General features: G+C 42.7%; 5 protein-coding genes across 10 annotated transcripts; 2 read left to right on the top strand and 3 right to left on the bottom strand.

Moving 5' to 3' along the window:
* Positions 1-3,830: 3,830 nt before the first annotated feature.
* GPR146 (G protein-coupled receptor 146) lies at positions 3,831-50,021 on the bottom strand. Of its 3 annotated transcripts, XM_030957973.1 has the most exons (3): positions 49,443-50,021; positions 27,878-27,919; positions 3,831-5,778 (listed from the first exon to the last, which is right to left on the bottom strand). In XM_030957973.1, the coding sequence occupies exon 3, from the start codon at positions 5,732-5,734 to the stop codon at positions 4,730-4,732; it is 1,005 nt and encodes a 334-aa protein (XP_030813833.1). In that variant the 5' UTR covers positions 5,735-5,778; positions 27,878-27,919; positions 49,443-50,021; the 3' UTR covers positions 3,831-4,729. The 3 variants fall into 3 exon arrangements, with proteins under 3 accessions (XP_030813833.1, XP_030813834.1, XP_030813835.1); XM_030957974.1 differs by lacking the exons at positions 27,878-27,919; positions 49,443-50,021 and adding an exon at positions 8,416-8,552; XM_030957975.1 differs by lacking the exons at positions 27,878-27,919; positions 49,443-50,021 and adding an exon at positions 8,042-8,313.
* Positions 50,022-56,029: 6,008 nt separating this feature from the next.
* Positions 56,030-81,177, top strand: C14H7orf50 (chromosome 14 C7orf50 homolog). Its single transcript, XM_030958450.1, has 4 exons — positions 56,030-56,035; positions 56,174-56,373; positions 75,837-75,918; positions 80,271-81,177. Exons 1-4 carry the CDS (start codon positions 56,030-56,032, stop codon positions 80,451-80,453), a joined length of 471 nt encoding a protein of 156 aa, XP_030814310.1. The 3' UTR covers positions 80,454-81,177.
* A 20,253-nt stretch (positions 81,178-101,430) lies between these two features.
* Positions 101,431-111,066, bottom strand: LOC115909089 (cytochrome P450 2W1). 4 transcript variants are annotated; one of them, XM_030958163.1, is made up of 9 exons: positions 111,041-111,066; positions 108,649-108,716; positions 106,576-106,725; positions 106,336-106,493; positions 105,744-105,917; positions 104,612-104,753; positions 104,037-104,221; positions 103,413-103,554; positions 101,431-102,807 (listed from the first exon to the last, which is right to left on the bottom strand). In XM_030958163.1, the coding sequence occupies exons 3-9, from the start codon at positions 106,664-106,666 to the stop codon at positions 102,617-102,619; spliced, it is 1,083 nt and encodes a 360-aa protein (XP_030814023.1). In that variant the 5' UTR covers positions 106,667-106,725; positions 108,649-108,716; positions 111,041-111,066; the 3' UTR covers positions 101,431-102,616. The 4 variants fall into 4 exon arrangements, with proteins under 4 accessions (XP_030814023.1, XP_030814021.1, XP_030814024.1 ...); XM_030958161.1 differs by having other exon boundaries at positions 108,554-108,716; positions 110,704-111,065; XM_030958162.1 differs by having other exon boundaries at positions 102,674-102,807; positions 103,413-103,523; positions 108,554-108,716; positions 110,704-111,065.
* A 3,866-nt stretch (positions 111,067-114,932) lies between these two features.
* LOC115909090 (cytochrome P450 2K4-like) lies at positions 114,933-121,477 on the bottom strand. Its single transcript, XM_030958165.1, has 9 exons — positions 121,280-121,477; positions 118,927-119,089; positions 118,613-118,762; positions 118,168-118,328; positions 117,534-117,707; positions 116,864-117,005; positions 116,126-116,313; positions 115,496-115,637; positions 114,933-115,120 (listed from the first exon to the last, which is right to left on the bottom strand). The coding sequence occupies exons 1-9, from the start codon at positions 121,475-121,477 to the stop codon at positions 114,933-114,935; spliced, it is 1,506 nt and encodes a 501-aa protein (XP_030814025.1).
* A 7,216-nt stretch (positions 121,478-128,693) lies between these two features.
* On the top strand, positions 128,694-132,280 carry LOC115909125 (cytochrome c oxidase assembly protein COX19). The gene is made up of 3 exons (XM_030958219.1): positions 128,694-128,885; positions 129,176-129,287; positions 130,918-132,280. Exons 1-3 carry the CDS (start codon positions 128,804-128,806, stop codon positions 131,003-131,005), a joined length of 282 nt encoding a protein of 93 aa, XP_030814079.1. The 5' UTR covers positions 128,694-128,803; the 3' UTR covers positions 131,006-132,280.
* The last annotated feature ends 10,110 nt before the right edge of the window (positions 132,281-142,390 follow it).

The raw sequence follows: 142,390 nt of genomic DNA on the forward strand, positions 1-142,390 counted from the left end.
GACTTTCTTGTACCCGATCAGCCCTTTTTATTTGCATTTATGTAGTTTTTCACTCTTCAAAAACCTGCGAGCTTGTGAACTTGCTGCTTATTAACTAACTCTGTTCTCACTGAAGATCCTTCAGTCTGTGTTGTATGTGAGGGGTTTTACCAATCCAGCTGAGAAACACCTTTTTGTTGGTTGTGTCCAAAAGCTCTGTGGAATGAAGGGTCAGAAATCACTGCCCTGTACTTGTTTAGAGATGCTGGCTCTCCTCTTAAAGAAAACACCCTTGAAAGCACTGTGTGGAAGTAAGGGCATCCTGTCAGACACTAGTCTTTGATTAAATGGTGGAATATTGCAACTTCCACTCTGACAGTTGCCATTTTCATTTATTTCTGACTGAGAAATAAAACTGCTTAAAACTCAGCAGTGCCCTGGACTGAGGGTTTTTTAAAAGAGTTTACCATTTTTATCATTTTAAATAGAATTTGATTTTACTACTGTCTTCCTACACTTCACAGAACACTGAAATGGAATAAATGAATAATTTTGAAAGCACAGCCAAGAAAATATTTTCATATATGTAGGGCAAACGAACTGATCCATGGGGAGTAATCTTTTGGCTACATGCAGTGGTTACTGCAATGAATGTGTTACAAGGTATCTTAGATTCTTAAAAGTTGTGTTTTCTTTGGGATGCCAGAGGTGTGGGTTATTTTATTATGTTGTTCTGAGAACCAAGAGAATTTCTGCAGGAAGCTGATTGTGGCAGCACAAAGGAAAGGAAGTTGTCAGGATGTGGCCAATGTTTGCATTGATCTCCAGGTGCACTGTTACTCTGCCTCATTAATTGCAGGATTCTTTATTCTGAAAAAAGGCAGGGTATGTGCCTTTTAGCTTTCATTCCCAGCCAACTTCATGCTGATGAAAAATGAGATTTTAATAATGTCAAATTAAGGCCTGGAAATTTGACATCCAAGTTGTGCAATTTGTTATGTTTTGATTCAGTGAAGCCACATAGGTTTAGCTTTGTCTACAACAGGTTTTTATCAAGAGAGCAAATAAAAAATCACACATTTTATTGACCATGTACACTTGAACACTTTTTATTGAGAATGTATTATAAGTCAATACTTCCTCTATGAAGCTTTCCATAAAGTCCATTTCTGTAGTATTTTGACATGATATTGGAGTCCACATCTCTTCATTGTAATAGAACCAGAATAAGATTTCTAGTGGCTGATCACCTTCTTTCATTGACTGAAATTAAATCTTCAGAGACCAACAAAATTTGATTCTGAAATGTAAACTTTTGAAACTAAGACCTTTAATAAGTTGGTCAACAAGGGCCTGTCTTGAGCTAGCTGTGTTAATAACTCAGAAGCAGAACATGACATTTTTGTTAGTTGATTGATTTGACTTAATTAGCAGTTCCGCAAGAGGACTGTAAGCCATAAATCAATTCAAATATTAAGTTTAATTTTGTGAGAAAATAACACTGTTAATAATGGCATTTAACTAGTGCTTACTTTCTAGTACACATTATATACATACAGAAGAATACAGTACACCTTCCTGTTCAGAGGTTTACATTTAAATGATACACTTTTAGAAATAATTTAATAAACTCTTTGCAGATTCTTTTTACATCAGTAGGACGATTTTTATCTTGCATATATACAGTATTTTTATTCATATCTATTTAAATGTGTAATAGATAAGCCCCTATTTACAGTCACCAGCAACCTTCAGGTATTTGAAATGGAAAGGCCCCATTCTCAAGAACTTTGTGTATTAAATGTTTGTCCATAAAAGTTCTTCCTAATTTATGATACCTTGTATTTCCTTAAGTATTTCACTGCACTTGCTCCTCTACTGTTCTTTATATAAATACTGCAAAGCTCTCTCTTTTTGGGATGCTGCTCTTTGAGAGATACCAGGTGAGGGTGCTGCAATTAAGTTCAGATTCCCTCAGCAGAACAGCAGCAAGGCAGATCCAAAGCACGGTTTCTTTGAGGCAACTAATAAATCAAATTAACTTTTCTAAGAGGTTGAGTGGATAACAGTCTTGTTCATTAAATTACCCAAGTTTTCTATCTATGATTGCCATCACATTTAGTGTTTTCAAGGATACAGACAAACATCCGTAGCTCAGTTGCAGTAAAAAAGATTAGGAAAAAATCAGATTGGATGCCCCATGGGTAAGCTCCATAAAAATCTGTCTTTCTACATCTCTTTAATAGCAGCTTGCATTTTACTACATAAATATGTAATGTTGAATCACTGAGTAAGATTTGGATTATCGTAAAGGAGTCAGTGTGATGAAGTAAACACGAGCATTGAATGGCACCAGGTGTGCAAGACAAGCAGGGATGGGAGAGAAATGGAAGTTAAATAAATTGTGCAGAGAAGTGAAAAATGATAAAGAGAAATGACACAAGATCCATGATCTGAAACTGAGTATTTAACACTGAGAGAAAGGAACAGAAATGAAGGCAACAGTTCTTTTAGAGACAGCAAAGAAGATGTCTTAAGAGAAGGAGGAAATGGAAGTATGGAAGCAACATGGAAGTTGAAATTGCACTTAAAGTTGCCTGCTCAGCTGCACTGTTCTGGCAGTGTCCCAGTTCTGAAAGCCTCTATTCACACCAGATAAGCCAGTTCCTCCCTGCTGGAACTCCTCCTGCATAATGGCACAAAATTTCTTTAACAGATTTTACGTGAGAGATTTCATGTGGCGCATTAAGAAACCTAATTTTCCTCAAATGGGAAGAAGGAGTCTGTTTGCTTGACAGCTGTAAGGAAGGATTTTTTTCTTAAGCACTTCTGTGTGGAAGTGAGCTTGAGTGCTCAAGATGTGCAGAAATTCATAGAAAATCTCTCAAGGTAGGCAAAACCAAGAAAGCAGCCAGTATCATGTGTGTCAGCAGAGAGGCACTAAATGAGTGAGCTGGACACAGCAATAAGGAACAGCTTAAGTTCTTAGCATGGTTTTCATCAACAGGCTAAAACTGAAAACACTACAGAAATAGATTATTTACTCTGTAGGCTTTAAGGGTTAAAAATATTCAGTAAAATATGAAAAGCTCTTAAAAAAAGTAAAGGTTAATGGAAAGTCTTCCACCAGGATGTTGATAACTTAGAGATGGTTGTATATAAAGAAGATAAGCAAAGATGACTAAGGGAAGAAATTGCTTGATGGGAAAAGATCTGAAAGGTCTGTTCCTCAGAAAGTTCTTTTCACATAGAACTTCAGTATGTGTCTCTGCTGACAGACTAGGGCCAGTTATCAGACAAGATCATGCTCTAAGCAATGGGAAGGGTTCAGTTCTGGTCTTGCTTCATGTTTTTTTCTATACCAGAAGCTTGAAAAGTCACATTTTTTTAAATGATGTCATGTGGAATCTGAGTTGTGCTGTGACAGATTAAGCAATAAAATGACGCTGTAGCATGAATCAAATGACAAAAATGTCTTGGGGCCCCACATCAGTGGGAGAACATCAGCTCCACTTGCACCCTCCCTCCTATCCCCCCCCGTCATTAATGCAACAGCAGCACAAGAACAGGTAGTTTTTGGGTCAGTGCTTTGTAGCTTGTTGTTGTAACTCTTTATGTGCTTCCTGCAGCGTGTCTGTGTTTCTCACGTATTTCGGATAATCAGTAAAATTCTTTACTGTGCATCCAAGAATCCCAATGGAAGGCTTTTTTGAGAGGTCAGCAAAGAGCTGATGCTGACTGGGATTCCTATATTGAGGAATTTTATATGGTTTCCAAATCTCCAGTGACGTCCTAGATTAAAGAGAGTTTAATTTATTTGTTGCAAACATATTCCTTGAAAATACAAAATGTTAATCATAAACATATTTATTTTTAAAGATAATTACTCTTGTTACATGAACATATGTGGACCATAACACTTAGCCAGACAATCTTTGCTAGTTAAATTCTGATTTAACTTTGTAAACCACTGTGTCCTTCATTTTAGTATGTGGAACAAACATCTCTGAGTTCCATCAGAATTACTTAATAAATATTTCTGAATTCCTGAAATGTTTTAGGATACAATCAAAGCACTGGAAAATTAAAACACATTTTTGTTATTTGTTGTAGCTAAAAGAAAAATCACTTTACCATAAATGTTAAAACAGGTTAGTTTGTGTGAGAAAATAATTTCTGAAAAAAGTAAATTAGGCTTCTTTTAAAGGGGGAATCAGTGATGGAGAAAGAAATTAAATAATTTAATTTATAATTAGCATTTACTATTTGGACATGTATAATTGGGTCATATGATCTTCAGTAAAGATCAACTATATAATCTTCATTGAAAAATGCTATATACTTCATCAAGGATAGCACTATCACTTCTTTGTACAGAAAACAAGGTAATACCTTTTTCTATACAAGATACAAGGTGCTGTGTCTTCAGTCAAGACTTCAATAAACTGCTTATTGATTTCTTCAGAGAGGAAGATCAGAGCCATGAAAACTGAGTTTATCCTCTGTCAGCAGTTCAGTGCACTGAAGGTATCTGATGTCACAGGTAATGCAGCACACAGGCCAGAGCCTCACACCACCTCAGCAAACAACTACTGGAAAATTAAGACTCTTGCATTCAACTGCAATGGAAGCTCCTTCCAGCCTCTTGGTTGGGACTCTCACGTGTCTCTGAGTGCCAACACAGCAGCATCACAGTCCCAGCACTGAGCAGCCAGTGCTGCAGTCACAGAGCACCAGGGGTTTGTCACACCTATGTCATAACCTGCTGTACCACTGTGCGCTCGTGAGAACACCCCTGGTTCCCACAGTGTATCTTTTTAAGCAAACGTCGTAATTTGTTGGGAAAGTTTTTGTTGATGTATCTGTAGAGCAGAGGCATGACAAAGCTGCTGGAGAAAGCCAGGAATTTTGACAGAATCGTGGCAAAGTGTAATATCTGAATGGAGTTTACATCTGGAATTCTTCCTCGTAGGTTAGTAAACGTGCTTACCAAGAGAATAACGTAATAGGGTGTCCAGAGGGTGAACTGTGTGCAGACTGTGGCAATCAGCAGCCTGTGCACAGAGGGATCCAAGCGCCCTGTGTCCTGATCCAGTGGCGTGGCCTCCTTGCGGATCCGCAGGATCAGCGTCAGCGCGTAGAGAACGGCGATGGCGGGAACAACGTACCCGATGAACACCATGATGGCATCCGCTGCCTCCTGGTTCTGCATCTTGGAACACTCGATTATCTTGGTGGACACGTGGTTGCAGACGTAGAACAGGAGAGATGAAAAGCTTGTGAGCATGGCCCCGCCCCAGATGAACCCGCAGACGTGTTTGGTGTTGTACACACTGGACATGTAAGTCCTGGGCAGGGCACGTTCGATGTAGTAGTCCAGACTGAGCAGTGTGGTAGAGTACATGGTAACCAACGATGAGACGTTGAATAAAATAAGGAAGGTAATATAAACTTCATTGCTGGAATTCCAGATGGCCCATTTTCTATTGGCAAGACCCAGCAGGTACATTGGTGCCAGAGTGTTGATGATGAGGCCGGCAATGGCAATGTTGACAAAGTAAACATCTGGCATAGTCATAGTAGCTTTGTTGTAGAGGTTAACTAGGACCAGCAGGCCATTGTAACAAAGGCCAATTGGGAAACATATAATGAGGTAGAGAAGGGAAAAGATGGAAAGCACAAGGTCGAAGTCATGGCAGAGATGCTGGTCCTCACTGTTCTCAGTACTGTTGATTAAGGCTTCACAGCTCCACATAGTGATTTTAGCTTTTGTGTCTTCTTTGCTGGTTACCAGCTTTTCTGTAGAGAGAGAAAGAGTGAAAGTGTTGTTAAAATATTACATTGGAAATGAAATGCAAAGTACTGCGAAGAAAACATTTTGAACTTCAAGATTATACACATCACATAACTGATGTTGTTACTCTAGAAGAAAGTAAACTGTTATTCAAAATTTCATTAGACTAATACATGTTCTCCAGTTTTGATTTAAATGAAACTACTGGCAAATTAGTTGATGCAGGACACTCAACAGAAGTAAATTGTAAACTATCTTTAAGTATTGATGTATATATGAATATTAATGCAATTTTTTGAAAACTGTCAAACAGTACCTTGTATATATGTAAAAGTACCTAAGGGTAACTACTGAAGAGTGGAAGGATATATAAACTGAAGCACAAATCTTCATGGTATGATGGAAAATAGAGATCTCCTAACATCTTAAATAAGCTTTACCTTAAAAAAAGTTTCTTAGGAGGCACATCCAAGGCAGTATGGTGGATGTGTATTGTATCACTGATAAAATTGACAAAGACTAGAGGATACTGGGAAATGAGGTGTAAGGGGGGGTTGGTTTTGTTGTGGGTTTTTTTAAAAATAGGTCAGTTTCTATTCAGACTTCCAACCTTATAACCATTTCATTTCAAAAAAAACAATGGACCTCTGTAGTCCAGGGAACCTAATATCAGGGCAGCCTGACTTTCCAAAAGGCAAGAATCAGCTATCATTTCCTCTCAAAATAGCTCGAATTCTTTAAAAAGTATGCTACTATCAGCAGTTGTGGCCCAGCCATCTTTGCTTTATCATCAGTAGAGATAGCATTTTAACTGAAACTGAGTGAGCTTCAAAGCAGCCATGTAAAGTTGCTTTCCAAAATGCAGGAATGAGAAATAATCTCTGAAGTACGACTCAAAACAGGCACAGCCTTAAAATCATGGTTGTTATCGATGGCATTTCAGGGGCAGGGTAGAGCTGGTGCAGCAGGTGATTCCCCACATCACGCACTCTGCCTGTCACACACTCCTGTGGTTTTGTGTGCTCCTCTGTCAGCACCTATAGCAAAGTGTAAGTACACGTACCTGGATTCTTTCCAGAGGGAGAGCAAGATTTAATCAATCCACAATAAACATTGTGCAATGAAAATGAATGCTACTAGACAACATGCTGTACTCCATGAACCAGATGGCTAAATTATACTGTGTGGGGTCTGTGAGCATACAGTACGTGACTGCATCTCCCTGGTGCTAATCCTCTGACTCTTCAGCCATAGTATAAAACTTGTCCCAAAATTGTGTCAACTTCCATGTGTTATTTCCCACTGCAGTTGTTTTGTGTGCATTTTTCTTCTAAATAATACAAGCTGAGCCAAAAGTCAGGCTAAAAATACAGTAATTTTAGCTGGGCAAGCAAATATTTATTCCACTGTCCCATGTTGGATTTCCTCACAGAAGTGGCTTCTGTGGCAGCACCAGAAGTTCTATTGTTTTCAAAGGTTGTTTTCACCTTTGTGGGAAAACCTGACTTTTTTTGGTTCATTTTCTCACATCAGTTCTTCAGCTAAACTGTTGTGTTGAGTGGACCATATCACATCTTTATGTTGTCTATCTGTCCTCATTCTATTTTTGAGCACTGATAACAACCCTGTTTGTTTTCAAGAAGCATCTGCTGGTTTAAGATTTTAAGAAAGAAAAAGAAAAGCTGGTTTTTTCGCAGTGGAAGGGAACCAAAACTACATCTCATTGAACTGTTATGACTCGATTCAAGCCAAGCAGCAGACTGGAACTAGATATTGCAAATATATGCATTCTCGTGAGTGCAAAGGTGACTAAGCACAGGCATGGGTACAATCATGTAATTCCATTATGTAGGTTTATCCTTAAGCATGTAGCTTTGATTACTCCAGACTGAATTACATCAGCCACTGAATAACTTGCCTGTATATTGTCTCAGAAGATCAACAGTCTTTGCTACCAGGCTTTGTATTTTACAGAGCAGGGGGATGTCTGGTTTCACAAATGGTTTTAGTCATTACCCTTATTCTTTCTTTACGTCCTCCAAGTGTGGTTAAACACGACAATTCTGTTTTAATGATAGAAATGGCAGGCCATTCATTCTGTTAAACAGTAATCTTAGGAAAGTGACAATATTTACCTCTGAAATAAGCAAAAAATAAACCCCAAAACTAAAATTCTTTCTCGGAAAACCTTCTTGATGACTTTCAAGTTCCCAGGTGAGGTATTTCTGCGGCTGAATCCCAAATCCCCGGTGTTGAATGCTGACTTACCAGCGAAGGCACTGACCCTGTTGGCTGTGCAGCGCAGGCCCCGCTCACATTCCGTCCCCGGCCGTGCCTTTTGTCATTGTCCGGGCGGCTCTGCCGTGCCGGGCTCGCTCCCCGCAGTGACCGGGCCGGAGCGCGGGGAGGCTGCGGAGCGCGGCTCGCCCGCTCCGCGCTCACCGGCAGCCCTGCAGCCCCAGGTCCCTTCTGTTGCATAAGTGCAGGCTGCTGCAGCCTCTTGTTTACAGTGCCCCGGCTCCGGCGGCCCCAGCGGTGCCCGGATCCTCCGTTCTCACCCCGGGATCGCGCTGGATCCCCGCCTGCCCGCCCGCCGGGGCAGCGGCACCGCGCGTCCCGCCCGCAGCCCCGCAGCCTCTCACCTTTAATTCCCGTGTGCCGCTGCCCCCAGCCGCCCTCCCGAGGCACCGAGCCGGCCGCCAGGCCCCGGCGTGGCTCTCCCGGGGATCATGGTGCTGGCCCGGCACCGCGCTGGGAGCCGCTGCCTGCGCTGCACTTGTTTTGCCTCTCTAAGTTACTCACAAGTTTCTGCTTGGCTTGGCAGGCGCCTGGCCCCTCCCTTCCCCTGTTTACAGCCAGTTTCAAGAAGTGAGAGGTTGTGCTCGGAGCTGTTGGATCCAGCTCGCTTTGTAGTCCCTGGGTTTCGGATTTGCTTTAAAATCCATGGGCCTGCAGGTTTGTTATGGTTTTGTCATCGGTGCTGGGGTTCTGCAGGGCTGCTGCAGAGCCCGTGCCATTCCCTGCAAGTGCAGTCAACAGCCTTCACTCAAGAGCGTGGGGTTTATTTTTAACTCAGGATGAGAATATGTAGCTTTGAGGTTTCATTTTCATAGGCCATATATCCTGAACAATCAGTATTTAAAAATTCCTGTACTACAAAGTGCACAGGTGCTTGTGGTGCTGGCAAACATAAGCCAGTTTTCAAAACAAGGTAGGAGGAAAAGTTTCTGAGCATTTACTTTGAATTTGGAGATTGTTTTGGTGTTGTGAAAAGGTGTTATAACATAACTCTCATTTTGTGATGGTGTTATGAGTTCCATTCTGCTTCCTTTTTAAAAAAGTTGATTAATCCCAAGGATATTTGCATGTCACTTGCAGTTAATGGATGTGAATGCTTATATTTAACACAACTTTAAAATGGATCACTTCTTGAAAGAGCTTTTGAACTGCAGATTGATAATTTATCCCATAATGAATTTTTTCCTGTGGTTGTTCTGTTTTTTATATGGAAACTCCTCAGACTAATGAAAAGGGACTACCTTTGAAGTATGCTTCCAACTGATATCACCAACCAAAACAGAGAGCTGCCTTTTTCTAAATAATTTGTCTTATATTTAGAAATTCTGAAGCTTTATTCCATAGCAAATAAACACCAATGTAGTATCCCTTACTGGAAAAATAAGCAGCTGTATATGAAATAAATACTGGAAAAACACTAAACCTGAGATTAGGTCAGTTGTTTAGAGCATGATGCTAACACCAACGTTGTGGGTTTGATCTCCACATGGGCCATTTATCTGGACTAGATCTTTGTGGGTCCCTTCCAGCTCTGAGTGTTCTGTGAAGTCTAAAAACGGTCATCCTGCTTGTCTTGAGTTACTCTATCTGACCACAGTTTGTATTTTAATGTTCAGTACAAATATTGTAAAACCACTGCAGCTCCCAAAAGCAGAAAATTCTCCTGTTCCTGTTTGATAGATAGTCCACAGACAGAATTTTGTGTGTGCTGTGGATAACTTCATCTTACAAACTGTGGCATCACATTTTTGGTGCTTCAGAACTTTAGAAGGACTTTAATCATCCTAAGTCCACCAGGGAAACAGCAAAGTAGGAAAGGTATTCATGTAGAAGCACTTTTAGAGTGCTCATACTTGGCCAAAAGCCAATTTCCTTACACTCCATTAAAGCTGAAGGTGGTTTTATTTCGATAACAATGTCCATGAAGTACTTAAGAAAAAACTTCTTGCAACACAGCACAAGAAGTTGACAGCACTTGGTGGCAAAGATTATTTTAGAAAAGAGCCATAAAATGGACTTTAAATAATGAGAAAAAAATGAAGTTCTGCTCAGTTGTCTTACAGGGTCCATAGCTGCAGTCAGGCTTTTTCAGACATTTCCATTCATAATGCAGCGCTAAGTTGCAGAGCAGGTTGGGTAAGAGTTTGAAGCGTGACCATTCTACGCTCGGATTGTTTTATTTGACTTAAAAAACCAACCCTTCATCCAGCTGCAGAACTGTCTCCTTTCTCTGCAGATTTTTCTGTTTATACAACACATGGTTTGTCTGCTTGCTCTATTATCATCTACATGTGACGTAGCTCTTACCTGGCTTTTCTGACCTCTCAGTGTGTTTTTTTTTTCACAAGCTGTGGTGTCATTATAAACTAATAGCTAGTAAAGTACATAGCTAATAAAGCTGTTGCCAGCAAGGTAAGTCTCTGAACATGCCAAACACTTGTACCTTTGTCACGTCCTCTTGAGTTCCCTCAGTTCCTACAGACTGAAACCCTGTGCTGCCTAGGGGAGGGCTGGGCCCTACACAGAGCTTTGCTGGGCAGCACAGATTTGCTTCAGATCTAGGCTGAGCAAACTAAAAATCATGGCCAGAAGTGCTGTATGTATATATAAACCATGACTTAGTAGATTGTCCGCTCCTCATCAGGGTTTGAAAGGTGCTTTTTGAAAAGGACATGCTGAATATTACTTATGGATTAATTCTTAAAACTTTAAATAATGGATGATCAATTTTTTTTTTGAAAATTAGAAACCTACAATGAGTTGTACATCAAGGAGAGCATACTGAATTCTCAAGTGCTGGAGAGTGAAGTGTCACATTGCTGTTCCCTCTCAGTCTGGGTAACATGACATTTCTTTAGGCTTACTAGCTTATATACATACCATAGGGATTAGCAAATTACTTCTAGGCTGGATATACAGAAAAGTAAAACTAAATAACTCAGGTTAGATGTGAGGGGGGAAATGCAGCAGTGCAAGCAAGTAGGAATATACTTTTCTCATGCAGTTGCTGAGTTGCTGCTGTTTATAATGTAATGATACAGCTCAGATAAAATGCTTTTAACATGAGTGGAGAAGAAAATCCTGCTTGATACTGGGGGCTGGGCTGCAAAACAGGCCCCTTCTAACCCTGTCATTTATTAAATGTCTTTGTGGTGCAAGCATTGACCAGTTTGGCAGGGGAAGTTCATAATTGATACTGGTTCCATTTATAATGTGGTTAATTCAGTGCAGTGTAAGGTGAAAGAAGGCATGATCAAACAACAGGGATAATTGATACAAAGTAGCATTGAATATAATTAGCCTATGTTGGATATTTTAAAAAGTACAAATCAAAAAGCAAGAGCAGGTCAGTTGAAAGAGAGGGAGCAAGGAGTTTGCCACTCATGGCAAGTCAGCTCATGGAAGAGTAGCCACCCAACATTCTGGTCCTGCTGATTTCACCCTTCATTAGGCTCAGGTTTTGGTTTTCTAAACTCTTTCCCTTTAGTAGCAGCATAACAATAATTAATAATTAAAATAAACCCAGGATTTTTCATTTACATAACCCAACTCTTGCCTCCTCCTTCTTGATTCTGCACAATTTGAGTGCTGTGAACTCATTTCCAGCTCTACAGGTAATTGCCTTGCCTTGGACCACTGTTTTTCCTTCTGCCTATGCATAAATTCTTATGTACATTTCCTGATTTCTTAAAATACCCCTTGAGTTTCCTATCTGCCTGGCCAATGTTTTCCTCTTTATCTCTCCCTGATGACTCCCTTACAATTAACACTGCACCTCCCATCAGTATTTGCTCATATGACACACACACAGTATCCCATCCAAATGATGACAGGGCTTCCAAGCACGACACACTTTCACTTCTGCTTTGTGACTTTTCTGTGGGATATGTCAGGCTGTTCTTTGGTATTTTGGATCAGGAATAAAGATTACATTCTCAAGAACTGTAAGGGTGCATTTCTGTTGCACGTGGCACAAGTACAGAGATACCCATGTTCCTGAAATTGATCTTTGCATTTTGCATTGGTCCCTCTTTGATGTTGCTCACTCTGCTTTTCCAGAAATTCGGAATATATACTGTCTTCAGAGCTCCTTCTTGTGGGTGGGTGACCTTTGTTACCTTTGTTATTGTTCCACAGATGTTGGCAGCCCCTGCCTCATTTGTTTATCCTCTCATTCTGTAAGCACCATCTTTGTGGTAAATCATTTGCATAGCAGCTACCTGGTAATTCAGATCCCACTTGTGCCATGATAATCTGCTTACTGCCCTGGCCTCCTGGCAACCTGCCAAATAGATGTTTTTTCCCTCCTGTTTTGACCTTTTGTTGTTGTTATTTATAATTGTTATTATTAAATATATAAATAATATGTAAAACTATTAATGTAATATAATAATTAGCAATGCCATTTGCACATTGGGTTTCTGTTTAGATTGTTCAGCTCTTTGGGAATCTGAGTTCATACAAGGCCATGTCAAAAGTAACTCTGCAAATTGCTGCCATGGGTCACTAAGCATGAAGAAATGAGTTCAGATGGGCTTTCTGTTTGGAAGAAGGAAGAAAACTGGATTTGAGGGTATGGCAACTTTTTTTTAGGATGTGCATATTCTCTAATAGGTTAGAACTGCTGAACTTCTGTTTTTAGAGTTCATAGAAGGTTGCTCAGAATAACGTGTGTATCCATCAGAAAGGAATAATTGTATTTGCTTTAGTTTCTCTTTCTCCCTCTCAATTTCTAAGCAGCTTAAAGTTTATGAGAACAGATAATTTACTCCAATAAAGGAAGATTAAAAAGATCAGCTACTCTGGAAACCATAACCAAAACTGCTAAATGGTGTGTTTAAGAGCCCTTTAGATCTGTTGGAGAGTGGCAGTGTCATGGTGCTCTGGAAGGTTGTAAAAGCCACCTACCATGGGGTAGCAGTTCTGTGGAGAGGAGATAGCCCAGCACTGCAGCCCCTAAAGATTTATGAGGAAGGAGTCCCTTGTTCAGACACAGATGCTATCTGCCAGGCACATCTGCCACTCCAGATAAATCCTGCCTTTTTGTGCTGTTCATTTCTTTGCAGTGCAGCCTCTGTGGGAGCTGGGTTGCAGTGACTGTGCCCTCCTGGCAGCTGTACTGGAGGCTCTGCAAGGGTTAACTCCATAAACTCAGCCTTGTTTTGTTAAGTTCTCCCTGTCCCAGCATGGATGAGTGGCACTGATGGTGCTGCTCTACCCCTTCCTGACTTAGCTTTATCACTGAATTCTATATGGAAAACATGACATATTGTTTCTTTTTTAATGGTTCTGTGCAGTGAGAAAGAATGCACTACAGAGTGAACAGTGCAGCTTTTAATACTTAAAGATTTCATCACTGCAAAAAGTAAAATACCTTACTTGTTTTCAGTTCTACAGGTGAGGATTCCATCAGACAGAATGAATTTACACAGTGATTACCTGTATTCATCTATCTACAGGCCTCAGCTGCCAGGGATCCTGACATGAGATACAATTTGGAGATGCTCTAATACCCACTAGATAATGCTTTTTAAAAAGATTAAGCTATATGCAAAACAAAACCTGAGTAATTTTCCTAGTACTCCTATTCACATCCAGGAACTTATGGCGCATTAAATAACAGGAATAATTAGAATGAATGCAGTATTAGGAAATCAGCTTACGTAAGGTGCTTCCAGTTCTGGACTTTATAAAGTTGACCAGTTGGAATACAAGAAGTGACAGCTTTTAAGCATCAGCAGAGTAGATGGCGCCATTCAGAGTGCTGAACAGCCAGTTAGCACTGCTGCAGTTCTGCTCCATGTTTTCAGAGCACTTGGAAGCTGATTTTGATTGAGCTATCCCACTTTAAAACTACATAGCAGCAACCTTAAATAGCATTCAGTGTCAAGATGACTGAAAGTTGTTAGGTATATGTATTAATTCTTTTAACTGCTTCTCTGAAAACAAACTTCTAAAAAAATTTAACCTTTGTGAGAATTTTCAGGCAGCTAGTAACTGGTGAGCCACAGAAACCAAAAGAATTAATTAAAAAATACAGAAAATTTTCGTTTCTGGGAGAGCACACAAGCAAATAATTTCCTTCAGTTTAAAACTGAATCTAAGTTGCAGATTCTTTTCCTATGAAGTACTACAACTCAGTGGGTTTAACAAGGGTTACAGACAGCTTCAGAAGGCATCTTTACTGTTGTGATGTTGATGTTCAAAGCAGGTGGGACTTAGCAGACACTTTATCCCACAGTTGTTAATAAAATTATTTCATTCATTTATTCTGACTTCAAGAACTTAATAGACTCAGTGGGTGATTTTGTTAATAAATTTTTCATCACTTGCAATCACTGATGTTTAAATATAAGGAGTTTTGCCCCCAGTACCTACAGCCACTTAAACTGTAGAGCAACAGGTCAGTTAAGACTGGTTTGGGGGAAAAAATTCATGAAACTTACTTGTTCCTGTTTTTTATGTAAAGATCATATCGTAGAAACTTCTGCTGAGTCCTTTTTAATATTTGAGATAATATAAAAGACAGTTTTATGGTAAAATTCTTTGTTTAGGTCATGTCTTTAATAGTGCAAACAGGTCATTTGCACATTACAAGAGAGCAGGTGCCTGGATCTCTGCATTTCCAGCATTTTGGAATTGCCCAGGTTCCAGGTAAGGAATGTTTGTACTTCTGGTTCATGTAAATCAGCATCATTCCAGTAAAGGAGGCAGATTCTCGCCAATCAAAATTAATGCAAATTATGGTAATTCTGGGCTTTGCTGACTGAATTTATTCCAGGAAGCGAGTGTCAAAGGTGCACGGACTGTGCTGGAATTACTGTGTAAATGAGTTGGCCCGGTGAGCTGGCAGGGTGGAAACTGCAGCTCTTATCTTCCCCCGCTGTTTGTCAGCTTCACCCGTGCTCAGGGCTTGTGGCAGGGAACTCTGCTGAAATTTGGCAGTACAGAAACATTCCCCAGAGAACTTTTGGTGCCAGTTGCAGAGGCTGGCAGGAGGCACAGATGGTACTTTTCCTGGAAACTATAACATAATGCTGTTTCCTATTAGACACACTGGTGAAAGCTGACTCGGTGACTTAATCAACCAGAGCATCACGTTGGCTGGGGAGGAAACTCTTGTGGAACAGACCCTGACCGCAGGGACCAGGTTTCCAGTAAAAGCAGAAATAGTGACATAGTTCCGTATCAGACAGCATATAGAGGAATTATGAAACTAGTTTGAGTTTGAAGGGAAAATCAGCCCTCAGAGTTGTACTGAGGCTGAAATGACTTCAAAATTTGTCACGTCCGCTGGAGATAAACATATCTTTCTGTTAATTGCTGGCAAGTCTGAGACATCTTGTTCCTGACACTCCTGTGGCTTTTAATTTTCACTGCTTGGTGAAGGAAATAGCATTTTCTAGCTGCCTTCTGGATGAACTTGCATAATTACTGATTACATCTTATTCCATTTATAATGTGTGAATAAAATACTATAAATTTACATTCCAGGGGGTCTGGTACAATATTAATGCTGATCTAAGGTTGGTTATTATTAGATGGCAAGATTTAGAATAAGAACTTTCATTTACCAGGGGCTTGAGGCATCTTTCTGACATGAATGAGTTCTGATTTGTCCATCTATTGCTTGCCATGTGCTACTCCTCACTCCACTTCATCAGTGACAGGGAGCTTTTATCCCTTAGTCGTCAAAATGTTCTACCAATAAACTCAATTTCTTCTAAGACTCCCCACTGCAGCTGTATGTATATATCAAACTTCAAAATAACCCTTAAGCACGTTCTGTTCTGAGATGCTAACAAAGAGTTTGACAGGATTAAGTAGTTGATGATTTCATTTGAGTCCTTGGCCATCCTTCCACAGACCTGTGGATGGGGATGCTTCCTTAGGTACTCTTAATGGGTATTGTTTTTCCAGGGCAACATGAGGCTGGACAAATATTTCCAAGGGAAAAAAAAAAAAAAAAAAAAACCAAAGTAATTTTGTGGGAAGAAATGTGTAAAGGAGTCTGAGACCTCTGTAAACCTGGACTCTTTAAACCTAAAGCCTCTCATTACAAAACCATCTGTGAAGTCACACCTGGAGTCTACTACCAGTAGCCACCTGCTGCCCACACTGCATCCATTCCATGATATTCTGGAAAGCCATGGTTAGAACTTGTACAAATTCCTGGAATTACAGCCACGTTAATGACATAGAAATAAGTACTAGTGCTTACTAACTGCAGTGTATCCATTCACATGCCATACAGCAATTAACTCTCTAAAAATTTGGACAGACTTTTAGTAGAGATTTCTTAGTGTCCTCTATAGGTAACATGCTGTTTTTAGTAAGTCTTGCCTGCTTCAGGGAGCAAAAATAACTTCTCTAGCACCTTTGTTACTGCAGGAGCCCTGATATTTGGTTTGCATGGCAAGCTTTTGGGAAGGTGTTCAGTTTTATTTCTCATTACCCTGTTCTACTTTGATGGTTAATGAATTAATTTTTTTGTAAGTTGAGTCTGTTTTGTTCAGGATGGGTGAGTGATCTCTCCCTCTCCTCTCAACCCATGAGCCTTGAGTTCTGTTTTCTCTCCCTGTCCAGCCATGGAGGGGAGTGAGAGCATGGCTCTGCTGGGTACCTGGTGCCCAGCTGAGGTCAGCCCACAATAGAAATAAATGTATAATCTGCTTCCTCCTGTGCTAATGGGTGGAAGCCTGAGGAGTAATTAGTTTGTCAGAGAGCCAGTTTCTTACTAATGATTGATAAATGGTTGTTTTGACAGAGCCCACACAGGCACTGGGTGCTGAGAACAGTAAAGCACGGTTTGTAGGGAGGCCACTGGAGCCTGCTGGTCTGTCTTCACCTAAATGAGCTCTACTTGTTGTGGCTGTTGTGGAAAATATGCAGAATAATCTGATAACCTCTTATCTGATGTTCAGATCCTGCATGCAGGAGTTGAGACTAATCAGTCTGATGTGCTAATCACAAACATTGATGTTTACATGAATCACTTTGACCAGACATTTGATTAACTTTTTTGCATCACTTCAGAATCAGTCTGACTTGTGTAGAAATCCATGGAATTTTGCTCAGACTTAAATGATGGAGCCAATCAAACCCCTGCCAGATGTGATGCTGGCATGACAAATAGGGTGCTGCCTTTTATGCTGCTTTAGCATTTCTATCAGAACAAAGTTCAGCTGACAGAGCCCTAAGGGAAAGTAGGTGTTCTGCTACATACAGTAGAAAACAGATTTGCAAAAATCACAGTGATTAGTGTAGTTAAAAATGCTTATGGAGGCTAAAAGAACAGCAGTCATTCTGCTTATTCAAAGCGTCTGCTGAAAGCAGTCAGGAAATTTTTGGTGCTTTGAAGTTTGCCTTTGGCTTACCTCCTTTTATAATATAAATGGAAATGCAACTTAATTGTGATTAATTAGTTAATTAGTTACCACTGTGTCTATCTGCTTTGCAGTAATATTTCACTGTATGGTTTGCTGCATGTTCATTACTATCCTATGAATAAAAGATTCATAAGGATCTCACTTTCACTGAGAACTTTTTTTCTCTCTTAAAGACTAATTGGATTAACTTTTGATCAATTCCTCTGCTATACTTCTCTTCTGTAATACTTCTAGATTTAATATACAGAAACATAAAGATCTTGTATATTCAGAGCAATAAATAAAAAAAATTAAAGCACATAGTTATTGCCTAAAGAAACAGTGAGAAATCTAGCCTAATGTGCATGAAAATTGATATGCACAAGAAAAGCAACTATAACTTTGTTTTGGCCAACCAGATAAAAGTGGGAGTGTGGCAAATTCAAACAGTGATGTTTTCCCTAAAGAACTGTTATCTAAAACTCAAACATTGTCTTCTAATGACAGCACTATTCATTTCTACTGATGCAAGGCTTAGATGCATTTATGTAAATTCTTTCTAGGCTCTTAAAAGCCGAAAGCAATCTAAAAGGAGAACTGCTTAAAATCTCACCTGGGAGGCACTGCCTTGCTGTCGCAGAAACATTTTGCCCATCAAGCCAGCCCCTTCTGTGAGTGAGCTCAGCAGAGAGTGCAGTGCCTCGTTTCTGGGGCAGAGTAAAACCCTGGGAGCCGCTGTGGCCGCGGTGCCCTCGGCGTGGCACTGGACACTGTGGGCACATGTGACTGCCCTGCACATACGTGCTCATAATCCCCTAAGCTGCAGCCACACGCTCTCATTGGAGCTCTGGCAAAACCTGCCCTAGGCACGGTGCTCTGTACCCTGCCCCTGGTTGTGAAAGGGTTTGGAGAGGGTTTTTTTTTTGGAAAGGACAGAGGGAAAGGACACGCTGCGGTTCGGGGAACAGTTCAGCCTTTGGTGTTGTTACGTAACGGGAGACAAACAGCGGCTGCATCAAACCCAGAGAGCTTTGGTACAGGAAAAGAATTTGATCATCAGAGCAGCTACTCTGTGCACATTAACAGAGTCAGGGCCAGAATGAGCCAAGCTGACAAAAATATTATGTTAGTGAGATGTGATTTTCTTCAGAGCTGCTCATCACAACTGTGTGTGCCAGGAGTGTCATCCCCCCACCTCGGAAACACAATGCTGTTTACCAAAACCCTCCTACATCCACTTGGCCTCTGGAGATTTAGACAGTAACCAACATTAGACTTGAAAAAGAGCCAATGTGAGCTTTAAAAAATACTGTAAACCTCAGAATTCTTTTATGCATTCACAAGAAACATTTTAATTGGGGGGAAAAAGAATCATGTAAGGAAAATGGTGCTGCTCTATCATCTGACTTTAATGAGGTGGTAGGTAAATTCTTTGCATTTGAATAAAAAGCCTGTAACATCATGATTCCATCTATTTAGCTTGAATACAAACAGTCCTTAAATAATTTGCCTTTTTAAACTGTGATGAAGAAATAATTTATGTGTTTTCCTTCCTCCCCAAAGCAGTAAGGTTGAATACATGATTTTACTTACTAACCATAAAGGAGTTGACCCATAAAATGAATGAAGAACTTGTCTTTCATGTTAGCATGTGAATCTTCTTTAGTCTATGTAATATAAATGTGTTTTGTTATTCTATACCATTAGTTGCTTATTTTTAATTTTGCAGTTTCTTAGAAGCTAAAACTTCACAACAGGACTCCAAGACAGGCTCTAAGGTTAACACCTGAGAACGTTCTAAGTGTTGGTATTTATGATCTAAGTATTTGCTTAGTTCATTTATTTTTTGTTCCCTTTGGCTGATCTTCTATTGTTTATATTAAAGTTAAACCCCCCCAAGTCTCTATTTACAATGTCTATCACACAGCAGCTCTGCTAGTACGTCCCCTATAAGTATTTTCCATTAGATTTTCCATTGTTGGAGATTGGTCAAACTGTTAAATAAACAAGCACTTCTTTAATCTCTGAAGTAATATTTCTTTGAGGAGACAGTGTGGGGCAGCCCAAGATTATGACTTTTCCTTTTTTTTATGCTTGTATTATTTCATACTTATCACTCATTTGGTTAAGCCATTATGTATGGTTTGTATTTTGAAACACAGAGAAGAAAACCCAAGCTGTGTTGTTGATTTATATTTGATAATACCAGTGACAGTTGGGCTTGAATTGAAGGGGAAGTGTGCTTTCCTTTTGAAATTCTACCTCATAAACTTTAGCATATCAGCTTTTTGCAGGACAAAAATGCAGAGATTGGGAGATGGAATAGCACTCCTTTGGTCTCCAGGGAGAGCAGGGGGTAATAATGTGGCTCCTTTGAGTCTGCTGCTCTCCTGGTTTATAGAGGCAACTGCTTGCTCTCATAGGCCCTGCCAGTCCATCAGTTCTTTCAGGCTGCAGTGCTCATAACCTAACACTGTTTCCATTTTCCTGGTTGGGTTTGTCCAGCAGACTTTCTGCAAGGTTTGCTGGAGTGTAGAGATACAGAATCCCTGACACAATGATGCTGTGTAACTACAGCTTGTAGTAACAAGTGTTAATGGAACACCTGGAGTTACTTGGGGAACTTGTGGGGAAGAGGAGATTGTTGTGCTTCGACCATAAAGCACATTTCAACAATATCCATGCTTATAGAACTTTTCTAGGTATTTCTTGTGTTTTCTGGCCTCCCCAAAGCAGTGAAGTTTAAGATATGCTTCTACTTATCAGCCATAAAGGAGATTAACCCTAAAATGAATGAAGAATCCTTGGGCAGATCTATGGATGGGGTTTTGTGCTGAGACTTGGTCCTGGCCACACAGCTGCAAGGGGACTGAGGGAAATGTTGAGGTTTATTTTAGTGACTTATTTTTTAACTGTGCCTCATTGCAAAGTCAGCAAGCACAAACCTCAGTGAAGGTGGAGCCTCTTCTGTGACCTGCCAGGTAAATTAGCCCAGACCTAAAACACCTTTAAGCACAAGCCAGATATTTTTGCTGTGCACATGGTAGAGGTTCAGCTGGACAGATGTCTGGTGTGAGTATGAAACACACAGAACATAATGCAGTTTTTTTTTGTCACCACTAAGCAGCAGGGATCACAGAAGCCTTGGAGGCCTCCTCACAAGATTCATTTTCAGATGCATTGTACTGTTCAATGCTTTTGGCTTGATTCATACACTGAATTAAATATGGCAGTTCCCTGTCCACCTTACCCCAGTTATCTCTCTCGTGGCTGATGGTTCTGTAAAGTGAATGCACAGCCCTGAAGTTCATAACTACAGGTAACTTTGGTAATATGAAAATGGGATACAAACAGTGCAGGTTTTTGTTTACAGAATAATCTGTAGTGATTCAGATGTTTAAGCCATTATGTGTTTAAGGTGCTAATGTCCCTAACATGCTGTTACATCTAACTGATAGACAATTTTAGTAGTAGTTTTTACTTACAGAAGCTAAATAAGACCAAAACAAAGTTCTGTTCAATTTTGTTTGACATTATAATGACTTTTGGAAGTTCACCTTCCACGACTGCTCTGTGCAGTAACTTAGGCAGAGTCAGTGATTCAGGTGGATTAAACAAATCACAAGGTTAAAGTGAAAGTAGTTATTCAGGACTGTGGTTGCCAGAGCATTATTTTTATGAGCTGAAGTGGTTTCATTGAAGCATCACTATAATATTAGTGAATTAGTATATGTGTTTCAGCCCTTCATACCCATGTGCAGAGTGTCTATAAAGAGTGGTTATTCATCTAAAGGATTATCACAAATATTCCTCAGTATACTTTTATCTTAAGCTGGTACCTTCAAAGGAATGCAAGCAGTTGGTGGTTCATGATAGAGAGACTCTGAGCAAAGATCTCCTGGTTCATTGCACAGACTGAAGCCAATCCCCACTGACATTCCTTCATTTTCAGTATTACTGTTTCAAGTGTAAAGCAAGGTGTAGTATTAATGGGATTCATTCAAGACTGTTTATTTCTGTTTCATCTTAGTGTGAATATTCAGCAAGTTCATATTTGGTCATAACAAGTCTGAAAATGCTTTGGTAATTGCATTAAAAAATGAAAGTGAATGTGCAAATCAGCTGAGGTAAGGAAGACTTATTTGCACATTTTAGATTAGTTGCTTTAGCACTGCCTTTTATATGGGCACAGCTTTGAGTCCCTTTCATTTTTCATCTGCTACAGTATTTCAGGTTGCAAGAACTTTGATGGAAAACTTAAAAAAGGCAACCACAACTGTACCAGTGCAGCAACCCCATTAATCATACATTCATTCCTCAGAACCAGCGTCTCTGGTTTGAGGAATTCACCCAGTTCTCCCTGAGGGCCGTTCCAGATGAGCTCTGGTGAAACTGGCTGTGGAAGCTGGATGTTTCATGGATGTTTCACAGCTAGGCACAGATTCTTTTCTGCTGAGGGCCACCAGAAAGAGAGTGGCACCTTTTGGTGTCCAATGGGACAAGAAAAGAGTTCATTCTGAGGGGCACTGCAGTGCTCTGAGCAGCTGAGGCAGCTCAGGGTTACCTTCCTTGTGCCAGCTCCATCATTACAGGAGTGGGAACCTCCTCCTTCACAGCTCCTTCCTCTGCTGACATGACCCTGGATCCTCATGTGATTTTTAGTCAAAATCCCTCAGACTGCTAATTCACAGAAGCTCTCCCAAAGTATTCTAAGCTTGTGGTTCATGTCAGTAGCATGCCTTTTACTTTATTTAGAAAAGACCACGATTCTGTTTCAAAAACATGGTTCTGTGCCAAAAACTGGACAGTTGCATATCAGTAGGAGTGGTAATAATGGGCAAGGCAGGAGTATCTGTCTTTTCTAGTCAGCAGGTTTTTTAACTTGAGTTCCTTTATATCTGATCCTGATTGGTGTGGCCAAACTGCTGAAATTCCATTAGTTCATTGCTTGTGTGGATGTATTAGAGATGTTCTTTGGTGTGTCTGTGTGCATCTTTTGTCTCTGCATACTTTGGCTAATTTTATTAGCTACTGTTTGAAAATGTCATTAGACATCAGATCAGTTTATTTAGCTATTGTGGGCTAATCCAAACATACAGGATATAATACACAGCTTTCCTGGTAACCTTTTCCTGTTACCAGGCTTGCAGCAGCTCAGGCCTCTGCAGACCTCAGGTGGTGGGGAGGGAGGAAGGGCTTTAACCCTCTGGGTGTGTTTTGTGAAGCTTACAGGACAGGCTGAAGGCACTACAGACAGGCTGGAGGCACTACAGCTCACTTTGCAGCACAGGAGAATCAGGAGAAAGCACAAGCAAAGGAAAAAGTCCAGGGTATTACTGTCCTCCTTAATAAATTCTTGGCTGCAGTCTCCCCACCCTTCAACCCCTTAAAAAAGTTGTAAAGCACCAAGTTTGCAGGCTCCAGACTGTGGTAGTGAGTAGGATTTCACAGTCAGCTGACCATGAAGTGCTACCAGCTTCTAAAATCTGCTTGACTGCACATTACTTCTTGAAGCCTTCCAGATTTTGGAGAAATTGGTTGCACAAAAATCTTTGAAGATGAGGTTGAAGATTGAGGAGTTAAAACATAATTTCCTCTAGCTGTTCATTTTACTGTTGCCACTTTTGATCTATGCTCATGTGAAAAAACAATTTATGAATAAATCTCTACCCAAAGAGATATTTTAATGGCATAAATCTATTGTATTTATTGTTCATAGCAAATTTTAAACGGGAAGAAAAAAACAGAGGAAGAATACAATGAAAACGTTGACCTTAATGAATGAAAATTGGACTGTTTGTACTATGAGAAAATGAGATAATTATGGCTATAAAATCCCATACTCAAAGAATGAAAATAAACAACACACACAGTGTGTGGAAATGGGAGTGAGCCATTATGGTAAGATGGATTCACTGAGATCTTTTCTGCACAGTAATTCTTCATAATGTGGGATTTTTTTTTTTTAATTTAAGGACTAAAACCATCTTGGAGAATGTTCCTGGAGTTTGGCACCGGTGAAAGAGATTGGTCTACAAACATTTCACACCAGGAAAATATTTGGAAACCAATAATGTGGTGTTTGGTCTCTACAATTATAAGCAGCAATAGATGCAATTTTTGTTGCATTAGAGCCATTTGGCAGGTTAGTGGTTCATTTATCTGTTACCAAAGATTTCCTAGCCAGGAAATCTACTCTGCATAAATTCCATATTTTATGCTGAGTCTTCTTTTGATGGGAAAAAAGTGATTAAAAACAGCATGTCAAAACAAAGGGTTAAATCATCAGTTAAAGACAGCACTGTAACACTGCAAAGTTTGACTCTGTTTCTGGATTTTAGAATGAATTTTCCTTTAAGCAGTAGCTAAATGATTTCCTTAGATTGTTCGTGTGTTGCACGAACCAGATCAGATCAGTCTTAAAGTTCACAATTTTCCCCAGAGTGTCTGAAATCCTACTACAAAGAGTCCTTTCGTCTTAAGAGTCTGACACCAAGTAGAAACAAAAGGCTGAAATAGTAACACCACTAACTTGGTTTAATTAATTGTGTGTTTCTGTACTTAAGCTTGAAGGGTGGAAAGTATTTCTTTAAAGGCTACCTACAAAACTGGTGAATGAGCAGCCACTCAGGGTGCCACTTCAAAGAGAAACACCAAAAGAGCAACAGAAGGGAAGCTGCTTTTGAAGTCTCTGAGTTCCTCCTGGCAGCCCAGGGCTTGCAAAGGGAAACAACCCAGAAATGGTTATTTTCTTTTGTGTTAGTTGCATAACCAGCTCCCAGCAAATAAAGCTGGAGGTGGAGCAGCCATACAAAGCCCCACTTTGTAACCTGTGCCTGCCATAGCTGCACAAAAGAATCTCACCTGAATTTAGGTATTTTTCCTTCCTGGCTAAGGGAGATTCCTTACACTGTCTGCAGCCAGCTTGATAGAATTCAGGAGCCGTGTGTAACTATTGGTTGCACTGGTGGATATTTTATAATTTGAGCCTTCATGGTTACTCCAGATTTGTACCTTATTGCTGAAGCAGTCAAATCTTGGTTTCTACCATCTTCTATTTTTTAGATTTCTTTATATGCCATATTGTAATAAAGTAAAGAAGTAGGGGAAGGAACTGCAAAAGGGAAAGCTGGTTTATACAAGAGTGCCCAGTCTTCCCTTTAGGATCAGTTGAAACTCCAAAAATTGTGCTTTCATGTTAACCATCCTGTGCCACTTTAAACTTTGCCTTTGCAGCCGTGCTGTGGCTGCCCTAAAGCAGCATTTGGGATTTAGGCTGGTATTTCACTGCTGCAGATGACAGCCTGGGCTGGTCAGCAGCCTTTGTTCTGCTCTTTGTGCCCTGCTTGTCCTGCATCCCCCTGACTGCAGCTGGTGGATCCTGGCTCTGCCTCTCCCACAGCTCTGTAATGGCCTGCTCCTGGTTTGGGACTTCAGCTTGTGATTTACTAGTTATAAAATCCCAGGATTACAGGTGTGCTCCTTTACTGTCCTCAGGTGTCAGCTCTAACACTGCTGCCAAGATGTCCTGGTGCCCTCATTTTTAAAGGGTGATAAGGAGACAATTCTGAGAATAGCTATAACTGATGAAAGGATCCAGAGAATTTATACATTTGGCAGTTCTAACCATTTTTTACACTTACTTTATAGACCTGGAAAGGAGGGACTTGCAATAAATACGAAATTCTAAAATGTCAACTATGCCCAACTTCTACAAATTTTATTTTCATTACCTCTGTAAGAATTAAAAGTCAGTTCATGTACTCCAGAGCAGCAAATATTGTCAGACAATGTGTAATGGAAATTTCTGAGAGCCAATATTTAACATCTTGAAATGAGAAGCATCCAGGATAACTTTTGAAATCGCTTAAATTCACTATATATTACAACAAAATATGAAGGTAAATATTAAGGTATTTTCATCAGATGGCTTTAAATTAATCTTTGGATTTTATTTTTAAAAAAGAAATGAAGAATCGTTGAGTAATGGTGAAACAGGGTACCACTCATATTGCTCTCACTGTGAAGTATGACAAAGAGAAAAATTCCTTGGAAGTAGTTCCATTTCCATGTTTGAACTCTTGTTATTTGAGTCCAGAATGCTCTTAAATTATCTGGTTTAGGCCTTGATACTGCAAATTAACTCTGGGTAGTTAGATGCATAAACAGAGGCACAGCAAAACCCCACTGAGATGAACACATCTTGTGTGGCCCGGGGCTCTGTCTCATGGGGCTGTTTGCTGGGGGTTTGTTTATTTTTCAAGTGTTCTCAAATGTTTCCCAAGTAAGTATGTGACGTTCCATAAATGACAGATCAGTAGCAGCAAACTTCAAACCTTCTTACAAAGTAGCTTTTCTTGGCTTTGTTTAGGAAAGTCTCTTTGATTCTCCTTGTATTTAATGTGCTGCTGGGTAACTTTGGAACATACATCTTCTTAAACCAAATTCAGAGAGTACCATGAACTGACACCTGCTTAAGTCTTTAATTAAAAGTGGTTTAATCTCTAACCATCTCTATGTACATAAGCAGAAAGTATCTGTGTTTCATGTGTACTTTGAACTGCCATTCGTTTAGAAATCAAAGATTTGTAAATGAAACACAGTATGCCAGACATGATGATGTTGGACTGGAATCTCTTCTTGTTGGCATAGCCTGGATTTCCTGGTGCTGTCAGCCCCCAGGAATACATTCTTATTAAAAATTACAGAGAGAGGGAAAAATATAGGAGGAAGGCTGTCTTAAAAAAGTGTATGTATCAACTATATTAAAAATGTATTTAAATCAGGCAAACAAACAGCTACAGTGGGATCTGTAGTGGAGAACTGCCTGTGGGATCAGACTTTTGTAGCTGAGTATCTCACAGGTGAGTATGTTAGAGGAGCCTCTTCTACACCAATTCTAGGTTTTAGGGTAACATTTTCTTTTTTTTAAACAATAGCCTCTAAAGTAGTAGTTGCCCATGGAGCTGCATGCATGTAATGGGTTTATGACTGGCCTTCAGTGAAGAATTTCATCTTAAAAGCTTGTCTTGCTGTAGCTGATATCTTATTCATTATATCCTTTCTGTTTTTATACACAGTCTCTAAGATTAGTGTGGTTGAGTATATTGAAAGTAATAAAAAACAGACACAGAAAAATTGTTGCATGTTTAAAGAAAAAAATCATAAAATGAAAGAGGAAGTGCATCATTTATTATAACACCATGTAGACTAATGAAAAACATACTGCAGGCTGGAAATTTGTTAAGAGCTGAACTCAAAAAGTTTCCACTCCCAAAAAATGCCTTGGGGCCTCCAGCTGTAAGCCTGTGGGTAAAGAGGCCCTATGGTAAACTGACATAAAAAATAAGTATTCTATAAACAGTCAGCTCCTGTTTCACAATAGCTGGAAAGATATTTTTAAGAAGTATTACTATTGATGCTGACTGTACTTTATCAAAGTAAAGAGAGGCAGTGCATTTAACTAGAATGTTAAACTGGGAGTGGGACACTGGGCAGCAAAATGTTTATTGTACATAGGAGAATATGAAAAAGATCAGGTGACCTGCTGAGAGTAACAGAACAGCAGCTGGTACTTGCAGAGCTGGAATTAACATCAAATAATTCCTGGCTTCTCATCCTTTGCTTGTTAGACCGGGCTGTACAAGTCCCCTGTTCCTCTCTATGCTGAACAGGTGCCACCCTTTTTACCCAAGAATGGCCTTTTGTTGTCTGCAAATAACCCCCAGAGTATTGGTGGTGTTTGCACCATAAGTGCTCACATGAATGGAATTAATTGGCCTCTTGAAGAAGACAAGATGAAATTTTCTGTCTGTCCTTTAAATCTAAACAGATTAAGTTTACATAGAAGTCTTTCCTAAAGGTGCATCTTCCCTGCTGAGCCAACAAGGGCTTGGCTTTGGCTTTGCCTTTCCCCTTCTCCCTGCTCAGCCCTTGTTAATGACACTCATTGCCAGGGGCTGTGGGCTTCCAAGGCAAGCTGAACTGTCAGGATGCTCTCCCAAGAAGGCACTGCATCCTCCATTCCTGCTTCACATGCCTTGGGAAGCAGTTTGCAGAAGTAATGCCAATTAAACCCTCTGATATGTCTCCAGGCTGTTTCTCCAGAGGTTTCCCCGCCTGGCAAAGAGCCCTGGAGTGCATCAAGGATGATGGGACCCTTCCACAGAGTGCAGATTTCACAAACTTACCAAGATGTAGTAAATTGAATGTAACTTTATGAGACTGTTTAGATGGCAGCTTTGTGATCTTTGAGAATGACAATCTCAGAGTTAATACCATTTGTCTTAGCTATGTCTTCAGTCTTGGTAATCCAGTACCTTTTTACAGAAGTATCAGGTCTAGAAGTCCCAGTTTTGGTAAATATTTTCACAGTTTTACATTGATGAAATAAGCATGCACAGTAATAATCACACTGTATTGCTACAGCTCTACTTACATGAGGTGCAGCCCAGGAGAATGTCAGTCTGAGATGGAGCCACTGGGAGGAGAAAAGGAAAAAAAAAAAAAAAAGGTGAAACAGTTACTTCTAGGTGATTGAAAGAAATTAAAACAAAATTTAATCAAATCTGGTAAATACAGACCACTTTCATTTTTTTTGTCTTGCATCTCCCTATACCATCTTTGTGTAGCATTTACAATACCCAGTGTTTTCATCCAGTGATTAGAAAATCTGTAACATAATTGTTCATGGTGTTTGATGCTGTAATGCCTCACAGTGGGGCTGATGGTTTTATTTACACTTGTGAGGTGAATTGAAGATCCTAAATAAAAGCTGTAGATTGATCCAAAGATATACCCATAACTTCCTTCTCCTCATTAAAAATGTCATGCTTGGTGGGTTAAAACTGACATGTAACAGTCCCAATATGAAATATTTGTTCTGTAATGTGAAACCACGATAAATGTCACTTTGGTTTGTTACTGCTAAAAGTGGTGGGTTTGGCACACAGTGTCACATTAATTCACTTTCCTGAGTATGTGTTTACTCCTTTGCATGCCAAGGGGAAAAAATATAGAGAATTATATTTTATTACATTATAAGGAGTGTAATATATCTGTCCACTCAAAATTTATAACCACTATTTCCGTGTATCTTTAGATCAGATCCAACTTATTTAAAGGAGAAGAAAAAATAAGTAAAGCACTGATTTCCATATGTATTGCAGTAGGGAAAAAATAAACAGGCATATATAAGGAATTAAAGAGGTTTGAGCTGAGATTAATGATTGAACAGTAATATTTGTAGAGAAAGACAAACTTTAATAAGAGTAGATTAATTCACCCCTAAAAAGAGAGATTAACTTGTTCAAGGGTACTTAATTATGACTGAATTTTGAGGTAAGTAGAATACTTAATCTGGGAAAAATGTTTTAAGATAGTTGTCTGTGCCACCTCATTCTTTTTTTGTATTAAAGTTTTATTGAGAGATGCAGAGCTGGTCTGTAAAAGATTTGATCTCATTCTGATCAAATGATTTTTTGTCTACTATCAGCACCAGTTATGGTTGTTACTATCACATTTTCCAATCAGGGCTCCCCAGCTCCCCTGCTCTCCTTGGCCTCTCTCTGCCCTCCATTTGACATCTTGTGGTTGGCATTTAAGGGCCCAAGAAAAACAAACAGTGCAACCAGTATTTTGCTTGCAATTTTAGTTTCATAGTTTGATAGAGAATAGTAAATAGAAAGACAAACTGTTACTATTTTTATGTGGTCTTGGTCCTATGAGAAAGGCATTTCCATGGCTAACGTGACTTTGTGATGTGCCACACAGGTGGAAATGCCCAACACCACCTCTGGTGGCTGTAAAGCCCTGCAGTAGTGGCTGGCTCATCACAGTCTCTGGCTGGCCTCACTTCTCAAGAACAAAAATAAATCTGCCATAAATCCGTGCAAAGAAGGAGCAGCTGTTCTGTTCATACTTCCATGCAAATTTAAGTCACGTTCAGGGAAGTAGTGGGACAGCTGCCCCATGCTTCAGAGCAGAAACTGATTGTGGAGAGCTTCTCCTGGTGCCTGTCACTGCTGAAGTCCCACCTGGACACAGCTGGGACACATCTGGAGCTCTGGGAGCTCCAGCTGTGTAAGGACAGGCTGCAGGAGACGGCTCTCCCTGCGTAATGCAGTCCTCCAGAGCTTTAATTCTGTCCTGTGGCCTCATCTCCACGTGGGCATGAGAATCACTAGAACTAGACATGGGAGTTGTTGAGTTCGGCTGGCACAGTTGCACAAGTTTCTTTATGTGCACAGCAATGTGCAGTGCTGGGATCTGCTTTCCAAGGACCACTGCTGTGTGCCCATGGAGCTCTCAGGGCTGGGCTGGAGAAAGGTTCTGTGGTCACCCAGCAGCCTCCAAAGAGCAGCTTTGCTGCTGCTGACCTGCTGCAGCTTCCCAAGGTAGCGTGTGACTGACTCACTGCTTTCCTCCTCCCTTACTCAGTAGCCCTCCTGCATTGATTCTTTTGCTTTCTGATCCTTGCTGTTGGAGTACAATTTCTTTTATGTAGTAAATAATGTTTCAGGATTGATTAAATCACAACATGAATCATAATGGGAATGCTGAGCTGTACACAGGGCTCTTCACATCTGTAAGTCTGTGGAGATGAATAACAAGTTCTATAGGGACAGCCTTAAAGTGGGTTTGCAGTTTTGCTGGGAGCTGAACTCAACTGGTTTTTGTTTTAATGTAGGCAACTTGAGTGGAATAAAATGCTGGTTAATCAGTTTGAAATTAAATTGTTGCATGGCCAGAACAAGCATAGTTATTTCTAGATAGCTTAAAGAATGGAGTATGATTTCAAAGGTCATGTGTAATTATACTTTTATTCATGAGGCCTGTGTTTTATATTCTAAGAAATATAATTCATGTATTATATTAATCATGCAGAATTCTAAATCAGAACATAAAATTTTGCAGTGCTATAATTAAGAGAAATGAAAGTGATAAGGAGTAACAGCTATGTAGCTAATGAGGGAGTTAATTTCAACGTGTGTTTTAGGCCATTAAGTACTACAAAGCAAGAAGTGCTGCTTTGCCAGCACAAAGCAAAGGAAGGCAGTTAAGTACCACTCCCTTCCCCAGCCAGCATCTCTGGGAATTCTGGAGAGCTCCAGCTGTAGTTCCAGCATGAGCTTACACAAGAAATGTGCAAGGAGATACAAATCACTGGTGCAGATTGTCCTTTAGCAAGGAAAAGATTTCATATTCTGCATGCGGACATGAATTTTTCTCTATGCAAATGTTTTTATCCTTTCAGGTTGGACAAAGTTTGACAAAGTTATAAAGAGCTCAGGTGTTTTCTTCTGTGTCAGGATCTGCAGGCCATCAGGACATCCTTGTTCATGCTGTGCTTTGCTTTTTTTTTTTTTTTAAGAAGTCTGAAGCATTTTCCTTGTGTGGTTTCGCAACCCCATTTTTTTCCCAAACAGCAGGAGTACTATCACTAGATCAAATTTAGAATTCACTGCTACCAACAATTGTCTAATGGATCCACATGTTTACACAGCATGACACTGGCATCCAGATAGTGTCATGAAAGTCTCAATCAGTACTACTGTTTCATGCTTCCTCCCTGCTTAAAAAAAAGAAAGGGAAAAAAAAGGGGAAAGCTACAGGCACTTTTTTTCCTGGTGCTCAGGGGAGCAGTGAATGTTTCAGCCACCAGTACTTGCTCACAAAATTTTGGAAAAGTCTTTCCATCTGCTCTAATTGAAAATGCCAACTCTCAGATATTTTATCAGTACTTACTGTATCAATAAATAGATCTTAAAATCACAGACTCCCAGAGCTGCCTGGGTTTTAAGAAACCTTAAAGATCATTCACTTCAGCCCCACTGCTGTGGACGCACCAGACCAGGTTGCTCAGAGCTCCATCACACCTGGCCTTACTTCCAGAGATGAGTGCTGCAAAACGGGAGACTGGAAAATAACATTTCCAGACCCAATCCTTTCTTCCTTCCGGAGCCTCTCTGCTGAAGGAAAACTTGATTATCTGTGTAGTGCTGTGCCCCTAACTTGCAGCACCCACACCACTGCCTCAAGGAAGCTCCAGCTGCTTCTCCCTGCCACTGACGTGTCCCTGTGGCCATCTGTGTGTTCTTATGGTCAATCAAATCACCCAAAGGATCTTTCTGAAATCCAGAGTACCCAGGAGCAGCCTCAAGCACTTGGCATTTGTGTAGCATGGGAGGACCATTTCTAATTTACTTGCTGGTGTATTTTGCCAAGTGTCCGATTCCTGTTCCCCGTTATTGGATGTAAGTAAATCAGTAGCAATTACTTGGCAACAAGCTTCCATGGTCATTTGTTCTGAAGAAACTTAGTCCCTGGTAGCATTAAGTTAAGGAAGGGGGGTTTGGCTGGGACACCAGAACCTTTCTTTTTTTTAATGCTCCCATGGGATCTTTCACTTCCACACAAGCAACTGCCTGAACTGGCCAAGTGGTCTTGATTTAATGTTGCTTTATGAACACGACTTGTCGCAGCTGCAGGATGTCATAACCTCTATTTCCTTAGCTTAGATTTGAAATCTGGAGCCATATGATTCAGATGAACCACAACTGCCCCTGCTTAATTTAACTTGATGTATTTGTTTTGAAAATACTCGTTGTTCACTCCAAGTTTTAGCTGCTAAATGAATTAAGCTGATCTGCACTGTTAAATGGGGAATACTGACCAGCTTGATTAAAAGCTGCAAAGAAAGCTCCAGTAATCTTTAACTTATCAGTGCCAATGAAAATATTTCATTAGTATAAATTTTAAATTTTAAAAAATCAGAACTTGTTTTAAATACAATAATTAGAGATGAGTGTAGCTCTGATGCAAAAAAACAAACCCCAAATTCTTACAAAAATAATTGTATGTTGTACAGTATTTCAGGGAAGTACAGTGAGCTCACCAAAAACTGTTGCTGTAGACAGGATTCAGAGTACAAGATGATGAGCAGTACTGGGATGGCTTTGCATCCAAAATTTAATTTTACAGGGCTCCTGTTCTTGTGCAGCTTAGAAACTTTTGCATTTGAAGTAAAGCCAACTGGATTTGTAAAGATACTTATCTTATTCTCTGGCCCCATTCAAATCACCAGAAAATATTAAGGCTGACAAGCCTAACTTATATGCTTCTCAATTAATATTTTTATGTTATAGTACACACAGATTTGCACAATTGCCAGGTTTGAAGTCACTCGGCTGGTTTCCAAGTGGCAGATGCTGCCTTCGCTAATATATGTCTGTTCTCCACAACAGTAAATATTAATATCAGAGTTTAGTGTTCTTCTTTGTAACTTGTTGCATTAGAGAAATCTTAATTTAGTCCATTTTAATACAAGACAAAACTTTTAAGTTCTAGGTTCACATGTGCAGTGTGTGTTAGCTCCCTGTAATTCCTTGGATTTTTTGGCACTTTGTCTTCTGTTGAAATTTATGTCCTTGCTGTTTTGTAAATTATTTTTTAAGAGTAACTTGTCTAGAGTAAGCAGGCAGAATAAAAGCTGTGTCATGTCCTTTCTAAAGATACTTGATCTTTAAAGTTACCTTTAGATGTGTAAAATTAAAAAAAAAAAAAAGATAAGCAGTCTTTGCCATGGCTGTAGTCCATTAAATACAAAAAACCCCAAACATTCCCCAGCATTTGCAAACCCACCCTTTTATTGAAGATATTGAGACACAGCAGAAGTGAAAAATCACCCAAGAGGGTTTGCTTATGCACCCAGTCATTGAAGGTCAGTCTCAACTGCTTACACGTCCTATGAGATTTTTCTTACTGCTTGTTACATAAATGAAGATTCATTTACAGGCTCTAATTTTTAGAAATTTTTTTTATGATTAAGTTTATAAATATCATAATCTAATTACATTCTTAAATTCCACTTTCTACAGCTGCTTGTTTGTAGTGATATTTTATAAATTTCCTTATTTAATTATTCTTAGATTCTCAGAGAGACTAAACAAAGTTTGAGAGCTGGGATGCTTTCCCAAATGTAGTTTAGAGCTGTTGGCCAGTCAGTGAACTGCTTGTGCAGTCTGAAATAGAAGTGGCCCCAGCAGCACCTGCTGGAACAGCATCTGCAGGATGCTAAGTTTGGCAAATCAACACCTGTGTGTTGGTAACGTGCAGGTGGATCAGTGTGAGGGCACCCGCAGAGCTGCTTCTAATTGTCAGGTGTGTCTTGTGGAGCGGAAAAGTGCAGAGGAAATTGTATTCAAATACTGAAAATTACGTTACAATTAACATGCAATTTTACTTGATGGATTTTGGGCAATTCTACTTCCTGCCAACCTGTATGGACTGAGTGAGGTTTCTTTTCCTCCTCCTATTTCCACTCCCTACCAGGGTATTGCAACAAACTGGTTCTGACTTTGGTGTAAGGCAGTGGAGTCATTCTGGATTTAAAAGCTGGTGGTGGTGTCTGGAGGCAGTGCTGTGGCCTGGGGACTTGGCTGAATTCCTTAGCAGTGGTTCCATGACCAGCTGGAGCAGTTTCTTGCACTTCACCATCCCTTCTTTTTTTTGACATGGTCATTGAAAATTATTTGTGCACCCTAAAATTTAACCCATCCCATATCAGACTGTGCAATGTCTCAGCCTTGTAGGCTGACCTGACTTTATTTATATTCACACACGGCGCTGACATTTCACACATCTCTCTGTCAGAGCTGCAGAGCTGATGGCTGAAGAGCACTTTCTGTGACCTGCTGACAGCTCGATGGCACCATGTGTCCAGCCAGGTCCCAGGGGGGGATGTGTTTGCCCCTGGCTCTCCTGGTGAGTTGAACACATGGGCACTTTCCTGCCAGCAGCCGTGTGAATGTGACCACCTCCAGTCACTGGGATGCCTGCACTGCCTCTAGTTCTGGTACCTGCCTGATGGCACGGGGTTATCTCTCAGCTAACCTGGTGCTGGGACACAGAGCTGCCTTCCAGCCTGTCCTCAGTAGCAGAGGTTACTGACTGGAAGGCGTGCACCCTCCCCCAGAGGGGAAGGATTGCGGAAGGGAGTTCGAGCAGAGGATGGTGAGTGGTGTAGTGCTCGAGCACGGAGAAGCTGGAGGTGGGCTGAACGTGTTGTTGACAAAGAATAGAAGAATGGGATTTTGCAACAAGGAGGAAGTGGTGTGGTTGATTTGCCACATCACAGTTCTCAGTGGCCCACCCATTTGTTTTGACATAAATACCTACTCTGGAGCTATGTTGAGGCACGAAGAGGACGCGTACCCTTACACTTGTGATCCTCAGGGTTTGTTGCTGCTCTTTTGAAGAGTGAGCTTCATGTTTTAATGTTTTGTTTGGAGACTCAAGCATTTAGATTTGTAATTCTGCCCTTCTAGCCATTTCCCTGATTTACCTTGCAGAGTAAACATTGTTTTGTTCCGTTTCCCAGACTTCCTTTTCCTTGTCTTTGCTGTTGGCTTAATTTTGAGATATGATACTCAAGTCAGAGGTGTCTCCCTGGGAGCAAAAAAAAAACCCCAACAGCTAAGGGTTTGAGTGAGCTAACTATTTTCTCTGTTTAGACGCAGCAGCTTACTTTCCAGTATTCTGGAAATCCTCAAACACAGATCCTGCCAAAGACACCGACTTAAATGGCAGCAGTGCTTAGGAGAACATGCTCAGGTTTTCTGGCAGCTCTTACAAGCCACTCAATAAACAGGCACATTGCTTGCAGCGAGTGCCCTGTAGTTTGGAAAGCACCGCTGAAGGCAAATTTGTGGAGAATTTATTCTTGTGGTTATAGTTCTCCATTTTCATATCTTCTACAGTAGGTCCAGTTTCCTCAGGGTTTGATATCTAGGATCTTAATATCAAATCTGGAATTAATACAGCTGCATTTAAAGACTAAGACATTTGCAGGGTTCATAGCCATAATTCACTGTGTGGCACAGTGGGGAACTCAGTGTGTTTTAAACATTCTCCCTCTGTGCTTGTACAGATTTTTATAGTTGAATTAAGAATTTATAACATGCTGGGTCTCATATTCCAGGTCTGTTTGTTTCTAAATCTATACACAGAACATGGACTAGGTCATAAATTTTTGCAGATGAAATGAAGGCTGATTAGAATTTTAATATTAAGGAAGGAAATGGCCTTGGGTAGAGCACTACAGAGCAGAACAGGCCTTCTGTTAATACACAAGAGTATTGCTGTTTTCTTGAACTTTGCCTTCCAATCCAATTACGACTTGTGCCTAGAAATCATAACTCTGGTGCCTTCCAGTTGATAATGTTGAATGTTATCCTTGTCCAAGCTTATATAATTTCCAGTAGTAAAAACAATCTTGATTATAAAACTGCTAGATAATATACTCTTAAAACTGAGTTATGGGCAATAGTACATGGTTTTTGTTGATAAACAAAGCAGTCATGATGGTATATCAAATTGACCCAGTTCTGTCTCATTTTAAATTAAATTAAATCAAGAGTTTTTTCTTGGGACATGCAATTCCTGTGATGACATATTGTGTAACTCACACTTCGTGGTAAGAATGAAGACAAGCTTTCAGTGTAAATGATTTTTTTTTTCTGAGTCAAGCAAAATAACGGGAATCTCTGTGTTGGCTTTCATTTTAAGCACTTCTGTGATAGCATCACGCTCACAGTATGAAATGAGCTCATCCAAGGAGTACTTCCAGCCAGTTCCCTTATCAGCGTAAGCCATTGTAGCTCAGAACGTGTCCTCCCGTGTCCTCCTCCCCTGCCCTCACTCATAACTGGCTTGGACCAGATGCTGCATAATTCCCTGGATCTCTATTTACCATCCCTTGGCTGCACACACCTTTGTTGCACATTTACAGCAGAAAATATTATTACTGAAGTGTGGAATCACATTCTGGTATTACTTCATGAAAATCGATTCTCATTCCTCGCTACTGCAGAGCATGTTATTAGCATAGTACAACTCATCATTTTCTTACAAAGGGAATGACAATTGTATCCTTGTTTAGATGCTGCCTGTGGATTTAAAGGATATAAATATATGTAGCCAAATGTGGTGGCTAAACTTGGCTGCTTCTCCTGCTGGTTTCTGTGGTTTTGCTTCATTGTCCAGAAAAAGTGACAACATTTTCAACTCTTGCATCCATCACCAGGTTTGGTGAGATGTCCACTCTTGGCAGAAAAAGATCAATGCAGATTTGTTTATGTGGGCCTTTGAATTGTATAGCAGACTTCTATCATTTATTGTCTATCTCTAAGAAGTTTTGTTTATCATTCTCACACCATTAAAACGTCACATTAGTGGCACAGTCTGAAACATATTTATCCCACTCTAAAATCTCAAGGGGTTGTGCACAGGCTGTTATGCAAGTAGGTTTATTTTAGATTTCTTCCCTTTTTTCTTTAATCACTTGTGTAATGTGTTTCAAATGTATGTCTGATGTTGATTCCTTTTTGTGTTCCAGCAGGGGCATTTGATTTTGCAGCTAAAAGGATTGAATACTAAATGTTCTTTTTGCATGGGTACATAAGAGGGTATTTTCTTCTTTCAGGCAGAGAAAGGCATTCCTAGGATTTAAGGCCTGATAAAGTAACAAAAAACACAGCAAATCCAAAACAGCTAAAATATTAATGTATTTTTATAATTTGGGATTTTTTATATGGGGGTGAATCAGAGCAGAAAGAACAAACTGTATGAGAGATACCATTCCAGATGAAGAAATTAAAATTATTACATTGTGTCATCCACATTGTAAGAACAGTATGGATGAAGTCTGACTTCTTTAGTGATTTTCTCCCCCTATATTAGCCCACAAGTCCTTCAGTAACCAGAAATATACAGGTTTGTGATGACTTGGTATAATGAATCTGATGCTGAGAAAGAGAGTTGTGTTCAAAGATTTTTGTTTCCCCCTTGCTTCTTAAAGTAGAAAAATGCTAATGTTTCCTTTCTTTTCTGAATTTCCAGACTGGAACCGAATTTGATAATACTGTTCCCAGGGTAAAGTACCCTTCACAGATCTTCTTTGTAGAGCTTATGAACTCTTTTGTTTGATTTCTTGCAGTTTTTGGGCACAGCACAGTAAGTTTAGTGTTGGTATCTGCATTAGATTTGGCATTTCAGAAACGTTCCAGTTTAAAGGTTCTGTTGTGACTCAGTGCTGAAGGTGCAGTGAGTCGGCAGCTCTGGAGAGACTCATTTGTTGCTGGTGCCATATGTTATCTTTGATCAGGAAACCATTTGAACCGAGATGCCTTCGGAAAATAACATGAGAAAATATGGAAGTCCAGACCTTACCAGACAGTTTTGCTGCAAGGGAGGATCCAGTTGTGGTTTTGCCTACAAACACTTTTTATTTATTGAGTTACAGTTCTTAATTACTCACAATTGGGAGGGATTTCATGTCAGCCATGTAAGCTCGATGAGCATTCAAAACTGAATTAGCATTATGAGCTTTCCATGTATATTTAGTTCTTCCCCCTCCTCAATTCACCTCACTCAAAGGCTGAGGAGAAGGGAATGTGACTGAAGGTCACTTTCTTCAGTAGACCAAAATGCAAAGCCTAAGCCAGTGATCCAGCTGGCATCTTAACACTAGAAGCTCCTTAAATGATCCAGGCATCAGAGAAAATTCTGGCATCAAACCAGGCAGGTGGGACACCCAGTGCTCCAAAACTAACGAGTACTGCTTGTAGTGACAGACACGGGCAAGCAAAGTGCTCCATCATGTGCCAGGAGCAGTGTTCCTGTCTCTAACCCTGGAGATCTTCCCACCCAAAGTGGTACCTGCCCTGCTCAGTGGCCCTTAAATAACCAACCAACTGCAGAAGCCAGTGGACACACGTGTGTGTAACCCAGAGTGTCCCCATGAGCACTGCAAGAATTTTACAGCTTTGTCAGACACCTCTCCACCTAAGAGTTTCCAGAAGAACTGGTGGGAGTGCAGCTAACACCTTCACCCATCATTCTTCCTGAAGGATGATGCTATATCCAATGCTTGTTCAGGCAAAGACTCCCTAATCTTATTGTAATAGGTTCTAATTATTCACTTCTGCAAGATCCCTGCTTGGGAGTCACCACAAGCCAGATACACTCTGTGAGTGATTATCCTAAGAAGTTCTTAATTACTGTGGAGTTTCTCCAGCTCTTTAAAATGTATTGCCTGTACTGATACCATAAATCCATTTTCCTCTCCACTTGCTGTGGAGCCCTTTGTACCCTGGGTTCTGTGTTAATGAAGGCCCAGAAGTGCTGCTGTGGCCCATCCCTCATGCTGCTGGTTGTCATCTACAGCTGAGCCATGGGGACACGGCTACAAAAGTCACTGACCCAGCAGGTCAGGTATTATATGGCCTAGTTTTTAAAATTCTGACTATCATTGTGGAGAAAGAGCCACAAAAATGCTATGGAATTGTCTGTCTTTGTAGTGGATTCTGTGGCTTCCTATTTGCAACATTTGTTGCGAATAAATTTTTGCACTTTGGCCAAAACAAGACTGTTTTTATGACTTTACTTCAAAATGTGTTGAAAGCTTATGTTGCTGTGTTATTTATTGTACAGCACTTAAATAACTTTATATACTGAACATATGCTAAAGCAGAATTCACAAATGGCATCCCCTCAGTGTAACTTCAGAATTTCAGAGAACCTGCAGTTGGTGTCCTACTGCAACCACATAACTTTGCAAGGAAGACAAAAATTCTAAATTTTACAAGTTTTGGGACAGAATTAGAAAAATTATAAATATTTGAAATTGTGACAGTACCAGGAACATTAAGCCTAATTTGACTGAAATCCAAATTTTAGTCTAAGAAACTAAATGGAAAGTAATGGAAGATACAAGGCTTTTACTAGGGATGAAGGATTTCAGAAGCCTTTAGAGGTCTGTATGCTCTGTTATATGGGTTATGTTTCTGACACCTCCCAGTGTGGATCTAAGTAGTTTTTTATTTAAAAAGGAAAGATATTCAGGCAGTTTGGCAGTAGATCTACTTTCTGAATAGATAAAAATGCCTAAAAAACTCTTGACAGTTGCTTGTAAGAGGAGCTGTATTAGATATTTTTCTCCTTTTATTTCTGGTAAATTTATTGGCTGAACAGCTTAGGAGGTGTTTCAGGCTAATTATCCATTTTCAAGCAATAACTGTCTCTCAAGTCTTTTGATCATGTGCCAGTTTTAAACTGAAAACAAACCTTGATATGACTGCACTTTTCACTTCTTTAGACTTTGTCTTTTGTAGTTAGTCAGAATTTTTGTATAGATTTTCATATGTGTGCTCCTATTGTCAAATGTGTGTTCCTTTTACCTCAATGACACAGACATCCTAAACCAGCTCTGCTTACTTAAGTGGTAAAGGAAGAGTGTTCTGCCATATCAGTTCTTACAGCATGTATGTCTTTTCCTGTTAAAGCACTCCTACTCCTAAAACATTTCCCATTATCACTGGTGTCCTGACAGCAGTAATCTCTGAGGAGGTCTAATCTGAGATCAGATTAAAAAAAAAAACCCTAAAAATTCCTAAAATCCTGTGAGCTCAATCTAACTTTTGTTCTATGGTGACCAAAGGGTAAAAGAAACCCTTTAAAATAAATTTGTTCTCTTTCTAAATAGATAACTAGCCAAATGCATTTCAAGTATTTGTTCAACTGATCAAATATTGCTTTAGGTTTAGAAAACAAATTAACCAAATGTTTGAAGAATTAGACATTTTGTACCTGAACAATTCTCTGTGTCATTACTTCTGCACTGATGACCCTAAGTACTGTGGTCAAAATGAAAGACCCTTTCCATGAAAATAACGTTTAATTTTATTTTTTTCAGTTTTTCATGAAACAACTAAACTGTGAAAATTCACACTCTTTATTTTATCCTTAAGAGAGTCACACCAGTGTGTCAAATTTAAGTCCTTACTTCTTGTGTAGATACACTGATGGGCTGAAGTACATATATATATGTATATACATATATTTGGCAGAAACATAACTTGATAGTTGAACATTAGTTTGAATTTGGAATAAACATTAGTTTGAATTGGAGATAAACACGTTTCTATGTGTGTGGGTTCAGAAAGCAGAACAGTCTGCCCTGACACTAAATAAACACAGTTCCCAGGTGGAAATTCTCAATTAAGATGTCGATTAACTTCTAACTCAATGGCTGTGCTTTAAGATCCTGGCAGTGTTTGAATCACTGGTATTAGATACCATTCTTCTTTCTGCTCTGGAAGTAGAAGCTGTGAATTCCTTTTTCACACTGTTAGGGTAAGATTTTCTACTAATTAGCTAATAACAGGAGTGGGCTCAGAGACACATAGGCACGTCAAAGACATTTTTGCATGCTACCTATGATAAAGAGTTTTAAATAGACCAAATTAAAGTTTTGGCAGTAAGACATCAAAATCTCAGTTGATTCTTACAACTCCTCTGTTCTGTTGGTAGTGTCTCCTATCAGTGTCTGCCCATTGTGAGCTTACAGACTTGGATGATTATTGGATGTTCTGTTTACAGAATTGTGAGGCTTTTCTAAAGGTTCCTAGAGCTTAATTCCTAACAGGCCACTTAGTTTTGAGTCATTGCTGAACTGAATGTTGTGATGCAAGTCCAAAAGGAAAAGCAAAGGGAAGGACAGGGGATGGTAACACTTGCTGTTCTTGAGCTGCCTTGACCACATCTTGTAATATGTTTTTATTTGTACAGTATATGAAGATAACCTGTTTTCTTTATTATATTAGGTATTTTAATGAAGTTATGGGTATGAGTTATTTTTAGATGGCAGCATTTATTTGTTTAATTAGCTAAATGATACAAGTGAAATTTCATTTTGAACTCAGTCATCATCTGTTAAACTTCTGGAACAGTTCAATGACTGACTGCTACCATTACCCACTCCAGAATGAGCAAGGAAACCCATGAATTTTTGCCACAGAAGACTTGTTTCTGATGGGTAGGCAGTGAGTGAAGGGGATTTTCCTGCTCATTTGACACTGCAGGAAGCAAACCAGCATCTTCTCACTGGAGTTGTACCTTGAAATGGCTGCAAAACCTTGACAGCTCCAGTGGAATCTGGCTGTGCCTCAGAGTTTCTGATGGGCAGGTAACCAGAGTCTGTGCTGGACAGGGAAACACTGCAGGTCAGGAGTCACAGCTCCAGCAGCCAGAAACATCAGCCAGAGGAGAAACTCACTGAACCAGCAGCCCAACTGAGAGGATGGAGAACTGAGGGGAACTTCCCTCTCATACAAATGCTCTCAGCATTGTGGAAATGTGAGTCCTGTACACTGTAAGACATTTATTAATTGCTATTTTGGTTGTCTGTTGTAATTTTTTTAATTTCCTTGCTTGCATCTGCAATAAATCAAAATTATATTTTTTAATAATATGAAACACCTGAGTTCAGGCCCTTGGAAGCAAAAATTATGCTTTCTGCCTTTACTAGACCTCTACCATAATTCTGAAATTAGAGGGAAATAATTGAAAGCCCATGCATGATGATACTAAAGAGCAACAAATACCAAATGATCTGAGGTAATTTGAGAGTTGACAAGCTGCAGTTCATCACCCCAGTATGTAAAAGGCAGGATACACATAGCAACATTACGTATTTTACACTTTCACATTTATTTTAAGGAATGGTGTCTTCAGCCAGAGGGTGCAAAAAAATGGGATCCCACAAGCTGCACCTCCACTTGCTTCCACCTTTGTGTCACCTCCTCCTTTTGCTGGCAGAAATGTTCACAGTGAATCAAATTAACAAACTGATTTGGTAATAAAGTAACCTCTGCGAGGGGACAGAGAGGTAATTTTCACCCAAATGGGTTTACAAAACTCTGCAAACACTTGTGCCAAGGAAGAGGTGGGAGATGGGGAGTATGTCTTTTGGCAGCAGTACTGACTTACGCAGGTTTAAATTGTTCCTAAAACTATTACCTGAGATTTATATTCATAAGTGTAAAGCTTTCTTTAGAGCCTAAACAGCAGCACTTGGTTGTGTAATCTTTCACTGTGAGCAGAATATGCTCCATCTAATTTATAAGCACATTGTTTGTTCCACTGCAGTCACTATGTGGCTCTATCTCTTCCATTAAGTCAATAATCTCTATTCCATATAATGTGGGTATTCTAGTGTAAGGCAGGCAAGGAAGAAATCAGATCTCTGTGTAATGACATTAAGCTTTTAGGTTACAGACGGAGTAAGGGACTCACAGCTGCTTAACATATGCCCTCTGCCTGAACTCGCTTTATCACTTGGTATCTGACTGCTCTCAACATATAAAAAGTTGCTGTGATTGATAGTTGGTTATACAGTATTTGTCAGGGTGAACTGAATCATTATGTGTACAGATTCAGGAATACAGAAAAATAAAGCTGAAAGAAGAACAACAAAAACTCTTGACATCTTTCCCGTTCATTAAGCTTTCCTAAGGCAACTGTTTTTGTTTGCAGGAGTTAGTGGTTGCTGGTTTTTCTAACTAGCAATTGCTGAGTGATTTAGAGTACATCTCTGCTCTTTTGTTTGGATTTCATTTGCAAAACCATTTAGAGTTATAAAACTGTCAGCTTAAGAACATTCTATATATTTTGCCAGTGAGGGCCTCCTGTATGCAGAGTTTATGCATTTCTCTCCATTTTGGGTGCTGTTTGAATTCTCAGTATATATCACTGTTGTTCTTTTTCTGGTTGTTCAAATAATCCCCACTGCCTTCTTTAGAGCAGCAGGAATCCTTGAAGTAATTATGAAATTGCACCTCAGATCAGATATTTCTAACCACAACATCTCACCCTTGGCCAAACCTAGCCCAGCAGTGCAGTAATAAAATATTCTGCTGATGCTTAAAAACACTTGAAATTTAGAAACCCTGACTGCAACTAGAATTGAATCATGTACCTAAACATTAGAAAGCATAGACCAGAACTGTTAATTATGTTAATTACAGTAGTTAAACCACGGTGTGGTACCTTTCTAAACTCTCAGATGCCCTAAAATAACTACAAGCCAGTTGAAAAATGTTATGCACACTTTTATTACCTACTTCTTGGAGCTTTGCACTCTGTTTCTCTCTTGCAGAATTCCTTTGGTGGCTAAGCTCAGCTTTCCATTGTGTGGAAGCGGTAAGGCCCAGGTCTATCATCATTCTGTACAACCTCAATCTCTCCTGGCCTTGCTGCTGCCCCTGTTTCATGCATTTTGTGTATTTATTTCAGATTTGCTATTCCTATAGTTCGTAAGGCATGGCAGACTTAAGTCATCAAGTACTTAAATTATATAAATGGGGCTGTGACAACTTTCTGTAACTTGGAAGTTGGAATCTGTCATGAATTTTCACCACTTACTGTTCCTGGATGCTTCGTTGGTCACGAACAGTGGGAGATAAGCCAGCGCTTCAAAACCGCTTTGGAATTTTTGGAGTCAAAAGTTTTTAAGGTTCAATGACAGATTTTATGAAAGCCTTAAATAACTGAAGAGTTCACTCAGTGAATCTGGAAGAATCTGTGCAGGAAGTACAATGTTTTGTCTTTGCTATCTTAATAGAAAAACAGGTTCTGATTTTCCTGGCTTCCCTAACTTTTCCAGAGATCCCTGCTGTCCTTGACTTCACATTTCAGTAACCATGCTTCCTGCATCCCTGGCAGGAGATCTTATCTCCATTTTCCACCTTATGACCTTCCAGTACAATTTTAGCTCCCAGTATTGCAAGGGAAAGTATTATTTTTTAAAGAAAGTTTAAAAAAATAAAAGATAAGGAAATTTCTTTGTGAAACTTGATTTTTTTTTCTTCTTTGGAGACTGCAATTTTACTTAACATGTTTTAGGAAACATATTGACTTTTACTTCAGTCTTCAAAAGAGAAGTATCATATCTGCTTGCTTATTTCACATTCACAATAATGGAATGTTTCTCATTAAGGCAGAATATTTTCATTTTAATTTCAGTTTAATTTTTCTGTTTCAAAGTATATTTTATTGTTTGCAATTACAAAAAGAAATACAAAGCTTTTCTGTTGCCATTCAACAATTAATGATGACATCTTGGCTTTTTTCCAGACTACTTAATTTTTTTAAATTTTGTTTTGAAGATCAGGATTTCCCTTGAGATGGACCTTCCATTTGCTGTTACTCTCTCTCTCTCTTCCTTTGCTCTCCTTTTTAAAAGGAGATAAACTACTTCATAAACTACTTCACTTCCAAAGCTCTGCAGTCTAATCCCACTGTAGCCATTATCCCTATGCACTATGGAAATGTTGACTCTTGGTTCAGTAACAACTCAAACATTTACCTTTGACCATCTGCGTTCTCTAATGGCCATCTCCAGTGCTGTACTGCCCTGTGTGCCATGAAGAAGTTCCTTGTTGTTCCTATCTTAAAACTTTCTTTTGATCCCTGGAAAATTACATGATAACAGAACAGGTATGTGATAAACTTAATCCTCCCATTGCTGAGTCCAGGCTTTCTTGTATTTCACATCTTAGTCCATCTGTAATTTTCCACTCTGTTTCGTACTTAACTTTAAAATTACATGGGCAGCTGTTGCTTCCTGTTGTATTTATGCTTGGTTTATCAAAGATGTAAAATATAAGTTCAGCAGGTAAAGCCTGGCTTTAAAACTATCATGAATTGTAAATTCTGTCCATGTAAATTCTAGTACTTATTTTATTAGTATGCTTAAGTTACTTCTTATTGAAATGCAAATTAATACAATTTGATTTTAGGATAATTTTCTAGATGCCTTCATTCCAAAATAAGCAAACACTACCAACACCTTGTTTTGTGCTGCTTTTACAATGATGCTTTTCAGTGGGGTCTGCTGGAATACAAACAGGTTTTATGGAGCATTTTTACTAAACAGTCAACAGGTTTTAATTTAGCTTCTTAAATCATAATTGTTTTTCAATTTTCTGCTCTGCCTCACAAACGCATAATGAAGGCACACCTGATGCTATAAAAACCAGATGTCATTTCAGTATTTTCAGCTGTGTGATAAATTTGGGGAGCTTAAAAGTTGTTATCACAGATGTATAGTTAGCAGAGAGCTCACAAGAACAGAAAGCATGTAGAGCGTTGCTAAATAAATAGGATTTTGGAATGGGTTGCACTTCATTTTCAAAGACTTTCAAAATTATGGATGGAATTTTCTTAAGGAACTTTCAGGAGACCATTTTAGACTTACAAACAAATTCAAATTCTTTCTCCCTACCAGTCATGTGAAGTACCATTTGCACTTGCTCATGGGGATATGAAGAGCAGCACGCAGACCTGAAGGAAAGTTCGGTTGTGTAATTCATGCCAGCTCCTAAAAACATTCCTCCTTTACCATTCTCCTTGAGAAAGAGCTTCTTAAAATAGGACGTTCAGTGGCAACTGAACTGTGCTTGAAACACAGTTTTATAGTACTTGTTGCTTTAAACATTTTCAAATTCTGCATGCAAGTGTTCAAAGGTCTCTTAGTGGAAATTATATATATTTAGAAAAAGGATCATTTCACACAAATTAATTGTCACAATCTCAGTCATCCGTCTCTGGTTATCACTAGGCAGGAAGTCAAATGCAAAAATCAGTAATGCCCATCGCATTTCCTTATTTTGTTTAAGGTGTCTCTCTTTTCTCAACCAAACTGAGGGTCCAGATCTCTGTCTCCCAAACCATTTAGCTGATTTTAAAGTAAACCAAGAGGAAAGACCTGTGCTGAGGTTGTTAATCCCTTATGCTCGGGATGAAGGTGCAGGAAAGTTGAGAGGCTGCTCATGTTCCAAGTGCTGCTGTGGGTGTCTATTTTAGGGTGACTGAATCATGAAATGATCACATTCTGCTAAAGAAATGAATCCTGCCCACTCCATTTTCCTGAGTGTCTTCTCCTGGGTCTTGTTCATCACAAATTGAAAGTTGCATGTTCCTGCCTACGTGTGCATGTGCAGCTGAGTGTCTATAAACGCAGGTATGGATGAAACACATTCTGGAATATTTTGCTTGGTTTTGAAGAAGATCTTGGTATAACTGACTAAAACTGGTGCTGGTTTTTATTAAGAAATTAAGGAAAAAAAGTTCCATAGGTCTGTGAGAATATGGAGAATATGGAGGGTTTGAGAGTAGTGTGTATGTCCCAGGACATTCATTCCCTGTATCTATACATCCTGTTAACTCTGCAGCTGAAGACAGTGGCAACTTGTTGAGGTATGAAGTTTTTTATGGGTTTTGTTGACCTTTTTTTTAACAAAAAATGTCTTCCTAAGTCAAATACAAGGATTCCTGCTTGAATTGTAGGGCAAACCACCTTTCCTATGGATCAATAACCATTTATTTTCTATTTAATATTTAATATTTAATATTTAATCTTCAGCTTCGCTAGTCTTTCCCATAAATGGCAAAAATGTACCTTCTCCAGCTGTATGTTAATTATGTGCCATTTTTAAGTCAGAATGGGTACATTACAGAGAAGCTGTCAATTTGAGACTGAGCAAACTAAATATACTCAGCTGAGTGAATCCAGCACTGTGAACATGAACCACTGGTATAAATAGGAAAGGAGACACCTTGAAGCTTTACCATAATCAAGAAGTGTCAGATCATGTTCATTTGAAAGGGATGTCAACACTTTTTTTCCCCCCAGAGCAGGCATGAATATTGTTTCACTGAACACAGGCTGTCCAGGTGTTCAACAGACTCTCGTGTTTGCACCTTTAATGCTGAATTTCAGCGTTTTTTGAATGGCCATTCAGCTTGTTTTTTATAATCCCAGATCTTTTCCTTCGTAAAGACTTAAATGGGAGATATTAAAACAAAGTGTTTGTCCTTACACCTTTAAAATACTTCCATCTACTTTTCTGACTGTTTCAAAACCTTACAAACTGTTTTCAAACAGCTCTTTTACCAACAAGCATTGCTGTAAGGACAATTGCCATGAGCTATTAGGAACTCTTGATTATGATGAAGATGTGTTTCATTGTTGAGGATAAAGTACTCCCGTGTATGTGGGACCTCCAAGACTGGTAGAAACATGAGTAATTGGTTCCCAATAGTTCTTTTCTTTTGTGCAAAGCGACATGGGATTCTTCCAGAGGTAGAGTCTGAAGGATAGGTCACTGTGCACAAAATCAGCTTTAATAACATTGACAGGCCTGAAAAACCCTGATATGACTGCTAGAATATCTGTATTTGATCATAACTTCTGATAGAGAAAATACATTTCTTTCTATGTTGTGTGTTTGAAAATAAGATATTCCATTAACAGTGGTCACTCATGCCACTTGGCTTCTGAAAAATGCATCACTATGAACAAAAATATCCCACACTTTAAAGGTAATATTTCTATTTTTGCTGAGGGAGTAATGGGGAGGAATATCACTTGAGCTTGAGAATGTCAGTACAAGCGGTACGTGTTGTGTAAGTCCCACCTAAGCTTTCCTTGTCTGAAATGTTAAATAAAGACTTTAATGAGTTCCTCTGCATAAGGATAAATTTAGCTCCAAGAGCAGCGCAAAGCAGACTTGTTGATTGGTGTGGGAATGATTGCTGTGATTCCTGAGCTATGAAGGTGCTGTCATTTCGGCAAAGGATCTGTGCAGGGGAGGCAAAACAGAATTGACTCTGCAAAATGAATTGTGGGTCTGTGGGTATGCCCAGAACTTCATGTAGGATCCTATTCTATTAAGAATCATAACTTTGCTTTTTTGTTGTAAATGATTGTTCTTTAATTACACCTTCAGCTATAATTTTGCGATCCTTTTCTGTGAAAAGTTGAAAACTGGATTAATAAATTAGTCTAGAAACTTCTTACTATTTAAATACTGCCTCAGCTATTTTTGTAGCTTTATTAGAACAGCTCATGCTTCAACTTATGGCATTTACTTTTGGTCATGGGGGTGTTCTCCGGGTCATTCTTTAAGTGGGTGAGTCATCTATTTCTGTGAGATGTGCAAATAACAAAATGACCCTTTAGAAGTGTGTGTTTTCCAAGGAAAGAGCAACACGGCACCTGCAGATGCACATCTGCACTTGCTGTACTAAATTCCTTCATTCTGTCTGCTGGTACTGAGCTGGAGTCTTTTCTCTCTACCTTCAGACTTTGTGCCCTACAGGCTGTGGATAAAAAGGTTCTGAAACATTAAAGTGGAAGTGGAGGCATCCAGTCCCTCTCCAGCAGTGAGCATGTGTGTTGCTGTCAACATCTCATGATGACCAGCGTGAGAGGGACAAGCACTGTTGCTCTTGCTCCACAGGCACCTATTTATTATCTGTCCCAGTGAATTCCTGCCTCTGCTGGAGAAGAGATGGAGCTGTCATTATTTTTGCTTGCCTTGTGGAAGGCAGGCTTTGATTTCACTCTCTGTGTCTCACTGAGGTCTACGTAAATCATCTGAAGTTGGCCAAAAAGTTGAGAAGAATGTTGTAATCTACAGCTGTTATCTGTGCCTTCCCCATTTTTATTTGGGATAAAGCCTGTTTGCATTAGGGTAACGGCAAATACACACGTGCTGCATAAACCTGTGTTGGTCGTTCCTAAACAACGTGCCAGAAATCCCCCTTGGCTGTGTTAACAACTAATTGCCAAGTTCTTTTTGACAAAACAATCAGCCTAGCCCCCCGTGCATGCACGCTGCTGCGAGTCGCGGTGCAGAGCAGCACATGGAACTCGGTGCAAGTATGTTCTGTATGTGGCTGCTATGGTGATTAAAATACATAAATAAAATAGATAAATATGGACCATATTAGAAATCCATTAGTGGCGCTCTCTCAGATCACAGGCAGCTCCAGCGTGCGGGGTCAGCCGTGTTCCCCTGCTCCGAGCGAGCCCGCGTGGAGCGGCAGCTCCTGGGGGAGCTGCACTTACGCAATGGCCCTGTCCTACCTTGTCAGCTCGCAAATTCAACACAAAACGGGTAAACAAAGGGCTTTTGTGCACGGTTTATAGTTCAGTGAGGATTAGTGGCCTGACACGGTTCTCAGACGGGACAAGCTTAGCGTTAAGTCGCCCGAGGTTAACGAGGGCGGACGTGGGGCAGACTGTGCAGGCTGGAGCACAAGGGTCTCTGGGCTTTCGGACGCGGGACGGGGGATTGTCAAAAGCAGGTTCTGCTTACCTGGGTTGGTGTGTCTGTCACGTGTTCCCAGCGTTCCAGGTGCCTCAGGATGTGGATGATCTCAGGCACTTGCTCTCAGTCCGTCCCGCAGCTCCAGAGGTCCCCTCCGCCGGCTTGGACATCCTACCCTGTTCGTGGGCTCCGGCTGGATCAGATTCCTGCTTTGCTTTCCCCTCTCACCTTTTAGCATTCTCTGACCGTAAAATCCATCCCTTTCCTGAAATGCAGAACGATGCACTTGTCCAATGAAGTTTTTCCAGGCGGGATTCAAATTCCGAACAAGCCTTTCATTTCCTCCGCGCTGGGGGGAGAGCGAAGGCAGGGAGGCGAAGGAAAGCGCTCGCTTCCTTTAAATCCCCACCAGCGTCTTCCCAGCGCTGGAAGCGAAGTAGCTTGTCATGGTGATCTTCGGAGTTTAACTTTAGAGGGGGAGGGAGAAAGTGGAAAGCAAACTGAATGCTGTAGTGGAGATTTCTCTCTTCCCCCACTGGGCCCCTTGCCGACTGTTTTTATTGATTTCAATCACTGGAGGCTCGCTGGCTCTCAGAAGAAACACTGTGTAATGTGTTCTTTCCTGGCTTTCATTAAAGAAACTCAATGCAGTGCGGTCACGCTGCCGAGCTCGCCTGGCAACCTGCCTACACCCTGTGGTACCTCTTTCATTGGAGGAGATCGAGCTCGTGGTTTGGGGTTGGTTTATTTATTTTTTTTCTAATTCTCCAGCAAGGATTTCAAAACAGCCTCTGCTCTGCTTCTACCTCCTCTCACAGCCCAAAGCCTTTTTAAGCCTCAGAAGAAATTGTCAGCACCACTAAAGGGGGCGACTTTGGTGGCAATGAAAGCGCCGAGTGCTGCGACAGTCTCGTGCTCCTTCTATTAAAATTCCTCTGCGTTTCTGGGGAGGGGTTAAAAGGGCTGTGTGTAAGCCACAGGAATGTGGATACAAATGATTTCCGAGGAGGTTCTTTTTTTTTTTTTTTTTTTTCAGTTCCATGTTCTCCTGATTGCTTAACACGGTTTAATTAAGAGTAGGGGAGTAAGCAAAATCCTTCAGCAAATATGTGAAAATTCCTGGCCACACTGTAGCTGCAAATGAAGCAAAACTGCATTCCCCGAGTCTGCAGTTGTGGTGATGTCTGAAGTATTTCTGTTGTACTCGGGGCTGTGATACTGGTGGAGAAAAATGAGAAATACAATACGGTCCTAATTTATGCCTCAGAACTTAATCTGCCAGAGCGCAGGAGTATGTACTTTATAGGAGTAACAGTCTATAAAGTGGAATTCAACAAGCTGCATTCTTTAAGTTGTGTATTCTGTGTGCCTGTAAATGCTTTCATGTAATTTAGTAAATTGTTCAATTTCTTCTTATTCAGCAGTTGCTAATGATAACACTTTATGTGCTCTTCACAATTGGCTGTAAATCTGAGACATGCAAAGATCACACAGTTGTAAATTAAACCAGGTTTCAAGCTCATCAAGGTGCATCTATTCTAAATTACAGCTGCAAGTTTAGGGTGCTACCTGATCACTTGTGTTCCTGAGATACTGTAGCTGTATACACAAGGAGGCTTTTTTAAAAAAAAACAAAATCCCAACATTTACATGACCACAAAAAGAATCCTTTCCTGGAACAGAAAGATAAAAAGGCTGTTCTTACTTCAATCTGGTTTCCTGCAGAACTTGTTTGAGGCTTCTCTGCCTGGGTTGAATCTACAGAAAGCTTTCCTAACCAACTTAATATAAATTACTGCCAGTGTTTTTGTTGTGATGAGTTGAGAGTCTACAAACACCTTGCTTTTACCAAAAATGTTAAAATTTTCTTTGAGCAGTATATAATTTGTAAAAGGTCTTCCTCTGTAAGTGCTACAGACATTGTATAAAGAGTACTTCTACATGTTGCTTTTCATTTAAAATTTGCTTTCTGCATGATAATGAAATTTCAAATGCCCTCTCTGATCATACTTCTTTTCTTGGAATGCTAAATAGTAGAAAATAATTATTTAAATTGAGTATGGCCTTGAACTGTTTTATGCTAATTCTCTAGTTGTAGTTGTAGCACAACTCTTTGGGCAGCCTTGGATAGTAAATAATTTGTCAATCTTTCTTTTATGAACCTTTTGTCTAAGGGTCTGCCAGCCTTCTCTGTGGGTTTTGATCTGTGTTTATAGATTCCACTTTTTGTTTTTAGGCTGGCAGATGGCCAGTTATTTATCTGGGTTCGTGTGCATTGTGTGAGGCAGAAACAGCACGTTTTGCATGCTGATGTCGTCCACGGGGCATTTGGGGGGCAAAAGGCTGCTCCTAAGCAGAAGCCATTACATGATGTGTCAGTAGCTCTTGGGCAGTGAACAAAGCCCCTTTTGACATTTCTCTATGTTAAAAGTTATGAAATAACATGAGCTTCATGAACAAACAAGGTGATACAATGCTCCTACTATGAAATAAGCCATAGAATCCATTTCCCCTCCATTTTGAACTCTATGGAGTTCAAAAATTTGATGCCCTTTTTATATGTTTGTCACTGTTATTTAATTCTTTGAATTTCTGCTGTTGCTTGCTTTGCTGTTGTACAGACTTCTTGTGCTGCGCTGGGAGAAAAGGATAAAAGGATATTGGTTTTGGAGGAGCTGGATTCACTGGTTCTAATAAATAGTGAATTTGGTGTTGTGGCTTGGTTTGTGGTTCCTTCTATAGGTTTGGCAGCAAAGCCAAAACCCTGATCAGGCAGGAAGTTCAGACCTACAGAGACGAATCCCAAAGGCAGAACGTCATAGATGAGTATTCTGTTCACTCTGGCAACTCCTCAGAGTTTCTGACTCTGCCAACATTATGCTGTGCTGGCTATGGACAACCAGGGGTGCAAATGTGGGAATTTTGAAGGAGTGAGGAGGAGGAACAGAAGTCTTTAGGAGATATCTTCAGTTCTGCTCAAGTGTGAGGCCATCAAGGACTGGAAGCAAATATAAAAATGCACTTAGTGCTCTGTGGAAGCACAACACAATTAGTTTGCTGTTATTAGTGCTGTTATTCCCTTCTTGGTGCTGCTTGCTCAGCTATTGCAGTTCATAGTCCCCTGGGAGTAGAAGCTTTTATGCAGATACAAAAACTGCCCTCGGAAACAACAACCTGTTTGGTTCTGCCACTCTCATTGCAGGAAAAAAAAAAAGGTCAGGTGTCTTCAAGAGAACCTGTACATCTTTTTGCTAGTTTCTCTTACAGTTCTAGTTATATTTCTCTGCTCTGTATTGCTTAGCAGGGCTGCTTTATGGTATTAAACACTTCCTGTCTGTGTGAGCTGGCTCCCCTTTTATGACTGTAAGCTCCCTTCTAAGGATCATTTATAAAATGTTTCAAATTTGTGCAATATTTCCAGATTACAAAGAATGATGGAAAACTTCAACTGGTATCTAAAAGTGCTACAGCTGAAGCCTGCAGCTATTTTGAGTCAGATGTCTTGGGCTATTTAGAGCATATTGCTATATTTACACACAGTTCAGAAAGTTGGAGACTGGCATTGATGAAAGGCAGTGTATTGGCACCCACAGCACTTTGCCAGCAGATGGACGTGGTATGATACAAACTTTGGGAATTTGCTTGCTCATATCTCTGTGCCTGTGCAAAGCTGACATGGGCTTTTATGAGCTTAAGTGTGAAAGATTTGGGGGTCTGCCTTTCACTCAAAAAATGGCATGCAGTGGCAATATCCCTTTTAGCACCTTTTCAGACCTTCTGGAAAGTTTACAAGTGGAAGACTCCCACCTCCTTAATCACAAGAAAACACTGGCTCTCCTCTGAATGTCATTCATTCAAGTGTGCTGACCTGGCCTGACCTTGTTTAGGTTGAGATCTAATGAGCCCACAACCCAAGGTGGTGTGGTAGCTCTCAGCAGGCTTTGCAAATAAGCAAGTGCTGTTTTTCTGTGTGCATGTGGTTTAAATTTATCATGTCAATAAACAAGTGTCTCACATGCTCAAATAGGGACTTTACAATGTTGTAGTTAAGGCTAAATTGTAGCGCTACAAATTGTGATGTCACTTTATAAATATAGAAGGAGACAACCTGGAATATTTATGACCTCAGAACAATGAAGTCCTGTTGGTTGGGTTTTTTTGGTTTAAATAATGACATAACACTAAAACTCTTAATCCAAATGGGTCACAAACATCTTCCAGATGAACAGTCACACTAATGGTTTGGGGAAAACAAAATCTCAGGCTGTTCATTTAAAGGAAAGGAGAGGTGCATCAATAGATTAATAAATAATAAATACAGCTAGGATTTAAATTCCAGTGGAAGGTTTGGTTTTGTTTTCTTTCAAGTCCCCAGATTTGGGGGAAGGTTTTTTTAAATATAAATTGCTATTAAATTACCCTCACTGACAAAATCACCCTCAGCTTCAGTAGGGACTACACCACCAAACGTAGGTATTTTCTGAAGCACATAAAACCTGAGGTTTTCAAATTAAAAACCAGTCTAGGGCAGACTGTGGCACATCCTATTAAATTAACCAAGTTGACATGGATGGATAAAAGTATATTTGGAACTGGACAAGTTGTTTGAGCTGTTGTGAGGACTCTGTCAGTCCCTGTGCTGGGAGTCCCAGGCAGAGACTGATTGATCCACTTTCCCTGGATGATGCTGTGGGGCAGCAGAAGGTGCCTCCAGCTGTAAATCCCGACCCTTTCCTGCCAGGACAGCCCTGCAGGAGAACAATGCTCTTGTGTCAGACAGCCCACAGCCCCATCCATGCTGGAAACAAACGTTGTTAGGGCTTGGTATTTACATTGGGACCTACAGAGAGGGAGCAACTTGTTTTGTTTTTAATGGAGCAGTCAGGGAGAAGGATAAAAAGCTTTTTGATAATGCAAGGAATGTGGGGGGGGGGGGAAGGGAAGTTACCAAGATATGCATTTACTGTAAGTATGAAGAAGCAGAGGCTTCTTTATCAGACTGCCTCTAATGATGTGCCACAGTCACTTTATTTGAAAGCTTCATGGCTCACAGAAAAGTAAACAAATTCATTACATTATTTTTAAAAGAAGATTAACTGTAGTGTGTCGTCTGTTGGACAGCTGCTGTAGTAATCTTTTACAAACACTTTATAAATGACCACCCTCAGTGTTTTCTAGGGCTTTGTGTGGCTGGATTGTTATTTTAGTAAGTACCAGGGTGGCTTTTCAAATGAAAACGTTGTTTCCTGTGTAACAATTCAATTCTACCTTCGCCCTAAATATTATTTTGTTCTCAGCATGAACTATAAAATGTCTTCTATACTAATGCAACATATGTTGCTTTTTTGCATGTGTTTGCAATGAATGCTGGCCTTTCAAGAAAAGTACTTTAAAAGTATTTTAAACAAGAAAAAGCAACTCCACTTTAGTGTCCTACTTCCATTAGTTCAGATTTCTGCTTTCTTAACCTTTCTTCAGCCTGTGAAAACACCAAGTTGAAAAGATGAGTCAGAGTCAGCTTAGATGATAGGTGAATTGACACTGAACAAATGTTTAAACCCCAACAGGTGTCTTTGGCAAATAAGATTGTGTTCAGGTATTGCCTTGTTTAACATTCTTTAGTTGAATGTCAGCAAGAATAACATTATTTAGCTCTGTGTCTGGATTTGTGTTTCAAAGCCCTTGACTGACACAAATTAATTTAACACCAAGGATTTGTGAACTTATAAAGTGGTTTTAACCAGTCTTGCCATAAAGCAGTTGATCTTCTCGTGCATTCAAGTTCCAGTTACAGATTCCTTCACCAGGTGAGGGGGCAGCAGGGATAATAGGAAGAGCATTTCTTTGTCACCCAGTTGGCCTCCATGGGTGTCCCAGGCTCTAGCAGAGGACCATACCTGGCAAGTACCTCCCTCAGACATCTGGGAATGCCTGGAATATCTTGCTTTGGAACAGCATTTTATTTCTACACAACATAATCTCACACTGGATTTTCCAGGATAAACACACTGTTTATAGTCAGATAAACTATTTATAGCTGTTCATCTGTATGTAAAATATTTATTTTCATTTGGGATATACTGATGCATATATTTATGGTAATATGGTTTTAGATGTGAATAATTAACTGTTCTGTCTGCAAACCTAAAGAATTGTCAACCTTTGTGAGATATGTATCTATGTATGTTTATTGAAGATTGTGCATATGTTTCCTTAAGATTGCTAAAGGATCTCCAAGAGGTCTTGGATGAAGGAGAAAGTTGTCACATCTTTGCCCTTGGCAAAATGGAGATGAAGCCTTTGCATGGCAGACAGAGGTTTTCTCAGTCCAGGGAAGTGTGTGGTTACACAGCAAACACAAACTGAGGATCCTCAGGAAACCTTACTGCTCCCACCGAAATGTGTGTGTGCTGAAAAAAGCATCCAAACCCTCCATCCACTGTGAAACAGCCTCTGCCCTCCTCAGGACTGAGTGTGGGAGAACAAAGAGCACAAGAAATGTTAGAAATGGTGTTGTATTAGGTGGAAGGTTCCTGTGGTTTTCAAAGCAGTATCAACATCTATAGAGGGCAGTTTGACAGATCTCCCTGAGTGCAGTATTTGCAGTTCTGGGAGCTGGGCACAGCAGAGACGTGATGGAAGTACAGTGAACAGTAAAAATATGAAACCTGAATCCTCTGGTTTTAAATATTACCTGTACCCTTTAATTACATTTATGCATGTTTTGTTCACTTTCCTATAGAAAGTTAAACACGTCATTTAAATGTTAATTATTTCAGGCTACAAAAGAAGAGGAAGAGCTTATTGCAGAGGAAGAGGAAGAACTTACTCCAGAGGAAAAGAGGAAACTGGAAAGAAAATTAAAAAAAGAGCGCAAGAAGAAGGAGAAACAGCTGATGAGGGAAGCTGGAATCCCCATAAAAAAGGTGGAGCCCAAAAAGCCGTCGGGATGTGAGCGGGCTCTGGCCTATTTAACCAGGTAAGAACAGTAAAACCTCTGCAGGTGCTGCCTACAGAAGTAAGCTGTAAACCAGTAACCCAGAGCAAGCTGTACCGAGCAATAACACATTAAAGGAAATTGCTGCAGTTAAGTACTAAGTTAATGTTTCATCTCAGTTGACACCCTGGAGGACAGCTGATCACCCCATTGTGTTTCTATTACAGCAACAGCAGAGAGAAGTTAAGTATGGTGCAAACATTTTATAGAAAGGCAGCTCCTGTCCTGAAGATCTTATGGTTGTTATATAAATATCATGGGCTTAGCTGCACTTACAGAGATGAAAGGCACATTCCAAAAAAGATTGGATTGAGAAAATGAGTTTTGTTTCTTGAGTGTGCTGTTCTAGGCAAAAGACTTCCAGTTGCTCTCTTTATATAAGCAAATTCCATGGAGTGGTTAAGCATTACAGAGTCTGAATTCACCCACCTGCAGAATGTTTGGATATTTGTAGATCAAGATGGGATTTTGCCACTATTTTAAAGTTAATAGTGTACAATGACTGATTTTTGCATACCAAAGTGAACAGCAAGTATAGTGGCTTATTTCAGATTGTTAGCAATCCCTTCATCCAGTTAGCACACTTATTGGAAGACTTAAAATTCCAGCATAAAGCAAAGTCTGTGCTTAAACTAAAAAACTGCAGCAAAGCACTCAGGGTACCCCACAGACAGTAAAGAGGTCATGTACAAACAGGAAGATAATGTTTATTTTTTTCCAAACTGCAAAGTATACCCTGGCTGTAAGACCTCCAGAAGACTGGCATGTTACAAATAGTGGGTTACCACGTGGAATTAATCCAGGGTTGCATCCCTGCCTGTGCTCAAAACTGAAGCATCCAGACTGTCTGAATTGTTACTTACCACTCACAGTGGGGAGGGAGGAAATTAATTGCATTCCAGGCAGAGGGACATGTGCATTTTTGTTACATAACCCTCAGCATGCAGAGATAGCAAAATGACAATAATATTTTTGATCTGGAAAACAGCTGGAGCAGTTCACCACTGTTTTGAAACTGCAAATGGATTGACAGATAGCTTTGAACCATCCGCTCAGCCTTCTCTCTGCTATGTGTGCTCTGGTAAATGGTGGATCTCCAGATAATGCATTTCAGGTTTAGAAAGTAAAGGAACAAGCTGTAGGGTTTTGCTTGTTATTCCACTGTTATCTGTATGGATTTTTACCTTGTTACATGGGAGAATATGAAATTATATTTGAACTAATATTTGAACAAAATTGATTCTAGAGTTTCACTTAACTTGTACCAAATTACTCTGAAACAGAAAACCAGCTCTGTCATTTGGTCTTGTCATACAGAGTCCATGCGCTGTATGTGCAGCAATAGGTTGTGAGGGATTATTTCAGCAACAGACAATTTGAATTTTGTAGACTTAACAGGAATAGTCATAAGATGTTGAACTGCCAGGCAAACATAGCCATAGTCACCATTCTAGCCCCAAATGTGCCTGGACCATCTTGAACCATTATTAATTATAGAAAAACAGCTTACAGTTATAGTAGAAGAGTCCTCTTACACCTCAGACCTTTTTTTCAACCCAATAAGACTGCAAAAGAAGTAACTGGATTTAAATGAATCCAAGAAGTAATAGACTAGCTGGAGAAGGGAGACAAAAATCCAGGTTCTGGAAACTAATTTCAAGCTCTCCAGCATATTGAGTGGGTGAAGGATTTCAGTCTACATGCTTTTGCAGGGCTACAGGCATGAATAATCTGTGGGAGGATAAGTAAATCTTATAGATGCAAGAAATTAATAAAACTGGAAGTAAACAAAAGAGTGCTGTGGATTTGTGTTTTGCCCCACCCACAATAAAAGCCTTCCATGACAGAAGTGTGGGTAGGTGAGGTGGCATCTGAACTGCCTGATGGCATGTGCACCTCCTGTAGCACAGGTGGAACTCAGTGTACCATATGATAACTGGAGCTGTCATTTTTATTTATTGAGGGACTGTTTGCAGTAGGAGAGCCCAGCTGTACGAAGCTGTGCCTCGTGCTGTCAGTCCAGGGGAGTTAATGAAGAGAGCATTGATGGCAGCAATCAGGCACACAGTGTGCAGGGCAGGGCTGCTCACTGCATCCTGCTCTTCCTGCTGCTTGCAGAGCAGCCCTGCAGCCCTGCAGCAGTGCAGCAGGATTCCAAGGGCTGCACCAAGGCCCTGGCTCCCCTTGGCAGCACTGCCAACCTGTGCCCCTTCTGCTGGGGTCCCCACTGCTGGCACAGTGTGCCACAAGCTGAGCAGGTCTTCCCATTCTCCAGCTTTGTTATTTGATTCTAAAAACAAATGGTCCTTGATGCTGTCCAGTCTCCAGAGGGATCAAATTATCATTTTGTTGGAAGGCCATCCTAGCTGGGAGAGGCTTTTCTCACCATGCAGATGGCCTGGCCACATGCAGCAGCAGCTGATGCCAGCTCAAACTGCAGCCCCCAGCTACTGCACCTGAGGAGCTGAAGGGTCTCCCCTGTGAGCTGGGTGACTCTGATAGCCCAGATCAGCTCCTTGCTCATTTGAGTAAAACCAGGCTGAGCATGACCAGATTTACACTCCTGATGAAGGAAGAGCAGCCAAATTACTCCTGTTCTGCCCCCCCCCTGCCTTCTCTTGGCCTGTGTGAGAAGGAAAGAGGGAGAGAAAAAAAGACTTTGCTTTACCAATTTTTATCTCATCTTTTCCTTGGTGAGATGAGTTCAGGTGGTTCCCAGAACAGTTCTCTTCCAAGGCAGCAGCTGGCAGAGAAAAGTTACTGCTGTCAGATCCTCAGCTTGCCCAGGGAGCGCGCAGGAAGATCTGAAGATAGAGGATTAAAAATGGGGAGCTGAAGCAGAAAGGTTATAAAACTCTGAAGAAGAAAAAAAAAGTGAAATAATGTACCACCCAGAGTGGTACTGAACAGAAGGAAAAAAACCCAATTGCTTCAGAGGAATAGGGAATTGCTTCAGAGGAATAGGGAAAAGCCAGAGTGATGAAGTATTAGTGGCTAAATAAAGTACTCAAATCTCTTCCTTTTAATGATGATGTGCCTTGTTCCTTTATGACGGTAAGTGATGATTCAGATTTAAAGGGAATGCTCCATTGTCTGCTTAATGTGATTCTTGGAAAATCTAGAATAAAAATTCATCCTTTTCTGAGCATCCAGACAGCTTCAAGTGAAAAGATGTTGCAATTCTAGAGAATGGTAATTAGGTTTAATTATAACCTAACTGACCTTCTGTGGTGTTAAAATGTTGGCAGAACTTGTTTGTCTTGGCAAGCCACCCTCTCCTAGAAGCTGCTGTTCTTGTGTTTGGCTTGGCAAGTTCATTGCCGTATGGATCTGCACATATGGATTTCTCCATCACCCATCAAAGGAATAGAGGGAGATCTGAAAAGACGTCACTAAAGGAATGTGAAAGTACAAGATTCATATCATCTGAAGTAGAAATAATAGATAATATTATCTGCATGTGTGCTGTGAATTAACTAAGCCTTGCAGTACTATTTATCATGTACTAAAATTTGAAAAATAAGGTGCTGAAGTAGAATTATTTTTGAAATTATTTACGCCATACTGTTAGTATTTGTCACTTTTCTTTATATAGATCTTATTTTTCTCATTGCCTAATTTAAATTCAGGCAAGATTCAGAGAATGTCTTTAAAGTAAAAAGATGCTTCTAGAATAATACAAACCAAGGGCATGTTACAGAATAAGAAAAGTGAGAGACAGGCAGAATTTCCCATGGCGTGAGGAAATCATCTGACTCTGCAGATCCCAGGGTGGTTTTTGCTGAGTGTGGTGGCAGCCCTGCTGACAGCCTTGGACAACCCAGGGCAGTTGTTTATCTGCTGGGTTTGCACAATGGAAACAGATCCCGGTCCTCAGTCAAACTTTATTACAAGCAGTGCCAAGCCTGGGAGATTTTAAAGCTGAAATGTTGTTGTTCTTCCTTTCAGAGAATACAGAAATTCGAGGGCTGTTGCTGGAAGCATTTTTTTTTTTATATAGTTTGCTATTTTTTTAATGTATGTCATATATTATATAGATGTAGAAATAGAAATAACATGTAGAAAGCATATCAAGTTTTTACTCCTTCTGGAGTAGAGGCTGTCTGGAGAAGGGAATCAAGAAGTGGATTAGTGTTCACTGAAGTTTCTGATTTTTAAGGAACCAGGAGAGGCTGGTGCCAGGCTATAAAGTGGGCAGCAACACCTGAGATTTGTGGCCAAACAGCTCAGATGATGGTGGCCCTTCAGGAAATCTCAGACCCATTCATCCAACCCCTCCCGGGGCAGGTGACTCCATTGGAGGAGCTTCTGCACAAACATAACCATGCCATTAATGTTGAAAACAATTTCTAGTTTTAAAGCACCTCGAGTGGGCTTGTGTCACATTTAGTTTCCTTTGTTGATTCATAATGTTTTGAATTTGTTTTACTTCTCACAGATTACTTTTTTAGCCAGGGTCAGTGATGGCTTTTGATACTTGATTCTGAATTTAAATAATTTTCATTTCTGCTGGTCTATATCAATATTAATTTCAAACTTGGCACTGATATTGATGTTTCACCATCAACAGCTTAAGCTTTTAGATATGAAGAGTAACTGATAAACTAAAAATCTAAACATACACAGGTCTTTTTTTTTTCCTTCCAGAGACTGACTCCTTGGCTTGGATAGCAACTAACTTTAGCATTTAATGGCATTTCTCCTTCCCCTGCTCTCCAAAACTGAGATAGAGTTTCCTTCCTGATTGCAAGGTGCAGCAAATATCTAAGCTCATCAGTTATCTTGAATTTCATAAAACATTAGAGAACTGCTCAAGTAATGCATCTCAATTAGCTAGTAACAAAAATAGTGTGTGAACTTAAGAGCAAGTGTTGTAATTAGACACAGCAGTGTTCCTGAATTCCCTTCAACAATTGGGGCTTTAAGGTGTCTTGAAAGAGCAGCAATTCTCAAAGATTAGGGGCATAGTAAAGGGGAATAGTTTTGCTTTAATAATCTCAGGGTTATTTTTTAAAGGTTCTGGGGCAAGCGTTAACTATGGATGTAATTAATCTATTCCTACATGCCTTTAGTCATTTTGTCATATTCATTAGTTCTGCAAGAAGCCTCATGAATCCAGAGTCAGATACAGGATAAATTTGTATTTGGGGTTGTTCTGTTTTCTATGAACTTGGGCAGGCACTTGCTGCTATCTGATTTCAAAGACTTGAACTTTTCCTAATACTCTAGAGATCAGTGAATTTGTTTTAGCACTTCTCCAAGTTTCTGTATTACTTGACTTCTAATTTTTACCAGGGCCTGACCTGCCTCTAAGTGGGATTCCTCTCCTCGACCTAAAGCAGCACGTCTGTAAATCTGCAAGTTTTCCATTTGATGTTAAGAAAATGAGATCTTCCTCATTTTAAAGGCAGCCACTGTCTCTGTTGGTGGCAAAGGAGTCTCAGCTTGCTGAGAGTTACCTTGCCATTATCCTACACTCCCTTGTGTAACTTCATCTGATGAAGCCACCTCAGTTTGTTTGCAGTTCCCTAGCAGCCCTGACATTACTCACAAGCTCTACAAAGCTCTCTGTTGCAATGCCCACACCTTTCCTATTTTTAGGGTGTGGGTATGCCAGCAGTTATTCTGGGGGGGGGTAGGTGGAGGGGGTGTATTCACTCCACAGATTTTGTGCTGCTTAGAGCTATCCTGTTAGCATGCTCAGGCACATTATGTTCTGCAGAAGACAAAGCTTGCTGGTGGGGTATATGAGGCAGAAAAATTGTTCTGCTGTGTTGGACCTGTTATTAAGCAAGGTTTTTTAAACCATAGTGTTGCCCCACAGTTCATAAATAATTTCTCCCATCCTGGTGTTTACACCCTGCTGGTGGCTGAGTGGGTTTCTCAGTCTCACTGCCCCTCCAGTGGAGCAGCACATCCATGATCCTTCCTCTCCTACTGCTCCTTCCAGTCCCTGATGTGCTCTTCTTTGAACTCCCGAGCCTGTGATCCTTCTGGAATGTGACACCTGGAAACAAATGTGGTTTTACTGGAGCTGCCTTCCAGCAGAAGGGACTGGGGGTCTGTGATTCCTCCCTGCTCACTCTCTGGCTTTGCTTTATGGGTAACAGCATTGGATTCATCTTTGAGCCATAGAATGTTGAGATTTCACATTGAATTTTCTGAACAAGAAAAGATTTTTTTTCTCCCCTCCAACTATTACTGAGTTTTTTGTAAATGACAGTGTTGGCATTTAGAATATAGTAGCATTTAGAATATACCACTATAGCTGTAACACATTTTTCAGGGTTTCTCATCCTTCTTCAGCCTTGCTGCAGCAAGTCAGATGTGCTCCTGTTTCAGAGTTGGCTTTATGATACCCATTTCCAGGTATCAGTGTTCTCATTATCCTCTGATTATTCAAACTGTGCATTTAGGATTCTGTGACTGTCACATTACACTCTCAGTAACAGCACTATTCAGCTTCTGCCTGTTTAATCAAGATGTCTGGTGGCAGCCTGAGTCGATGATTTTCATTCCCTGTGATAGAGTCATTGACTTCTGGATTCACTTTTCTGTGTCTTGATGGCAAGTGATATGTAGATATGTGTTGGAGACATGCCAGTGTTTTTCTAACCCCCACATGACATCCACAGGATGTCAGATTGTGCAGAAATTGCTTTTAAACTGTTATTAACTTCTTGCTGGGTTAGCTGCTTTTTATGGTTCTAATACAACAATTTCACTGCTTTTAAAGAAGCACATGAATATTTTACTCTTAATTTAGTGAGATCATGCAGATTTACTGTTCCTTATCTATATCTCTGGTCTTTTTCCACTTATAAATAATACAGCTCTCCAGAATGAGTGAGCCAGACTCTGTGTGAAGAGTGCTCACCGAAAGAAAGGTCTTCCATTCAAATTCAATTTTGCAATGCAGATGGTGAAGAGATGCCTGCACTGGCACTGAACAGAAGATAGTGCTTGTGCAGGAATAGTTGGCTCTGGAAACTGAATAACCAGGTTAACACTCAGATGAGCCTGAATTAAGAAGCTGTGGCTCTCTGCAGATGACAGGCACTGCATGTTGCTGATTTACAAGTGACAACACTTCTGAGCCAGAGTGGGCACTGAGGCTTCTTGAGCTGCTGCTGAAGATAAACTTGTCAGTTCAAGGTAATGCTGACAAATAATAGCATTTACTAAACAGTCTAAAAACAGCAACCAAAAGAAAGAACAACAACAACAAACCCCTTTTAAGTGGCTCAGAGCCAATCTTAGCTATTTTTATCAAGAACTTCTGGGAAGAAAACAAACCTTAGCAATATATTCTGGGTATCTGTAATACTATCCTGGAAATGCTCCAGATGGAAAGAATTCCTGTGTAAAATAATTTCATTCTAATAATCTCTAGCAAGTCCTCTCCACAGTCATGGATTGAATTATGAAGATCCTAGGTAGTTACAAATATTTTTGGATGTATTTTGCCATATCCAGCTTGTTGGATAAGCAGCTCTGGCTTCTAGAGACAAAATAGGTCTTTGGGAGGTTCTGACAGGTCAGGTTCTGAGATTTTTATGCTTAGTTATACCTGGAAGTTCTGAGATGTTGCAAGTATTTCTGTGGTATTTTCAACTCATTCAGAAGTAAGTTTTAGAAACATCAATGATTGCATGATTTTCCAGCCAAATGAGTAAATGCTTATGATGCAACTCATTCAGCTGAGCTTTGGAAGAGCAGCTGGACTAATACAACCTTCCCTGAACCAAACTTTTTATGGCTTAGCTATTAATATTATCCTGGATAAAGTTCTTCCTATAGGGAATGTGTTTGGAGTAGCTTTCTTACCCCTTTGATAAGCACTAATGTATGGCTTGAGTGGAGAAGGAAAGGGAAGCTCAGGCCCATGGTAAATTTTCCTCAAGTGGAGTCAGTGGCTCTTCCATCTTTCAGAATCTGCTCATTGTCCTGTTTAGTTTATGCAGAGGAAAGAGATTTCTTTACTAATTTCCATAACCATAAATGGTCACTAAATTTAACAAAAGAAGAAAAATGGAATAGGGAACTCTAATCCTGCTTTATGGCTCTAAATCAAATTATTTGTATTTCTAAATCTTTGAATTAATTTTATGGAAGGTCACAAGTACACCTCACAAAGCGTATTTCAGTAAAAACTGCAGAGTGATTTACTTTGGAACCTTCTGTCTCTTCGCACTTCTACCATTTTTTCAGTGTGAAACAAAACTGTCAAAATATTTACTTGGGCATTTTGTTCAAACATTCTCATATGGAAATAGTGTATTTAATAACATCATTAACATGAATTCACAAATCCTTTCATCTGACATCTATCATTTACTGCATCAACTGAAAAATACCTGACTGCTCAGCCCCGTCTTTAAAGAGATTTTTATATGGTTTTTTTAAACATACTGTCTCAATCTTCTCCCCACCATACTAATGATAACTTGCTTTTCCATCATACCTTTCCTGATAGCATATCACAACTGTGTTTCGATAAATAAATGAGAATATTTTGACACTGATTTATTTACTCTCATTATGACAGCTTTTGAGAAAGTGTTATGTTACCCCATTTTTCAGGTGATAAATTAAACAGTGATGAAGTTCGTGACTCACCAAAGTCCCTGCACTGTCCAAAGGTCTCCTTCCAGAGAAGTGTGATGAGGGAAAGTAGACTTAACTTTCTTCTCATCTGAGCACAGGCTCTGTTTTCTTTGGCCCTGTACCAATGTCTGCTCCCAACAGACCTGCAGGGTTTTTCTCAATTCCTTCTTTTGAAAGTGAAGTTGGCATGGATTTTGTTCTGTAGCAGCATCTCATCTTTGCTTTTATTTACTGATAATTTTATCAATAGGATGGTTAAAACTTCTGCAATTTTTCACATGTATGTTGTCACAATTATAAGTTGTATTAGCAGTACATAACTGCTGGACTGTAAAGTGCTTCCTTAGATGGGGAAAATTAGAGTACATGTATTAAATCCATGAATACTCGGATAAAAATAGTTAAGGTTTCTTTGTCTGATGCTCTTTCCTGTAAAATAGCATCTTGATTTCCAAACCTGGTTAAGAAAAATTTATGTCTCCTTTTTTAATAACTCATTTCCAGTAAAATAAAATTTAGTATAAATGAATTTTCTTAACAGTTTATTAAATGTAGCCATTAGATATTTATCGCTGACATGCAGCTTTCATCTTTCCATAGTATTGTACAAAAGAGATTGCATCTAATTGAATAATTAAGCAGCTTTAATATATTGTTTCATCTGGTATTACTTTCAGAAACCTTGTGAGATATATAAGGGAGATTCAGAAGTTTTTAATAACAGACCAGTCTGCTTCAGGACTGTATCCTGACTGTAAGGAGACATCATCACTCCTCACTAAAGTGCTCAAAACCTCACACAAGCACTTTGATCTTTTCCATTTGTCTTTGGAGAGAATTTGGCAGTGTTCAGGTCAAATAAAACCAGAATAATTAAAATAATCCATTTCACATACAAGTATTACAACAAACTACCTCTTGAAATTTTTTAACTAAAAGCAGATGGCAGGGGTTATTTACTTTATTTTGGGAATATTTCATTTGCAGGGAGGTTGCATTGGAGGAGTGTGAGGCACAGCTTTTTCTCCCAGCTTCTGAAGTCTGCTCTCCCCTGGCTCTCCAAACTCCCTGCCTCACTCCTGGCTCCAAGCCCAGGCATCCCATCCTTAACCCTCCTTCTGGCTTTGAGAAAATGCATTTTGTGCTCACCCATCTTCCTCCATTCAGAGTAGGTTCTTGACATGGCAGAAGCACAGAAGGGAGTTTTTATATTTTCTCTGTGTCATAAAATTCAGATCTGGGAGAATTAACACTGCTACTCACTTCCTCAAACACATTCAAACTATTCATCCAGTGCCCAAATACTCACAGTAGTGGTGAGGAGTTTCGTAGCTCTAGGGAATCATTTAGACTAGTCAGCCAAAGCCAGAATTAAAATTTAAAATGCAGTTGGCAATGATTGTTAATCAATTAGCTCCAGGGAGCTGTCAAGGCTTCCTAACCAGAGTTAGAATAACAAGAAGTATTTTTGAAATAATAAAACTAGTTCCTTAATAAAACTTGTCTCCTCCTTCACACATTTATTAATAAGATGATGCCTAAAAAGGTATCAGTAATTACTTTTATATGAATGAAATTGAATTGGAATGAGAGCCATCTGCAGGAAGCAGTAATTGGCAGATCAATTTCTTTAAGAATACATGACTTGAAATCTTAGTAGTGCAGCACATGTCACAGGGTATTGGAAGGGGGGAATCTTACACTGCCCTGAACACCTTGGTGTGACAGCAGATTTTAATATGCAGTGAGAGATAGCTGAATATCTCAGCTAAATAAAAAAAATGTCAGTGGGCTGTGAAGTGCTGAACACTTCTGGGTTGATCTTGATATTGATATTGTCCCTTTGTAGAGCTCTTTGCAAAAAGAAGAGTAAATCATTCTGTAAGGTTCCAACCTGGGAGATTCAGGTGCCATGGGGTCTGCAGCGCTCCATCCACCTCTGCCATACTTCTGATGAATGCAGCTGTGGGATGTCCAGGCTGGGATGTAAAAAATGACAAGGATGGCTGACATGTCTTTTTGGTTTGGTTTTTTCTATATATATTCTTGTTGGTCCAGAATAACTCCAAATGTGGTACTTCTCAGATGCACTGTAAGAGCCACTTGTGGGATGGGTTATTTGAAGAGGGCTACATTTTCCTGTAGCAAAAATGAACTTTGTCTAACTAGCCAGCAATAAAAATACTTGGATTTCATTTAGAACAAAAAAAACCAAAAAAAAAACCAACCCTGCAAATATAATTTCTGCAACAGTGCATCAAGGGCTGGTATCCAAATTAATAAATAGCAGTTCTTCAATACTGTCCTGAGAGAACTCGCTTCAGCAAAGGGGCTCAGTAGGAATTTGACAATCCAGTGTTTGACAGTTTGACAGTTCTATACCTACAGGACATTGTCATCAGAACAAACCAGCTCTGTAGAAGAGTTACAGGGCCAGTCCTGCAGCACAGGCTCAAAGTTCAGCTTCCATTTGAGGGGGGAATTTCCCCTTTCCTGGAGGGTGCATGAGGGAGTCCCTGGGTACCACAAGGGATGGGATTGATTTGAGGCCAGTTCTTTGTCAGGGTTGTCAGGCAAGGAGAGGACACTGGTGGTGTCTGTTCACAGATGCTGCTGGCACCCATCCTGCCTGGCCATCCTCCAGACTGCTGGGTTGGGTTTCACCCCTCAGAGGTGGCCATGGTCCACCCTCTAAGCAGCTCCTGTTCCTCAAAAACCTGGGGAAACCCCACTGGGAAAGGTGCAGGAAGAGGATTTGAACCTTGTGGAGAGGAGAGGCCAGCTGGAACTAGATCTGCTGGATGCTGGGGCAGCAAGGAAAGATGTGTCTGGTTCTGGGATGTGGTGCAGGTCAGCATTTGGCATCTCTTTAGAACCAGAGCATTGCTTTTCCTTGTTACAGTGAAAAGCTGCTCTTAACTTTGGAACAGCAGAAATCCCTTGGCTGTGGAAATCCCTTAGGCTTTTGCAAAGAGAAAAACCACACAGAAACACCCAACCTGACAAATTGAAGACATCTGGGTACAGAAGGGCAGCCCATTTTCAGCAGTGCTGCTGCTCAGTGGCCCAGCTGGATTAGGCATCTTCCCAGGGTGCCAGCATCACTTTGCAGCCTCAGGGCTTCCTGAAACAGCCTGTGCAGAACACAGGAACACAAACCTTCAGCTCAGTGTAACAGCACTAAATTGGTTCTTGGGTGTCCTGGCTGGTTCAGAGCAAAACCAATCAGCCAACTTCAGTATCCAAATCCTCTTCCAAGTGGCCATTTCTTCATCCTTCCTTAAGAACTTGCACAGATGAAGTTTCACATCAAGGTTTTTCTCTTCCAGCATTATTTTTAGCATTGCTATATGGAAAACCATGCACTTTCATACATTTCTTGTGTTTTATTAATAAAGCACAAAAGTTTGGGTGGGTTTTTTGCGGGTTTTGTTGTTGTGGTTTTTGGGGAGGTGGGATTTGTGATGGCGGACTTTTTTGTTTTGTTTTGTTGGTTGTTTGGACATTTAAAGTTTTAGAAGCTGATTTAAACTTAAAAAGCAATGAAAATGAGCTCCTCATCTTGAATCTGTGCCTTTGCAGGAGTGCTCTGTACCACAGTTGGACATTTTGTGGTGTAACAGTAAGGGAGAAGAGAATGGACCATATTTGTTTTTTCTGGGTCTGGTAGCATATCGCTCATCTGATCTTCAGAAAGCATTTCTATAAATGGACTTGTGCCAACTTTTGGAAAGGATTTTGCGTGCAGCTGGCTCCTTACATGATTTTCATGCAGAGTGTGGGGCCCTCTTTATCTCCTCGTACCCCCCAGGATGTTCTTCATGGGAGGGAGCCATAACAGTTGTTTTCATTTTCCCTTTCCCTTATTTCTGGTGCAGGAATCAGTGTGACCAGAATTAAGTGCAAGAAAAGATAGACATCTGGAGAGGAGATGGGACTTTGGGATAGCACTTGGTTGTATATTCCTTGCAGGAGCAGAACAGATTGGCTGTGAAGGGCACAAATTCTATTTTTTGTTTTATTCTGTGATAATTCAACTCCTGCTTTGTGTTCTTTTTATGAATGTATGTAAAATGAAAAGCACATTTAGCTTAGAAATACAGTAATAGTAGCTGTGGGCGTTCAAGCCTGACCTTTTTGTTATTACTGAAAACAACAGCAAGTTCTCAGCACGTTATTACTGCTATATATATTTTTTTCAAATCAAAATGCAGTTTTGCTGCAGGTGGGCTAATGTGGATACCAGCAACTAAATAACTATATCAGGAACATAATTTTTAAAGAAATGGTGAAGGTTGAATGCTGTTGGCATTTGCAGGTGGGTTGGTGCCTGTGAGAAGCTGAATCACAGGGAGGCTCCCCACGAGTATTGTACCAGATGTAAGAGACAGGAGCTCTCCTCACGACCTGCTGCATGGTTTGGAGGCATTGTTACAATTTTCTGGGTCAACTTTTCTTCCCACCAATCATCTGTCTCATCTGTTTATACTTGAAGCTCTTCAAGGGAACGTCTCATGTTGCGTTTGAACAGAGCCTGTGGTGGGGGAGGAAGAGGATTTCGAGCTTGGCTGAAGCTGCAGGATGCAAACATAATATAAAACCTTACAAATAATGGCAAGTGATAAAAGTACATGCAATAAAAGATAAGCTCTGATAAATATTTTATGTAGATCTAATCAAACTTGGCTTTATGGCACAAAGGCCCCTTCCTTTCACTTTATAAATACTTTCTAAGAAAATCCTGTGACCTGTTTGCTGCATAGATATAATCAGATGCAAGCTGTCCTAATACTGGACATCAGGATGAAAATGGGACACTTGAAAGCACATTTATTTTTTCCTGCATGTGTGATTCCTAAATATAAAAAAAGCTTCCTCTCCTTGCCTTTTCACAAGTCTATAGTCATTATACTGTGTCTAAACCAGATGGAAGAATATATTAAAAAATGTTTTTAAACCACAGATTGAAAAATGGTGCCAGGATTTTCAACCAAAAATGTGGCACTGATTCTAAAATCTGTTGACAATTTTAGAAAGTTTTCTTTTGGCAAACGAGCTCCATTAGTGTCTTTTCTTTCTTCCAGGAAAATGAGAAAAATCTTTATCTGAGTCATAATTTAGTTAGATTCCAAACTGGATTTGAGAATATCAGCATAAATATATTAACTTTCTCTAGGGGTTGGAGTTGGGACATAAATAGATTCATCCATAACATGAGAAAAACACAGTTAAAGGCTATAGTTGTCTCTTATGCCTAATATTGGGTCTCACCACAGGTCTGTGCTTCCAGATTTTATCTGCAGCCATTCCAGTCCAGTCTCAGAAAATATATCTAGAATTTAAATTTTGGCTGTTCTTTCCAAATGAGGACAATCAGCATTACACACACTTGAACAGAGATTTCTTCTTACATTGGATTGAGCAATGAAGTTCACCATGAGGCAGCTTTCTGGGCATGCAGTTTTGTGTGGAACACCAGACATTCAAAAAACATCTTTGCAAAAGTAAATCCATTTTAAATACCCCTGAGGGAAATAGAAGAAACTCTGAATACCCCCAATAAAAATAAACCCTTTTACATTTCCCTTTAAATAATTGTACGTGTTGTAACTGGAGAAAAAATTATTATTCCTACTTCACTATATGCTCTATAAGGGCATATGTTAAACTTCCATCCACATCCATATATTTTTTATATATCCATATAAAACCTCCATCCATAAAATGGCTCTTCTCCCACAAAACTGAGCTAATGCCAAATTTTTGCTCCCTCTGTGCTGCTTCCAGGGGTTCCAGGGAGCCTCTTTGAGGTGCAGCATTCCCTGCTCACCTGTTGGCCATATGTGCATTGGGCTCACCTCTGGACTGCCCTGATAACAGCATTCAGAGTTTCCAAATTCAGGCCTTATAAGGGCAGTGGGTTGTCTTAAACCCCAGTGCATGGGGTTTTAAAGAGGCTGCAATTGTGTGCATTGCACTGTGAAATATTCCAGCACATCCCTTGAGTGCCAAGGGTTTCAGCAAGGCTTTAAATATCTTTAAGGGAATTTTTTGGAGTATGGTTGTTCTTTATTGAGGAAACACCTGTTATCCACATTTTATGGGTAGGGTGGTGAGCTCTCAGGAATGATGCTGTTTGCAGAGAGTTTGGGGAATAAAGGGTCTAACTTGATTCCTGCAAGCCTTAATTGTGGGCCATAACTCCTGTTCAGCCTCCCTTGGGGTGGAAGGACACAGGTGATCCTTAAGGACAGGTTGCAGAGTGGTGAATAACTGTGTATCAAAACAGAAAAGTACCCAGAGGAAGAATGTGACCATTCCTGTGTAGTGTTGTAGATGCTTTTAATGTTTTCCATAGATCTTTCCAGTGGAGCCCTGCCTTTGCTGCAATGGGCCAGACCTGTGGTTCTGTCCCTCCTTTGAGGGAAGCTTGGGAGTGTCAGACATGGGATAAATCACAGGAGAGCTGCAGGAGGCTGTCCTCTGAGTGCTCCTCAGGGCTGGAGAAAACTTGCAAGTTAATTCCCTGATGCTAATCCTGGGCTGTATGCTGGAGAAATCCAAATTCCGTGGCAATCTGCTTTTCCTTGGGTAGATGCTGAGGCTGAAAGGTATATCCAGGGTGGGCTGCACTGCCAGGGGCACTCATCTGGAGCAGTGGATGTAGGTGAGGTGTCCTTGCATCTGGCGCACAGCACTGCTCTTGTGTGCTCTGGGAGGTGTCAGCAGTCACATCCCTGTCTGTCTTTCTGGTTTCTTGAGACTTGTCTCCCACTCAATAAGTTTTTCAAGTGGAATCAGTAAAATGGTTGATTCTCAGCCCTGAGCTTTTCTGCACTCAGTGATTATTTGCTGGTTGTGACAGCTCTGTAGAGTTTTGTCCTGGCCAGTAGTCTCAGCAGATGCATTGTGTTGACTTCCTGAATCCAATTTGTAACAATGATGTTTTTTTCATACTGTGTTTCTGGAACCAATTTGCCTGCTTTCCCTTCCCCATCTCCTCCTCCCGGGACACCCCAGCAAGAGCTCTGCCCTGCACACTGCAGTCGCCTTCTGTTTGCCTCCTTCCACTGCCTGAATTCCCATGTTTTGGGAGTAGATTTATGGGAGACGACTGTAGGCACACTAAAAGTCATTTATGAGATAGACCAGTGAGAATCTTGGGCAGCTTTTCTACATGAGACTCTCTTGCTAGAAAACAAAAGCCCGAATCTAAAATTTCCTAAGCTGCTTGATTTATTTGATTCATTTCCTCTGTCTATTCAATTTCAAAGCCATTTTTTCAATGAGCTGGAGCTCATGAGAAAGATTCAAACATCAGCTGTGTAAAGAAGGCAATTAGTGTTTGTACAATATATTGAAAATTAGCCCGAGGTACACTGGAAAAATACATGTTTTACACATGTATATTTTTCAACCAATTCCATAGTTTGTACTAAATCCTGACACAGATAATTCCAGAAGCTACCAAATGAATTCAAACTGTGAGAGAGGTTGCAACTGTCTATAACTGTAATGTAGATGGTTTTGCTCTGTATATTTGATCACTTGAAGGAAAAGCCTTTTTTCCTGCTGTAGTAATTCAAGGAAGCTTATCTGCATGTAAATAGCAAAATGAAATCTCTCTTGTGTTGTAAGGGTTGAAGTTTTCTAGTTTAGAAGTTGAGCATTTCTAAAAATGTACTAATGATGTCATCCTGATAACAGGAGGTACTGCTCTCACCTCGTCATGGGGTGATTCTTTTCCATAGATTTTAAAGGTGTCACAGTAGTAGGAAAAAGCTGCTATAATCATAGCAATCAGTGGAGAAGTTTTATTTTAATAACTGTTGGGGGAGCAGCTGTCATGTTATCTGCATTAAAGATTGTGCACCCATTATCAGGAGTGTTTTGCCCACAGGTTGATAGGAATTTGGGTCAAGAGAAGGACCACTTCCCTGAAAAGGAAGAAACAAGCATTGTTGATTCGACTATGGAGGGAGTACCAGTTAAAAACTTCGGAGTATTTTCTGAAAATAGGGGTACACCTATAACTATTAAGGAAAATACTATTTTTTCTTGCTTTAATAATGTAGTGTTTAATTCTAATAGGACAGATCACAAAGCAAAAGAAATTGCTTGTGAGGCTCTGGTGCTATAATGGACACAAATGTACTTTCTGCAGTTGATAAAGTATTTGTTGTTTATATGAATTATTGTGGTGTATATAGAGCAGAAACTTTCAGGAAGACAAGCTAAAACTTTTGTTTGTTTCTGCAAGAGAATTCACAGGAGTTAAAGTCCATATGGAGTCTTGGATGCAGGAGTACAACAACTCTCCTTAACTAGTAGAAGAGAGCATATGGTTTTGGTAATAGGTTAATAAGAGCAATTAACCTTATAGTGCACTCATTTGTTGGTCTCAGTTGTTTATAAACTAGGTAATAAAGATATTTTAACATCCTATAGTTTTATAGGAGATTAAGTGAAATCAGGCTGTATTTTTTAAGTTTCAGTGCCAACAGTACTCAGGTGATACTGTGATAGAAACATAAAATTAGCAGAGTAGAAGATTCAGAATACTCTGTGGCATGTCCAACCAATGGGTATCATCACAAATGTTGAAATACATAGAACAGTTTAGAGAAACACAAACACATGTTAAAGGTTTTCATTAGCAGAGGAACGGTTTTCCTGGGATGCAGTCACAGATCTGTCACTCAGCTTGTTCTTGTCACCTTGCAAAGACTGTAATGTGAACTGTTTCCAGGCTTTATTTACGTAGAAAAGAATTCTAAACTTACCTTCTTCTTCTTGATGATGAGCCTCATAAAAGAACAGGCAAAAAAAGCACTGGCATTGCTTTATTTTGTTTGTTTTGAAGGACTTCCTGCAGAAGTCCCAGTTTCTCTGTCAGGAGCTGCTGTGTTTGCCTGGCAAACAGAATCAGTGGTACAGATGATTGGGTACAGTTGTACAGTGGTACAGTTGCTGTTGGCCCCACAAACTGCCCCCACAAGAAAAGCCATTTTTACTTCATTCTCTGTTGGCTCCTCACCACCACTTCAGGTGGTGTCATTTGTTGTCCAGCTGGGCACCTTGCTGCAAAGACACCAAGGGTTGTGTGATTTTGATTTACAAGGACTTTGGGTTCTAGGCTGGAGGTAACGGGAGAAGGGATGACTTCACCATAATAATAGTTTTTTATTTAATTCCATAACTTGTATCAGTCAGCTTTTTGGCCTTCTGCTTTTGTGCAATATCTGTTTTGCAAACTTCTGCCTACTTATTTGGCTACTATATTATTATTCCAAAAGAAGCCTCTAAATCAGCTCATCAGTAGACTTTAGCTCAAGCACATAAAGGATGATATATTGTGGTTATTGCTTTTGTCTGTCCTTCTTGATTTACTGTCAACTGTCTGATTTTTACCTTATATTTTGGTTATAACCTATTTTGATATATTTAGCTGGTGATAACCCTAATGAGCTGTGATTCTTTCTTTATTCTGAATTTGAACATCAAGACAATAATTTCTTTCTTTAGGTTTTCTTCAGAGGCTGCCGTGGAACCTTTCTATACAAATTTGTGGTCTCATTTTCTTTTCTCTTTCATTGAATTGACTGAACAATGTATTTGCTGGTGCAGCATTCACCAAAGATGAGGACTCTTTTGCTTTATTAGACTTGACAGTGTTTAAACAATACTAATTCTCATACCCAGCTGGCTTTTCAACTGATTTCTGTGCTCTCTATTGCTGTGTAAAACAAGCTGGCACATTAATGGCATTTTGCATGCTACCCTCTGGAGACCTACTTTTCTTTTGAGAAAAATCAAATAAATGTGAAAGTTTCTGGGTTTTATCCTTATTTTTTTTTCTTTCTTTTCAAATGATACTTTAGTGTACTGTCAGATTTTGTACATGTTACAATACTAATTTTCAAGCACGTTATTTTAAAAAGTAGTCTTCATTTTATAGATAGATTTACTGGTTTGCTCATTTTTTAATACAAATAAATGACTTTATCTAAACCAAAATATACCAGCTTTAAAAACATGTTCAAGATGCACATGAATGTGCTATTTTAACCCAGCTAAAATTTTGTATATTGAAAATGTGTTTGCCAAACAGCCAACAAACATTTGCAGATGTTAATCATTTGTTCAGCCTCTCATTTTTAACAGTATTGAGTATTCTTCATGAGAGAGACATAAAAACCCCATTTTTCTAGCCTGTAAATATAAATATTTAAGTCATGCATTTAGACAAGTCCAAGCCTTAAAACGTTTGCTGCTGAAGGATGAATTTTGTCTGTTTAGAGCAGCCATCTGTGATGGGCTGCAGCCATTGCTGAGGTGACCATTGTAGCACAAGTCCCTCCTGCCAGTCCTTCAGAGGCTGCTTAATTTCATATAAATTTCAGTTAATTGTGAAACAGCAACTTTCTGAAACCCAAGCTTGATTCTTGTCCCCTGCACCTCCCCAGATTCTCAGTTTGCCCTGCAGCAGGAGTAAGGATTTGGGGTGCTCCATTTTCCTGGTCGAATGAGGGCAGTGGCCTATCATAAAGGACTGGCCAAAGCTGGGGGTGGAATTTGATATTTAACTTCAAGGAATCAATGCTTTCTGAAAAAAACTTCTGACCTTCTTGGCTATAATATCTCCTATAATTTTTTGCAGAGAGGCCAGGTGGCCCTGTACAAAATGTGTGCCACTATCTGTGTCCCACAGTGCCATGACACTGTGTGTCATGCATACAAAGTCACTTGGAAGCCTTGTAGGGAATATTTTCTAAATAAAGAATGTTTTGATATCACAGTATTCCATTTAAGTAACTTTTCCCCCTAATTTTCTACAGCTGGTCTAAAAACCCAGAAGAATGGAAGTTTCAGAAGACAAGACAGACATGGCTTCTCCTGCACATGTATGATAAAGAGAAGGTTTGTATTGATTCTGCTTTTTCTCAGAACAAATATGATACAGTCTTATACATTAGTTATAGCTGTTCTTTATTAACCAAAACTTCCTAGTACTAGACATGCACTTGTCTCATAATTTTTTAGCAACTTACAAATTACTTTGTTTTTAACCAAGATGCTGAAGCATTTTAATTGCTTGTCACTGATCTTTTTATTTTGTTGGTGATCATTGTCCTGTGCATGCTAGATTTTTATACTTGATATATAGCAAGCATCAAAAGAGCAGATTCATCATTTATTTAAATCTGGAGTTTGCTGAGAATTTGAGTCATATCCTTAGTTTGAATTTCCTAATGTGGAACCCAATACTGCAAACCACAGCTCTCATATAGTTTCAGATATCTCTGGGCTCCGTGGAACATGTACAACCATATTGCCAAGATGTTAAAATAGCTCTCTCATTTAAATATAAGTGAAACCTGATGTTGATTGTGAAAAGCATAAAGTATAACCAGAAGCCAGGCTTGAATCCATACTGAAATCCATTCATTTCATGGATGGAACTTAAAAAACAACATAAATTGAATTTTTAATAAGTATCTGACCATTGTGGTATCAAATGAGGGTGTCAGGTGATTCATTTTGTTGTGCAATAGAACAAACCTCTGCCCATTTGCACAGTGCCTCACTTATTGGTTCATTTTGTTGACATTCAGTTAAGTTTTGCTGATTTTTTTGTGTGCACTTGAACATTTACTCATACCAATAGTCCTGACCCAAATTAGTCAGCAGCTCTAAAGCCAATCACCTGACATTGGGTGTTACCTTTTTAGACCGCCAGATAATTAACAACAGAGTTTCATGAAGGCAAAAATGTTCACATGCTGTAAATACTTTACAAAGATGGGTTGCAGAATACAAATTTGATTTTGGGTTCTGGGTTGTTTGCTCTATCTTCTGGTTTTTAAGTTTCTCTCTTTGAAGTCTTTATCAACTTTTCAAAATCAGTGTATGCTCTTCAAAGCTACCTAGAAATTGTTTGGCAAGCAGAAGGATGTTTTTACTTTTTTTACCTGTTTACTTTGGTTTTGTGTTGAAATATGCTGGGACACAATGAACTGTAAGTAGCATTTGTTTGATGTATCAAAACACAGTTTAACTCCTTATTTCTCAACACTGAAATGAAACTTCCTTTTTCTTAGAATTCTGATGGAAGTGCTCCGATTTATTTAAATTCACATATTTTGTAGTTTAATAAATCAGAGGAGCATTGAATATGAGCTTCAGAGAATGATTAACATCTGCATCCAGATTCAGTGAAGTTAGTAGAACTGCTCAAGTGCTTATAATTAAGCATATGATGAAGTCTCTTTCTTCATCAGGACCATAGGGAGGGCACACCCAGCTTCTTTTGAGTATTTTTTTATACCCAAATTCAACTTCCTGTCCATTACAGAATGAAATCTGTTGGTAATCCCAGCATGACTAAAGTACAAAAGGAGACAGAAGTTTCTTTCCTTCCTAAGCCACATCTTTGATCTCATGGTGTCACTTGGATGCCTACTGAAGAGCCATGCAAAGGCCTGAATGGAGTTTCCTGTACTGATAGGCCTCTTTCTCAAAGAAATAAGTTGAGGTTTTAAAATTTGCTAGATAAATGGTGTTTTAAGCTCCTTTAAAATCCATCTGGTGACTGGCTGACAGCTTCCAAGCCAGGCCTGTGTACCTATGGTGTGCATACTTCTCCAGCACCCAGGATTAAATAAACACTAGGTTATCTGTTGGTCTTTATCATCTGGCACAGCATTTTTAGGAAGTTGCTAGATCAGTCTTCAGCTTTTGGATTTCAGGGTGTGGTGGGTGGCTGAAGTTTCCTTGGAAGGTGACCCAAAAATGCAGCCTGGCAGCAATGAGCTGAACTTCTCTCTTCTGGTGTCTGTGTTTGCTTTGCAAAATATGTGGGTGTCTGCAGGTCTCCAAGTCTGAAAATACAGAGTTGCAGAGTGTAATTTAAAAGTAAGAACTGTTCTTTTCCTGGTACTCTTTCCTAGTGTTTCCTGCTTTTCCCAAAGACAGGAATTATTTCACTTGTGATTATTTCCATATTAATCAGCTCCAGTGTATATTAGGAAGTTAGGACAGAGGCAAGATTGGTGTGTGAGAGAGAAAAAGAAACAAGAAAAAGGTCAAAACAGTTTAACAAAAGAATAATAACAAAATCCCATAAGCCTGGCTTTGACTTCCCAGAGCCGTGCTGGGAGATCTTGATCTCCAATTTCAAACCAGCCTTGAACTGACCTTGGAAGAAGGATTGTGTTCCTCCTTGGAAAACCTCACCAAGACTCCTGAAATTACTGCTTTTGTACTACTGTATTTGAAGAATTAAAATTTGGATTTCATTAACTTTCTTTGTGTGTTCCAGTCCTTGCTATGGCTCTGCTGTCTGTGTAAGTCAGGAGGAAATATGATCTTACCTTGCCCACGGGGTGCTGTGTTGTGGGCTCCTGATGAAATAAATCTCAGAGCTGGGTTATGTTAAAGGAAAAAATTCAGACTTTTTGAACACTAGGACACCCTTAGGGCCAAATGCTAAATGTTTTCTAGACTTCAGGCAGCCTCCTGTTAAGTCTGCACACTTAGGATTTCTAAATTTAGAGCAGGCTTTCAATTGCCCCCTCAAGCAGTTTGCTTAAATGATATAATAATAACTGTACTTCCACAGGTATGTCTATGCCATGAGCTCTGAGAACAAGAGTTGTAAATTACAGAGACAATTTGGCCAAGGTTTGAAACGTGGAAATGTTGCTGACTTTAAAAGCTCAGTACTGAGTATCTACATTAAAGGAACACTGTGACACTGGAATTGTTTGTGTCTAAATGGCTTCATCTGTTATTAGTGCCAGCTTATTGTGAGTGAAAACTTTCAAAAATATAGATATTTTTCACTGTGTTTGATTTGTATAGTATAGCAACACTTCATAGATAATCCATTTCAGTGTTACTCGTTGTAAAATTAATATTTCTTTTGTAACTGTATTGTTTCTTTAATGCAAGAGTGTTTGTGTGAAGAAGTAGAAGGTTTTCCATAGTGTACAAGTTACGAGGCTGAACGCAGACTTAAGTTTTGATTTATTACTTTGTAATACCCCTGATTGATGAAGGCAGTGTTGGAATATTCTTTCTTCCTCTTCTTTTGGAGTGATAGAAGTTTTAGTGATCAAAGTTCGGCTGCCAAATGTCCATGGAGAAATAAGTTGTAAATTAAGTGTCTGTTGAAGCTCTGTCTGCTCTGAAATGTTGATACTTTGCAGAATCGAAACCGCCCTCGAATAATTACTCTCGAATCCTTTAAATACTTACGTATGTGTTTAACTTAACTCATGTCAAGTTATATGTGTAAAGTTAAACATGGAGAAACATATTTGCAGGGTGAGATCATTTTAACATCTCATGATTCACAGCAAAAAATATCCTGTTATTGGCTGAAACCTGCTCCACAGATACACAACATGAAGTTGAGATCAGCGTAGGTCTGTTCACATATTCCTTTTGAAAATACTTCAGTATGAAGTACTGAATAAATCCTTCCAAAGTCCTTGCTAAATTATTGTCAAGATTAATATAATGATCATTTAAATTGTATGTTGTACCAGATAAGCCAAAACTTAATCTCTGACTAGTTAATTAGAAAGGGAGTGAAATGTGGATAATGCAACTGTAGATGACTAAAGTGCTTTTGATGTTAGACATGTTGGTAGAGCCTATCAGTTTTAGTCAGCATGATTTAAAAATTATTTCCATATGTCTGAATTTGGGTTTGTTTTTCAAATTAAATTCTAGTTCTTTGTATAAGCATTCTGTCAAAGTGTGCAATGGTGGGTGGTATCTCAGCAAACAGTTTTTGAGGAAGGGTGAGGGGAATTCCAGCAAAATCCTTCCCTCAGGCATATGCATGCAATTCTCACTGAATTTAGTGAGATTTAATGTGTGTTTCCAAAAGGAGGGTTTGGCTAATGTATTTTGTTTTTTTCTTCCACCAACCCTCAGAGCCTTGGGCTCCCTGTCAGGCAGTGTTTGCATTTGCTGATCAGCGTTTCCACATCTGCTCAGCATTTCCTCTCAGATGCTTTGCCCGTATCTGAGCACATGACAGTCCTCTCACCAGAGTCCATCCATCTCTCCTGGCAGCTTGAACCTTGGCAGGAAACATTTCCACTTGGATTTCCACTTGCAGTTGGACCTTGGCAAACTCCAGAGCCTGTGCCATTATTCTCCTGATTGTCTTTCAGGTGATGCTGTGACGTGATTGTGAATGCATATTGAGAGGGGAGATAATAAACCTGTTTTTCCTTCCTTTTGTTTTTTCTTCCAAGGTTCCAGACAAGTATTTCACCATTTTACTGGATTATCTGCAAGGGCTTCAGGGCAATGCACGAGACAAAACTGTGCAGAAAGCTGAAGCTTTTATGAAGGAATTTGATGGTTCTGATGGAGAAGACCCAAACCTGCTGGGGAAGTGTGAGCGCATCAGACAAGTTCTACAACTGCTGTCCTGAGAATATTTCTGTGTCATAATTGTTTTCTGGTGGAGGGAAGGAGAGGATGTCACATACAGAGGCTGTAAAGGATTTGTAAAGATAATACTAAATTTTATACTCGTAATCTTTTCGAATTGAAAATATTTATCATGTTTTCAGGTGATGAAATAAAAATAACATATATAGCCCATAGTCTTGCTATTAATCTTATTGCACCTCTTTAGAAGAATAAACCTCTCTCCCTCTCATTAGTTTTTCTCCATCTCCCCCTCTAGTTACTGTTAAATATGAGGAACGTTGCAGCTCTTAATAAGAAGAGCAAAGGAACCAACATAAAGCCTGGAGGGTCTTTTACAATGGCAGCTTTTAAAATGAGTGTACAGCACAGTGCATGCTCAGCCAGCTGTAATCTCTCACTTTCAGCTTCAGAAGGATGTCACTTGGATTTGGGAAAGATCATTTTCAGTCTGTTGAACACAGGTTGTATAACACAATTGCTTATTAGTACTTCACACGGTGATCTGGAGATACCATCAGCTTTGTTCGTTTTCTTTTTATATTTTAAAGTTTTCAAATACATTAGGGCAATTGTTTAGATACTCAGATAATGCACAGATGGGAACAGATCAAATCCTTGACTATATGTGGTGAAATCATCACATTGTAGCTAAACTTAGCCTACAATCAGAAGTGCTGTGCTGTATCCAGCCTGCCAATATTGCATTTTCCTCTTCCTCCTGCAACTGGCATCCAAAAGAGTTAATTCATGTTCATTCCTTTTGGCATGGGACATTTGTCTTTTATGAATGTGCTGAAAGTGAGGCTTTCAAGTAAAAACCAAGGACATTAATTACTCAAAGTTGGATGATTGGCTTATTTAATAACACTGGTATTCAGACAGAGTTCTTGACCTGATTCTTTAATGTTTCTGCAAACATTGTTCATACTTTATTAATAACAACTATATGAAATGTGTGGTGGTGTAGAAGAGTGGCTGTCTTTGGGAATTACAGCTTTAATTTGGGTTGGTGAAGGAGGGGAGGATCTATGGATATGCAGGCCTGATTTTCCAATAAGAAGCATTTGAGTGGATTTGACAGCTTTCAACGTCATGGCTTAGTACAAATCTTTGAAAGTATGAAATGTATTACTAATAACAAATAACTTATGCTTTCTGACTTACTGAGAAGGATGTTTCCAGCCAAAAAAGACTAGAAACCAGCATGCCCTCCTCTAAAAGAATAACTGGGGTGGAGTTAGGCACAAGAATGGGCAGAATTGAGCAGCAGTGTCCAGGTTCTTCATTGAGCTTCTGATGGTGCCTCAGAGCACAGCTGGATGAGGGCTGCAGAGGAGACAGAGCCAAAGCCTTTCTGAGCTGTATAGCACTGATCTTCCAGTAAGAAACCTGGTGAAAAAGATCTGTAATAAAAAGAAGTGATCCTGACATTTAGTGAACTCATAAAGATCATTTGGGTCATATATTTTACATGTGAGAATATGCAGCTGGGAAAAGCTGCTGCCACTCCAAGCAGAAGCTGATATTTGTTTCTTTCCATGAGGGAAAATAGGAATTTTTCTGGAATGAAGTATTCAAAGTATCTTCTTGTGAGTTTATCATTGCATGTTAGATGTCAGAGAAGAATTTTTGTTCTCCCTCAAGACATTTGAACATGCCCACTTTTGATTTCTGTCACACAAAAATGTGAGTCCTCATTGTGCACTTAACATACCTCCTAGCTTAAAAGCACCAGCACATTGCAACTGCACTTTGGAAAAGAATTGTAAAAAAGATGATAAAGGTAAGATCTGGGCAAAAATATGGGAGCATTTTATGATTTTGACATATTTGGCAAGATTTTCATTTCTTGGACCTTAGTTCTGACCATGTATAAATGCTGACAAATCTGTAAGAAGAGAAGCTTTGTAGATCAAGAATGTCATGTTTCATTTTATATCAAATAATATTAAAAGCACACAAGGCCTGTCAATCTGGAGGCCATGTGAACAGTAGTATTTGCAAAAAAACAGTTAGAGCCTCTCACTAGCACAGTAATAGACCCCTGGGAGTAGGTCCTGCTCTGCTCTCCTCTTCCTCAGCTGCATTTCCAGCTTTCCCTTCAGTCCCACTGATTGCTGGGGGAAGGTCATGGTCCTGGGGCTCTGCTTCTTGCAGTTATGAAAAATTCAGAAGCTACAGTTGAAGGTAATTGTTGCTGTGGTTCTGTTTGGCAGAGAAAGCAAAGCATGGTGCTTCCTACCATGTGCCTTTTGCTGTAGGTACTGTCCAGTGATCAGAAGGGTCTTGAAATTGGGTAAGTAAAACTGCTGCTTGGTGGTGCTGTGTCTTGCATATCAGAGCTCAATATGAAATATTCTAAGAGTTGTCTAATACTTGATGTTGTAGTGCAAATAGAAAAGGACATTTTAATTGCATTTCATTTTTTTACTTTGCACCGTTTCTTCAAGAATCTTCAGCCGTTTGTTTTGGCAAACAAGCCATCTTCATAACAGCCAGGAAATGCAAGAACACAGATTTTTGGGAGATCTGTATTGCTCAGCCTGTTTAAAAGACAAGATTGTGAGGACCCAGAGAGCTTATCCCACAAACTGCCAATGCTGTAGTGCCTCTAGCAAGCAAATCTTGCCTTGTCCATGTGCTGTCCACCACACCAGCCTCTGCTTCCTGCTCAGCCTGGCATGTTCATCCCTGGATTTACATTATGTGATGAGTAAGTCTAGAAAAATCTCCTCCATTGTGCATTTTAAATTATTTATCTTAAATTATTAAGTGTGCAGTCAGTTCCTGAATTCCTGTAGCTGGTTGGAGCTGTGTGGGAAGATGTCATCTGGCACTTTATTCCCTTTTTGTCACTTGGTTGTGTACAGTTTTCAAATCTCAGCGTTGCTTGTATCTTAGGCAATCACATGGGCACAGATAGGACAAAATCGTGTCTTTGCCTCTGTTTGAATCAGTCTGCTGTGTTAATAAAAATGGCATCCCAGGCTAGAAGTAGCAGTGTGTACAGAATGACAAATTACATCTTCATCTGCCTGCACTAATCGCCTTCTAGTCGAGTTAATCTGCATTATGTGGCTCTGGCTAGCAGAATGCATGTCCTAAGAGAATGCTGAAGTCAGGACTTCAGGCAAAATAAAGGAACACTAATTACTTAGAATTGCTTAAAGCTGGAACTGTGCCTCTAATGGAAGTACTAATTACTCAAAATTTGACAGTGCAAGACTTTCCCTTTAATTTGGCTGACCCTTGCTATGGGTTGTGTATCTATTTGGTTCTCCACTGTCTGCCCACAATTTTAATTTGTTATCACCATTGTAAAATTACTGTGTAAATGAATTGTGTTTGTATTTGGAAAGGGCATCTTGGACTTGTTGAATGTGTAGTTTATTTCCTTATTTCCTGTCACTGGAAAATTGCTCTGCTGTGTTTCTCTTCATTTTAAAGCAAGGTGATTATTGACTCATCTCCCATTATTTCAAACAGCTTAGAAATGCACGTCTTTGGTTTTGAGCTTGGGGGTTTTGCTTTTCTTTTGTGGGTTTTTCTAAATTTTGCCATTGACTAAGGCAAAGTAAAAAACATTAAATCTACTCCCATTTCTGCAAATCAGTGTCAAAAACAGCAATCGTAAAAGAGATTTAAGTTGCAAAATCAAGCACTCAGAAAATTAGAAAACATAAGAATGGAAATTGTCTGTGTAATTTAAATTTTACTCCATGCATATATGGTAGGATGGAACTTCTTAATTATGTCATCAAGGCTGTGTTTTCCTTTGTGTGCAACTGGTAAGTTATTTATTCAGGGTTTTCCTTGCAGCTCTGCTGCTCTTCCCATTTTCAAAAGGTAGGTCTACAAAGCAGTCCCAAAGGCAGAGAAGTAACTTTGCAGTTGGGCTTTGATCCTGCACAGAAATAAATAGGAACTTTCCTGTTGCTTTGGTGTAGGAACTGGTCATAGATGTTTCATCACAAATGTTCCCTTTAAAACATGTTTTAATGTTCTGATTCATTTACAGTCAAAATACTGAATTGATGTTACTTAATTTAAATCCAGTTTTGTTGACATAAAACTTTCCAGTAGCTTATTCTGGTTTAGCCTTTGGTTTCCTTTTATGTCTTCCTTTCTGTACAGCTGAATGAGCTTGTTATTTCTGTCCCTGCAAATAGGAATATTAGTTGTTTACAGTGATTCCAGTCATACAAGGACACAATTAAATGTCCTTGCCTGTGCAGGACAAGCTCATTTTCACAATGATTTATAATTATGTTCTATTTTAAATTCTTCATAAGAACCTACATAGTCAACAACTTAAAGCGGTTTTAAATAATTATTATTTTAATATAAGGGTTTTTTCCCCTTCAAGGAGTATGGAATAGCAAACTAAATAAAACTAATTAGTAAATGGTGGGGGAAGGGCAAAGCAAAACAGTGGTTTATCTTTCTTTGTCAAAACAAAGCTGAATAAGAAGCTTGTGCTACTAAGAAACTGGTGTTGCAGACATAGAGGGAGGGCCCTCTGGGTACAAACAGAACACTCATACAGTTGCTCTTACTAATTTTTTTCCTTACATGCAGAAAATTTTTGGCATTCCCCAACAAAACCCACAAAAACACCTACGTCAAAAAGTTAAATAGGTTTCAAAACCAAATCCTTAAAGGTCAAGAAATGCCACATGTATATAAATGGCCAGAAGAATTAAAATTCTACCTCTCTGTGCCTCCAGCCTGGAGACTGAATGAAGGGGGATTGTGTTAGAGGCAAACAAGCAAAAACCTCTAAATTATGTGAGCACATAGTTAAAAGTGCCAGATACCCTTCTGTTCATAGGAAGGTGGAGTTACATTCCCTATTAGCTTTAGTTGTTCAGATTTTTTAATGAATATTTTCTGCTAATTGAAATATCACAGCTGTGGCAACTTGAATCTATTCTCTCCAAGGTCCCATGTGTATTTGATAAAATTGTGAGCCATGGGACACGGGATCTGTCACTCTTACTTGCTTACAAATAGCCAGACCAGCCATGGCACTGTGAAAATCATCATTTGCTGTTGAGCTCCTTTGGACCCAAAGGATGTTTGGCACTGTGTTTCCCTGTATTGGTCTGGAGGTACAACAGGCTTTGGCAGCATCCTTTGTACCAGCCAGGCTTGCTTAAGCTCCATGAAATTGCCCAAATCTGGCGCAGGGATGCTGCTGATGGAATTTGCCAGGCGAGCAGTGACGTGAGCCCGTGCAGCGCCGGGGTCCCAGCTGCTCAGCATGCTCAGCCCATGGCTTAGTGCCCTCCTTGCTGCCTGCTCTCACTCCTGAGCTGCTGGGAGTTGCCACCATTTTATTTGTCTGCTTTCCATGGGCTTAATTGGACTAAACAAACTGTTCTAAAGCTATCTGGAGAAATTCAAAACTTCAGCCACGCTGATGGTGTTTCTCTGGTAGCATAGATACTTGTAAACAGACTTTATGGGTTTCACATGGATTTCACAGGACCCTTTATTAGAAGCAGAGGCCCTTGCAGGATCCTGGAAAGGACTGATCAGCATCCTGATTTACCTTGTTAAACAGGACTGGTATTTCTGTGAGCTGTCACAAATAAATGCTCACAGATAGGCACAAGGACAGGCAGCCAGGAAACCATGTATGGGCATCAACTGTGCCAGAGGGCAGGGATGACAGCGGGGAATGTAACCTCCTGAAGTTCTCTGGTTAAGGCAGAACGCCACCTGGCACAAACCCTGGCTGCCAGAAGGTTAAAAATAACAAATAGCATCCCTATTACATAAGGAAATCTTTTGTCCCTGTTTAATGGGGCACTGTGATATGCCGGAAAGAATAAATATGGAGCTTCTCTGAAGTCTTGTGGTTAGTGCTTAGGGCCAAGCCAGCTGAAAATACCAGGGCTGATTGCAAGCAGGACCCTGTGTACAAGCTGCTGGCATTAAACAGGCAAAATCTGGGTGAAATTCCAGTGTCTAAGCATGCTCAGCAGCAGCCTTAGCCCAGTAACTGCACTGGTGGCACTTCCTTCAGTGCCAGGAAGGACTTCGGGTCCTGTTTTGTGGTGATGGTGTTACTACAATATAAATACAAAGGATTTGTGTGTCCAGAGCAGCCTCAGAACCCTCTGGAGGGCTGCAGTCCGTGAACCACTTCTGGGTTCTTGCAGGAAATGGATAATGGAGCAGCTGTGGAAGTTACTGTGGACGTTCTTCAAACTCACCCCAGCAGTGCCATCAACCTCACCTGCCTGCAGGTCCCTCCCAGCCCCATGAAGGAAGTGCCTGCTTTGGTTTCAGTTACAGGATGAACATGAAGTGTTGGTAATGCTCAGGAGACTCTGTCTGTGATGACCCTACAGCCTGTGTGCAAGCCACAACCTCCTGTTCCAGTGGCAGCTTGCAGGACTGTCAAGGCAGCTCTGATTTCCAGTTTGACTGCTCAGCTCTGCCTGCACCATCCTCCCCTTGGCTGTGGTCCCTCTCAGGTCAGTACAGCTGTTACTTGTAACCCTTACCAAAGATTCTTGGCAGCTTTCAGTGCCTGCTGTAAGCAGGAGCATTTGTCAGCAGATGGTCCTCACACTTCCCTTTTAGGTCCCCAGCTGTACCCACACCACCCCTGTGCACCCAACTGTGCTTCCACTTTCTGTCCTTGTGTGAAAATGTGCCTTCAGGGGCTTGGCACTTCAGCTAGGGTAGCAGGGAGCACTGAGGATTGAAAGATCTTGATCTTGTAGTTACAAGAATGGAACTATCCTTAAAATTTCCCCCACATTCCTTCAAGATGGCTCTGGATTTCCATCCCCCCAGCTGTCCCCTGGGGCCATGTCCCACCAAATAAATGCAGACCTTGCATCTGGATGTGCTTTTGTTTGGAAGAGATGAGGCCAGTCTGAACCTTATCCCAGACTGGGTGTCTTGTGGAAATTGAGAGAGGTGGTAGAAGTTATTTAAGCCCTTGTAGAAGTGCCTGAGATGTCTGAAAAGGAGCCTTCAAACAGAAGGTTTTCAGTGCCCTGGTAAGGCTGGGAGGCTCTGCCTCTTGTTTGAGCAGTGACACGGTTGGTGCTTTCCAGCATCCAGCCTGTGTGTCCCTCCTCTGGCTCCTGGGAGCAGGTTCCAGGCAGGATCATGGAGGGTCACTCTCTAGGCTGTCCCTTCCTGGAAACAAACCCTCACTGGCCAAATTACAGGGCTGTTCATGAGCCCCTCAGCAGTGGCAAGGGTGAACATGGTGAAGGAACAGTGGCACGGAGGTGCTGCTCTTAGAAATGATTAATTCCTTGTAGAGGACACACACCTCAGAACCCAGACCACTGTCAGATATTTTTATGATCAAAAAGAAGAAAACACTTTATATAATTTGTATTTCCAGTGCTTTTAATCTCAGAGATGGACATTCTGCAGTGGGCAGATGGTTGCATTATGAATATTGCACCAGCATCTTTCTTGCCTTCCTGTGCAAGCTCCTGAGTAGATTACAACTTAATTTAACTGATAGATGGAAAAGTTCAGCTGGCTGAATTAGCAAAGAAGATGAGGAGGAAGACAGCTCGTCAAAGTTAGGAAATAGATAAGTTAAAAATAAGCCAGGTATTGCTGTCTGGAGTCTAGGTCTGATAAAACTCATTCAGAAATTACCACCTGTGCAGCAATATGGCATGAAACAGCTCTCTGCTCTTTATTGTGTTACTCCTCTTTTGAGCAGCCAGGTCTGCCAGCTACAGAGCACAGAATGTGGAAGGAAAACTACAGCAAACTTGACAATTATTTCCAGAGATTCGTTCAGCCCTAGAAAATATTCATTGGCTCACTAAAAAAAAACCAGGGGTTCCCCCGTTGTTTTCTAAATCCTTTTTTTATTATTGCAGCTGTCTTTGGACAAAGGGAGGGGAAAAAAGTGACCGCAGAGAGCTCAGGGTACATCTTTGACATTGTTTAATGAGAAAACAGTGAGTGTTGTTGAATCACCCTGCTAACACAGAGCAGACAGAGCATCTCAGTTCATTTTTGTTTGGCTTTTGTTTTGAGGGGTCCGAGCAGAAGCTGAAAGGGTGGCAGGTGAGCCTGGGTTTGTGCTGTTCCCCACACTGCAGGTGGTTACTTCTCCAAGAGATTGAGGGGAATGTGACCAATGCTGTCTTTCTGCAGACAGCACATCCTCACTTTTCTGCTCTGCTTGTGACAGTGTCCCCCTCCTTGCTAATGGAACAGGATTGCAGCCAGCAGAATGGATCAATCAGCTTTTATTTGCATCATTGCTGTGGGTCCTGTCTCCCTCATGAAGTTGCTTTAATGGTCAAATTAAATTTTTGACTTTCTCTACAGCTGAAGGCATTGGTCGTTTCAATTGTCCAGAGGAACACTCCAGAGGGTGCTGGGTGGGCTCCTCACTGGTCCTGGAAAAGAGCACCTGAGTGCAGGTAATGGGGAACAGAAAACTCATGTTTTAGACAGAAACTGTCTAAAACTCATGTTTATACAGAAAACCAATTCCACTGTAATGTGGAACTGTGTGCTGACTGAAACTGGCAACAGCAGCACACGTGCCACAGAAGTTGCTGATGCTTGTAATTATTTCTTTTTTTAGGACTGAAAGGTGTTTCCAGTTCAACCAGTTACAGGAGGGTAATTATTGATCCCATAAAACTTTTTGTCACTGAGATTTGAAAATGACAAAATACCAAACGCTGGTGCCACAGCCCCATGGATTAAAACGTGCTGCAGCTTTTCAGAGTGATTTTTTAATATGTGGAAATGATAAAATAGTTGTCTCAGAGGAAAACAGACAGATGTCTCAGCTGGCTTATCTAGAAAATCCTGCCATTTCTCTCAGACATGACCTTTACCTAGGTCATCCTGCCTTTTTTGCAACTCAGCTGGATCATTCTGATGGGCACCAGCTTGACATAACCTTGAAATGGGTTCAAAATCTGGCCCAAGCTGTTTTGTGGATAGAAGAAAGTAAAATGCTTGTAGTCCCTTTCTGATTGTCAGGATGCTAAGGCTGTAATTCAAGTCATTAGGCTTAGTGTATAAAGCCCTTCATAATCCAAGTCTTAAGAACCTGAAAGGTCGCTTGTGGTCCAGTAATCCTGAATAGTAAATGTGATGAGCTGGCAGTGACTGTCCTGATCCTAAAGCATCTCTCCAAATAAAGGCTGGTCTCTGCCCCACAAGCATATGCACATTATTTCCAGATGAGCCAAGAGGCTGGGCAAGGAGTAAGCAGCTTGCCTGCTGAACAGCTTTGTGCAACACTGATTGGTTTGAAATTATTTCATTAACTGGACTGAAGGAGTAGACGAGAGGATGCTGGAGGTTTTAAGGACACACCCTGCTCTGGCTGCAGTGCTGCACTGGAGAGGGCTTTGCTCGTCACCAAGATCCCTCAAACCCTCCCCAAAATCTGCCAGTGCAGCTGCTCATGGGAATGAAATGAGCAGAGGTTGCTCATGATAGGAATGGCAGCACAGAGCAGGGGGTTGGTGCCTGGCAGTGCAGGATGGCAGCATGCCAGGAGCCCCAGGGTAGTTCTGTGGGAGGAAAGGACAGATGTGCAGGATGCAGGCATGGACTGATGGCATAATCTACAGGGTCAGTTAAAGATGAGCATTTAAGGAGCTCAGTCCTTTACTCACCTTCTTGATATCTCCTCAGGGAGGTGCCAGAGAGGTAAAGAAATGGGGGACTGGGAACATTGAACCACTTATGGGACCACTTGTAGGGTCCCCTCTTGGTGCCTGACGCTCCTTTTCATGCCTGTTTTTGTGCTGAGGGCAGTTAGATGTCAGCTGAAAGTAGGGCCACATGACTTTGTTTTTCCTCTTAAATGTCTCCTTGCCTTTCAATTTGTTCAGTATTTGAACTGATTTTCATCTTTATATTGTATTTATTTAGTGGTGCTCTGGATATGGTTATTTTTGTGCCCTGAAGGGCCTACTTTGCCATTCCATTTTAATCTATAACTTCTATTAACATCAAGGCTTGCTGCATGCATAAAGGGGCGCTGAATAGCTAAACTGTACTTAAATACCTGTGACCTCTTGGCTCTTCCATATGGAATGATTATTAATGCTTTGTCCTTGCTGTGTTTCATCAGAAGATGCTGCCACACCAGGCAGAACTGGGGAGGTCTGATCATCCCTTTATTACAGATGGGTAAAACAGAGGAAAAGAGATTAAAAGATTTGCCAGGAACACAGAGCAATCAGTGGCTGTGCTGAAAATAGAAACCAGGCTCCTGGTTTCCATTCCCCAAATCTGTCCTCTAGACAACACTATATTAAAAATGTAAATGCAAACATAGACAATCTTTCCTTTTTCAGACCTTTCCTGTGAACATTTTGTGTCCTTTTGACTCTGTTTCACAGAATAACCTGGTAGCATTTGGACCAAAGAACCAGGAGCTGTCTGGGCTGAACTCACTGGATGCTGCTAAGGGAACTGGACTGGACCACCAAAACCTCAGAGTGACCAAAGAGCTCATGGCAGAAGGTGGGAGGAGACTTGTGTCTATTTTCAGGCAGAAAAGTATTCAGTAGTTGTAGGCTACTGTTCAAAATACTTTGATTACTGTATTTAAGGAAGCCAAAAGTGATACTGTTGTGACAGCCAGTCCCTCAGCCTTTGTATTCTAGAAAATATTCTCCCTTGTGATGCACCACAGATCCAAAGCTGGCAGCAGAAGGACATGCAGGCATGTTAACTGTTTGCTATTAAGTCTGCAGATGATGGGTAAATCAAACACAACTGAGGTTTGAAATGCACAGCCAGAAGGGAGGAGTGAATTGGGTCTCACTGAGGAATGGCACAGCTGCAGGGCCTCCTGCTCTTCACAACAGAGATGCTGGCCGTGCCATTACTGGGCTCATTCCTTTGGGCTTGGCCCAGCTTTATTTCTGTTCCCATATTGTTCCTCCATGCTGTAAACAGGCTTGATGATCAAAAAAATAAAAATAGCATATGGATGCAACCCAACCAAACAGCCAGAGTAAACTTCATGGGAGAAACTGGATTTAGAAATGCACCCCTGAGTCATGCCAAAGAGTCCACGTTAAAGGCTTTTTAAAGAAGCAATTAGAAAGCAGTTCTCCTTTTAAAGATACTTCCCAGAGCTTATTACAGGGACAGAACATGCAAATTAGGGCTAAATTCTGCCTGTCTCCCTCATGTGCATGTCTTTGTGTGAGTAGGGTTGGAGATGTGGCTGCACTCATTCAGACCCCACAGTGACAGGGGCTCACTGCTGTGTCCAGAGGAACTGGGAATCCAGAGGGAACGTGGACACATCATCACTGGGACACCTGACAGGGAAAGTGAGGGTTGTTGGAGCCTCTTACGGACTGACCCCACTGATTCAAGCCCTGAATTCCTGCTGTTGTTACTGGCAAGCTTAAAATAAACATTGGGGAAACTCAGCTGTAGTCAAAGGGATGAGAGTTGGCCTTGCTGGAGTTGCTGCATCTTCCCTGAGGCATCTCATCCCAGAACTCAGGACCCTCTGAATCCCTTTCCATTCCACAGAAGCCCAAAATAAGTGAGGTGAGATGTCTGAGGATTTGTGGGACCAAGGGTCGCTCATCTGCCCAGAGAGTGGGGACATGGTGGGGAGGTGGCAGTGTCTCCTTGAGGCTCACAGGCCTGGGGTAAGGGTTCAGCTCACCTGTACAGGTGTGCTCAACCTTGAATATTTTAGTGTCTGGGAAAAGCCTCTTTAGAAAAGATCTTCTGTGTCATCTTCATGCTCACTGTTGAAATCGTAGCTAGAAAAAAGCAGTTTTCATTAGCAAAACTGTTGCCTTCTGCCATTTCTGCTGGCTTAGGAGGGCAAAGTCTCCCTGCTGAAGACTGAATGTGATGCAGTTTTCAATGTTCAGCTCAGCAGCTTCTGAAATACATCCACATTTTGTGAGGTTAATAACGCTGTAGTCACCAATGCTGAATTTTTTACTGGTTCAGGCCATATGTCTCTGACCTAATTAGACATTTACTGGCTAATGGTTTATGAAGCAAAGCTCTGAGGGTTTTGTGTCTGGTTCCTGAAGAGTCAGTCAAGATGGAAATGCAGCTGCCTGGTGCTGTGCTCCTGCTTTGAAAGGGGCAAGTGCCTCGTTCACTCACTGCAGGCTGATGCCTGTCCTTGCTGTTAACCAGGGCAGATAATACTGATACATTTTAACTTAAAATTAGTGATTGGATTAAATAGTAATCTGTAACCTCCAGAAGAGCACTGTGCCCCTTTGGCTGGTGATGGTGCGCGTGATCCATTAGCATTTCTGAACCTCACAATTTGGAAATCCCTGAAACGCTTCCAGGGCAGTCAGGGTTGGTTTAAAGCAGCTCTTAGGTGGAGATGAGCTCATTTCTCAGTATTACCACTGAGACCACAGGTATAAAATCACAGGCTGGATTTTGCAACTGCAAATCATGTTTCAAGGGCTTCATGGGTGATAAAATACCCAAATTGTGATAGATTTTGTTACTTTATTACCTGCTGGGGGCACATTTACTCTGTCACCCCTTTTGGTGCACCTGTTAGTGGTGACTGGTTCTGATCATGTTTCTGTCAGTCTCATGTGGTCTTTGAACCAATCTTTTCCCTTTTCCATTTGGATTTTTATTCTCTAAGTCAGGGATAATGGCACTTCTTTAGCTGGAGTGCACTTCACGTTCAAGTGAAGGATGCAGTGCTGCTGCTGAAATGTGTCACAGACCCCATGCAGTGAGAAAGAGGATGGGGCTTTTTAAAGAAAATTTACATAGGGCTTTAGAAGCTGGTATCATACTTAACACCATTTAAACACTTTAACTTTCCTTTGACAGGTGCCTGACCTGCACCTCAGGACAGAAAACCCAAAATCTCCCAAACCCAGCAGGAGCTGCTTCCCCCAAACTCCGTTCCGAGACCTGAGTTCACAATAGGCAGCTCCAGCCTGGAAGGCAAAGCTTGCACATGGATTAATGGCTTAAAGGAGCCTGCTGGGTTCAGGGTCAGCAGCAGTTTGGCTGTGGAAGGCTCAGAGGGGATGGAGGGTGGGTTTGGGGGGTGGATTTGGGCCAGAGCTTGGTCAGGGCTGTCCGTGCTCAGCTGCACCAGGCAGTCCCAGCTGTCGGCACGTGTTAATTAGCTGAGGAGAAGGCTCCAGGGCAGCTTGTGCTGCTTCAAAGGGCCCTTCAGGGAAACATCTAAAACACAGCTTGCAAGAAAAATAAATGAAGGAGGGCTCAGTTTTTTCCTGTGGCTGCCTGCAAGCTGTGGCCATGGGCAGAGAGTGCTGCTGAGGCCACCCAGGCCGGAGCTGTGGCTCCTTCCCAGTGACCTGTCCAGAGCCCCCAGGCTCCCTGCAGAGCCCCAGCACACAGCCCCAGCACCCCTGGCCTTGCTTAGAGGCCTGTGCAGGGACAGCAGGGGAGGGAAAGGCCACTTTTGAGGATGTAACCTGTCAAACCCCTGCCTTGTCCTCTTGGCCAGGCAGTTTGGGGTGCAGCACATGGGGCTGTGCAGGTGGAAGGCTCTGCCTGCTCCTGGTTTTGGGTTTCTGTGGAAGAGCTGCCAGCCTCAGGCTCTGTCCATGTCCCCAGCCCCACCTGCTCTTGGCTGGCTCCAAGGTGCAGGGAGGGAGACCTCAGTTTCTGCTCTCTGATCCTCTTTGTCCAAGAGTGTCTGATTTGGACGGGCTCAATCTCCAAATAATTCTACACAGCCCAAGGAATAACTTTCCTTCCCAGCTGCAGCCCTGGGGGTGGTTCAGTCCCAGAGCTCTCTGTCTTTTCTTCTGGGCTTCCCTTTCTGTGACTTCTCTTGTGACTTGTGACATGACCCTGCCCTGACAGGGGAAGTTTTGATTTCTTTTTGAGAGATCATTTACTCCTAGATAAACATTAATTTTCATTTTAATTTTTAACCTGCGTCTCTGAGGTGACAATGCTTTTGTAGGCCATGCAAGAAGCTGTTATCTTTGCCCACCTTTGCCTCTTTCATTTGCTTCACCCAGCAGGTAATGAGTAACCTGTCCTGCTGAGGGCTGGCAGAGGTGGTCTCACTGCTTCCTTCTCCATTTTCTTTGGAAATCATAAACATATTTTTAGTATCAGAGTGACATGTGCCTGCCCCTTGCTTTTGGTAATTCTCACGTTGTGTGACAATACCATTGCTGCAGTGTGCCCTGCTTTACCTCTTCTCTGCATGGACTTCCCAAAAATGCTGATGGGGAAGGGAAGGAGCTGAGGCAGCCCCAGAGTGGGGCTCCAGGCACAAGGGCTCATTCACAGCAGCCTGACACACACCCTGGGGCTGACTGGGGCCACAGCCCTGTCTCCTCAAAGCCACACAGGCAGGTCCTTGTCCAGGCAGGGAGGTGGATGTGCATGTCCAGACTCCCAGGCTCCTGCTCTCACCACAGATGCTGTTGTTGGTGACACACGTGGGTTTGGGGTGTTCCTGGGTGGTGCAGAGGGCTGCAGCAAGCTGAGGTCACGTCCTTTCCAGTCAGCCCAGGTCCCTCCTGAGATGGGGAGAGAGATCAGCCTTAAATGGGGGTGCTTGTGTCAGTGCAGGTGTGACCCTTCCTGCCCCTTGGAACAATCCCAAAGCACCTTAAAGGCTGATACCATCTCAGAGCAACATCCTTGGGATCTGAAGGAACTCAAACAAAACAGAAGTCAAATGCTTTTTCCCTGCTTAGGGGACATTGTGAGATCAGGGTAATTCTCCTAAAGTGCTGTGTTGTTCCACTGCCAGGTGCTGCCACAAGGCCACTCTTACCCACCCAGCAGGACTTGTCACTCCCCCTGGTGACCTCCACACTCTGATTTCTCTCTCCTCTAGGTTGCAGAGAGGCACAGCCTGGTGTTCCCTGTCCTTTTGGGGTTTCCAGAGGTGGTGCTGGCTGGCAGGAAGGACACACAGAGCAGCTGTCTCCATGTTCTGTCACATCCAGCATGGACATGGGACAGGTAGAACAGATAAGGATGTGTTGGCTGTGCTGCTTCTCAAACCTGTTGTTACAATTGCAAGGGTCTGTGAGAGGCTTGAGCTGAACCTTGAGCTCTGCCCTCATTGCCAGGGCTACTCTTATAGGGCTTAGGGAACTTCTTTTTTTTTAGGAGAAATATATCTGGGTGTCTTTTTGTTTCTCTTATCAGTTTTTTTGCTTTTAGTGGCTCTTGGATCACATTTCAAGGTGGTATTTTCCTTTTTTTCTGTGGTGTAGAGGGAAGAAAATTATTTTTGACAACACAAAGGCTGAGGTCCTTATGCAATCCCCTGAGCAGTTACTGGGAGTTCAGACAGAGCATGGATCACGATGACTCATGATAAAGGCTGCAAGAACTGGCAGGAGTGCAGTAGCACAGGCTGTTTGTACCTCAAACAATTAGTTCTGTAAACAGATTTTTGTCATGTTAAAAACGAACACATTGCCCAAGACCAGACATTGGAAAACAATGAAGGGAATCATCCAAGGCTGAATGAGAAAGATTTGATGACCTAATATGTATAGAATGCATGCACATGTGTGTCAGGGGGTTCATGTGTTGCTAAGAGGGAGGCCCAGTGTGAGGAAGGGTCCCCTGTGCTATTTCCCAGTGACTGGGTGAAGATCCTGGCTGTGCTCAGCCCTCCTGGGAAGGGAGATTTCTGCTCTCTACCCAGACACCTCCGTGCCCTCCCGACTGAGCATTTTTTTGGCTGCAGGTTCAGCCAGCTGGGGGAGGGAGTTCCCCAGCTGTCAGCAGAGGTGCCTCCCTGCCACCCCTGCTGTCCCCCTGCAGTTTATCCTCTAAACCACAAGTGGTTCAGTGAAATCCCTTGTCCTGTTCACAACAGGGATGGAGCAGTGGCATCTGCTGTCTCTGAAACAGCTGGGTCATTTTGCTAAGGAAAAACAAGTCAGCCTGAGACAAATCCCATGCATTGAGCTTCTCCCTGTGTCAGGCTGCAGGGACAGAGCCATAAACAAGCCAAACCCAGAGCTTTGGTGTGAGCAGCACACAACTGCCTGAAATAATGCCTCCTGCCCAGAAAGATTCTGCATACGTGGGATTTCTGGGGGGAATTTGTTTGTTTCTTTAATTTTGTCAGTATTTTTGCCAGAATAAACCACAAAGTACCAGCATGCTCTATTTCCTAGGATTTTCAGTCCAAGCAAGGCTAAGGTGGAAGACAGGAGGAATCAGGTTTTTTTTTCATATCCAGAGTTCCTTTCTTTAAAAACAGACCAGTAATAAAACTACTGAAAAACTGATTTTATTTGTGGATGTAGAAAGAAAAGCTCGTTCCAGTTATTTTCTGCTGGATGCTCTGTGAATGTCCAGAATTAACCTCTTGTCTAAGGCACAATTGCAAGTGTATTTGAGGGTTTCTAGGTTCAGGTTTAGCAGAAATCAGCAAAAATTCTAGCCACTTAGCAAGAGCAAGAGATTTGTGAATCTTATTCTGCAGCCAGTTCATCTACAACATTGAGAAATGGTGTAAGTAACTTCCCTGCACATAAAATGCAGCTGCTTATTGTGCTGTGAAATTTAACAATGCTGAGTGTAATTGATTTATAATTCATGTGAAAGATAAAATCAATGATCTAAATTCAAAACAGAAGTGTTTTGGCTTACTAAACCTTTGGAGTTTTCTTGATGAAATGCTTTATCTTTTTGCTTTATTACCTCTTTAAAAATGTAATTTCATTGTTTCATGAGTTTACTATCACTTTCTCTTAATTGTATTTTTTTAATTCATGGTTATAGGCTCTATCTAGACAAGTCTGATAGGCCCCATTCATTTCTGTAGAGGATTTTAACTAAGAGGACGCCCTTTGATACATTAAAATTTTTTAGTTACCAAGAAAGAGATTTCAACTACATCATCTGGTTGCTCGCATAAATGATGCCTCCATTAAGATACTTGAGTGTTACAAGGTAATGGGTGAGTTTAATTTTTTTTTGTGATTCCTTTTTTCCTCTTTTCTTTTTAGTTGTTTAATTTCTACCCATTCCTTGGATTTCTCCTCAAACCTGCCAGGATGATACAGAAAAATGTAGAAGAGGTGGGTGTGATCATAAAGAAATGCCTCAAGGAAAGGAAAGGGAGCATTAATGAGAACACCCTGATGAGCTACACTGATGCTTTGGTATTCAAACAAGAGCTATTTTAACCATATGGTGATTCCTGGTGCTCTATTCAGAGATGCTGATGAGATTATTGTGTGATGAACATGCTCTGTGACAGTTTGTATGGAAATATTTAAATTTTGGGTAATCGTCCTCCTATTTGAGTACATTCAATACTTCATACTGAAGGAAAAGCAAGACAAATTTTGTCATCAGCTGCCAGCTACAGTGCATTCCTTGCTGGAGAGTGGAGAGAGGCAATGTCACTTTTCCAGCTCTCCCCAGGCAGGCACATCCCTCCCTACAGGCATGGCAAGAGGCAGCAGAGTTACAGCGATGAGAAATTCCTATGGCATTTGTGCAAAGCCCTCACCAGCTCCCACGTGGTGGATTTCACAACAGGAGCACTTGTGTGGGAGTCTGGACCAGCCTGTGTTTGCCCTTTTCCTCCAAGTGTTTGCATCCACATTCCTGAGCCGGGCAGTGGCTGGGGAAAGTGTTTCCCACCAGCAGCAGGAGGCAGGACAGTGGAGCTGATGTGTCAGGGGTGCCCTGAGTCTTCATGGCTCTCCTGTGGCTCCTAGAAAGGCCTGGAACACCCACAGAGACAAATTCCAGCTCCTCCACTTAGGTATTCTGCACCTCTCATCAAATTTCTGCCTTCTCAGGATCCACAGGTAGTGGTTGGAAATCCTGAGCTGGTCATACCACTGCCTAGACAGATAAATGCCATGTGGTGATGAAAAATGGATGAAATTTGTGCAATTGGTTCATTTTGGGGTGTCAAAATCTCAAGTGTGCAAATATTTCTCCTGAAAACTGAAAAAATTCTGGGCTGAAATGTCAATAAGATGCAACTTGTCACTTGTCACTCACCTGCATCCCACTGTAATGTCTCTGGAGCCTGGGTTACCTGTCCTAGTTCTCTCTTTTTATGCTAGAAGTGCTTTTTTTTCTTCATATATCCCTAATAAAAGCAATACATGTTTTCTTTCTGCAGATCATGGTGCTCCTGTGTTCACTTTGCTCATGGCTGGCACTCAAACAGCACCCACAGCATTGCAATGGGGCCTCCTGCTGCTGCTGCTGCTGCTGAAGGACCCCCAGAGTCAAAGTAAGGTTTTGCTTTGCTTACCCAGTGTGCTGAAGTGTCCTGCAGTGAGTTTGTAAGTGATGCTCACCTCTAAAAGCTTCATAGGCTCTCATGTGTGCTAGAGCATCCAAAATCTGGGTGCTGTCCACCTCCATCCAAGCACTGAATGCTGCCATTCCAGACCAAAGCCTCTGAGGGGTTGTTCTCTACCCCAGGGGCTGCAGATCTCCTGTCCTGGGGTATTCCAACCACATTCAGCAGGAGCTGGGGTTCACAGGTGTTTTACCACTGTGCCTTTCCTTTGCCCTGCAGAAAAGGGTGACACAGAGACTGAGTTCTGGCTGCTTCCCTGCCTCTGAGATGGCATCTCCCAATGCAGTGATCCATGAGGTGTGGAGATCCATCCCTCTCCTGCCCCAGGTTCCTGGTGCACCTCCCTTTAAAGGCTGCTGCATCCCCGGGGCACTTGCTGCTCTCCAGATGAAGGGGTGCAGCTCACCACAGGGCAGAAAGCACCAGGAGTGAGCAAGCCTCAAGCACAGGGCTTTTGGAGGGGAAGAGCCAGTTCCCTACTCCCTCATCTCCTCTGAGTCCAGTCCCATGCCAGTGTGACTTCAGGGTTGGGCACACTTCCCTTTTCCCACAGCTCATAACCTGGAGTGTGCTCCTTGTTCCCTTCCCTCCCTGCAGAGCAGTGCTGCCTCTGGGCCACCAGGACATTGCCTCTGCCTTGCTGGGGGCAGCTGGGCACCAAGGGAGCCTGGCCCATGTCTGTCCTCTGCTCCATCACTGGGCAGCAGCCAACAACTGCTGTAGCTTGATCACAGGATTGATTAGGTTGGAAAAGACCTTAATGAGGTCTTACCATCAACTCAGCACCACCACCATGTTCAGCACTGAGCCATGTCCTCATGAGCTGTATCCATGTGGTTTTGGAACACTCCAGTGCACCTCTGGGTTTCCCCCACCCTGCTGGGTTAGGGCCAGGTCACAGATTAGTCAGGAATTCCAGTGAACTGGGTATCTGCCCTGGTGAAGGCTCTTACTGGCAGGTGCAAGCCCAGGAATCGGCTCTTCAGAGGAAGAACTTGGCTGCCAGACACAGCCCAAGGGGAGGAATGCTGAGTGGGCAGGCCAGGAGCTTGCAACATCCATACATGCTGCAGCAGAGCATGGCTGTGCTGTGGGGAAGGGCAGGGACCCCCTGCTCACCCCTGGGCTGCTGGTTAAAACAGGGAAAATGGGAGATGCCAGATGAATTTAAGCCCAGCCATTCCCTGCACACGCCTGGTTCTGCCAGGTTAATGGAAATGGGTGTCCTTGCTCCCAGCCTTGCAGCAGGTGAGTGCAGTTGGACTGAGGGGGGCACAGACCCTGCAGACTGAGTCCCGACTCCCTCCCCAGCCCGGATTTGTGCTGGCACGATGTTCTAGCCCAGTAAGGACCACAGGGCTGGGCTGGCTGTGGCTCAGAGGGATCGTGGTGCCATCTCGTGGCAAAAATAAAGTAGAAATTGGATTGTGGGCAATGCTCATTGCTCTGGCCAGTGCAGAGGGGGCAGGAGGAGTTGCTGCAATCCCTGCCCCTGATCCTTGCCCCTCTCAGGGCAGGAGCCCCTGGTGCCAGCATCACACAGCCCTGGGGGTGGCAGGCTGGGCCAGGGGACAGCTGCCAGTGCCATGAGCCACAAAATGAATTTGTGTTGTTCAGCTCTGACTCTAAATCAAGGCACCTGTCCTGCCCCAAGGTGTTTGCCTTCAATCCAGGTGAGAGTTGCAAGGCACAAACATGTTTTGCAGCTACAGGGGAGACCCTCAGGGCCACTGAGGAATGTGGAAATGGTATTTCCAGCTCTGAGAGCCAATGTTTTCTGCTAGATAAATAGATAGCTGAGTCATAATCAATGTTCTGCCATCATTTGGCCGAGCAAATAAACGGGAGACAGGCTCTTTATTTTGTGGAGATATATTCAGCTGTGTAATTCAGTGTGCTGGGGAGGAATCACTCCTATCCATCTCCTGGCACAGGCACAAGTAGGATGCATTTTTCAAAGGAACCCAAGGAACCTGTTTTCCTTGGATGTTTGCAGCTCTGAAGGCTGCTGTGCTGTGAAGGGAGGGATCCATCTCCCTGCCTCAAAGCCAAGAACCCAGAGCCCATGGCAAGGGGACAGGTCTGAGGTTCCACCAGTGAATTTGTGCAGAGTGAGCACAGCTCAGTGCTGTTTCTTAGAGCACTACACTGCTGCTTTATCTATCTTTTCAGTTCATGTCATTTCGGAGGGGTTAAAACAGGAACAGTCCCGGCCTTTCTGAGGCCAAAGGCAAAAGTGTTATTTTATTTCAGCAAGACCAAGACTTCCTGCACAGAGCTGCTATGTGGTTTGCTCCCCAGTTGCTTTACCTGTCTCTCCTTGCCTTCCATCCAAAGCCAGGCCAGCACCAGCAGCAGGGAGGCTGTGCAGGCAACCTTTAATTCAGCCTCTGCAAGCAAGAGGCACAGAAATGAAGAACTGAGGCTGTCCCCAGGGCTAACTCACAGCCCACAGCTGGGGAATTTGCCCTGGTGAAACCACGCTGCAGGTATGGAGGGTCTGCTGTTGAGCTGGTGTTTACCAGGATGAGCATATGCAGAACTTCTCACCATGGGGTACATCTAACATTTTATCTGTTGTCACTCTGGGCTCAGCACCAACCTTTCATGGTGTTTGCATTTCTGTGTGCTGCAAAGTTGGGTGCCAGGCATAGGAAATGTAATGAGGACATGGGATTAAAACTTTATTGGGTTCCCATGAAGGGGAAACAAACAATATGATAAAGCACATGATAAGAAAATGCATGTGGAGGAGTGGGAAGTCACAGCAGGTAAATGGATGGGAAATTGCCTCAGCTGGAATAAGGTTGTGGAATATGATGGCATGTAAGAGTGAGATAGGGACAACAGCCAGGCTGAGCTACAGAGGAAAGGAAGCCAACCAAAACCAGCTCTCCTTTAATCCCTGATCCCCATTCTCTGTGCATGTGTGTGTGCAAAACAAGCACTGTGAAATCAGACTGCCTTTGCAGGGGAATTGCATGGCTGGTTCCAAAGGCCAGACCATCCCAAACACCAAATGACTACTGGTGTTGGGTAACAATAACCAGGACATCTGAAGAGAGGGAATGCTCTTTGCTGCTGTTAAACAAGGTCAGGAAGGACAGAGATGTGTCAAACTAGCAGTGGGCGTAGTTTATTTTTGTGTCATTAGCCCTTTATGACCGGATGCTGGTGCAAATCTCATGTGGCCTCATGATTTAAATTACAAACTCAGGAATGCAGCTCCTGTTTTGTTCCAACTGGGGAGCAGTGTTGAGCTTGGTTGCAGCACTTGCTTCTCTGAACAGGTTTGCAGCCTCTGGGGCATCTTCCAGGACACTGTTCCCAGGCAGAAATGACTTAATCCTCAAACCACGTGGACCCATCACTTTTTTCACTCTTGGTGTTTGGCTTGGCTGCCTGGTGGGTGAAATCCTGGCAGGATTTTGCTGTGAGCTGTGGAAGAGCTCAGGAGGTGTCTATGGATGGCTCAAGCCTGTGACCCACTGTGTCTCTCTGTGGCTTCCACCAAACCGTGGGTTGTTCTTCCTCAGGATTCCAGGCAGATTTCTGTGACATGGTGAGCTTTGTGAGCCTGGGTGTTCTCCTGCTGCTCATGGGCTGCATCCCCTCCACCAGAGCAGCAGCTTGGTCCCTTCACCAGCTCCGTGCACGTCTTGAGAAGTGGGGTGTGATGGGCAGCACCATGGCTTGTGTTTGCATCTTCCCCAGGGCACAGGAGCAAAGAGCAGCCCTGGGGGGATGGAGCAGTGCAGGGGGATGGATGGAGGCAGAGGGAAGGGGATGTGGTGCTGTGGCAGGGTGGGGGATGGTGAGTTTGAGCCAAGCTGGGGTCTTGGACCCCAAAGCCCCGGGACAAGGCCGTGGTTATTCCCTCAGGACAGCACAGGTTGCCTGGGGCTGAGGCCTCAATGTGAAAGTCGTCTGGGGGACGGTGAGGTCCAGGTCAGACTCTGAAACTCCCGGCTGGGGTCGGAAGGTGAATGTTTGGAGCAGCCCTACAAAGAAGACAAAGAGCTCCATCTTGGCCAGGCTTTCCCCGATGCAGTTCCGCCGCCCTGCGGGTGAGAGCAGAATGTTCACCTCATGGGAAAATCCAACTGGAATGTTTGCCATGGACACTTAGCATCTGAGATGTTGCAATGGGAGCAGGAGGGGAAACCTGAAATGCACTAAAGCATTTTGGAGTAGAGGGGCCTGTGTTGCTGAAGGTTCCTGCCTGGTCTCTTTTGTCACAGGCTACAGCCATCTTGCAGGGTTACTGCACATTTATGATGTGCCCTCTCCTCTCCTTAGCTCTTCCAACCCTCTCAGCATCTTTAACCCCTTCTTTTGGAAAGCAGCCTGATAGAAGAATGTCACCTCCTTCCAAAGTGGAATAGTTTGCAACTCACTTTTCCTGTGGAATTTATCCTCATATACTACTTTAAATAAAAGTGTGCTTCTTTTTACTGCCCTTCTTTGTGCTATATTTAGCAGTGGGAGAGCTGTGCTCTGAGAGCAGCCATTTGCCCAGATGCAGAACAATTGATTCCATTCAGTTGTCTGGTTGCTTATTGACTGAGTTAAGGGCAATGTTTAGATATGAAGACTCATTAGTGTGCATTGTAATGAAGTGGCCCTGCCACAGCCCCAGCTCTGTGCAGGTCAGCCCTTTAGTTACCTGTGGAGAAAGGCAGGAAAGCTCCTTTCTTTACAAAATTCCCTTCAGCATCAAGAAAATGGTTGGGGTTGAACTGATGTGGTGTCTCCCATTGTGTCTTATCCAGCAGCACTGAGGTAAGGGATGGGATTACAATTATACCCTGGAAGAAAAGTACACAAAGGCACAAAAGATAGCCAAGGGCTGTTTTGGTTCATTTTCTCACACAGGTTTTGGTGTCCCAGATTTGCTCCACCTGGGGTAGGTGGAGACCATGAGGGTTTTATCCCATCATCCAGCAGAGAGACATCAGTGAGATTTTCCCACTAGTGCCAAGGACTGAAGCCAAACCCCACAGGGTGCTGTGAAAACCTCAAGTGGAAGGTAAGATCCTGCCATTCTCTGGCAGATACTTCTCTGTGCAGATGGCAGCAAGGAGGTAAACCAGGGCTGCTCATGGAGTGAGGAAGTCCTGAGCATGAGAGGGATTGGATTGAGTCCTATGACAACCCTGGGCTGTGTATAGAAACCCTTCTGGGGCTGGTTTTGGACTCTGTCATGTAATTGCCTCTAATAAACCATTCTCCAGTGGCTCTGGCAAATCTGGGGAGGGTTTTGTGTTCCTGGGAGGCAGCAGATACCTACCTTGGGCAGGAAGTAGCCCCTGAAGTGGGTGTCAACAGCAGTGCAGCGGGGCACGTGTGGCAGGAGGGTGATGAACCTCTGCACCTCGTGCAGCACCGCGTTGGTGTAGGGCATCCTCCTCCTGTCCTCGTACGTGGCCCAGCTCCCAGCCTTGACTGTTCTCCCAATCTCCTCCTGGACCTTTTCTGGAAGGAACAAACAAAAGGGATGTGTCCCAGCAAGGAAGCCAACTCCCTCCTTGGATTTGGTTTTGGGGGAAAACCCGCCATTTTTCCAGAGTTTGAAGAGAGAGAGGATTCTTAAAGCAGCAGTGTGGGTTTCCCTGCTCTGTGTTTAAGTCAGGCATATGGGTGGGTTGTTTCTGCAGCATCATACTGTGATCTCCACTCATCCTCTCTCCCAGCAAGTCAAAAGGGCTATTTTATTGTGACTTTGATCAGCACCTAGTTACATTAGCAGTTTATCACAGAGGAGAGCTAGGATTCAGCTCTTCAGGCAAAAGAGCTGCTGTGGATCTGAGGCCAGGCCTCTTCATTTCAGCCTTGCCATGGATGAAGTAGGTAAAAGCTGCTCACTTTGAATCTCTGGGTATTTCATCATGAGCAGGATGGACCACTGGAGCGTGGTGGCAATGGTCTCTGTTCCAGCCATGACCAGGTCAAGTATGGATGCCATTAGGTTGTCATCATGGAAGAGGCTGTCTTTCTTGTGCTTCTCCTTGAAAAACACAAGAGTTAAGAAAAGTCATAAAACCATCAGTCTGTGTATTCAGCAAGCTCAGGAAATGCTGCATTACCTACATCACAGCTGGCTGTGGTCTTGTGTTTGTGAACTGGGTGATAAAATAGACCTGATCTTGCATGCACAGCATCCACCAGCGCTGGAGCACCACAGATGGAAGGTTTGGAGGGGAGTTTTGGTTCAACATCCATCTCCCCTGGAAGCAGGCTGAAACCCAGAGCCAGCTGCTGCTCACAGACTCAGCCTTGCAGGTTTGGAAAGATCCTGGTCTCTGCCCTGAACAGGAGCAGATTCAGCTAATCCTATCTCTGAGGGACTTCTCCTGCTCAAGGCCAGGTCTGAATTCCCAACAATGCTCAAAATCACCTTTCAGGCCATTTCTGCTTGGGCTTTAGAACTGTGATAACTCCTCCTCCAAATAGCTGAGTAGAATACTTAGTGCCTAAGGTCAGCCTGGATCCAGCTGGAAAGAAGAAAAAGCTCAGAGCCCAAATATTTTGTGTTGAATGAAACCAACTGATGTGTGAAACTGCCAAGCCTCTGCTAAGTGAGATGCAGGGCAGGTTTAGGACTTGTACTGATGATTTATCATTCAAGTCCTTTAAGGGGATCATTCATCTTGATGGAGCAACAATATCAATGATTAATTGATTTGTTTTCATAAAAAGAAAGGCAGAGTCAGCTTTCATGTGAATTCATGCATTTTCTATTGGAGCGAGTGGTTGATCTCACATTATTAGTGCTACTATTTCAGGAGTGGACTGAGAGTAGCTTTTGTCTCTTAATTTTGATAGAAAAATGTACCAATTGTAAGAGTCTCACATCTGATTTAAGTACCACTAGAATAACAGCATGGATTTCAATAGATTTACATGACATGACTGAAATCAAGACTCAGCAACTCTTTTAGCTGGAAAATCCAAAGGAGACATTGCAAACAGCCAACAGAGCTAAGCAGCCCAATACCTCTTGTTGCTTGAATATCAGTGCATCAATGTAGCTCCTCACACTGTTCTCATTGATATCCTCCCTGCTTGCCTTCATGTATTGCCTTAAAATGGCACGCACATCTTCGATTTTCTTGAGCATAATCTTGTGGGTTTTGAAAAGAAATCCAAGGAACGGGTAGAAATTGAAATACTAATGAGAAATTTAAAAAGAGAAGCATTAGGCCTGCAGAAATACCACACAGAATCACACAGAATCCCCTTGGCACATGCTGAAACAGCTTTTTTCTTAAGGGCCAATGAATCAGTGGAGTTTTGTCTTTAGTAGCAATATCTCAGCATCCCAGGGACTTCCCAGGCAGATTTTCCTAAGCTAAAGTAACCATAGTTCTGATCTCATTTTAGCTCACACAGATGTGCAGGATGGGTCAGTAGGAAAGTAGGTCAGGGGAATCTGGCAGCAGATTTTGGTGATCCAAGTGACACATGGAGAACTGTCACATTTTAGGTAATGGCTGGTTTTGAACATCTGAAAACTGCTGAAGTAAACCCTGTGGTTGGTGTGGCTCATGTAAAAAAAAAACTGTTTATCTGTGGGACAGTTTACTTACGTTTAAATTTGGGGATCCCAGAAGAATCATAATTTCATCTATGAGCCTTAGGAGAGTGAGGAATGTTGGATCCTTGTAGTCAAACCTGTCCCCAAAGAGCATGACGAAGGTGACGTTGATGGGCGCGCAGTTGAAGGAGGGCAGGCTGAAAGGTTCCCCTGCAGCAGGAGCAGGATGGGAAAGCTGTGAGACGTGGAGCAGCTGTGACACACCCGAGCCCCAGGATGGTCCCCAGCTCACCTTTGAAGGATTTGATCATCTCAATGAGGAAGTGGAGCTCCTCAAAGATTCTGCCCTCTATCATTTGCTTGCCCATGCCGAGGTTGCGCATGCTGGACACGGTGAACCTGCGCGTTGTCCTCCACAGCTCCCCGATGGAGAAGAACAGACCTGGGCAGCCCGTGAGAAATGTGCTGGGCTCAGGCACAGAGGAGCCACCCACACCAAACCAAACAGGGCACTGGCTGAGCAGGGAGCTCCCCAGGTGTTTCTGCTGCCTGTTTTCACAAGGATTTAGGGACTGAAGGTCTCCCCTTTCTGTGTGCCTCATCCGTGTATCCTCTCACCTCCATCCTCACTGAGCTGTAGCTTGGGAAAAGCAAGCTCCCTCCCAGCCCAGTTACCCCAGTCCTCTCCTGAGTGGCAGATGGGCAGGTGTGGCTTTCAGACCAGTATGGCTTGGCTGTAGAGCTGGGGGAGATGCTGGTTTGAGTTTGTCATTTGTGACCCTGCTGGTTGCAAGTCTAGGGCCTCAAGAACTTTGTGTGTCTGCAGCTTCTCCCCTCATCCTGTTCTAGTCCTAAAGGTAATTTATCTGTGTGGGATGGGATAATTCAGTCTCCTCAACCCTAAAGTGTTTTATGGAGATTCCCAGCAGTGCTGTATTTTCAGCAGTGGTGAAAATACTGACATTTTTGTGGAGGTTTCTGAGCTCATGCCACGATGATCTCTAGCACCTCCAAGCAGGGATGGGTATTTCATCCTGTCAGAGTGCTGTAAAGAAAAAGTCGCGTCAATAATCCAAAAACTATCTCAGATTGTGGTCAGCTGAAAAGCTGGATGGATTTCACATCTTCATCGTGGCTGTGAGGCTTTTAAATATGTTTGCTTTTCTGTTTTAAAGCAGTGTAATTTTAATTTGGATAGCAAAACTTTTTGCTCTAAAAATGTCAGAGCAAATTTCTAAACTTCAATTTTTAATTTTTCTTTAATTTATGCAATTTCATCTGGATCATTCCTTTTCTGAGAGCATCTTCACAGTCAACAAATTGGCATTTTCTGAAGAAAAAATGTTTCATGGGAAAATTTGTGACCATTGTTGCTTAACAGCCCCTGAGAGCTTCCATCTTTGGGTCACCTCTAAGTGCCTCAGACTTGGGCTAAGACAGTAAGTGTGAAAGGACTTACAATGCAATACTGATATTCTCCCACAGGGTTGTTTTACATGTAAATCAGCTCTAAAAAATACCTTTTTCCTTATCGATTCCTTTTATTTATGTAGTGATAAATTCATCTATTGATATTATGGCTGGGTAATTTAATTCCTAATTCTAATCCCAACTTCAGCCTGTGACCAACATATGAAGCTGTCTTTTAGTTCTCCCAGCTAAAGCCTCACATGAAGCAGAGGATGGACAAAGCAAAAAGTTCTCTGAAATAGTCAGGGGTGGAAAACTATGGGATTGTTTGTAGGGCTGAATTTCCAGCCTCAGCCTCTTGCTTCTGAAGCTGGTTCAGGCTGGTCAACCTGAGAACTTTTGTGGGGAGGCAAAGGTGTGGGAACTGACAGGACAAAGGCAGTGGGAGAAAGGGAAAAACCCGACAGCTCCCAGCAGCCAAGCCAGGTAGTCCAAAGTCTCCTGGAAACGTGAGGAGGGTTCATAAACCAGTGGTGACAGCGAGCTGCTCACACCAACATCACACAGAGATTAACCCCAGAGTTACCACAGCGCCTTCAAAAATCCCACTCCTCCCACCCCTCAACTCTTTGGATATGGACAGGCTGCAAGTGCATCAGCAGAAATGATGGAAAGCCAGGAGCCATTGCGTGCAAGGAAAGCCAAATGTTTGCTGTCACTTGGCTGCAGAAGGGGATGTTTAAAAGCTGGGCTCCGGGGATGCACAGTTAGGCTGTGCCTCATCATCATCATCATCATCATCATCACGGGCACTAAGTGACAGCGTTGTCCCTCCCACCCCCCCCTCATTGCTCTAGTACCATTTTTGTTCTGAATTTGGTCAAATATTGGGATGGATGGTCTGTCTACAAACTCCTCTGTGTAGTTCACAAGCGCCTCTCGCACAACTTCGTACCCGGTCAGGACCACAACTTTCTGGAACCCGAAGTGCAGGGTGAAGATGGGGCCGTATTTTTCTGCAAGCTGAAAAAAAGAGGCGAGCTGTGATGGTCAGGAAGGGAGGGAGAGTGCATGGAGCAGCACCTCATGCTGTCTGAAAGGACATTTTTTATCCTGGCATTCTGCAGGGAATGGCTGTGGAGCCACCACCTGCAGAAGGGCACCTGTGAGCCAGAGCTCATCGTGGTCAAACACAAGGCATTTTCTACAGATGCCTCACTGGCATCTGTATGGAATTCAGGCTTCTTGCCATGAAGGAGCCCCCACCTCCATCAATGCATCACCAATCTGGTTTTGCCGTTAAGGAGAAAATAAATGAAAAACAAAAAACCCCATCTAAAACTGGACCTCAAATGGCAACTAAAGTTGGCAAACTGGAGAAAGACCAAAAAAGAGAAGATAGTTCAGTGCAAATAATGATGCTGTCACAGAAAAAAGCTGTGGTCTGATGCTCCTAATGTACTAAAGCACTCCTGCATCCTGCTGCTAGAGGAGCAGTGTCTCTTTTCACAGGACAAAAGGGGCACCCTTCATTGCCCACCCAAAAAACCCCAGTCAGTGCCATCTGCTTCGTGCAAACACCATCTTTTGCTCTCGGTGGGGTGAGATGGAGGGATAACCCCTCTGGGGAGATCCCAAAGCCAAGGCAAACACAAGCAATACCAAGCACAGCCTAGCAAGGGACAAAAGCACGCGGAGGTAATTCCAAAGCGCCATTCCGAGGCTGCAGCAGCGTCTGCCCAGCCCTGCTGGGTAAACTGACCCCAACCCTGACATTGCCCATAACAGCTCCAGGTGCTGGGGCCTCGCCCCGTGGCAGCACAGCCCGTGTTTGCTGAGCATGGGTGTCACAGGAGCCATGGACACCTGGCTGTGAACCCCTCTGCCTGTTTGCTCACTCTCTCCGTGACCCCAGCATGGGTCAGCCCCACGGGAACCATCCCTGAGGGAACCATCCCCAAAGGAGCTATCCCCGAGGAAACCAGCTCAAGGGAGCCATCCCCAGGGGAGCCATCCCCGAGGAAACCATCCCTGAGGGAGCCATCCCGAAGGAACCATCACCAAGGGAACTATCCCCAGGGGGAGCCAGCCCCAAGGGAGCCATCCCAGAGGGAACCGTCCCAGAGGGAACCATCCCAAAGGAACCATCCCAGAGGGAACCATCCCAAAGGAACCGTCCCAGAGGGAACCATCCCAAAGGAACCATCCCAGAGGAACAAAGGACCGCCCCAGGAACCATCCCAAAGGAACCATCCCAAGGGAGCCATCCCAGAGGGAACTGTCCCAGAGGGAACCATCCCCAAAGGAACCATCCCAGAGGGAACCATCCCAGAGGGAACCATCCCCAAAGGAACCATCCCTGAGGAACCATCCCCTAAAGCCAGGCAGGAATGCCCGGCAGCAGCCTCGTCCTGCACACAGTGGAGTAAGTTTTCTTAATTACAGGTTATTGGAAGAGCTCACAGGTTATTCACTCTGTTCCTTAGCACAGCTTTCCCATCTCTCCCTTGTACTGGCATCTAAACGTTAATGCATATCCCATTCATCAAGAGGGAAAGGGATTTTGCAGTGCAGAGTCTGGTTTGGCCCTCTCCGCGACAGTTTTGGGGTCACTGCATTGTGGAATTCCTCTTGCCAGATCTCTGGGGCATAGGAGAGGGAAGCAATTTAATTTATGTTAGTTATATCCTAATACTTGAAAAGATTTCTGGGTGTCCAAGCTGTCAAATTAATATTTCAAATCCCACAAGCATTATAGACTTCATGTACATCACCACAATTACATGAAGAAATCCCATATTACCCAGAGGTCTTTTTTTAATGGTTGATTGCTCCTAAATTACATTGCATCAACACACACATTGACTAGAAGAAGCCCAGAAAGATATCATAAAGCAATTTTCACACCTTTACAATTTAGTTTGAATTAAAAAAGACAAAAAGTTCTCACTGATACATCCCAGTCAACTTTAAAATCTATGAGGGTCTGGGTTAGGGTTTTTTGTCCTACCTTCATTAGTGATTTATCTTGCCTTCTAAGATCCACCAAGTGCAGGTTACCAATGATCGGAAGAGGAGTTGGACCAGGAGGTAATTTAAAAGCTGAATTTTTATAGCCAGTTGAAAAATAGGCTACAGCTAATAATACTGCTGCGCACAGCAGACAAACTAATGCAGGATCAGAGAGAAATGAAATTAAAAAAGACATTTTTTTTAGTAATAATCTGGTTTTTGGGGTTAGAAGCAATAAAAATGCAGTGGCACTGTTCAGTTTCTGCCAGCTGGCTCTCTGTTTGCTCTCTGCAATTGCTACAAGCACTCAATTCTTATTAAGGTTTGTAGAGTACCTAAATAAATACTGCATACTCCACCCTCTTTAAACACCTCAGAGAATGTGGTCTAAGCAGTTTGCAAAGCCTGTCCAGAAGTAAAGAGAGTTTCAAATTACAAACCCATGCATGTGTGTGCAAGAACATATACATGGGAAAAGGTGCTTGGCATTCCTCTATAACCTCCTCCTCCCTGAGACCTCAAGGTCCTTCATTAGCAGTACTATGACCCTCCAAGAACTCTGCTGACACAGGGAAATAAAAAGGCTCTTGGAATCCTATTAGAACCTCCAGATTCAGGCTTAGGTAGGATTTGAGATCTCCATGTTACTAGAGAAAAATATCAGTAGTTTTACAGGAGACTTTGGCTGTCTTGATGTCAAGTGGAGATCAAAGGTTGTTAATAATGGTAAAACCCAACTATCCCTGGGGGGTTGTAGCCCATAAACTTCTTCATAAAGTCAGCCCTGAACTGCCCGGGAGGGATGTGATTTCAGACTTTGTGTCTGAGGTGGAAGACATGTAATAGCTAGCCACAGAAAATTAGCTTGGATCAAGTGATCATGAGTGGATTCATGAGTGCAATGGAAAGACAAAATTAGATTTGAAACTTCTGGGAGGACTTCACTTTGTGAGAGCAGCTTCTAAGGGATAGAGGGAAGAAGTTAATGAAATCAATGAAGCCAGCTGACCTGGCAGGCTCCAGGAGGAAAACGAGACAGGAGAATGGAATGATTTTTAGCCAAAGATACTGAAACACCTGAAGCTTGCATCCCTTATTAAGGTTTAAGCCTTGTAGAAAATAATTGAGGTTACCTGGTTGCATAGTGGTTTTCAGGAGGAAGTTTGGCATAACCAGCCAAAGGAATACGATCACTCAGGGAAGAAAGAGCTCTCTTACATGATGAGGAAACACAAGGCTAAAGGTACATCTGTCCAAAGGTTAGATCATATAAAGGCCATTATTCAGCAAATATGGGTCCTTAGCCTTGTAAATGCAAAGAAGGCAGGGAAGGAAGTGGATCTGACCCAGAGTGGGGCATGGTCAGCAGGGTCCTGGAGCGAACGGCTGCCGGGCACTCACCGGAGCTGCCTGTGTGGTGAGGAGATGTTGCAGCACAACAGCCACCCAGAAGCGGGAGCAGCAAGTGTGTCGCAACATTTCTGAGATTTATTTTTTTTATTAGCTTCCAAGAAATGGGCTGGAGGCAACGGTTTCCCCCAGAGCATGCCTAGGATGACTCAGCCCTGCCTGCTCCATGAGCTAAGAGGAAGAGGGGCTGTAAAGACAGGCAGGAAGGAACATGGCTGGCACAGGATGCACAACGTGGGCACTGCCATGAGGACTTGCAATGGCACATGCTCTGTGCCTGGGCAAAATGTTTGTTCCTGCAGGGTTTTCTTGGACCAGCAGCACCCTGCAGGGCAAAAGTTACGTGTTGCTGCTGCTCTCCTGGTATTTCACCTTGCCCTGGGAGCCTCTGAACTCATAAAAAGGCCTTTCAGAAAAAGACTTAAATTATCTCTGAAAAGCCAGGGGGAGTGTATTGTGGTTTTTTTCCAAGGCAGGCTCTGAGTGCAATGCATTAAAATGACAAAGGTAAGTAAAAGTCTTGCGATGACAAGAAATTCCTGTCTCACTGATGTGTCTGGTACGTGTTTTGTGTTTCACTGCAGAGCCAAGCTGCTACGTGCTGCCCTGCCTGAGCACACAGAGCCGAGCACAAAACACCTGCCAGGCACTGACAATGCTCTGGGTGCATTCCTGGGGCAGCCAGGCCCCTCGAGGTGCTCCTGGCCCAGTTGTCCTCCATCCCTCATGCCCATGTGGCATTCTGACACCGCTTGTGACTGGTGGTACTGGTGAGGTCGTGGAACGTTGGGTATTGGCCACGTAAAGGCAACCACTGCCTTCAGCCTGGACCACTAAAACACCAGCCCTGCATCCTTTAACTTAAAGGCCCCAAAATCTCTGCATCTCCCCTGCCAGTCCCATTCTTCACTAGCAGTGCAGCCTTGGATAATTCCTGCTGGCTTTTACTGTGATGGGTTCCCTGTAAGCAAGGGCAAGAGACACAGGAGCCACTGAAAGGGGCCACATCAGAGAGCCTTGCAGAGCCACGTCCTGCCTCACACAGCAGTTGGGATTTTCTGGAGTTAGAAATCCAGCTATCTCCTTTGAGGTGTTTGTGGCTGTCAGTATTGTCACTCTTTGTGCTCCTGAACATGTCCTGGCTGCAGGCTGCTCACAGATCCCTGTGCTCACCTCTCTCGTGCGGGGGTATTGAACGTGGTGCAGCCCAGCCTAATCAGTTTGACCAGAAATCAACTGCATACTGTCACACCAGATAGATCCACAGCAACAGAACAAAATATTTAATGATTAAGTAGGTGATAAGGTCAGGCTTGCAGTAGTTAGACTGCAAATAGAGCAACAGCAAAACAAACGCAAGCAAGCGCAGCAGCAGAGGCTTCCTTGTCACAGAGCACTCCCTGAGCGGAGCCCAGGAGCTGGAGCAGGGCCTGTGCTACAGCCCTGACTAAATGCAACACCAGCACAAGCAGAAGGTGCAGAATCACTGGGAGAGTGCTGCCTTTAGTTATGTGAACTAAAGCTAGTGAGGAGAGTCATTGTCTTGGCCAGAGGCCACCTTACTTTGTCATCCCTTCACATTCTTTCTCCTTTCTTTCCTTCTATTTGCACACAGCTCAGCTTTAAACAACAGTAACTTTAGTTTTATGCCCCATTTTCAGTCAAATGGACAATACTGTCCCTATTCATCACAACACACCTGGTAATTGTGACTGGAATTTGGAAGTAGGAGCCTGTGGATGATGGTTCACCCTGCAGTCAGTGCAGAGAGTGAGAAATTACAACCTTACGGCAGCTGATTCATCCCCTGAAGGATCCTTTCTCTGTGTGAAGGGTAGAGAAGATCTACAGAGCAAGTACAGCCCCTGAGGTGCAGGTGGAGCAGGGAGCAGGGGGCTGAGCCTCTCCCAGCTCTCTGCTGGAGCGTGGCAGTCCCTGCCCAGCCCCAGCCCCACTGCCCTGCCCCAGGCTGGTATCGCTTCAGCCACGCTGATTCAGAAACTCTTCCCTTGCCATGGCTGCTCATTTTCTGCCAGGTTAGGGATCTGAGATGGCCAAATAAGGGATTGGACAAGTGCCAGAGCCAGCATGAAGCCAGGAGAGATGAGGGAGTGGTAGAAATGCCTTTCTTAGGCATTTCTGCAGAAGCAGAAAGCTGCTCAATTGGCCCCATCGTAAATGGGCTGTTCAGCATGAAGTGCCTGGTGTGAGGTGGAAAGAACCCATTTCCCAAAGCACTTAGATGTTTTCTGATAACTGTCCCATGCCTGGGTCTTGGCATCAGCCTGTGTTACACCCTTGTGTCTGGGACTCTGTAATAAAGATAAGGAGGCTTGTATGGCACAATGGAAGCTCAGTCTGAGGCTCAGCTGAACAACCATCCTGTGGAGATTTCCAGATCCTTTGAGTGTCTCTTGTCTCCAGCTGGGCTACTTATAATCAGCTCTGCTACAGGGCTTGGACTTTGGGCTGAGAAATTCCCCAAAGAGGCTGCCAGGGGAGAGCTCTGATGGGTTACATCTACAGAGGAGGTCTGAAGGCATTTCACTCTTTCAAACTGCCCTGAAAACAGCATCTCTGATGTGCTGTTCCAGGAATGAATCAGAGTTTCTGAAAGCAGAACTCAGAGCTGTCTGAAGGGTTTGCATTATACAGACATTGCAAGAGCTGTTGGAGAGGATGTCACAAATGAGAGAAAATAAAATAACAGTGCCTGGTGTCTTCCCTCCCCTAAAGCTCAGGGACAGCTTTTCCCCACTGTAACTAGATTTGCTTTAAAGCTTGAAGTGTTCACTACTCTAATGCTGTGCTGTTTGATCATTCACAGGGCACAGCACAAACCAGGTGGGGCATGGGAGTCAAGGTGAAGCCGACATCAGCAGTGAGATCCAGGTCTGACTTCTCCACTCCTGGAGGAGGCAGGAAAACAAATTTGCGGAGCAAGCCCGAAAAGAAGAGGAACAGCTCCATCCTGGCCAGTCCTTCACCAAGGCAAGCCCTTCGCCCTGAAAATAGCCAGGGAGAAGTTAATGGTCAGCACAGTAACTGTTAGTGTTGATGTCTGAGATTTCTAAACAGGAGGTAGTCTGGAAGAGCAGGCTGCTGAGATAGGAAATTTTCCCTTCCTTCTCTCTGTATATTGGAGGTGCTACTGATTTGGTCTTAAACTACACAGAAGTCTGTAGATATATGAAATTGTTCAGTGACTATGAGTAAATCCATGTCTCCCATCTCTCCCAAAGAAGAGGTGGTTACCTACAGCAATAGTGGACAGGAGAAATGACCAGAAATCCTTTACCCTCCATTCTGTGTCCTTGGCTTTCGTACTTTCCTGAAATCAGGGGGAACTGCCATTAGCCTTGCACCCACACCCCTCTTACCTATGGAGAATGGAATAAATGCTTCTCTCCTCATGAAGTTCCCATTGGCATCAAGGAAATGGGAAGGGTTGAACTGATCCGGGGTTTTCCAGTGTAACTCATCATTCAGAGCAGAGGTCAGCAGTGGAATAATCTCAGTACCCTGAAAAGGATCAAAGAAACTCATGGAACAGGAGATCACTCCCTTACATGAGCCAGACTGTGTTCTTTTTCCTAATGTGGAGAGGCAAATAAGACATGACAGATAGAACTGGGGAATGTTTCTCTGCCCCATCGTGGCTCTGTCTGTTTTCAGTAACTGCTGTTTTATTTTTTGGACCACAAAACATTCCTTTCTTACAGAGTCAGATCTTCCAACAAAGGTGCTGGGGTAGAGGTCCCACATTCGACATAAAAAGATTCAAACCAGTGTGATTTAATTAAATCTCTGGTTAATCATGATTCAAACAACTGTACCAGACCACAATCCATTGTATGTTTACAATAATTATCCTGGATCTGAGACAAAGGGTCACAGCACAGATTAAACCATGCATCACCGTGTCTTTAGTTATTTACGTGTTTCTTCATCTGCTTTAAAGAAAGCTGTGAGGAATCTGTGCAGCACAAGCTGCCAGCCTCAGAGCTCACCTTAGGAATCACGTAGCCTCGGAAATTCACATTTCTGGGAGTCGATCGAGATACGCCCATGGGGACAATATTGGCAAACCTTTGTATTTCGTGTATTACTGCTTCTGTGTAAGGCATTTTTTTCCTGTCCTCCAACTTAGGCAGCTCTCCTGGTTCAATGACATGGTTCATTTCTTCCTGAATCTTTCCTTGTAGGGAGGAAAGGATTAAGAAGCTGATAACAATCTCATCTTGCAACTGAAATGGCTACCAGTTTGGCAGAGATGAGGAAAAGGGAAAGCTGTAAATATCTGGGAAGGGCAGAAGTGGGTAAGTCAGGGTATGGCGGGGTTCTTTCAGGTTTGTTGTTGAGCTAAGGCAGTTTGAATGGAGTCACTATAGTCCATCTCATGCCTGACTCTCATTACACACCTTTGTTACCCCATAACCTCCAACAGAAACCAGATCAGAATCAGCTCCTGCGGGGACCTTCAGTGACGTAAGCCCATAGCCTGCAGGTGAATTACCAGGAGAGAGCTTTACTGTGTCTGTAGGCTGCCCCTCAGCCTCTCCCACTTGGCTGGGCTGGTTTATTGCAATCCAGCTGAATAAAATTCCTTTGTAAAGTCAATGCTTGCTGCCTCTCTCAGAGCGCTGAGAATAATTACTCTAAGCAACTTTGAATGAGTTCCACTCCCTTCCACAACCAAAGCCTTAAGCATGCAACAATAAATTGTACAAGAGATGTGTCCTCCTTACTCTGAATTTCTGGGTATTTCATCATCAGCAGCAGCCCCCAGCGCACAGTTGTGGATGTGGTCTCAGTCCCAGCAGCAAAGAGGTCCAGGGTTGAAAACATCAGGTTTCCATTGCTGAATGCAGTGTGTGGTTTCTTTGACTCCTTCAAAATATGTGGGTAATACAGCAAATGATACCCATATGTGACTGTGTTACCACCATTTTTATCTGCATTTTAGCCTTCTGTGACTTTAATGTGTGGGAAAACTGAATATTTAGTCTTTTAGCATTAGGGCCTATGCTGTGTGGAATTTGTCTGGTCCCAAGCATATATGTAATCCCCAAGTCTAGATATTAGAAAAAATTCCAAAGAGTTGGAATTTATTTATCACTGTACCATTCTTGCAGGAAGGTTTGGGATGATCTCCTCCTTATGTGTGCTGAGTGGGAACTTATTTCCCCCTCATGGGATGTCTTGACAACTAAATCCCTTTAACCAGCAGTTCCAGTGGGGCCATGAGCAAATCCAGCACAGCTCAGTGTGTGATATATTCTTTGATATATTCTGCTCACTGCACTTCTTGGGTTTCCACTCACTGCCAGTCCCTGACAGATGGCCAGTCCTAAGGGCTAGCTAAGTCAGAGCTAAGGGAAGGGAACAGAAAGGCACTGGGACTCAGCTTTAAAGTACCTGTTTCTGTTTCACCAGGAAGGCGTCGACAAATCCTGTTAAGTCATTTTCATTAAGCTCCTCTTTGTGTTCCTGGAAGAGCTTCTGGAGAAAAGCATTCAATTCAAGGATGTTTTGCAGCACAGTCTTGGAAGCTCCAGACAGAAATCCAAGGGATGGGTAGAAGTTATATAACTGTGGAGCAAGAGGAGTTTTACTGTTAATTGGTATTTTTGAACACATTCTGGTATCTCAAATCACACTGCTGGTCCCTTGTCCTATGCCCTGACATTTGAGGCTGTAATTCCTCCCCTTCTACAGTCTAAGGAGCTCTGGATTCCTGCAGAAACTGAATATTCCTTCTGTAATTCAAGGAGGCAGGTTTGGGACTGTGCTTCTGCTCTTCAAAGAGGGTACAGTTGTTCCTTTTGTGAAGAGTTTGGATTTTTTTTATTTTTTTCTTTTACTAATAAATTTGACAGAGTAAGTGCAGGAGCCTGGGAATCTGTGCATTGCAGATACAGAACCACAGATGTGTTCTGTACAGGCTGACTGACTGATAATGTTCTTGTTCTCAAGAAGAAATATGTGGGAGGCCAGAAGAACAAATGCTGAAACTGGATATTCCCCAAAACCCATAAAATTAAGCTCTTACCTGCACCATAGGGGAGCCCAACAGCTTTGTATTTTGATTTATCAGCTTCAGCAAAGTTAGAAATACTGGATCATCATATTCAAACCTCTCTCCAAACAATATAGAGCAGATGACATTGGATACAGCATTGTTGAGAATCATTTTCGTATCAAATGGTTTCCCTGTATTTCAAGCAATGAAAACAAGTGACAAAATGACTATGCTCATTTCAGTCTGGTTTCCTATGGAAATGTAGTCCTGGCCTCCCAAAGAAAACTCATTCCCCACCCAGAATTCATAGCAGGGAATTTTGTTTCAGTGTTTTAAGGCCTTCGTTCAATAACCTAATGCACTTTATGCTGAACTTTAACCACGAGATACCATTTGCTCAGAGTTAAACTTTCATTAATCTTTATTGTTCTGCTAGACCTGTTCTCTGTCTCTGGATGAAAGACTTGACACTCACCATGATAGGATTCAAAATATTTGATAAGGGAATTTACTTCCTCCAGGATTCGGGTCTCAAGGGTTCTCTTTCCCATTCCAAAGTCTCGCAGTGTGGACAAGGTAAATCTTCTCATAGTTTTCCACATCTCTCCATGGCTGAATGCTATGCCTAAAATAAAGGTGTAACATCCTTATGGCACCTGTGGTTCATAAATTTTCTTACACACTGGTGCCTCCTAAGATCACAGGAAGTGATCTGTAAGAGGACAGTACTCTCTGCTGTGAGGATGTAATGAACAGAGACAAAACTTATCCAAGCAGAAGGTCAATTACCATTTCCTTGTGTCATTTTTCTAAATATGGGTATTTCTGCCCTCTCTCCAAACTCTTCAGCATGATTTAAAAGGGCATCCTTGATGGTTTCATATCCAGCCAGTACCACGACCTTCCTGGGTCCAAAATGCACCGTGAAGACGCTGCCATAGATCTTGGAGAGCTGTCAAGGTGAATAAATATGTTCATTCAAAGCCAGATCTGGACTCAAACACTAGTTCTGGCCACTCTAGGTGGTTTCTAGACCAAAAGGAGCCTCCCAGCCCTGCCTGATGTCTCCAGGTGCTGCTGTAATTCAAGTAGTGAGCAGCAGTTATCGATTGCCAGCATCTCTGCTTGCAGCCTGTTTGCACAACAAGGTGTCTGCTATCACTGCTCCTATCAGGGGAGTCAGTAAAGTGCCACTGCATTCCTGTGGTGTTCTGCAGTAGCAGGCCAGCAATACCACCTTGGGAGGCTGGCTAGAGAATGCTGCTGCAGGCAGGCCTGTTTGTTGTAGTGCTGGTGACCTGAGGCAAGCAGGCATGCACACACCTTTGAGGCTGAAGCCACAAACACTGCAAAAACAAAGCCAGACAATAACTCTTTCTTTCAGGACAGCACTTGTCTCTAATTATGGCAAGGTGGGTAGTGTTGCAGTCATTATGGAATTATTTGCTGGCCACCAGAAACTTGAATCCGACTAGGAAGCACATTCTGGTAGATAATGTCACAGGAGTGTTAGGCATTTATAGCAAATTAAAAATGAATCATCTGTTACCCTGAAAGGTGGCTTTGACAAGCTAATCATTCACTTGGTATTTTAGGCTTCGTTTGAACACACTGCAAGCCATCCCCTCCAAATGTCTTCTTGTTTCTGATGTGCCTGGCTTACCATTTTCTATGCATTAGATAGATTCCACAAATTGAATTTCAGATTAGAAGCAGCTCCTGTTATTACACCAGACAAATTGAATTTGTTTTCATCAAGCAGTGGTTTGACGGCTTGGGAGATAACATTAGCACTGGTTCTTCCATCCCTGGCAGCTCACAGAGCGTGTGGCAGAGCCAGGGGCAGGGAATCACAGCTGCCTCTGAGCCTTCCTTTGGCCATCTCCTTGCATTAGTGCTTCTTGGCAGCCCCTCTGGTTTTACTCAGCAGCACAAGTATTGGATGTGGCAGGCCTGAAAGCCCAAATAAAGCTTCTTGGTAGATTATGGGAAATTAGTCTGGTGCTGTCACGTGACGTTTGTATCATAAAACCCCCCAAGACTGCCAAAAATAGTTCATTAATAGTTTCATACTAACATCCTCAAACATACCCAGGAGCTCAGAACCAGAAGCCCACCAGAACTGATTTCTGCACAATCCTCTGCCCCATAAATCAGGGCAGATGAGCACTGAGTGCCTGCTGTAGGAATTCTGTGCTGTGGCAACACAGGATGCCCTTTCTTCCACAGCTAACAGGAGGATTGCAGTGTCTGTACTGCCCTCCCACTGCAGATGTTCAAGGGGCTGAAGGAGTTCTCTGGGGACCAGCTTTCCCCCACCATAGTGTCCAGTAAGCATCACACACACAGGGCATGTGACAGGTCCCTCACAGCACCTCAGCTGTCTCTACAGCAACCAGATAAAATGTGAATTCCCACTGAATTGTCCCCAGGTCCCTGTGGGAACACAGCAGACACTTTCTGAAACAAACATTGCCCCTGGCTTTTTAATATTTAAGTGGGTTTTTTTTTTTCTCTCTCTCTCTCTCTTTTAGAAATATAAGTATCCATGGAGCTGTGTAAGAAAAAGCAATTTGATTAGCTAGACATATAAAATCCATGCACTGAGTCCTCAACCATCCTGAGCAGTATGTGCAGGGGGAGGGCTGGGGAGGCAGAGTTCTGCTGTGCATTGCAGAGATGTAATTAGTTTTAAAAGAAAGTTTGTCCCTCTGCTATGGGGATGATACCTTTTCTTGCTTCATCCCTTCTATCCACCCATCCTTCCTAGAGGTCTGGTGGCAGTGAGACATCTCTTGATGGCAACACGAGTCTTTTACCTGCAGCCTCTGAAGGGCTCAAAGCACCAACAATTTGGAGTAGATTGCAAAGGGTGGGAGGTCTACACTTGAGTGTGTATAAAGAAAGGAGTGTGTGTTTTATATTCATATATATAAACACAAGAGTGTGTGTGTGTGTGTGTGTGTGTGTGTGTGTGTGTGTGTGTGTGTGTGTGTGTGCACAAAGTTGTTCTGCCTGTGTGCCACATATCTCATTGCTGCCCTCCACACAAAGCAAACAGAACCACATCTCTGTTTCCCCAGCTGCATTTCTCCTTGCAGGAATTGCACGTTTGGCCCCTGCCTGTTCGCTCAGCCCCTACCTCTGTCAGCGACTGGAACGGCTTTTTCAGGTCCACCACGTTCAGGTTCCCGATCACAGGAAGAGGTCGTGGCCCAGGGGGAAAATTGCAAACTGACTTCTTGGAGCTGGAGAGAAAGTAAAGGAGAGCAAAGAGCCCTGCTGCCAAACAGAGCAGTGAGCAGGAGCCCAGGTACTGCAGGAGACTCTGCACAGCCATGTCCAAAGGCAGCTGAGGGTACGAGCATCTTGGGGTCCCTTTATAGCCCTTCTGTCATTGCCTGAACACACCTTCTGGGGAAGTGGCTTTACACAGAGAAAAGGGCTCTGCAGACTTGTTTACATCCACTCAGACCAGATTTACTCCATTTTCCTGCCAGATGAAACACCCTCTTTTATTCTAAACCATGGATTATCATAATCCAGAGCTCTTATTTCACCTACAACACTGGGATGAGGTGTTTGTTTTCCAGTGAATATCTGTGTTATGGGCATGTTGTTCTCTATGTGATTTCAGGGTCAGAACTCAAGGACAGGAGCCATGCTGGATGCTGTCACTGTGCCAGGTCACAGGACTCAGCTGGACCCCTGGTGATGCAATGGAGGAAGCAGGACACAGGAGGGGAAGCCCACAACAATGCACAGCCCAGGGTGCACCTGGCAAGCAAGCCCTTGGGGAGGACAAAACTGACCATGGAGAAGCTGGAATGGTGGTTGCATGAAGATGTGCTAACTCAGGATTGCTGACAGGAGCAGATCTATTTACAGGTGACAGCTCTGATTCTTTTTGCTTTCCTGCCACCCCAGTAAAATCAACTCCTTGAGCAAATCAGTGGTTTTTATTGCTAGCATTGTTATTGTCTTTGTCCCAAAAATCCCCTTCCAGCAATCCCAAAATATCAGTCACTATTTGGCAGTTTAGTGCCCAGAGAACTGTGTGCCTGGATGGCCAAGCCTGCCTCAGCAACTGGTGATGACTCCCTCTGTTTATGAACAGCTGCATGCCATCCTCTAGGAGAAACTGTCCCCTGCAGGCAATCCTGCCTAGATTGGGAAAGAGATCCTGAATCCTGCTAACCTGGGAGGAGCCAGGATCAGGCTGCAGCTGGCCAGGCAGAGGATGGAGGTGCCAGGCAGGAGGAGTACATGGCAGCAGTTCTGGCCCTGCAGGTACTGAGTCATGTCCCAAGCCCAAGCAAGAGCCCACGTGCCCAGGTGACAGCTCCCAGAGCCACCCCCACCCTCTGCATCCTCGGGGGATGACAACAAAGCAGAAGTGACCAAGAATAGGAAGCCACTTGTAGAAATGGTGGCTCTGGGGGAAGGAGCTGATTTGATGCTCTATCCCATATTCTCCAGTGGGGATATTTTGCTCCCCAGTTGCAGATTCTGGCAGATTTCTGGGCTGTGCTGCTGTTCAACCCTCTAAAAATCTTTAGTTTAATAATTCTTTTGCTAGAATTCTCCAAGGCTCCCGGGTGCAGGCTGCACTGATGGGAAAATGATGATTATTTATTAATAATAATAAAAGTACATTAGCCAAAGGCAAGGGGAATCAATAAACTCTAACTAGATCGACATGAAAAAGCTGCCTGCTCTCCAAGGCTTGTTATCAGGAGTGGAGGTTTTCACAAGGGGGAGCTTTCCTGTGCAGAAGAGGACCAGGCAGGGTGGGCAAAGAAAGGAGGGCAGTGGATGGGCACATCCATCTCAAGATTTGCTGCACAGCTGAGAGGTCTTGGCCTGCACCCTCCTCTCCCAGACATTTCCAAGAATATCCTGTTCTGCCAGATTCTTCTCTGAGCAAATGGTGTGACTACTGGGACTCCTGAGAATTTATAATATGCAGTAAGAGGGAGGAAAAAAACCTGCATGGGGCCAGTTGGGTACCAAAGGAGGAAATCTGTGGCTGTTTACACAGAGCTCTGTTGGAGTAGAGCTGGCTGCTGCCAGAACAAGAAAAATCACCTTCCCTAGGACTTCAGTCTGTGGTGACAATGTAGAGTGAGGCCCTTTCTCAAGCAGTGAGCCCATGGACTTGCAGCCTGCTGGGCTGAAGCCCTGTGAGAAAGGAGGGATGAGCTCTCCAGAGGGACGGAATCTTTGCAGTTTTGAAATAGAGCCAGTGTGATGCCCTCACCCCCACTCCTTCCTCACATCCCTCAGCTTCCAGGGTGCAATCCTGAACACAGCCTGCAGCCACAGGCTTGCAGGTGAGGATCCCACACAGCACTGGGGTAAAACATTGCTCCCAGCTCACATCCTTGTCTTTCTACCAGCCCAAGGCAGAACCCCCTTCAGGTGAGCAGAGTTTGTGGGCACAGCTCAGGGGACTCATCAGTGCCTCCTGGGCAATGAGCCGGCACTTAAACACCACAGGAACTCATCTGGAGAAGGTCACATCACCTCCTCATGGCACACAGGTTAACAGAGCTACAGTAACTGTAGGATAATGCAGGGAAAGAGTTGTTATAAGGCCATAATTCAGTCAATGACTGCTGATAACATCATAAACCAGCAGAGTGAGCACCAAGTGCGTGTGTGCCTTGCAAGGCTCTGCCACTGCTTTACAGCCCCTGGAGATGCCTATCAGCCCATGCATTGTTATCAGGGACATTTAAAGCCTGAGCACACCCTATTAAACATTAACATTTTTAAAGACCCAGATGTGTTAAAACTCAGGCTGCTCCTCACTAATGGATTTTGCTTGCCTTGACAAATGCCAGTGCAAAAAGAAATCAAAAGCTTTCCGACTCTGACCTCTTTCAATTTTTCATCATTATTGCACTGTTTTATTGGATTACACCCACTTCTTCCCACCCTGCAAATCTGTGTTTCTACAGGATCACTAAAGGGTAGTGATCAGTACCTCAGCTGTTCATTTTGCTCATTTTTATACAAATGATTCTTTAATTTCTTTTCATTCATCTGTCAAATCAGTGTGGGCTGCAAATTGACTCTGGGAAAAAAGACTTCTGAAAAAATATTTTTAAAATCCTTATTTAATGGCAATTTTTTTAAAGAAATTCCTGGTGGTTTTTTTTCCCTCATGTTCTGGGTTGAAAGATTATATGTGATGAGTCTGGTCAGTGGGAGAAGAAAATAAAAAAATCTGTGCATGAGATTAGTGCATTGTCCCTGTGCAGAGCCTAAGGTGAGAGTATTTCTTTCCCACTTGTGTTAAGCATTTACCATTCTTGGGAACTTTGTTGCTTTGAAAAGCCTCCTTCTTGGACTGAATAGATGCCATTCCTTCATGAGTCTCACCCAGTGAGAAAACACATGGGAGATCCTTGGCTTTAGTGCTGGTAATGTACTTTTTAATATGCATATCTACAAAAATATTTGCAGTAAAATCCCTTGTAACTCTAGCTAGAACCATGATCTTCCAGATCTACATTTACACCAACAAGTCAAGGCAGCCTGACCTGGGAGGTGAGTATTGAGTAGGTTGGGTTATGAAGAGATGATTTTCAAAATACAGCTGATAAATCAAATGCCTCTACACAGCTCCAAGGATTTTTTGTTCTGGGTCTCTGGCTTCTGTCTCTCTTAACAACATATTGCAGAAATTGTGTTAATCCAAGGGAAATTTGAGGCATATCATGAAGGGTGATTAGTTGGTATCTACAGGAGCAGGGTCCCAGCATCTTCCTTTTGGGCCCCTCTCTTGGTGCAGGTGGAGATGTGGATTTAGATGGACCAGAATTGCAATGAGCAAGGTTTGTTTCACCTCTCAGCGGAGGGTTACCATTTCTACAACATTCCTCTCTAAACTGATGAGGCTTTGGCTCAGTAATAACAGAAAATGAGCTATCACTCTGTACATCTTTATGGAGCACATAACATATTAAGGCCCTGACCTTATTGGCATGAAACTACGATTTCCCTGTAAGTGCAAAACAATCATATTTCATTAATCATCCACAACAGAAATCCCCATTCCCCAGACTATTCTGGCAATATTCTGCATTTTTGCTTGTCTAGGAACCTGAATTGAAAGGGAGAAAAATGGTTTACAACAGCCTGTGGCAGTGATGGAGCAAGAGCCTTATGTAAGAGCTGGCAGCGTGCTCGGCTGGCGGAGGTGAGGCAGCAATGAGTGATCCTGGAAGGATGTTTCTCTGAGGTGTGTTCTCTCCTGGGCTGGGAACAGCAGTCTCAAGGGCACAAATTCCAGCATCTGAATGTGCTTGGTCTTGTTCAACTCATTAATTTCCTACAGCTATCCCAAGTCAAGCTACGAAATCCCCTAGTGCTTTACTCCGAGCCTTTCATGGCTTGTCAATAAATTCTTTTCCAATTAAGTACCTGATAATTTGAGTCTGCAGGCTCTTAGAGGAGGCAGTGTGGTGAGAGAGAGAAAATAATGGAAGTCATGGACTTTTCCCTGCCTGTAAAATGAATAAAGGTTCTTCTCTGAAGCGTTACTCAATTTGGTGCTTCCACAAAGCAATGGTGAGTGTGTAATAACTCCTTCTGAGGAGATGTTTGTCCAGCTGATGGATAAACACCACCAGTGGAGTGAGTTTTCAGCACTACCTGGCAACATTGGAAAAGAACAGTTTTAAATGTTACTTCAGTCCATAATCAATGATGAAAAGCACTGATTCAAGCAAAGGATTTTTATTTCTTTTTTAGTCTATCAAGCTGTGTAACTTGAAAGGGGAAGAGCCAAGATTTTCCCTAGGATGGGAAATCTTCTAATTCAAGGATTTTAATTTTTGGCAAGGGCTCAGGACTCCACGCTAGAGATACTGTGAAACACCATGAATTATCTAATCTCTCTTGTACAATGAGCACCCTTTTGCTGAAGCAGCTATTTCAGATTTCCCTGATGCAGTCAAAGTCACTTGCTCCTTTGAAAGATAATATGTGAAAAGCATTTAATTCTCTCTTTGTGGAACTGCTCTTTGTGGCTCTGTTTTTGTTTAGTCCTTTTGGAACTGGTAGGTTTAATCCACAAATGAGTTTTTTTTCCTTCACAATGATTATCTAATGGGGGTTTTATTTGGTCTCCTTGGGAAAAATTTATCCTAAGTTGCTGAAGCGTATCCTAAGTTGCTGAAGTGTATGAGATAGTATGAGAACCTGTACCTTTAAAGGAAATTCTAGAAGGTACAACTGGCATTTGCAATAAAAACATTAAGTAATCATAACCAAACACCTGCTACTATACCTGACCTGAATTTGAGTAACTACAGCATATAAGACCCCAAAGAAAAACCCTGAGTTAATGAATAGACTAAAATAAAATTTAAAAAAAGGATATAATAAAATATACCAAGTTGATGTAGCCTTTGCAGAGAATCATAGAATGTTTTAGGTTGGAAAAGACCTTTAAGATCATTGAGCCCAACTGTTCCCTCAGTGCTGCCACTAAAATCATGTCCCCAGGTGCCACATCTGCATGGCTTTTAAATACCTCCAGCGATGGGGGCTCCACCAGTGCCCTGGGCAGCCTGTGGCAATGCTTGGGGAAGTGAATTTTCCTAATATCCACACTGACACCCAACTGGGAGTCATCTACAACCTTACTGAGGGTACCCCCCATCCCATCACCCAGATCCTTGGTAAAGGTGTAAAACAGAACTGGAAATGTTGGTGCTGCCTGCCTGGGAATAATTCCACTGTGCGGTCTCTGCGCATCTTTTTCCTTTGACTTCTTCCTTCATCACATGGGAAATCAGCAAGTTGGCCACTGGGACAGAAAGGAAGGAATGTAATTTGGGCAGTTTGCTAAAAGCAAGTGCCTTGACATGTCAGTTAAATGTGTTCAGATAAACCAAAGTTACTTCCCTGCTGCTCAGTTGTCTGAAATCTGGGAGACAATTTGCTGCATTTATTTATGAAAGAGGAGTATCTCCCTTTTACCATTAAGTGTTATAACGAAGTCAAGTGGAAAAGTGCTATTTACTGTATAATAAAACCCATCTATTGTTCATAGCCCTGAAAACCTAATAATAAAACCTTATATTTCAAGCTGTGCAAACCAGTTGCTTATGTAATAGAACATGGTGTAATTTTCCATTTACAATTTCAATACTGTAATAAGAAAGCAATCAAAGCATAAACAAAAGACACTTTAAATGGAGCTGCAGTTAATATTTCCATAATGGCTGTCCTTAAAAATTGAAGCTATTTCATTTCTTTTTTTTCCCAGCTTTGAATTCTTCCTGCTTAGCTCAGTCATTTAATTAAAAGAAAATCAACATAAGAAAGATAAAATACTGTTTTAAACCAATTGCAGCTATGGGCAAAGAAGAAAAAACGTCAGTGTAATCCACGGTTAACACTTGGTGAGTTAAATTAAAGCTATTTCTCATCCTCCTTTCAGAAGGAGACTGTGAATCTGCAGAGTGTGTGCTGTAAACCTGCAGGTAAAAGGTATATTTTTCTTTGTTGTACATCTTGAGGATCTGGAAGTTCACCATTTCTCCAGCTTCTGCCAGCACCCCCTTGATTTTACTGCTGCCCCTCACCATTTATGCCACATGATGGGAACCTACATGCTTATAGGAATAATAGAATAAAATAAAAATAAGTCTGTGCTGTCCCTGGGGTTTATGCACAACCTAAACCATGGGGATTGATGAGAGATGGAGAGCCACATGGTGGCCAGCATGGGCAGCTGACGGTTGAGCAGAATGGGGACAGCCCATCCAAAACCCTGCTGGGTTTCTGTGGAAGTTCATCCTGCCTTCCTGCCAGAGCCATCCCCAGGGCTCTGGGATCACACCTCAGCCACAGCTGGGCCCAGAAAATGGGCTTTGAGCTCAGGACCCAGAGCTCGGCAGTGGCAGGTGAGGAATTTATTCTTGGGGCAGAAAGGAAGGAACCTGGCCTCAGCCCTGCACAGAAACAGGAAAGATTGGACAAGGCTGGATCCTGCATGAAGGGATTTGGGGACATCAGGCTCCAAGTTTGGCTCTTTCCTCCTCCATGTCCCAGTGCACGAATGCCAAGGACAGGCCGTTTGTCCGGGCCCCTCCACAGGCCGGCAGCTCCCGACCATCACAGCAGCCATTCACAGGAACGAATGACAGACCCATGGAACCCCAGAGCATCCTGAGCCGGGAGGGACCCACAGGGACCCCAAAGCGCTGCACAGGACAGCCCAGAACTGGGTTGCGTTCAGAGGGGAGTTGCACTGGGAGCGTTCAGAGGGGAATGAGGACGGTGGCACGGGGTTTGTGAGGAGGAATCGGTTCATTTCGCAGGGCCTGTGGGAGCCCGGGCCGCAGGGACGGGAGCGGCGCTCCGGCTCCGGGCCCGGCCCAACATGGCGGCCGGCGCCGTCTCCATGGCGACGCGCACGGCGCTCCGGTTGCCATAGCAACGCACACGCCGTTTCCATGGCGGCGCGGCCCCGCCCCCTCCGGGCTGCGGCGGTCACGCGACCGCGCTCGATGCGCTCGGCGCGCGGCTCCCCCCGGCGGCGGGAACGAGCGGAGAGAGAGAGAGAGAGAGCGCGCCGAGTGACCGGGAGTGACCGGAGGGTGACCGCAGGGACCGGGCCCGCCGCGTCCCCACCCCCGGCAGCACCATGTCCACCGCCATGAACTTCAGCAGCAAGAGCTTCACGCCGCGGCCGCCGGACAAGGGCGCGTTCCCGCTGGATCACTTCGGTGCGGTAGCGCGGCCTAGCGCTGGGCCTGCCCCGCGGGGCCCGGGCCGGCCCCGGGCGCGGCGGTAGCGCGGCCTTCGCTGTGTGTGTGTGAGTGTGTGTGACAGGGGAGTGCAGTGTGTGGTGTGTGTGTGTGTGTGTGTGTGTGTGTGTGTGTGTGTGTGTGTGTGTGTGTGTGTGTGTGTGTGTGTGAGAGAGACAGGGGAGTGCAGTGTGTGTGTGTGACAGGGGAGTGCAGTGTGTGTGGGGGTGTGTGTGTTACAGGGCCCTCACTGTGTGTGTGTGTTCCAGGGGAGTGCAGCGCCTTCAAGGAGCGATTCATGCAGTGCCTCCGGCAGAGCGGCTACGAGAGCTCGGCGTGCCGGCAGAGCGCCATGGCCTACCTGGAGTGCCGCATGGACAGGCGAGTGCCCCGGCACGGCGGGGACAGCGGGGAAGGGAGGGGAAAGGAGCCCGCGGTCACGCAGGGTGTTTTGGCCATGAAGGACGCAGATGCTCCTGTGGCATCTGCAGGTTACCTGCCTTGTGGTTTCCGTGTTGTCCAGCGCAGAGGGATAACAGCGAGCAGCTAAGATATCACACACTGTCTTACTCATCACTGTTTGCACGCACTGAAGGATACAGTACACAGCCTGCAGGAAAGGATCCCACACAGGACTGGGGGAAAACATTGCTCCCAGGTCACATCTTTGTCTTTCTACCAGCCCAAGGCAGAACACCCTTCAGGTGAGCAGAGTTTGTGGGCACAGCTCAGGGGACTCCTCAGTGCCTCCTGGACAATGAGCCTGCCCTTAACACCACAGTAACTCATCTGGAGAAGGTCACATCACCTTCTCCAATTACAGTTATTACAAAAACTACAAATTACAATTATTACTACAAAACTACAATTATTACTATTAGAATAATCAAGCCTATTTTACGAGTTCCTTTTGCCAAGGTGCAAAACTCCAACCATCAAACAAACTGTCTGGCCAAGATGGGTCATCTGTTGTAATTTGGTTAGCTAAATCCCTTAGGTTTTGTAGCTGTTTATAAATAGGAACAGAATGGTCAGATAAGTTCATACAACATAATCCTTCAAAATCTTCACAGCCATGCCCATGTGCTAGTAAAAGAAAGTCAGTGGCAGCTCTGTTTTGTAAAGTGGCATGTCTGACCATCTCTTCATCTGTCAACAAATCACTGGTTTTTTTTGTTTGTTTTCAGCTGTTGTTACAAGTTAAATTTTTAACTTGTAGCTCATACTTTGCTCACCTTCTGCATGGCCTGCTCAATAAGAGCTGACTGTGTTCAAGATGCCTACATTGTGTAACTTAACAATGAATTATGAGAGCCAGTGGTATTTTTCTTGCATCTATTAATGCAATTGAGTCTTAATTAATGCTGAGTTCAAGTGGAAGTAATTTGGCCAGTTAGCCCCTTAGAAATATGTTTCAAGCAGGCAAGTTAAAAGGTTTTGTAGTCAGTTCAAGTGAAGAAAGTGTTGATTGGTTTTCCAGGGATGTTTCCATTCATGCATTGCTTTGCAATCCTTCCTGTACAAGGGTGAGTCAGGGAACTTGAAAAATGCACAAATTTCCCTGTATCTAGGGAAAGTACATTGCAAATCAAAAACTAGTGTGAAAATCACTACAGCAAAGTCTAATGGCACCACAAAGGCTGTTCTAAACCAGATTCACTTGAAAGTGTAAATGGCATTGGTAGAATTTTAGGAAGCTCTTATGCAATGTGTTAATTAAAAATAACCAGGGCTCAGGTCTTTTTCTTATAAACTCTTACTCAGTACCTAAAATGGGGAAACAACACATTTAATTGGAAAACCACTATAAGGGGGGAAATAATCACTGAGTGTTGCTTTCCTTAAACTGAATATTCTGAGGTCTTGTCAAACAGCAGTCACTCTGTATAGATGTCTTGGATCTGTTTAGGGTAAATAATAGTAATGAAATAGAAAGTGCTACTGTTCTCTAACCAAGAGAGAGGCTGTGTTCTCTAAAGTGTTTTTTGCTGTTTTCTTCTTTTTTACTTAGGCAACTTATGGCTAATGAACCACTGGAAAAATTGGGATTTAAAGACCTGATAAATGAGAAATCAGAAGAAAAACCTAAGAAGTCGTGATGAAGACAGACAACTTTGCTCCTTATGAAGGGAAAGCATATCTCTGAATGTAGTACATATTGTACATTTTGTTCATATTGCAATAGGAAGTGTTTCCTGAAAGAATCTTTTTTCCAAAGTTTAATTGTCCTAAAATAAGATTTTTCTTTAAATGAGCAAAAGTACTGCCTTTGTCTGCTTTGCTCAAGTATTTCTTAACTTCTTTGTTTTAATTTCTCTAGAGGCAAAACAGTTACAGCCAAAGTGTTCTCCCTGTCCCTGTAAGAACAGTGAAGTCTTGTTTTAAGGGGACAAAAACCCAGACCAAACAATCCTTTATTGTGTAGGTCTTGAACTACTGATTAATCTTCTGTGGGCAGTACTGATATGCTCACTGCAGTACTTGCCAGGTGGAAATAAAGCTGTTGTACTTTAAACCTGATTTTTATTAAATACTGGCATTAGTCCCCATCCCTGGGGTGGTCTCACCCTGCTGTGGAACACATTGGGGTCCTGTGGGGATATTTAAGCACTTGAGGCAGTGGTTTTTTTTCAGTCATTTCATCTTCCATCATTGTTGGGAGAGTGTTTCTAGTTCCAGACCCCAGTCAGGGAGTGATTCTGCTTTTATTTACCATGCCAGCAGTGTTCACCTAATTTTTTCATTATTTAACTGGGAACAGTGGTATTTCTCTTGCATGTTCTAATGCAGTTGAAGTCTTTCTTAATTAATGTTGAGTTCAAGCAGAAATAATTTGGCCTGATAGCCTCTAGAAATGTGTTTCAAGCAGGCAATAAATGTGGAAATCTTCTGGATGTGTTTCCCACTGTATGTTCTGCCCTGTTATCCCTGCTGCTTTTGTTTTTGTTTTTAACCCAGGGGATCATTTCTCTGTGTACCTGGCTCTCTCTGCCAAGGCAGTTCTCTAATTCTTCCCTCTTCATCTGGTGTCCCCTCTCTGACTGATCTCACCTCCCCTGCTGGCTGCTTTTGCTTCTGCCTCTCTCCACTGTGCATCTGCTCATACCAAATTCCAGGGAAGGGTGAAGGGACATTTCCTGCTCTCCATAATGATCACTGGGGCTGAGATTTGAATTGTTGCTCTAATCTGATGGAACAGAGCACATAGCTCAGAGCAGGTTCCTGTTTGAAAAAGACATTTGCCTGCTGCTGCATATTTTTATTCCACTTCATTCTACTGTTCAAATTATATCTTTTGGTGAGATTAGTACATTTATAGGAAAGAAAGCAGAGATTGTATTGCTGCAACAGATACTAAAAGACATGATATTAAACCACTGAATAAGAGCTTTCTTTAGTGATACCAAGTTAGAATTAAAATAATCTCCAGCATCTTCAGAAGAAAGAAATCAAATTTCATGCTTCTGTGCTCCCTGAACATTATAAGGAGAAGTGAATTCCTGGTAGGTCTGAAAGAAGCCACCAGTGTTGAGGGAATAATCTGGGCTGTTACCAGTGGCAGTTTCATTTTTTGGCTGTTACTCTGCACTGCTGTTTTGGCCAAGCAGTTCCTTCACCAGTTCCATCTGTGTTTCCCTGGGACATTGATCCCAGCCCTGTCCTCTGGGTTGTTAGAAAGTTCTTGAAGTGCTGAGTGATTGCCAGCCAAACCAGACTGTGGGGGTCAGAGGTTTGCACCTTTCACCAGCCCAGAGATCTCATCCTGTCCAGATCCATGGGCACATCTCTCCCTGGTTCCCAGCAGTGAGTCAGCTGCTGGCCCCTGGTGCCAGGACTGGAGAGCTGGGAGTGGATAGCTGAAAATTCAGGGAATGGGCAGGGGCACTTCTGTCCTGGCTGTAAGCAATGGCTGCAGAAAAGGACATGTTCAGTGGAGCTTTAAGGGAAGCTCAGAGCTGCTGGGGGACATCAGACATTGAGATCTGATGCAGCTGAAAAGTGGTGGGAAAATGGGAAAAAAGCCATTAGTGCCAGGCCTGGGGTCAAAGTTTTCCCAGCTTGCTCAAAGGGACAAGTCCCTGCAGCCCTGGAGTCATCTGGGAGAGTTCCCAGAATGTTCTTCAATTAATTCCTGCCAACAAGCAAATCATTAATTAAATCTTTCCACGTGAAACCTCTTTATTTTAGTATTGCTGGTGGTCTCCAGGTTTGTACTCCTTTAAACTGACAGTGGGGTATAAACCAAATGGAAACAGTAGGTTCATAGCCAACTTTCCTGTGCCCAGGCTGAGGAAGAGCCTCTCCAGGAGCCTGTCACCACATTGGGAAAAATGTGTATTCTGTAAAATGTGTATTCTGGAAACGCTGGGCTGAGGTGTGTGTGCTCCAGGGGAGGCAGTTTGTCAGGGACGCTGATTTCTAGGTGGAGCTGTTTGGAGCTGATGAGCTGCTGGGAGTGCATCAATCTTCCTGTGAGGAGCCTGCCAGGTGCTGCCCGTGCCGTGAAGCTCCACCTGCTGACAGCTCCTGCGACCTGGAGACAGGCAGAGCATCGGGAGTCAGCTGGGACTGACGTGCAGCCCGCCAGCCTGGGTGTAATTGCACAGGTGTGCAAGGGATGGCCCGAAGCAGCAGGAAGTGGTGGCTGTGTTGGAGTGAAGATCCATGTGAGCTGTTACCATCGCAACAGAAATCAATAAGCCAGGGAGGTGCAATTGTCTTTTCTGTGGCTTTTCTGCAGCAAAGCCTCATTCACACCCTAATGAGGCACCCAGCTGCTTGGGAGCCGTCCCAGGGAGTCCCTGGAGGGCTCTGCATCAGCAGAGCTTTGCCCACACATTCTTTGCTCAGATTAAAATCCACTCAAGCACAAAGAGCTTAACCTTGATCCCAGCAGTTATTTACAGAGAGAACATTGCTGCAAGTTAACCATCCTTACCTCTTCCTGGGAAACCTTGAGCTCTAGGTGTATCTCTCCAAACAGCTACAGTGACCTGCAGAACCCGGAAGAAAGGGTTTAATAAACATTCCCCGAGCTCTGGGTGTGCTTTCACTGAAAAGCCTACACAAAGAGAGCCTCCTGTGCTGGCTCTGGAAATGGGCCACAGTCCAAAGTCCTTTGTAGGAGCACCGTGAGGCTGTGCCTCAGTGCTGGGGAGGGATTGTTGCTGCATCTGCCACCTGCAAGGACATACCTGGCATAGCAGGGGGGTCACAGCTGTCAGCACCTGAGGGGTGGATGTTTGGGGCTGTGAGCAGTCAGAGCACTGGGTGTGGCTGCTGACCTTCACCTTGCTCCTTCCCCAGAGCATTCTCCCAGTTTGTCCTGCTGGCTTCAAGCCCAAGGAGCTCCTTGTGGCTGGGTGTTACACTTGTGCTCACCAGCTTGGTTTCCTTGGGAGAACGCAGTGTTGCTGGTGATTATTTTCCTTTGGAGAAACAATTAAAACAGCTTTTACTTATTGCTGCCTTTGCTGAACCAGGTGAGGGGCAACGAGTTAAAACACCTCTTAAATTTCACCTCATTGTCTCCAAGCAGAGAACTGAGAGGCAGCACCATTTTACTGATCCTCTGGAATGAAGCCTGGGTTGTAGGAGGCTATGGGAGAAGGAACAGCCTGCTGCCATATAAAAAATGTCAGGAGCATCACTTGTTGGTGCTCTGAGAAGTGCCTTGGATGTTCTGGCTCCACTGGAGAGCAGTATTTTTCTACATTTCTCATCCATAATTCCTAGGATGGGAATGATACTTCTGGTAGTGTGCAGGCTGCTGTCATGTCTGGTAGCACATCTATCCAGAGGACTTCAGTGCTTTTGTGCCTGGAGGAGATCCATGCTGGAAGAGATCCTTCTGCTAAATTGGGAATGTTGTATATTATATCAAGTTTCCCACAAAAATCAAAGCTCTGACTCAGATGAATTTTAAAAAAGACTGGAAGTGCACATGCAAGGGTATATTTCCTTTTCAAGGGCATTTCAATGAAAACTGGACATCTGATTAAACTTATCCTGTTTTAATTTTCTTTTTCTTAATGATCTGCTTCTGTGAGTAACTGGCAATGTTGCATTTTTGTCAGGATGCAGCAGATTTTCTAGCTTACAGATTTCAAGACAAAATGCCTTCCTTCTGGAATGAAGGTGCCATATGGCTTGAAATGCATAATTGATCACTGCTCAAAATAGGAGCTTCATAGAAAGTCACCTAGAAGTCCAATGAGTGTGTGCAGGAGACTTGATAGACCTTGATCCATTTTTTGTTTCCTGGAACTGATGACGATACAGGGACAGGTTTTTGTGGCTCTCCCTAGAGGTTCTGATGCTTGTGCTCTCTCTCATTATCCAGGAGATTTTGGGATTTGCATTAGCAGGTGCATCAATCCTATGCTTGCTGACTCCTGCTGGGCTTGGCTGAATGACAATCTGGCACTCACCATGGATCCCAACAAAGGCCACGTTCTCTGTGAGGTAAAACAGCTCAGCTGATCAGGTCTGGTGGGCTCAATCCAGCCCTTGGTGTCCCACATTTCCCCACCTGCAGAGAGATGCCTACATGAACAGCCCTTCCCACACAGGGTGAGGTAGGTTCCCACTGCTCTGGGAGGGATGTTGGGTCCATCTGGCCGCGTGTCCTGCACTGAGCAACACCATAAACCACCTTCATTGTGGATGCCTTTCTGTCCAGGCCCTTGTGAATTATGGTAAACTCAGATGGGATCAGTGGTGGAAAGCAGCTGGCAAAGAAAGAGCAGGAGGGTGAAGAAAGCAAGGAGACAGAATGGCCCAGGCTTTTCACTTCACCTGATGGCTTTTGCAGCCCCTTTGGGCAGCTGAGTCCTTTGCCTATTTCAGTAACCTTAGGGGAGATGACAGCTCTGATTTCTGGAGGATTTCTAGTTTTGTTGCTGCTAGCAAGCCCTGCTCAGCAAGAACCTGCACACACACCCAGTTCTGATCCTGCAGAGCTGCTGAGCCAGGGCAGCCCGTGGGAAGGCAGCAGCATGGGAGGGGGTGCTCTGCAGGGGAGTCAGGCCCTGTGCTGTCTCTCAATTTACATTTCTCTGCTATTAAACCATGCTCTGCTTCTCAGCTGGGTTTGGAAGCACCTCTCCTTAGTGGGCAAGGCAGGAGAATGATGGCACTACTGAATCTGGGACACCAGGATGGCCCTGAGCGTGTGATGTGATGCTGTGTGCTGCAGCCATCTGCTGCCAATCTAGCCAGGGCTCTTCTCCTCTGGGCTGCACTGACAGCCCCAGGCAGCCGGGCTGGGTGGGTGGAAAGGCATTTCACCACACTGAGGAAGTCAGGTTTTGGGCAGCCAGACCCAGATGGGGAAAAAATATTCCCACTGCCACTCAGGATGGCAGAGAAGCTGCAGATCAGAGCAATGCTGAGAAAATTGCTGGTAACTCAGGATGCTGAACCAGGCAGGAACGAACCCCCACTGATAAATGAATCTTCATGGTCCCATGAGCAAGCACCAAGCAGGAAATCCCAGGGGTGTAATGAGGCTGGCTCCTTGCTGGGGGCTGAGGTTGCCTCCCTTGGCTTTTGCTCTTTAGTGTGGGGGTGGGAGTTAAGTTGTGCTGACTTCAACCCCTGGGTTAAGCAGGTTGTCTTTAGCCTTGTCCTCACCCAGCCCATACAGCGCACAGGCTCTGGGCTGTGCCTGTTGTTTGGCACATCTCCCATGTCCATGTGCATGCTCAGAGTGGTTGCTAAGGCAGCACAAATCTTCTCTGTGCTTTCCAATCTCTGTCTGATCCAGAGGTGGACGTGTAGTGTGTCCATGTCTAATCCCAGAGCAGGATCTGTGTGGCAGAGCAGGGGCAGTGCCACAGATCAGGAGTGACCAGTCTGTGTGCACAGATGTCCCTGGGGTGCTGCAGGTGGCTGGGCCGTGGGGTTTAGTTTTGTTTCCCCCGGCCCCAAATTGTGCTGCAGAGTCTGGTGGAAAAGAGGGACTGTGCACTGCCACCAACCAGGATTCAGCATGGAGGGGAACATCTCTCCCCTTGTGTGATGGGAGAGGCTCAGGCTGTGCATGGGCAGCACAGAGATGTTACAGAACTGGGCCACTGCAGGCCTGTGCTGGCAGGAGGTGCAAGTTCTGGTCAAACAGAGATGCTGAGTTCACTGGCTGCTGAAAAAGAACCAGGTAGGTGAAAAATGAGAGCGAGTCTGGAACATCTACCTCCATCCTTTTAGCAGGCATGGCAGGAGACTTGCAGGTGTGGTGGTGCCAGCTAGGAGGACTCATTTGAGCCCAGAGATGTCTGGATTGATGGCTTTATTTCAGCTTATTTTAGCAAGTAATAGGCAGGGGGGTGATGTTTATCACTGAAACTGGAGCTGGCTGTGCTTTAGATCACAGCTCTAATCGGCTGCACTGCCTGGGACAGTAAATCACCTCAGCAGCACTAACAACACAGGGTGATGGGTGTAGTAAACCCTCTGTGGCAGCAATAACCTGGTCCTGCTGGTTCTTTCACTCAGGTTGATGCTTCTCTCTGGTTTGCTTATTAAAGCTCCTTTACAAAAGTCACCTGGGTGACTGCTCCAACTCAGCCATTGGAATGGCTGCTCTCCTGCCATTCCCCAGCCTGGCTTGGGCTCTTTTTATACCCTGCGATAAAACTGTTTATTTTTGCACCTGTTTAGAAAGGCTTTTTGGCCACAGGGGTCTCATGATGTTGTTTTCATGGCTTCTGGAGCAGGGCAGCTCTGTTGTTGCTAGAAATAATTGCTGTTAATTAATTCTTTGCTGATTTTTCTTTGGCAGAGCATACTGAAGTGTACAGATAAATGAGCAGCATGCTCTGTATCTCGACGTTGTGGGAGCTTTTAGGAGGGATACAGTGACATCCAAACAATCCCATCAGCAGCCAGAGGAAGGGTAGGACATGGCCCTTAACTTTCTGTGGACAAAGTTAATTGGGGGGAGGCTCAATTACCATCTCCAGCTGTTTGGCAGCTCTCTTAGGCCATCATTTTTAATCTCTTTCTAGAGAAAAACCACAGTTTTGTTTCTATCTACTGCTTTATTCAAATCTCAGCTGAGCAATGCTACAGAAGGGGATGTGCTCTCAGCTGCCTGAGCTGGAGCAGCAGTCTGTGACACGAGGCTGACCACTGGGGCCAATAACTGCTCTGTTTTCTCACTTCTTCTATGGCCTTTTAAAATGGTTTTTCCTTTTTTCTTCTGAGGAACTCAGGCTCTGCTGCAGAGACTTCCAGACCAGAAGTGAAGTGCTGGGCTTGCCCCCTGCCCTGTGGTCCTGCTTGTAGCACCATCACCCTCCCTGCTCTGTGTCCTGGTGGAGCAGCCCCTAGTCCCAGAGCTGGCAGCAGGTGGGTGGGATGTCACCTTCAGCCTCAGCAGGTGGGTTGGTCACTTCAGCCTCCACCCTGGAAGGTGACATCACACAGCTCAGGCTCTGCTTGGATGTCTCCAAGCTGTTCCTGGAAGGATGAGCCATTTGAGCCAGGAAGAGATTAAATTATTGGAATAGAGCAAAGCAATCTCCACGATAAGTGCTGCCCTGCTGTTTGCACACTGAACCTGTCCTGCCGTGGCTCTGACTCAGACTGAATTGATGACGTCCCACTCTGAATAATCACTTTGACTTTCTTTTGGAGGAGCTGAGCCCCTGATGTATGAGAGTCATCACACACAGTTTGGCTTTCTCCAAACAGAGATTCCACAGGCCTCAGTCTCTCAATTAGGGTAAATCAGGAGTAATGCTAAAAGCAGTGCTCTGCCACAGACATAGGTGAACTCTTGACTTCCTTGGACTAATTTCATCTCCTCTGTGCACAGAAAAGAGCCTGTCATTGGGCAATAGAAATCAGCATATCTCCAGCTGCCATGGAGCCAATTCCCTCAGGTGCCCCCTCCATGTCATATTTTACATCATAGGAAATGGGTTTGGTGCAACAACAGGGCTGTTGCAGGGCTGTATCTCTTACACTGAGATTTCCCCAGGTGCTGTGGAGCAGACATACAAATATCCAACACCTTCAAGCCATCAATTACCCTCTCTGTCTCTCTCAGACATATTCTGGCTCCCAATCACGCTGTCTGAGCAGCCCCTGCAACCACGTACTGACCCCCAACCAGCCCATTGCTGGCCAGAGGAAAAGAAACTGAAAGGGTGTCCTGAGCACATGACAGGCTGCTGGTTGGAGAAGTTTTGTGGCAGCATGGCTGTGAAAGAGCAGTGATCAGCTCTGGGGTGTTGCAGAAATCTAAAAAAGGAGATTTTGGTCTGAACCTCCCCCCTTGTCCTCATTTTCCCCAGTTTTGCTTCCCTACAAAGGATCTCTGTGGTCTGGTTTGCATGGTGGTAGCTGCATGACTGTTCAATCATGGGAGGAAAGGATTCTCCTTTTTTCACACTGGTGACACTGGGCTGCAATAGAATTAACTACTATGCAAATGGAAGGAAACCCTGATCTGCAGATCACTCTGCAGTGAGACACTTTTAGGGCTGTACAACACTTTGTCTTCTTTGAGGGCTGCTGCAGGTGCAGAGCAGCTCTGCAGACACAGGACATCACAGCTCTTTTTCCACACTCACATCATTTTCTCCTGCATTATCCTCTTCAACTCAATCCACACATCCTAACCACACAGATGCTGTGGGTGTGCTTTTCCAAAAAATCTCAGGCTCCATACAGCAATTTGCTCAAAATAAGAGCAAGTTGGCATCAGTTTTGGATTTTTGGTTCAAGAGTTTTTAAATTGCCCTGCTCTGAGCTCTCTGCTCTGTGATATTCCTCCCTCCCAGCTATACCCACTCTTGATTTAACTGGATAACCCAGAAAACTCTTTCTTTTTTTTAAAAGAAAAACCTCTAGGATTGGTTTCTTCCTTTTTTTCTTTTTCTTTTGAACAGGAAACCAATACTGCAGCGGAAATGAGCTGGTGCTTGTTTAGCATAGGTGTGGGTGCCAGCTCTGCAGCTCGCTCACACAAACCTCCAGCTGCCAGAGCTGCCTCCCCTGTGCTGCTGAGGAAGCCCATGGAATCCTGCCTGGTATCTGCTCCTCCAGAGTTTTGCTGGAATGCAGTTGCTGTGGCATGAATTATTGATATTTCTGTTCAGGTTTGCTGTTCACGCAGGAATCTGTAATGCCTCCCCACAAGGGCTGGGAATGAGCTCCTGGGTCACAGCAAGGCTTGTGTTTAACACCCTTTCACTTGCATGGTTGTGACATTGATTTATCCATGTCAGGGCCAGGGCTGGGAAATTAACTAACCCCCAGAGTGAACAGCTCCTTCTAACAAAAGGCAGGCTCGGGGTGAAGGGAGCTGGTGTGGAAGGGCAAGGAGAAGGTGCAGCTATGTCTGTGCATTTTCAGGGCGGCACCACAGAGATGATGGAAAGGTTTCTAGGAATTTCTGGGCGTTCTTTGGCCTGACCTCAGCCTCTGGCATTTCCACGGCTGCCCTTGCTGCCACTGTGCTTAGCACCTCAGAGATGGCATTAATAACGTCCGTTTCTAAGGTAACAACCTTGTGACTTAGAAAAGGCTGAGTTAAAAGTGTGTGTGTTTACAAACAAACACATCTTACACATAAATATGTAACTGCTTACATACATATGGATGTGAATTTCTGCCAGACCTCCAAGTCACTTAGCAGCAGAGAGAGAGGAAGCATCTGAATGAGGGTGATGTATTGACAGCAGCAACCCTTCTCCAGAGAGTTTGGTCAGAGATTTTGCAAGAAATAGGAGCTGTGGCTGCATTTCTCTGCACAGAGAAAAGCAAAGCACAACTTCCCAAAAATGTTTCTGAGATTCACATTCTCTGAACCACAGAGAAAGGAAAAAAACAATTCTCATCTCATTTATTGCTCCTGTGTTTTAGAACTAGTAGAATACATTGTAAAAAATTATTTACCTAAAAAAATTAGTAATGAAATTCTAGTGTGTTTTGATTCATTAACCAATTAAATCCATATGTGTGTGTCAGGACTGTCAGTGGACAGTCACGAAATTCTGTACAGTTAAATTGAGTACTTGTACAATTTCAATTTAAATATAATATAGTATAATAAAACAATTAATTAGCCTTCTAATATCAATAGAGAGAAATGCATAATTTCTCTCCATCGTCAAAGTTACCCTGCTTTTACAATAAGGAACAAATTCATTTGGGCATTCTCTGAAAGGTGCTACCCCCAGGAAAAGTGTGGGGCAAAGCTCAGAGGAGGGAACAGCCTGACATGGACAAGCCTGAGCAGTGGTGCCATCAGCCTCCACCAGCCCTGCAGGGACAACCTTTGCTCTTTACCCCGTGTGAGAAATAAACTCAGATGCAGCCCCTGCTCTATCCAGGAATCACGCTCCTCAGGAGTCAGTGTCCATCAGGAGCCCTGGATCAACACTGTGCCAACCCACACTGGGGCAATACCCAACCTCTCAACCTTGGATAAAGCAGGAATAAATGAGGTCAGCTCACGGCTTTGATTTCCATTGAACAAAAGTTTATCTTCATTTCTGGCTCATTTAGTTCCAACTTTTCTCCACATTCCCTCCACCCACACGGGCTGTTTGTTTCCCCATGTGGAGTCTGGAGTAATTGTGATGAGATTTAAATGCTGAGGATGCTGCTGATCGAGCCTTGCTGGCCCTGCTCCCCTGCTCTGCCTGTCCTTTATGAAACTCTCTCCTCTCATCATTGACAACAGGCTCTGTTTTATTTGATTTTGTTACAAGATATAAATTTCTGTCTGCAGCCCTGGCTTCCAGCACGCGGAGGAGAGACAGGGATTGCCTAGCAACCAGGGGAACAAAAAATTAAGAGAATCAATAAGTCTTAATGGAAAGCTAAACAGAGACTTTCAAACCAAACCCCCTCCCTGCTCCCAGCGCTGGCCCACAGTGAGTCCATGATGATGTGCAGCATCCTGGCTATTGCATGAAACATTCAGCAAATGCCTTTTCTGCAAAAGCCAAAGTGCACATGAAAACCTGGCCTAACTTGGCCTTAGGTAAAGCTCTGTTCCTGCAGCATTTACACTGTCAAGCTTGAGCACAGCACAGGTGTGGAGGGTTAAGGTCCTCAGCGGAGCTGGTTTCACTCTGAGGCTGTGAGAAGTCAGTGCTCCAGGTAAGTGTTAGAGGCTGAAGAAGGTGAGGGTCTGGGTGCAGCAGCTCAGTTTCCCCACAAAAGGTCTGTGAGGAGGATTATGCCTTTGGTTAGGATGGCAGTGAGTTTCCAGACCTTATCAAGCTGTGTGTGTAAATCCAGCAAGCCCAGCATGATGTGTGACACTGGGTTGAGTCAGCAAGGAACAGTCCAGCATCAGTTTAAAACAGAAATAAACCTGAATGCAGTCACCTGTCTGGCAGCACAAATGCAAAGGTCATTTAAGAAAATGTACTCCAGGCAAAGGGAGCATTGTAAATGTACCAGGCCATGACTCTGCCTGTATTTAAGGGGCTATTTTCTCCCACGGAGTGTTCTCAGGAACC

The sequence above is a fragment of the Camarhynchus parvulus genome, chromosome 14, assembly GCF_901933205.1.
Source record: "Camarhynchus parvulus chromosome 14, STF_HiC, whole genome shotgun sequence".
In the NCBI taxonomy this organism is placed as follows: domain Eukaryota; kingdom Metazoa; phylum Chordata; class Aves; order Passeriformes; family Thraupidae; genus Camarhynchus; species Camarhynchus parvulus.

What these genes read in the sequence shown, in the direction of transcription:
- LOC115909090 (XM_030958165.1), bottom strand. Translation starts at nt 121,477, where the DNA reads ATGGCTGTGCAGAGTCTCCTGCAGTACCTGGGCTCCTGCTCACTGCTC. An exon ending in AAAAATGACACAAGGAAATG is followed by an intron (nt 118,763 to 118,926) that starts GTAATTGACCTT and finishes CCTTTATTTTAG; the next exon opens with GCATAGCATTCAGCCATGGA. An exon ending in GAGGCTACGTGATTCCTAAG is followed by an intron (nt 115,638 to 116,125) that starts GTGAGCTCTGAG and finishes GATCCTTTTCAG; the next exon opens with GGTACTGAGATTATTCCACT.
- LOC115909125 (XM_030958219.1), top strand. Translation starts at nt 128,804, where the DNA reads ATGTCCACCGCCATGAACTTCAGCAGCAAGAGCTTCACGCCGCGGCCG. An exon ending in GTTCCCGCTGGATCACTTCG is followed by an intron (nt 128,886 to 129,175) that starts GTGCGGTAGCGC and finishes TGTGTGTTCCAG; the next exon opens with GGGAGTGCAGCGCCTTCAAG. An exon ending in CTGGAGTGCCGCATGGACAG is followed by an intron (nt 129,288 to 130,917) that starts GCGAGTGCCCCG and finishes TTTTTTACTTAG; the next exon opens with GCAACTTATGGCTAATGAAC.
- LOC115909089 (XM_030958161.1), bottom strand. Translation starts at nt 110,901, where the DNA reads ATGTCTTTTTTAATTTCATTTCTCTCTGATCCTGCATTAGTTTGTCTG. An exon ending in AAGATAAATCACTAATGAAG is followed by an intron (nt 108,717 to 110,703) that starts GTAGGACAAAAA and finishes TCTTTTTTTCAG; the next exon opens with CTTGCAGAAAAATACGGCCC. An exon ending in TGATATTCAAGCAACAAGAG is followed by an intron (nt 104,754 to 105,743) that starts GTATTGGGCTGC and finishes GTGTTTTTCAAG; the next exon opens with GAGAAGCACAAGAAAGACAG.
- GPR146 (XM_030957973.1), bottom strand. Translation starts at nt 5,734, where the DNA reads ATGTGGAGCTGTGAAGCCTTAATCAACAGTACTGAGAACAGTGAGGAC.
- C14H7orf50 (XM_030958450.1), top strand. An exon ending in GCTCTGGCCTATTTAACCAG is followed by an intron (nt 56,374 to 75,836) that starts GTAAGAACAGTA and finishes AATTTTCTACAG; the next exon opens with CTGGTCTAAAAACCCAGAAG. An exon ending in ACATGTATGATAAAGAGAAG is followed by an intron (nt 75,919 to 80,270) that starts GTTTGTATTGAT and finishes TTTTCTTCCAAG; the next exon opens with GTTCCAGACAAGTATTTCAC.